At 49.0% G+C, this 143,011-nt stretch overlaps 1 protein-coding gene across 1 annotated transcript; it reads left to right on the top strand.

Moving 5' to 3' along the window:
- Nucleotides 1-45,735: 45,735 nt before the first annotated feature.
- On the top strand, nt 45,736-136,077 carry PTH1R (parathyroid hormone 1 receptor). Its single transcript, XM_066552971.1, has 13 exons — nt 45,736-45,810; nt 87,364-87,469; nt 100,886-100,996; nt 102,033-102,151; nt 112,277-112,371; nt 114,802-114,988; nt 118,312-118,465; nt 126,079-126,139; nt 128,016-128,082; nt 131,290-131,384; nt 133,710-133,851; nt 134,302-134,343; nt 135,715-136,077. The coding sequence occupies exons 1-13, from the start codon at nt 45,736-45,738 to the stop codon at nt 136,075-136,077; spliced, it is 1,617 nt and encodes a 538-aa protein (XP_066409068.1).
- The last annotated feature ends 6,934 nt before the right edge of the window (nt 136,078-143,011 follow it).

Here is a 143,011-nt window from a genome sequence, read left to right as displayed (position 1 = left end):
CTCTGGATTCCTGAAGCCAGCGGGGTGGATCTCCAAAATAACTCCTGCTTGGCCCAGCACCCCCTGGGCTGGTCGAGCCCTCAAACCCGGTAAACAGCCCAGGCAGGGAAAGAAAACACCGGGAACAAGGAGGGTACGGAAAACCAGGCCATTGCCTGGATTTACATCGAGCGGAGTGGGCAGAGCAGTTCCCAAGGGCATTCCAGGGCTGCCAGGAATTCACAGAGTGTCCCTGTGTGAGTGGCTGGCAGGGACACGGGGCTGTCACCCCGCATCCATCGCCTGCAGGACCCGGCCTGGCCTCGGTCAGCCCTGGAGCATCCAAAGGGAAACGTCACATCGGACTTTTCCAGACAACATTCCTCTGTTTTTATCCCTAACTGATCCCTCTATTCCTGGTTTGGAACCGGAGCAGGCCCAGCATTGTTCCTCCCAAGAAATTCCAGGGGGAAAAATATTTTACCTGGGCTTGGAATAAGTTTTCCTTCTCTTTTCCTTCCTCCTGTCTCTCCTCTCCTCTGCCCACACATCCTGAAGTTCCCTTTCCTTCTGCAAGACCCCAGATTTCATTAAAGAGTTGTTTTCTCTCCCTGCCTGCCTAAATCCTGGTTTGGATCCTGTCTTTTTCCAGCCACAAATCCTGAGGCTGCAGGACTCCGGGATGACAAGTGGCACCACGGAGCTATGGAGCAGGTTAAAGAAAAAACATGTGGAAATACAGGGAATGTCTTCTGGAATTACCTTTTTTAATGGCACATTTGGCCATTAAATCTACTGAGGAAAACCACTTAAAGACCTTGCAGGCAAGAAACCACCCAAATTCCAAGAGGGAACAGCAGATGGAAAGCACTGGGAATTCACCTGGCAAATTATCCATGGCATGTGCAGGATCCTGAGGGTGATAATTCCTTTTTCCATGGATTTGTGGTGTCTAGCGCAGGGGTTTTGTCTCTTCCTGTGACTCTGTAAGTGCAGAAATCTAGAGGTGACCTTCCAAACTCCATCTCACACTTCCAAGGATTTTTCCCAGGTTATCCAGGGGGGATTGGAGTGGGAGGGTCAGAGCCTGACTGGCTTCATCCCACTGCAGCTCCCGGGAAAAAGGGAAATTCCTTAGGACTTGTGAGTCCCAGAACTCTGCCTTGGGTTTGGAAGCAACAACAGATCCAGCACAAAGAAGATGGGAAAATGCTCCAGCAAAGCCTTTAAAGAAAACACATGGAAAAGCAGAGAATCCAGAATATTTTGGGTTGGAAGGGACTTGAAACATTCCCTCATCCCAGTGCCATGGGCAGGGACACCTCCCTCCATCCCAGGTTGCTCCAAACCCTGTCCAGCCAGGCCTTGGACATTTCTTTATGGATTGGTCCATAAAGGGTGACCTGTTCCCAATAATCCTTGAGAAACCTTGGATTAGGGATGGAGTTTTGGGTCTTGGAAAAGAGTAGGATCAAATCCCCTAAATTCAGTGTTTTCCCTTCAACAGCACCAACTGTTGATGCTGAGGAGGAAGAAAAACAGAAAAATAAAAACAGGGGAAAACACGAAAAAAATCCCTGAGTTTGATCCTTTCCTGGTTTTTCCTTCCCATCTTCCAGCAGATCCCATTGGAAGGAGCTGATTGTTGTTCTGGGGTCACATTTGAAGGTGTCTGCACGGTTCCACTGAGCATTACAAAAATCCTGCTCAGAATGACGTGGAAAAGTGCAATATTGCCTTTTTGGGACAAAAAAAGCTGGAGTTGGAGTGGTTTTCCATGGATAGTCGGAAACAGGGAGTTTTCCATGGATTTCTATCCTCATTTTTTATCCTCAAGTGCTTGAGCTGTTAATAATCAGTGAAAAACTTCATATTCCTGTGGAGCCCCATTTAGGGAAATCAAAAGCACTTTTTAGCCAGTTTGTGAATTGAGGGGCTGGATCCTGAATCCTTTGTCCCCATTCCCCATTCCCCTCAGTGATTCCAGTTAATTCCGTATTTCCCTGTTTTTCTTTTGTCAAAAGTAGGGAATGGATACGAACGACAGTGATCATTCCTTGGAAATAGAAAATATTTCTTTAAATAAATAAATAAATAAATAAATAAATAAATCATATATATATATATATATTAAAATAATATAAATATATTATAATATATAATAAATAAATCAAATAATATAGTTATAAAACTATGTAATTATATAATTATAATTATATTATAATGTATAAAGAATATATTCTATTTTATTTATTTGTATATATATATTTATATAGATATAGATATAGATAATAAATAAATAAATAAACAAATAAACTTTCCATAAATAACTTTGAGGATAGTGGGGTCAGAATTTCCCAAACTCCAAGTCCCTGGGAAGTTCTTTGTCCCTGTCAAAACTTGGGAATGGGGCAATTCAGCCTGGGATGGCAGCAGGCAATGACGAAGAACATGGGGAATTTTCCTTTTTGGAAGCTTTGTGGTCCAAATATTTTGTTCCCAAACAATGACTAAGCTGCCAGAATCCCACCCACCGATGGGATCCACGGGAAAAGAACTAAACCAGGGAAAGAGAGACTGGATGGGGCACTGGGGAGCTGGAACCCGGCTCTGGGAATGTCTCCTCCAAAGTGATGCCAGAGGAAAGTATTCCTTAATTTTCCCAGATAAATCCTCTGAGTGTGTGCAGAGCATCTCCCAGCCCGTGTGCTCCTGTCCAGGCACACGGAACGCCAGGGATTGGGATGAAATGTCCAGAGATATCCGTTATCTTCCAAGCCTGGAAGATAGAACAGTCCTGGTTTGGAAATTCCCATAAAATCAAGCCCTGCCAGTTTCACCTGATCTTATCTGCGCTCCCCGGCAATTAAACAAGGAATTGGAAAATGGACAAGGAGCCAGCAGAAGGGAATGTTCCTCCTGCCTGGAGAGAACGGGATCATCCTATAAAACACCCAGAACATCCTTTGAGCTGTTTGCAACTCTTTTTTCATTTAAGGAAATGGAAAAAAACTCGGAAGTTTGGGCATTTTGGGCATAAATCCATTTGTGGGGCTCTCCAGTCCCAAGGGGAGGGGATTCCTTTGTGGATGAATATGGAACAAAAAAAGGTGACGGGGGAAAAAAGGATAAACAGGGAAAATTCAGCAAAATAAAACTTGACCTAGGAAATTTTGTATCAGGCAAAATCCTCCCCTGGGAAGGTAGGGAGGGGCTGGGATGGAATTCCCAGAGCAGCTGTGGCTGCCCATGGATCCATGGAAGTGTCCAAGGCCAGGCTGGATGACCCTGGGATAGCGGGAGGTGTCCTGACCACAAGGAGGTTTCATCCAGAGGGTATCCTGCAGATCCTGGCAAATCCCCAGCCCTGGGATGTGACAGCTCAGATACCACTGGGAAAACCTCCCACTCTTGGTTTAAAGAAACCCCTCCTGCTCCATCCATCCATCCATGGATCCATGGATCCATCCATGGATCCATCCATCCATCATCCATCCATCCATCCATCCATCCATCCATCCATCCATCCATCCATCCATCCATCCATCCATCCATCCATCCCCCATCCATCCATCCATCATCCATCCATCCATCCATCCATCCATCCATCATCCATCCATCCCCCATCCATCTATCCATCCATCATCCATCCATCATCCATCCATCCATCCATCATCCATCCATCCATCATCCATCCATCCATCCATCCATCCATCCATCATCCATCCATCCATCCATCCATCCATCCATCCATCCATCCATCATCCATCCATCCATCCATCCATCCATCCATCCATCCATCCATCCATAGATCCATCCATCATCCATCCATCCATCCATCCATCCATCCATCCATCATCCATCCATCCATCCATCATCCATCCATCCATCATCCATCCATCCATCCATCCATCCATCCATCCATCATCCATCCATCCATCATCCATCCATCCATCCATCCATCCATCCATAGATCCATCCATCATCCATCCATCCCCCATCCATCCATCCATCCATCATCCATCCATCCATCCATCCATCCATCCATCCATCCATCATCCATCCATCCATCCATCCATCCATCCATCCATCCATCCATCCATCCATCATCCATCCATCCATCCATCCATCCATCCATCCATCCATCCATAGATCCATCCATCATCCATCATCCATCCATCCATCCATCCATCCATCCATCCATAGATCCATCCATCCATCCATCATCCATCCATCCATCCATCATCCATCCATCATCCATCCATCCATCCATCCATCCATCCATCCATCCATCCATCCATCCATCCATCCATCATCCATCATCCATCCATCATCCATCCCCCATCCATCAATCCATCCATCCATCCATCCATCCATCCATCCATCCATCCATCCATCCATCCATCATCCATCCATCCATCCATCCATGGATCCATCCATCATCCATCCATCCATCCCTCCCTCCCTCCCTCCACCTTCCCAGTGCTGCATCCTGCTGGAAGGAGCAGCTCACTCCCCAAACCCCGATCCTATTTTAGCCCTTGGAGCTGATTCCCTGATAAAAACCCATTAATTCTGATTTCATTCCAATTAATCCCATTTTTTTCCTATTCTGGTCCAGTATCAGACAGGAAAAGAGCACCTAGGCCTGATTTTCCTGCTGTCCACCTCCCTTTTTGCTGGCAACGCCTCAGAGCTCCCTGAAACTCTTTCCCTCCTTTCCAGCAGCCAGCTCTCCCTGTAAATTCCCTCTCCTTTGTGTGCCGGGCTGTCTCCACCTCGGCCCTTGAGGGGACGCCTCTGGAGCAGCTCTTGGAGCTCTCTCCGAGCACAAACCGTGGCCCAAACCCAAGGAACGACGCGGGATCAAAACGTTTTACGCAAATTGGCCTCGTCACCACCCAGAAATCCGAGCCCGCGGAGTTGTTTTGCTTCTTTATTATTTTCCTTGTGGTTTTTTGGCAGCCAAATCCAGAGCGAGCGACCAAAAGTGAAGCTCCACTTCCAGAAGCGGAGCAGAAACGTTGGAATCTCTCAGGGCTGCTGGAGCTTTCCCAAGCTCCTCCCAAAAACTCTTGACTTGTGCTGCTGCTGCTGCTGCTGCTGCTGCTGCTCCAATTTGTCCATCCAGATTTCAACAAATTAGGGATTTATCCTGAGCCAGGAATGGGAATGGGAGGAAAACAGCCCTGAAATAATTCCTGGGGGTTGAATTGCAGAGCTGGGACAGAGCTGAGAAGAAATAAAAAGCTGGGAAGAAATAAAGGTGTTTTTTCTGGATTTTCTTTCCTGTTTTTTATTCCCTCTTTGATGTCTTTCCTGGATTTCTGGAGCTGTGCATGAAGCACTGAAGGTTCTGCTGTTAATTCCAAAAGGAGAAACTTTTCCCTGCTCTCCTGCATCCCATTCCCATGGGATGACACCATGATGGCATCAGTGACACATCCCTGGGATAATTCTCTTTTTTTTTTTGCCATCATCCTGTCCCTCCTTCAACATCCCAAAATTTTGGAGAATCAGCTGGGAAGATCTTTCATTCAGGGGGAAATCTTCCTTTAGGTCTCTCTGTAGGAGCCTTAAAATTATAAATATTGAAATTGCCAAGATCATTGGAAACTTGTCCTGGGTCTGGATTTCCAGGTGTTTTCCGGTGGATTTGCACACATCTCCTGCTTGAGCAGCTCCTCATGTCCCTGCAAGGTCATTCCCACCAATCCTTTCCCAGCTGTCCACAATTCCTTCCTCCTCCTTCCCACAGAAGTTGCTCCACCTTCAGATGTGCTGGAACTGGGAATCAATTACTGCCCAAAAATCCTGAGGGGTTTGGGATTAAACCCCAGGCAAATCCTCTCCTGGAGTTCCTCCATTCACCTGGAGAGTTTTGGCAGGGCTGAGGGAGGGCCTGGAGGGTGTGGAGGAGGAATGGAGCTGGGAGAATCAGCTTTTGCATCCAGAGAATCCTAAAATCACTGGGGCTGGGAAAGATCTCCGGGATCATCGAGTCCAAGCTGTGCCTGATCCCGCCGGAGCCTCCAGTGCCACATCTGGGAATTCTTGGGATATGTCCGGGTGGGGGGGGGGAATCCAAACCTCCCTGGGCACTTTCAATGCCTCACCACGCTTTCCATGGGGAAATGATCCCAAATATCCAATTCACCCCTTCCCTGGAACAACCTCAGGCCATTCCCTCTCCTCCTGTCCCTGTTCCCTGGGAGCAGATCCCAATTCCCTCTGTCTGCCCCCTCCTGTCCCAGAAGGTGCCCCTGGAGCTCCTTTTCTCCAGGATGAACATTCCCAGCTGAGCTCCAAACTCCTCACGACCTAACGCAATCGGAATATCCAGGAGCTGGAATGAGATGGTCCCTTCCAACCCAAACCATGGTGGGATTCTGGGATTCCATGGTGTCCGGATTTACCAGGAATCACCCGGATGTTCCTCTCCTGCATGGAGCTCATTCCATGTGCCCCTGGCTATCAGATCCAAGCCGTGGATCCAAGATTTTGGAATTTTTCTTTGTTCCTTGAGGTCCCAATTGCCCTCAGCCTCATCCACCAAGTGATGGTGCCCAAAGAGTGACGATGGAAAAGTTGGATAAGTTCCGGGTAGAATCCAACTGCATCAGGAAATGGAGTTCATTAATCCATGGGAATCCATGGGAGCAATTAGGAATCAACCCCGGTGGTGTCCTGTGGACTCTGAACCCGGCGGAGTCGCCCAAGCAGAATTCCTGTCTGGAATTCCAGCAGCAGCCAATGCCTGGAGTCTCCTGTTGCGTCTGATCCCATGGAATATTTTTAGCCTTTTCCCAATGTCCCCAAGCCCCCGCTGACAATCTGCACTGCCACCTTGTGTGATTCCGGATTTCACTCCGGCTTCCTTTGGGATCTTCCCTCTCCATTTCTGCTGGATACCCCTCCCTCCCTCCCTCCCAGTCACAGAATTTTCACCTGATCCCAAAATATTTTCATTATTCCCTAAAAGCCTCCTGCTATTCCCACTTGTCTCAGCCTCCAGTTAGGCTCTGATCTCATCCCTGCTCCTGCTGGTGGAAAATCCCTTGGAAGTGCATGGATGGTTCAGATTCCAAACGTGGATTTTTCTAGGACTGGTATTCCAGCTCCTCATTCTCCTCCCACTCTTCCCCCTGGCTCAGGAACTCTTGCTCAGGAACCTGGGGAGGATCAGACCTGGCAGGAAAAATATTGGGAATTTAGGATTCATTCCTGAGCTTCCATTTCCCACTTGCCTGTGGCTGTGCCTGTTCCGTTCCCAAATCCAGGTCAGGGAGTTCATCCATGAATAGTGTGTAAAGAACAGGATGCAGATCCTACAGGATGCAGAAACATCCAGGAAAATCCCATCCTGTAGGATTTTCCCTCAAATCGCTGCTGCTTTAGGGAGATAAGAGGAGTCTCACCCTCCTGGGTGTGGAAAACCCAATCCTGTTTTCTCCTCCCTCCTCCAAGCTAAAAATCCAAGGTTTTGTAAGAATTTTCCTTTAGTGACATTTGGGGCTGGTTTTGTCATCCAAGATTAAGTGGGGAAGGAGGAGGAAAAACAGGGAATTTTGTGTGTCCCGAGGAGCAAATGGTGAGGTTGGAAATTTATTCCCAGGTATCCCAATTGTTCCCAGATTGTTCTGACCCTTTCCACACATCCTGCCACATCCAGCAGCTGGATCCAGGTTGGAGAGGGTTCCTGACAGGAAAAGGAGACGCTCAGACTTTCTCTTTCTTCTTGTCCCCCTGTTATCCACATTTTATCCTTCTTTTCCCACACTAAATCCAACTTTAAATTCCTTGTTGCAGCCCAAATCCATCCCCCAGCGATCCCAGAAATCATCTCAGTGTCCCAAATTTGCACATCTGCCCTCGGGAACCCTGTGAGCTTTGATTTTAAATGTATCCATCCTGCCCCATGGAGCCGCTCAGGGCCCAGATGGGAATTCTGGGATGTTCATGGAACAGTGCACTGAAACGATTCTGAGGCAGGGTGTAATTAAGCTCGGACTAACTAAACCTGGCTCACAGCGCTCAAGTTGGACACAATGAAGCCCCACCACAAGAACTGAGTTCAGGTGATCCCAGCAGGGCTGCCCAGTGGGATTTTAGGCAGAGCTGTGTTTGGATCCAATGGGAATACGTGGATCTGGTGCCATTCCCAGCCATTCCCCGTCCCCTCTCTGGTGTGCAGCTGCCCCCCAGTGAAGGATCCCAGTTTAAGAAGGACATGGGAATGTTGGAGCAAGTCCAGAGGAGGCCATGGAGCTGATAAAGGGACTGGAGCATCTTCCCTATGGAGCTGGGAGAGCTGGGAATGCTCGTCCTGGAGAAGAGGAGGACCTGGGGAGAGCTCAGAGCAACTTCCAGTGTTTGAAGGGGGCTCCAGGGAAGATGGAGAGGGAATTTTCCTCAGGAGCTGGAGGGACGGGACAGAGGGATGGGCTCAGGCTGACAGAGAGGGATTTTGGGAAGGAATTCCTCCCTGGGAGGGGCTGGGATGGAATTCCCAGAGCAGCTGTGGCTGCCCCTGGATCCCTGGCAGTGCCCAAGGCCAGGCTGGAGCAGCCTGGGACAGTGGGAGGTGTCCCTGCCCATGGCAGGGGTGGCACTGGATGGGCTTAAGGATCTTTTCCAACACAAACCATTCCATGATTCTTTTGCAATTCTCTCCTTTAAAGTGTCTTGCTGTGACAAATTAAAACATTTATATTAATAAGACATTTATTTCTTTCAGATTTTTAAATATATGGAAGTTAAAAAAAAAAAAGAAAGATGTTTTGGTGTGAAGTTGGGAGTATTTTAAAATTTATTGTCCTTTTTTTACCCTCCCTTAATAAAAGAGGGAGGAAATTAAATTAAAAAATAAAAATGTTAAATCTGTTTTGTAAAGGATTTAAGTGCAATTTTTAAAGGGGTGGCCAGAGCAGCTGAGGCTGGCCCTGGATCCCTGGAATTGCCCAAAGCCAGGCTGAACGAGGCTTGGAGAAATCTGGGATAGTGGGAGGTGTCCCTGCCCGTCCAGGGGGTGGCACTGGATCATCCTTAGGGTCCCATTCAACCCAAGCCATTCCATGGTTCCGGGATCCACTTGGATCTCCAACTCCTTTCACATCCTGATTTTTGTCTTTGCATCAGGCTCCTGAGAAATCTGTACATTTTCCCTGCAGAGAACACCAAGGGATGGAAAAATTCCTTCTCCAAACTCCGAGTTCCACTTCCAGGCACGGAACAGCCAAGGCGTGTTTTAGGCACAGTTTATTCCTGATTTTTCTCCTTCAATATTCCTTCATGTTTTATCAAATCCTGAGCCTGGCACTGAGATATCAGGTAAGCCAGGCTGGGAGCCCTGTCCCTGCTGTGTCCCTGCTGTGTCCCAGCCTCTGGAAGTTAATTTTCCCTGCTTTACTCATTAACTCCGTGCCAGCTCTGCCTGATTAGAAATTCCTGCCCCAAGCAGAAAAGTGTGGGACAAAGGGATTGTTTAACCACCCCAAGGGGGATTGCATGGGTGGAACAACAAAAACCTCATCATTTATTCAGGGCTGGGCTTCCTCTGCAGTATCCCCCTGGTTTTCCATTTGTTCCAAGCTGTGATCCTGGGGAGTTGGAGAACATCGACCTCTGGCAATGTTAAACTCCAGGACCAGGCTGGAGTCCCCAGTGGAATTTTTAGGGACCGTTTTCCTGTCCCTAAGGAATCATTAATGAAGTTTCATGGATAAGAAAAGTCCTGGCACGCCAAATCTGTGTCCTGGGTTGTTCCCACAATGTCCATGTAATCCTAGACTGGCTTGGGATGGAGGAGAGTTTAACACCCCCTAATTCCAACCCTTCTGACCGTTTTAAGTTTTGCGTTTTGGGGTTGCTGTGCTGGAAGGAAGCCAGGACTGTGATGCTCCATCAAACCCATGGATGCAGGGCAATGAGGATCCCAGAATTCCAGGGTGGTTTGGGTTGGAAGGGCCTTTAAGGATCATCCCATTCCGTCCCCTGGATGGGCACGGACACCTTCCCTATCCCAGGGTGCTCCGAGCCCTGCCCAAGCTGGCCTTGGACAATTCCAGGTCAGACTGGAGGAAAATCCTCCTGGATTTCTCCTTTCAGTGCTCTTCAAGGGTTTCTTCAATCCCAGATTCTCTGGTGCAGGTGGAAAGGGATGGAAAGGGGATCCTGGCATTCCTTATTCCAAAAGGAGACGCAAAACCAAGGAAGTGACACTGGCCAGACCTTTCCTGCCTCCTCCGCTCCACTTTCCCAGACTTTGGCCAAGAAGAATCCATGGAGATTTCCCAATCATTCCTGAGGATGAGGATGAGGATGAGGATGAGGATGAGGATGAGGATGAGGATGAGGATGAAGCCTCAGGGCAATGAGGTCACTGTGATCCCACCCAGCCACCCAACCGTCCCCCCATTCCAGGCTTCTGGCAGCTACTTGGGCTGAATCCAGGGAATGCCAAGGGCTTAATGAGGCAAAGGAAAAGCCAAAGGTGTTCTCAGAGACCTCCTGTCACCTCTCCGTAAATATTTAAATGTTGGAATGTAGTGCCAGCTTTCCCTGGAATTCCTGTCTCTGCTCCCTGCTGGGACAACAGAACCTCCTCCATTCTCAAGCGCATTCCCATCCTGAATCCCGTCTGGAAAATGGAATTATTCCCAAGATGTTTGGTCTGGAGCAGAGTTCAGGCAAATCTTCCTTTCCTCCGTTAATCACTACCAAGCACGGGGAGATCCCAGAAACTTCCCTGCAGTTCCACAGGGATCCCAGAAAATTCCCTGCATTTCCACAACTCCCACGTGCAACAAATGGAGTCCCAGCAAATGGGATTCCAGGATCTCAGAGGTCTTTTCCAACAGGATTGCTTCTGTGATCCTCTGAAATGCTGGATTTTCTCCACGAATGAAGCTCCACGGCAGGGGAGGTTCGGGGGAGTTTGGAATTTGGGCTGGACAATCCCTAGGGATATAAAAGGTGGGCAGGGTCCATCCAGTGGCTCCGAACTCCCTGTGGGTTCCTCAAGAATGAGCTGCTGGCTCCAAATGTTCATCCCATCTGACTGTTGCTTCCACCAGAGAATTTCAGCCCAAACTGAGAATATTCCCACTACATCCCATGGAAAGTTTGGAAAAAGTGCAGTGGAGTCACTAAAATCTTTGGTTTCCATAAGTAAGGATCAGTCAAAAAAAAAAAAAAAAATTTTGGGGGGAGACCTCAACCTCCTCTGGGGCTCCGAGCACAGGAAACACCTGGAACTGCTGGAAGTGAATCCAGAGGAGGCCCCAGAGCTGCTGCAGGGCTGGAGCCGGGCTGGGAGAGCTGGGAATGTTCCCCTGGAGAGGAGAAGGCTCCAGGGAGAGCTCAGAGCCCCTGGCAGGGCCTGGAGGGGCTCCAGGAGAGCTGGAGAGGGACTGGGGACAAGGCATGGAGGGACAGGACACAGGGAATGGCTCCCAGGGCCAGAGGGCAGGGATGGATGGGAGATTGGGAATTGGGAATTCCTGGCTGGGATGGAATTCCCAGAGCAGCTGTGGCTGCCCCTGGATCCCTGGCAGTGCCCAAGGCCAGGCGGGAGCAGCCTGGGACAGTGGGAGGTGCCCCTGCCCATGGAATGGGATTGGGATAATCCTTAAGGTCCCTTCCCACCCAAACCATTCTGGGATCCTACGACAGGAATGACAAACTGTGATGATCCCAAATTCCATTTCAGTCCCTATCCAAGCTCTCCTTAGCATTCCAGCAGTGGGATACTCCTGGACTAAATCCCCATGGATGGAAAAGTTGGGCACAAGAAGTTTAAACAATTTTTTTTTTTTTTTTTTTAGATTCTCAACGATCAACGTCCAACAAACATCCATGGATTCCATGGACCAATAAAGGAGATTGGAATGAGCATTCAGGTGGTTTTTTAATAAAAACCAGGATTTGGGGTTCTTAAAGCTGCGTCCCCAAGAGCTCGCCAAGGGCGAATCCTGAAGCTGCAGCCATGAGGAAAACAAGGAGAATTCTCCCTGGTTTATTTCCCAACCACAGCAACAGCAGGAGTCGGATTTCACGAGGCTGCGATGACTCTGCAGAGTAAACTTTGGGAAACTTTGGAAAACAACTCCATTGTCGGGAACCACAGGCTGCTGATTGACAGCCAGGGAACAATGGCTTCACACACATTCCCAAAACCAGCCTTCATTCCCTCTTTTTGACTTCTGGGATTGGCAACACTTGAAAGGCTTGGAATTTTCAACGGCCGGATTTTCAGCTCTTTCTCCCTGAAAATCACCTTTAAATGATATTTTAATCATATTTCTGTAAGTTTAATAATGGTCTAATTAATAATTATGAATTAGATGATTTAATGTGAAGTTTAGGGGTTAAAATTTCCTGTTGGGAAGGGAATAAAATCTGCGTTTGCCGTGCTGAAATCACAGCTGATCCACAACAATGACAGCAATTAATTCTCTATCAGTTAACACCAGTAATCCCAATATTTACTCAGGAGGAGGATTGGGAGCCTCAGGAGTTTCTTGGAATAAATCCTCCTGTTCCCTGTGTCAGCCAAGATTGGCAGCCTGGGGTCTGACCCTCTCCATCCAGGGAATTTTATGGATTTGTCCGTTCCCTGCAGATCCCAGATAATGTTTGTGCCACAATTTATCAATGCCAGGGGGGAATGCCGTGTTCCCGCAGCCTCCTGGCGTAAATATTCCTCTTTTGTCAGCAAGAAAAGGCCGGGATGCCGATGGCAAAGATAAGGATCCGTGCCAGGGATTCTGACGGATTCCGGCTGCGCTCAGCTCCAGGAAAGGAGAAAGATGGGAGGGAAGAGGCTCCTCCAAGTTCAAGTTGCTCTTTGGAGTCGTTATTCCCGCCTGGATTTTGGCCAGGAGCTCTCCCGCCCTCCCAAGAGCAGTAAATAAAGAATAAAGCAGTGGCCTCTCCTTAAAAAGGCCGGAGAGTTCAGCCGAGGGTTGGGAGCCTTTCCTCCATCCCGGGATTGTGGGGGTGTTCAGAGGGGTCCCAGGACGAGGGAGGCGATGAGAATCTTGACTCCGTGTTTCAGAAGGCTGATTTATTATTTTATGATATATATTATATTAAAACTGTACTAAAAGAACAGAAGAAAGGATTTCATCATAAGGCTTGAAAGGAAAAGAAAGGAATGGAATGATAAAATCTTGTGACTCTCAGAGAGTCCGAGCCAGCCGGGCTGTGGTTGGCCATTAATTAGAAACAACCAACATGGACCAATCCCAGATGCACCTGTTGCATTCCTCAGCAGCAGATAACCATTGCTCACATTTCGTTCCTGAGGCCTCTCAGCTTCTCAGGAGGAAAAAAATCCTGGCAAAAGGATTTTCCATAAAATATGTCCGTGACACCGGGATGGCACAGCTGGAGCTGGAATTGCACAGGAGAGGGGAGAATTCCCACCTTCCACAGGATGCTCCTTCCACCCTCTCCAATGCTGTGTTTGGGTCTCCTCATCCAACTTTAATTCCAGGCTCACTGTCCCACTCCAGAGTTTCATCCAGCTGCTCTTGGGAGCTTCACCTGTATGGAAAAAAAATGGAAAAGGGACTGGGAATTGCAGTCCTACAGGTCCACAAAGACAGGGATATCCACATCCCTAAAAATCCTGGTGCCAACACGGCCATAAGGATTTCTATGCACAGCAGGGATTTAAGGATAAAGGATGGATAAAATCCTGCAGAGATTGGGGCAAGGAAATGTTTGTATTTGTACGGAAATTTGTGGTTATGGAATCATAGCAGAGAGAATCCCAGGATTATTAAGGCTGGGAAAGATCTCTGGGATCATCGAGTCCAAGCTGTGCCCGATTCCCACTACAGCCTCAAGGAATTCCGTGGACATTCCACGGATGGGCACTCCAGACCCTCTTGGGAAATTCCAAGGCCTGAGTACCTTTTCCATGGAGAAATTATCCCACATATCCAATTTAACCCTTCCTTGGAACAACCTGGGGCCGTTTCCTCTCATCTCATCCCTTGTTCCCTGCGAGCACATTCCGACCCCCTCAGCTGCCCCCTCCTGCCAGGGAATTCTGCAGAGCCAGAAGATCCCTCTGGAGCCCTTTTCCCAGCTCCCTCAGCTGGGAATTTCTCCCAGATTAATCCTGGAGCATCTCCAGGCACCCCTCAGGGCGCTCGTGGTAGGATTGGAGTGCCTGAAATCCAGGGAAAATCACCCCAAAGCCAGACTGGAAATGCAGCTCAGCTTTTATCCTGAAGGAACTGATGGACATCAAATCCCAACATGGAAAAAAGGCTTGGGATCAGCCCATGGGTTCCCTGTGTTTTACTTTTTCCGGGATATTTTGCATCTCCTCAGTTAAATCCTTCCTATGGTTTTCCAAGGAAAAAATCAGTGCCCATCAGAAGGTCTCAGTGGATTTGGGATTGAGATTCTCTTCACCTATCCCAAAACATTTTTTCCATCTTCTACAAACAACCAAAATTCCCTTCACATTCATAATTTGAGCGGCTAGGACGGTCTTTAAATTTTTAAAGGAATTTTTTTTATTTTTCATTCAATTTAATTCAAATTTTCAATTTCATTTTCAAAGAATCATCACAATAGGTGGCTCTAAAAAAAGGAAAAAAATCATCCTTAAAATAATTAGGAATTACACAGGCAGCTCCTCAGGCTTTCCCAATGATTTTGAAAAGAAAATTAATTTATCCATATATATATATATGGAAAAATCAATATTTTAAAAATATCCAAATATATTATTTATACTCCTAACTGTTTTTAGGAGTTTTCCTGCCTTTAACAAAAAAAAAAAAAAAAAAAGTGGAATTTTTGCTCCCCAGACTTGAAATTTATTTTAAAAAAATGTTCGGGACGAGCATCAAAATATCTTTATAGAGAAAAAATGATGGAATCATTTCCAGCACTGGAACATTCCCAAAGTTAACTACATTTCCCAGGATTCTGTGGGTTTTGTTTAAGCTCTGGGGAATGATGGGAAATTCCAATCGTCCCATGGAGAAAAATGGGAACATCGGAACTTTGGAGTCCCAGAGCCGCACTGGGATTCTCAACGGGATCCGAACATTATTCCCAATCCCATTTTCCTGAGGAAAAGCTCATTGGTTGTCGAGCATCCTTAATAACTCAGCACAGAAATTTCCTTTTTCTTTTCCCTCACTCCTATCCCAGGGAACAGGAAAATTCCTCAGCACAGGCCTCGTCTCCCTGGAATAATTAAAGGAATGATTAAAGGACAACCCTTCCCTCCCCGGCACTTCAATTTCATCCATTTCTCATCCAAAACACCAGGAATTTTCCCCTGGATCAGCTCAAATATCCCTTTCCTGTGCCACGAGGAGCTCCTGCTCTCCCAAAGAACCAGGGAACAAAATTAGAAATCAGGGAGAAAAACCAACCGAGGGAAAGGATCCTCCAGCCCCAAATTAATCCCTGAGTTCTGCTGTTTACTCAGGGAAAGAACACAAGGAATTTTTTTTCTCTCCTCCATTTTTATCCTCGCCCCAAGGAAACCAGAGAAGGGTTTTAAAAATCCCAAACCTTCAGCATTTTCCTTAAATTACGGAGTGGGAGTCGGTGAGGGCACAGCGTGGCTCCTTTTTGTGCTGCTCCTGCACTTTTGGGTGGCTGCAGTTTCTCTGGAATGGTTCAGGCTCGGATTCTGTTTTGTTTTTCTGGTTTCCCTCCTCTTCTGGCCACGTTCCCCAGCAACTTTATCCTTGGATTTGGGGAGCTGGTGGGGACCAGGGCCAAGTTTAGTGAAGAATTCATTGTCTGGGTGATGTCAGGGCTCCAAATCCACGGCGAGGGCAGCGCCCGCAGCGAGCTCAGGTGCCAAGGGAAGAGGGGAACACCTAAAATGGGAAGGAGATCAGGAGCAGCACTGAAAAAAGAGGGAATTCCAGATTTGGGGGTGGAATATTCCGATTCTTTCTCTAATGATCATTTTATGGAAGCGCAGCTGCAAAGGAATCTCGGTGTTTGGAGCCTGTCCTGGTGTTGCTCCTGCAGGAATGGCTGGGAAAGGCTGGCACGGGACATTCCCAGACTCCAGGCAGACAAGTGCCAGGAGAGAAATGCTGGGAGAGAAATGGCAGCTTGGGATCCTTTGGGATGCAGGGAACTGGGAATGGCTTGGGAATGGCCAAACCCGTCATTCCCTGCTCGGGGGGATTCAGCAGCAGAGCTCACCTGGGCCTGGCCTGGCCTGGGCACTGCATCCAAATCCCAGCTTTAGCCAGGTCTGGATCCCTCTTTTCCTTCTCTGTCCAACTCCATCCAAAAATGCAGGGATGGCACCCAAAGCACCCACAGAGCCCAGTCTGGGTCCTTCCCTGGGAGAGCTGGAGCACTTCCCTATGGGAGAGCTGGGAATGTTCCCCTGGAGAGGAGAAGGCTCCAGGGAGAGCTCAGAGCCCCTGGCAGGGCCTGGAGGGGCTCCAGGAGAGCTGCAGAGGGACTGGGGACAAGGCATGGAGGGACAGGACCCAGGGAATGGCTCCCAGTGCCAGAGGGCAGGGATGGATGGGTGTCGCAGACATATTTCATGGAAATCCTTTCCTTAGGATTTTTCCTCCTGAGAAGCTGAGAGGCCTCAGGAACAAAATGTAACCAATGGTTATCTGCTGCTGTGGGATGCAACAGGTGCATCTGGGATTGGGCTCATGTGGTTGTTTCTAATTCATGGCCAATCACAGTCAGCTGGCTCAGGCTCTCTGTCCGGGCCACAAGCCTTTGTTATCATTCCTTTGTATTCTATTCTTAGCCAGCCTTCTGATGAAATCCTTTCTTCTATTTTTTTAGCATAGTTTTAATGTAATATACATCATAAAATAATAAATCAGCCCTCTGAAACATGGAGTCAACATTCTCATCTCTTCCCTCATCCTAAGACCCCTGTGAACACTGTCACAGGTGGGATATTGGGAATTGGGAATTCCTGGCTGTGAGGGTGGGGAGGGGCTGGGATGGAATTCCCAGAGCAGCTGTGGCTGCCCCTGGATCCCTGGAATGCCCAAGGCCAGGCTGGAGCACCCTGGGACAGTGGGAGGTTGTGGAATGGGATGATCCTTAAGGTCCTTTCCAAACCATTCCAGGATTCCCTGAGTCTCCTTTCCCTACAGTTCTGTATTTCCCCTGGGATCACAGTCCTGGCTTCCTTGGAGCAGGATGGCCCTGAAATCCCAAACTTTCTTTGAAAAAAAACCCCAAAATAAATAATAAAGATATTTGTTCAGGCCTCTTCCATGACCCTGGAAAAAAATCCCTTTGGAAAGATGGGAAGGGAAGGGAAGGGAAGGGAAGGGAAGGGAAGGGAAGGGAAGGGAAGGGAAGGGAAGGGAAGGATCAAGGTTTCTCACACAGAGAAACTCAGAGGAGATAAAGAGGAATTGGATTTCACTTCCAACCTCCTCAGTATCCCTTGGGAGAGCCTCGGATTCCAGTCTGCGACACAAGTTTGGATTTTCCAGCACATTCCCACCCAAACTGGGCTGGGATTGTGCCTCTGGCATTACAGGGATTACAGGGACCTAAAGTAGAGGTGGCTTTTTTTGGCTCGTTTAAACTAAACTGCTAATTTAGACTAAACTAAACTGCTAATTTAAACTAAACTGCTAATTTAAACTAAACTGTTAGTTTAACACTAAACTTCTGTCTAGTTTAAACTGAACTGCTAATTTAAACTGAACTGCTAATTCAAACTGAACTGCTAATTCAAACTAAACTGCTAATTTAAACTGCTGCCTAATTTAAACTGAACTGTTAGTTTAAAATAAACTGCTCTCTAATTTAAACTAACCTGCTAATTTAACCTGAACTGCTCATTTAAACTAATTCCATGTCAGAAAAAACCCTCATTTGGGGAGGAGATTCCTCAGATTCCCAGCTCCAAACCCCGAATCCCAATGTCCCACACAGATTCCCTCCGGCTTCTAATTATGGAAATTATGGAAATTATAGAAATTACGGGCTGTGCAAATGCAGAGTAAGGGAAAAAAGAGAATGAGGGCTGTGGTTCATCCCAAAGGTGGGTTACATCCCGGGAAACTCAACCAGCAGTGCTGTCCTTAAACTTCTTCCCACAGCACAGCACAGGGTGTATTCCAGAGGCTGGGAGAAGATATTCCAGGAATTTTAATTCTGCCTGCTCTGAAAGTCAGGGAATCATGATTTAATGGGAATGCTGATTTAATGGGAATGCTGATTTAAAGGAATTCTGATTTAATGGGAATGTCACATCAAAGGGGATTCCATGGAGAGCAAAGGCCCATCTGGAAAGAGGAAGAGGAGCAGGACTGAGCCATCCCCTGAGATTCCTGCCTGGATTATAAATCCAGGTCTAAAAAAGATGGATCATTTTACTTGGAGGTCACTAAACCACTCAGAATTTAATTTGAGTTTGGGACTGTAACAGAATTCTGATATTATGGATACAAAATCCATCATTCCCAGCACCCTGCAGGAGGCTGTGGCACTCATCCCTTGCTCCTAAGAAAAACTGGGAGGAGAATTCCAGCTTTATGAGGATCAGCGAGATCTCATGGAGGAAGATTTACGGAGGCTCCAGCTAAGTTGCCCTCATTTGTTGGGATAATCCATTCCCAGCTCCAGAGGAACCTGGAGAAGGTGGAGGCTCCCACTGGTGACCCAAATCACCCAGACACGAAACTGGATTAACTGGACATAAATGTGGATTTATTTGGTATTTGTGGGGTCATTTCAGGTAATTTTGGGGTTTTCCAGGTGTTTTTCCAAGGCCACCACAGCCCAGTTCCAGGTGTTTTCCTTAAATCCTTCAAGGTTTTAAGATCTTTTTAGCTAAATATGGCTGACTTTTAATAAAAGCAAACAGAAAGGGAAGGATAAAGTGGAGATGGACTCGCTTAATTCCGGGGCCCAGAAAAACAGGAATCATCCATTCAGTCTTTGGGAATTTCCACAGTTTGCTGCCTTGGAATAAAATTCACTGAAATCACTGTTGAGTTTGACCTTTTTCTCCTCAAAATTATACTGGATTTCTGTGGGGTAGGATCAGCACTCTGTGGGATCACCATCCTAGAAAACATTGTAGGATCAGCAAGGAGCAAGAAATTCCCTGAAAAAAAAAATTATTTCCCAGGCTATGAACCAGCTGTAAAAGGGAGCAGTGAAGAGTTAACCTTTGGAGGTGTCAAATCCGTGATTCCCAGAAAGGAGGCTTCCTGTTCCCGATGACAAAAACCCTTTTGCTCCCAGATGAGATCATTCCTGGGAGTAGCAGGGATTGCAGGATAAGGGCTCATAAGGATTGACATTTATCATTTAAAGTCCTGGGATGTCACGGACACTTTGGGGCTGGGATAAAAGCTGGAATCTGGCTGAGAGGAGCAACACTGAATTACTCACAAGGGCTTCTCCCAGGGCGGGAATTGTCTGTTCCTCCCTGGAATTCGCTGCCCTCTCCTTGATGTGGTTGGAGGGGAGGATTATCCGTAGGAATATTACAAATCCTTGCTGGCTTTAAGGAAAGGAAACATTTACATTGGCCCCGTGTCTGGGATAATAAATCCCAAATTCAGCAATCCATTAAAACAATGGCCGTAGGAACTGGAGGCGGATTTTGGGACACAATTCCGAGCTCCTGTTGGAGGGAAATGATGGAATAGGAGGGTGGGGAATTTGGGATACTCCTGGTGTTGTTTAAAAGTCATCTTTGGACAGACACAAAGGATTTTCCCTCCCTGTGAGTGGGTGCGGAGTTGTTTCATCAATTCCGTCACCTGCTGCGTCCTTATCCCACAAAACCACAGGGATGAGACCTCCCAAATGGCAGAGCCTCCTGTCCCCTCTTCCACACTCTTCCCACAGTAGTTGGATCCAGGAAAAGCCAGGAACACAGGGAATTTGGATCCTATAGGATCATGGAATGGTGTCCACCCAGCCCAAAGGATTCAAGGAATACACCAGGGAGATTTTGGCCCAGCAGGGAGATCTCCCAAAAATTGTGAGGGAAATGGACCTGAGATGGAGGGAAAGGAATCCCACATTCCCGGCAGGTGATCGGATAAAATCCAGCATGTGCCAAAATTCCCAGCCAAGGGAATCGGGAATTCCAGAGAGGATCCCTTCCCTCCCATCCAGCTGTGGAGAGACACAAGAAGATGAACCAAAAATTGTCCAAACCCTCAAACCACCCTCAAAACCATCTGAGAGGGGACAGCGGCACTGACGACTTTTTCCATTGGAATTCTGGCCTTAGGGATGATTTGGGATGAGCCAGGATCAGTTTTCCACCTCCAGCCAGGATTTCAGGCTCCAGGACGGCCGTGACGGATCCGCTGGAACTTCTCCTGGTCCTTATTTTTAGATCATCTTGTGCAGTCCTTCCCTCAGGATGAGTCACTTGGAATCAGCTGCTCCAGGAGTTACACAAAAAAGTTTTATTTTCTCCCAAAATTCTGGCAAGGGACAGAGCTGAGCACTGTCAGCATTCCTGGCTGGAAGTGATAACTCAGCTCCAGCTGCCAGGAGGAAAACTCATCCTGAAAATGCTCCCGGGGGAAGAAAAGAGCTTTGAAAACTTGTGGAGGCTGGAAATAAATGGGGTTTTTTCAGCTGATCTGGGGCTCCAGAGATTCAAAAAAATTTCAGCTGATCAGGAGCTCCAGGGACTTCCAAAATTTCAACTAATTAGGCTGACACGAGCTCCAGAGATTCCTGAAATTTCGGCTGATCAGGAACTCTAAAGAGTCTCAAAATTTCAGCTAATTGGGCTGACAGGAGCTCCAGAGATTCCAAAAAATTTCAGCTGATTGGGAGCTCCAGAGATTCCCAAAATTTCAGCTAATTGAGATTACAGGAGCTCTGGAGATTCCCAAAATTTCAGCTGATCAGGAGCTCCAGAGATTCCCAGAATTTCAGCTAATTGGGCTGACAGGAGCTCCAGGGATTCCCGGAAATTCAGCTGATCAGGAGCGCCAGGGATTCCCAAAATTTCAGCTGATCAGGAGCTCCAGAGATTCCCAGAATTCCAGATGATCAGGAGCTCCAGGGATTCCCAAATTGATTGGTCCTGGGGAAAGAAACCCAAGTCCAGGTTCAGGATAAAATTCTGAGTTAAAATCCGTGAGAGATCCAGGAAGGAAACGGTTCCACCCATTATAAAGTGGATAACGGGACTGATAAGGGGCCAGCTCTTATCTCCTCCCTTAAGGGGGGGCCTTATCAAAACAGATCCAAGCCACTGAGGAAAAACTTGGGAATGTTTTAAATGAAGGTTGAGGTTTTCCTAACTCCCTGTGGAATGTCACCAGGAGAGCGATGATTTGTGAAGGGTTCCTGTTGCGCTGCCCTTCTGAAACGGGGCACAGGGACAAAACCCATGGAATTCAGCAGGATCGTGGATTGAAATTCCTGGAATGTCAGCCTTTGGATCGGTCCTGCAGCTCTCAGATAGATTTTATGGAGAATTCTTTTAACGTTATTTTTTATATTTTTTCCCCCCTTCCATAGGAAACCTGCCCTGATTTCGGCATCTTGGAGGCACAAGAAATCAGGGAATGGAGGGAAAAAGAGAGGGAAAAAAGGGGGGGAACCTCCCAGTTCTTCATCCCATTGGAATCTGGCTTTCCAGCTGCTATGTTGGAAGTGTGAAATTCCTTCTGGAGATAAAAACATCTGGATCTGAGGCATCTCTGTCTCATCTGAGGCTAGGCCTCATTTCCAGCTTCCCAAGAATATCCCTATGGAATTCTCCTTCTCCTGTTTGCAGGTGACAACGCTAAAGAAATGAAGGAATAAATCAATCCCTGGGATCAGTTACCTGTTCAGGGATTCCAGGATCCTGCTTCAACTGGATCAAGTATTTTATCCAAATATCCACATTTATCCAAATATTCCCTTTAAACCCATATCCAGCTGAAAATCCATATGGTTTATTCCCTTTATCCCAATATCCAGCTAGAAGTCCAAATGTTTTATTCCCCTTATCCCAATATCCAGCTAGGAGTCCAAATGTTTTGTTCCCTTGATCCCAATATCCAGCTGGAAATTGGGATGGTTTATTCCCTTTATGCCAATATCCAGCTGGAAATCCAAATATTTTGTTCCCTTTATCCCAATATCCAGCTGGAAATTGGGATGTTTTATTCCCTCGATCCCAATATCCAGCTGCAAATCCTGAAGTCCATCAGAAAATGAAGGCAATAAATAAGGAAGCATCCCATGGGATTTTTCCCTGTTCCCTGTGCAATGCACATCCTGCTTTCCAGGGCCTCCGGGATCCCATCAGGAATCCCATCTGGGATTCTCTTTATCATGGAATCATGGAATGGTTTGGATTGGGAGGAACTTTTAAAGATTTAAGGTTCAGCCCTTTCCCATGGCAGGGACACCTTCCACTATCCCAGAGAGCTCCAAGCTCCATCCAAGCATCCAAGCTGGCCTTGGACAATTCCAGGGATGGGGATTAAGGCAGGAAAAGACTTTTAGGATCATTGAGTCCAACTTTAGATGTCCTTGAGGGGCACCTTGGCCCCACAGGGACTTTTAAGGAATTTTTCTCCATTTGGATGTGGATGAACAACTCGGACACTCCCAGGCGTGAACCTCCTGCCCTCTGCGCCTTCCCAATTTCCATGGAAAGAGATAAAAATAACTCCATGGAAAAGCTCCGTGGGCAGGGATGGCCTCGTTTGTCAGGGGTGATTAACGCCATGAATAAATTATCTCCCAGTGCATTAATTAACGTCCTGTTCTTTCCATTCCGAGGGGCATGGATTGAACCTTGGGATTGAGCTCCCAGCCAAAAAAATGGTTAATCCCAAAAAATGGGCAGGAGCAGGAGCCAAGGACACAACCTTTGTTTTGCCAACAGATCCAGCAAAACAAGTGTGGGGCGGGAAGAGAAATCCATGGAAGAATTCCCAGTGGGATAGGAGTTACTCATTTATCCTGAAGGTCGTTGTTGGCACTGGAAGAGGAGTTAAAGATTGACCCAGTCTGAGCTGAGGCTGGAAAACAGGAGGGGAATTCAGGATTGGAGCCTGATCCCAGGCTACGTGATCCCAAGCCGCGGGAATAACTTCCTACATTTCCAACAGGATCCTGGGAGCACTTGGATAACACCTGGAGCAGGGACAGGCACTCCCGGAGAATCTGGAGAGCAACAGCCTGCCTGCAGCTCCCTGGTGACTCTGGAATCCCAGATTCCTGGAATCCTGGAATCCCAGAATCACAGAACCCCAGAACCCCAGAATCACAGAATTCCAGAGTCCCAGAATCCCAATATCACTGAATCACAGAACCACCGATTCCAGGAATCTCAGAATCCTAAATCACAGGATTCCAGAATACCAAAATCCCCGAATCCCAGATTCCCAATATCCCAGAATCACAGAATCCCAATACCCCAGAATCACAGAATCACAGACTCCAGGAATCTCAGAATCCCAAATCACAAGGTTTCAGAATACCAATATCCCAGAATCCCAGAATCCCAAAATCCCAAAATCACAGAATCCCAATATCCCAGAATCCCAGAATCCCAAAATCCCAGAATCACAGAATCCCAATATCCCAGAATCATAGAATCACAGAGCCACAGACTTCAGGAATCTCAGAATCCTAGAATCCCAGAATTCCAATATCCCAGAATCACATAATTCCAGAGTCTCAGAATTCCAGAGTCTCAGAATCTCAGAATCCTGATATCCCAGAATCCCAATATCCCAGAATCACAGAACCACAGACTCTAGGAATCTCAGAATCCCAAAATCCCAGAATCCCAAAATCCCAGAATCACAGAATTCCAAAGTAATGGAATCCCAATATCCCAGAATCACAGAATTCCAGAGTTCCAATATCCCAGAATCCCAGGATCCCCATATCCCGGAATCACAGAATCCCAGAATCCCAGAATCCCAGGATTCCACAATCCCACAATCCCAGAACCCCGGAATCCACCATGGGAGCAGCTGGAAGGGAGCACGGTAGAACCCAAACTCTGATCCTAGCTCCCTGCTCCAGCAGGACCGTATTTTTCCCATCCCTCCCAACTTTTCCAGCTGCGATTCCTCACAGCTCACTTCCAGAGGATCAGCTGGGATCAGCTCCAGATCCACGTCTCATATTCAGGGCTCTCTGTCCCATATTTCACTGGCAGGGGTGGGAATTGTCCCAAAAATATCAAAATCTGGTGGTCCTGGAAGTGCTGGTTTATGGCTGGACTCAGTTCTAGAGGTCTTTTCCTCAATAATTTCCTTAATAATTCCCTAATTCCACAATTTTTTATCTAATTTATGGGATAAAAGATGCAGAAACCACTTCAAACCCTCGCAGGACTCATGTGGGGATGGCGGCATTCCCAGAAAACAGCTGAGAAATTTGGAATGTTCTGCTTGGAAAATTTTCTCAGTAATCCTTTCCAAAATGATGGAATTTTGAAGTGTGAGGATGAGGAATTGGAGAAAGGGCAGAACTTGAATCCCCCACCCACAGGAATTTGGGATGTATTTCATATTCCTGCCAGGAATGGGCCGGATTGGGATCCTGTGGCTGCTTCCATAGGAATTCCTGACTGGGATTTCCTTTTCCTGTATATCCCACTTATAGCTCAATTTAAAAAAAATTGAAATTTTAGCTGCTATCCACTCCCCCAAATCCTTTCCAATGAGTTTTTTACTTTGAAAGCTGCAAGGAGAGTTAAACTTGAGCCGGGCAAGAGAGCTGAGCCCAGCTCAGCCGTGAAAAGCCAGGCCTAAAATTAAACTCAGGCAATAAATTCCTTTTTAAAGTCGGATTTTGAGTTGAGGTGAGGCAATTCCCAGAGAGGGGCTTTTATTGGGAGCTCTATGGGTGGCTTAGAAGGTTTTGATCCATTTCCATTCTGCTTTAGGTTGGAATTCCCTGATTTTGGAAAAGAGCTTTTTCCTGAGGTTTCTGAATGTCCAGCAGCAGGGACTGGAATTCTGTCCAAGGACTGAGGGCATGGATCACGCCCAGAATCACCTGGATATCAGCCCCAGCACCTCCACAGCCTCCCTGCCCTTTCCTGATGATGCAAACACTCCCATTCCAACAAATATTTCCAGGGATTCGAGGACAGGGATCCTAAAGCACTTCCCAGAATTCCGGGATGAGGACACAGCTGTAGGATTGCAAATCCCCTTTAAGCCAGGCCCAGCCACACCTGGTCTTGGGAAAAGCTGCAGCAGTGAAACTTGCTGGTGTTGACCTGGAAAATCCTGATTTGTCTCTTTATCCAGAGGGGATAAAGATGGGATTTGTTGGACCTTCCTGTCTGAATGGAATGTTCCACATCCCGTTATCCGCGAACTTTGCGCTCTTCTCAGTCCCACCAAACTTTTCCAAGTGCTGGGAAACTGAATTTTCCTCATTGACTAAAAAAATTGGCAATCTCTGTTTCAGCAGAAGCACATCTGGGATTCTCTGTGGGTTTTGTTTTGTTTTGAAATGGAAATATCCAGGTCTCAGCTGCTCCAGGGATGATATTCCCTGATATTCCCTCTGTTTCCCAGCCCTTGCTGAACTGTGAATTCCCAGATTTGTAGCTCCTGGGTGGAAATCTTCACCCAAGAAGGTTTTCCTGGAGCTTTTCCTTTCAGAAATTGAATTTCAGTCCAATGCAGGATCATTGAAAGGGAAATTCCCCCATTTCAGCTCCCTTCCACTAATTTTCCTCATTCCTGTAAAAGCCTGGATGCTTCCAAGTGCTTGGAATGCTTCTTTATTCCCATTTTTTTGAAAATCAAAAGGCAAATCCAATGTTGCAGGATGAATATAAATGTTTGGAATTCTTCTTTATTCCCATTTCCTACAAATCAAAAGTTCCCATTTCCTACAAATCAAAAGACAAACTCAATGTTCCAGGATGTATTTAAGTGTTTTCAATTCTTCTTTTTTCCCATTTTTGCAAATCAAAAGGCAAAAGCAATGTTCCAGGATGTACTTAAATGTTTTCAATTCTTCTTTATTCCCATTTTTTGCAAATCAGAAGGCAAATCCAATGTTGCAGGATGAATATAAATGTTTGGAATTCTTCTTTATTCCCATTTTTGGCAAATCAAAAGGCAAATCCAATATTCCAGCATCTATTTAAGCTTCCCCACTGCAGCTGATGGAAATTTAAGAAGTTTTAACATTTTCAGTGACTTTCTCAGGGCACAACTTTCATCCAAGAGCTGCCAAGGATTGTGCAGGACCCTGAATTCCACGTGGATTTGCTCATCCCAGAAGGAAAACTCAGATATCACAGACAGCTGGAATTCCATCTTCAGCCTGAACAGACCTGGAGACTTTTCTTTTAAACACCAGTTTTTAAGCTCAGTTTTATCTCTCATTATCAATTTCTGAGCTGTTTGAACTAAAACTTGATCCCTAATTCTCAGTTTAATCTCCTCCAAGTGCTTTGGGCTGTCCCAGCACCTCTTGGAGCTCCCCCATCCCAAGCCCCCAAATCCCAAGCTGCTGTTCCCAGCCCTAGGGAATAATTCTTGGAGTCAGCTGGGATGCCCCAGAGAGCCAAATACTCAGGGAAAAAACTGGAATTTGTTGAACTTCCAACATACTGAAGGAGGTGTTGGACTTTTATTGTCCTTGTGGGTCCCTTCCAAGCCTGGATATTCAATTGGTCTATGATTCCACATATTTGGAATCTCACTTTTCCCAAAATTTTTCACTTTTTCTGCTGCCCAACACGTCCCATTGCCTTTCAGGGAAAGTTTGGAATCCATGGATGCACTGAGCTGCAGATGACCCCAGGAACTCCTTTCTCCCTTCTCCATCTCTCTCCATATTCTCTGAGCAATTTCTAAAAAAGTCCCAACTTTACATGAGTTAAAATTAATTAAATTAATCCCAATCTTGCTTCCCAAGCCCAGAGAAACTCCATGAAGTTCAAACTGCAAAAACTGTCAGTGATTCCCTCAGATTCCAATTCAAATTTCCATGAAAACAAAGAGGAGCCACATCTGGCCACAAGAAGAATAAAGGCTGTTGATGAAGCAAATCCTTGATTATCCTGGAAAAAGCAAAGCCTGGACACAAGGCTGAAATAAATCAAATCAGCACATCCTGCCTGGAAAAAGCAAAAGCTGGGATACACAAGATCTGCTCCTGAGCTGGATTAGCATTTCCTGGAAAAATGGGAAAGGAGATGGAACTTAAATCTCTTTCAAATGGGGCTTCTACTGATGCCTTGTGCTGGCTGACCCAGAACAGAGGCTGGACAGAGCTAAAGAATAAAGCAGGGATTTATTAAAAGGCCTCAATGGATGCACCTTGGGCAGCACAAGAGCCCAGCCAGGGCTGCACCCAAGATGAACCAAAATGGCCCCAAAATGCACCAGCGCTCCCGGGGTCTCTCCCTGGGATCAGTTCTGCTCCATTTGCATCTTGCAGTTCATTGTCCCATTCCAGCTTTAGCCCCTGCAGTCCCACCCTGCTTGTTTTTCTCTCTCCAGCCCACGGGGTTTGTGCTCTTGGGCTGAGATTTGGATCATTTGTCCTTGGTGCCCAGCTGGAGCAGGAATTGTTTTGTCTCCCTGCTCTGTGCACAGAGCTCCCCATGCCCTGATGTGAAGCTCAGACCCACACACTAAAGCAGCGCAGAATCTGAAAATATAAAAGAACAGAATAAAATATTTAAAAAAAAAGAACAGAATCTGAAAAATATAAAAGCTAAATTATAAAAGCTAAAACCTGAGGCATCACCAGTGCTCACATCCCTCAGCACTCCCTGGATCCCAACCCAGGCACTGTTTGTGTGTTCCTGCTTTAATTCCTGATCCTGAGATCATTCTGTTGACTCTGGTTTTGTGTGTGGCCGAGAACAGACCCAGCCTAAAGCCTTTGGAAAAATTTCCAGAGCAGCTGGTTCTGCCTCCAAAAAAATGGGGGGAATTAATTCCCAAGGAATAGGAAATGTTCAATTGTAGACAAGACCAGTGGAGCACTTTAGCCTGGACTGCTTAGGCCTGGTCTGGGCTGCTCAGGTCTGGTCTGGGCTTTTCAGGTCTTGTCTGGGCTACTCAGGCCTCGTCTGGGCCACTCAAGTTTGGTCTGGAATTCTTAGGTCTGGTCTGGGCTACTCAGGTCTGGTCTTGGCTTCTCAGGCTTATTTTAGGCTTCTCAGGTTTGGTCTGGGCTACTCAGGCCTGCTTTGGGCTACTCAAGTTTGGTCTGAAATTCTCAGGCCTAGTCTGGGCTACTCAAGTTTGGTCTGGAATTCTTAGGTCTGGTCTGGCCTACTCAGGTCTGTTTTGGGCTTCTTAGGTCTGCTCTGGGCTTCTCAGCCTGATATGGGCCACTCAAGTCTGGCCTGAACTTCTCAGATCTGGTCTGGACTACTCAGGCCTGGGCAGGGCTACTTGGGCATGGTCAGGCCATCTCTGGGGCTCTGGCCATCTCTGGGGCTCTGCCCATCTCTGGCCATCTCTGGCCACCTCTGGGGCTCTGCCCATCTCTGGCCATCTCTGGCCACCTCTGGGGCTCTGGCCATCTCTGGCCATCTCTGGCCACCTCTGGGGCTCTGGCCATCTCTGGCCATCTCTGGCCACTTCTGCCCATCTCTGGCCATCTCTGGCCACCTCTGGGGCTCTGCCCATCTCTGGCCATCTCTGGGGCTCTGGCCATCTCTGGCCACCTCTGGGCCCAGCACTTTTCCTCTCTCTCCCCATGTCCCCAGACCATTCCTGGCTGTTTTGCTGAGTTCGCAGCTTGCTCCAGGTCCGGCTGACCCCGGGCTGGCTCATCCTGAAGGAATTGGAAAATTCTCCATCTCAGGTGTTCATTACCCGCCCCGGGTGAGCTTTGGGTAAATCATCAATTTCCAGCTGGATTTTAACCTCAAGTTTGCTGAGGTTTGTGTCGGTGGGGGTTGATTCTTAAAGAAACCTTTCCACAGGCAGGGAGGAAGAAATCGTGGAATTATGGAATGGTTTGGGATGGATGGAACCTTAAATCCCATCCCAGGGTGCTCCAAGCCCCAGTGTCCATCCTGGCTTTGGACACTTTCAGGGATCCAGGGGCAGCCACGGCTGCTCTGGTGACCAATCTGGAAATATTTTTTAGGTTAATCCCCCAAAGGTGTTCTTAATAAACTTCTGGAAATTAATACATAAAAATATTAATATAAAAATAATATAAAAAATATTACTCTAAAAAGAATATATAAAAATATTAATACATAAAATAATAAATATATAAAGTAATAAATATATAACCTAATAAATATATTAATTATTGAGATAGAAATAATAAATATATAAATTAATAATATATACTATAAAATAATATAATATACTAATAATCTAATATATAATAATATAATATAATATTATATAATATTATATTATATTATATTATATTATATTATATTATATTATATTATATTATATTATATTATATTACATTACATTACATTACATTATATTATATTATTATATACTATATAATATATATACAGTGATAAATATATAAACTAATAAATGTAAAAATAATTAATATGTAAAATAATAAACATTAGATTAATAATCTATAAAAGAATTAATAAGAATAAATAGATTAATAGATTAATTTTTTTAAAAACATTAAAATATAAATATAGAAAAGGAGCCCTTAGTAGAATCATGACTTGGAAGGAAGGAACCCACACAATTAATTCTGGAAAAAGAAATAAACAGTAGGAGCTTTTTATACAATAATGGGATTTTATTTGCTCTATAAATGGGAATTAAGAGCAATCGGAATTTTGGCTGTGCCAGGATCATTGGAACAGCACAAAATCTCTGTTTATGTTTTGATAAAGCTGGAAAAACTCGGAAGGGATCAACAATAACTTCAGTTTTTTGAGCCGCCCTTGTTTTGGCAACCAATTCCCAAACTTTGCCCATGGCAAAGTGCAACAGGACACCAGGAGCAGCAGGATGGCTTCTAATAAAGCCTGGATTAATTAAACTCAGCCTTTGCAGAGTGTGGGCTGAGTGACCAGAGAGCAGCTGAGCCCAGACATTCTCAGAATCCAAACAGAGGCACAATCCTTGTTTTTCCACAGCCACTTCCACTGCTTTGCTCCTTGCCTTTGTTCTGCAGCTGATTTTATCAATTAGGCTGTAATTAACGTGATTAATTAATTAATGCAATTAATTCATGCAGCGCCGAGGAGCTGCTGAGGTTTGGCTGACAACACAAGAAGTTTCCTTTCGGTGCTGGGGGAACGAGGAGCTGAACATTTCCTTCTTCACCTTCCTGGATTTGGCACCTCCAGAACTGACAGGAAACTCCCCAAAATCCTGCTACCCCAGTTCCAATGGTTTTTTGGGATGTTCACAAGGATAAAAGTGAATAATCCCAAAGGTGATCAGAGGTTTTCTTGTGTCCCAAACACTGAGATTTAGTCCAGCCGGAATTTTGCATTAAGCAAAACCAAACCCCCAAAAATGAGGAATGTTGGTGACTCTGGCTGGGAAAACACATCCCAGCCTGGCCCATCCCGATGGATGAGAGGCTGGATGTGACCCAGCTGCACGTGACAGCAGCCCAGAGATCCAGTCATGTCCTGGGCTCATCCAAAGGAATGTGGGGAGAAGGTCCAGGGAGGGAATTCTGCCCCTGAACCCCTGTCCCAGGTGAGGCCCCACCTGCAGGAGCTGGAGCTGCTGCAGAGAGCCCAGAGGAGGCTCCAGGGTGATCCCAGGGATGGAGCAGCTCTGCTGGGAGGGAAGGCTGGGAGAGCTGGGAATGTTCCCCTGGAGAGGAGAAGCTTTGGGGTGAGCTCAGTGTGGCCTTCTGAAGGATCTGCAGGAAATGTGGAGAAAGACAATTTCCAAGAGATGGAGGGACAGGACACAGGGAATGGCTCCCGCTGCCAGAGGGCAGGGATGGATGGGAGATGGGGAAGGAATTCCTGGCTGGGAGGGTGGGGAGGGGCTGGGATGGAATTCCCAGAGCAGCTGTGGCTGCCCCTGGATCCCTGGCAGTGCCCAAGGCCAGGTTGGAGCACCCTGGGATGGTGGGAGGAGCCCCTGCCATGGAATGGGGTGGGAAGGGATGATCCACAGTGAGGAGACCCCAAAGCTTCTCTTCTCCAAGCAGAGCATTCCCAACTCTCCCAGCCTTTTAACATCCCTAAATACTACACACAAATAAACTCTCCCCTTCATCTCATGCCAAGGAAACCACCAAGGGATTTCATTTGAGATCCAGGACCTCTGGGCTCTGACCAGGGCTCCCGGCCCACCTGACATGTTTTGGGCCTCGATTTCACTGAGGCCTTAGTGTTTCCCAAATTATCCCAGGCTGACAAATCCTGGGAATTCTCCTGCTGGTGCTGCTGTTCCCACAGCACTCTGGCATTCCAGGACTCTGGGATCTGTTTTCCAATGACCTTCCCAGTGAAGACTCCCGGAAATCCAGCTCCAGACAGGTTTGTCTGGGACCTCTGCCACCCTTGAACTCAGCGAACCGAGGTGGTGGAGGAGCAGGTTCTTCTTATCACCTTCCCATGTTTGTCCTGCCAACCTCCTGGAATTCCATCGGAATTGCAGGGGAGGCAGGAATGGGGCGAGAAGGGCCAAGGGTTGCTGCCATAAAGTCACGTGGGAATTCTGCTCCTGCATTCCAGAAAAAGAACAAAACAAATCCTAAGAAAAATCACACTGGACGGTCTAAACCAGCCCTGTGTTGAGATATCCCAGGAATATTCCACCTTTTTTCTCTCCAGGCTCTGCTTTCCTTTCTTTTCAGCAATTGTGGATGAGGTTTGGGTGTTTTCCTGGGATTTTTCCATGAGGAAAGTCACCAAACAATCTGTGACTTTCCTCATGGAAAGTCATCTTTCCATGCTGCCTCTAAGTCAGCAAAAATTCCTTACGTTGATAAAATTAAAATCTCTGTAAACAAAGAAAAGTCAAAAAATTCCAAAGGGAAATCTTTCAAAATTTCAAAGGGAAATTTGGGACAAAGTAGTGAAATCACCATCCCTGGAATTTTTTAAAAACAGTGGGTATGGCAGTTTAGGATATGGTTTAGTGGGAATTTGGTTGAAGGTTGGAATTGATGCTCCTGGAGGTCTTTTCCAGCCTTCATGATTCCATGATTGTCTGAAACCTGGAAAAATCCTACAGGAGAGGGAAAATAATCCAAATATTTCCTTCCAGTTAAGGAGTGCTGACTTTGGAATAACGATCTCAGGAATAATTGGATTTAGGGAATAATTAGGGAAGAAGTGGGGCAGACCCAGCCCTGCAGCTCCAGGAAAAGAATGGAAGCTCTTCCCTTCCTGATTCCTGGATATTCACAGGGAGGAGGGTAGGATGAAGGAAGAAAATTCCTTTTTCCAGGTTTTTGTGTTTGGTCTTGGGTTAAACATTTCCACGATCCAAATATTTGCACTTGAGTCCAACACCAGGCTGCAGCTCCTCTCCCAGTAGGATCATGGGCATGGATATTTAATTGGCATTGCTCCCCAGCCTGTGGAAGTGGGAAATTCCTGCTCATTCCTGAATTCCCAGAGAAATTTCCCCCATACTGGCTGGGTCAAGGAATTTCTGGAGTTAGAACCAACCCCAAATCAATGGAATTTGTTTTATTCTGGATGAGTTTTCCTGCTGGTGCAGTAGGATTGTGCTGGTCCAAACATGAATTGGAGGGAGCAGGAATTCAGAATTAATAGGGAATATTCAACATATATTTATTAATTTTATACAATTTATTTATTTAAAGATGTATTTATTAATTTATGTATTTTATTTACTTAAATATGTATTTATATATTTAATATCTCTTTATTATATATATTTCCCATATATATTTATTTAATAGCTGTTTCTTCATTTAAAATATATTTATTTAAATAATTTATATTTATTTTATTTATTTAATTAAGAGATAGTTATATTAATTATGAGGAATCTCATCCTAGGATATCTATTAGGAAATTAATAATTCAGCTGGGTTTAAATTGGAAATTTATCTTTCCATAAAATGTCCATCATGGAATTATTTATAAAAAGGACTCGTGCTGGGGCAGGAAATCCCTTCAAGGCAAATTTCCATTTCCTTTTCCTTTTCCCATTGTCCAAATCCTTGTTTCCAGTCACGGCAGAGGGATCACTCCAAGCTGGGTATTCCCACCTGAGGATGGATGTCAAACCAAACCTCTGGAGCCCCAACTGCTCCTTGATTCGGGAAAAAGGAATCCAGGTCATGGATTTCCCCTGGACACTCCCCTTCCATCAGGAGAAAAATCATGGGCAGCCCCATTTGAAGTCACCAGGCAAGGATTTATGGGATTTGGGATCAACTCCCAGCTCTATAATTCCATTTTTTATGATCCCATGCCATCACTCCATTCTCGGGTGACTCTGTTCACCATCTGGGAATGAGACATTTTTCCTGGACTCATCCATGAAATTCTTGGAGTAGGAGCCATAAATCTTCCCATAAATGCAGCACTGAGCCAAACACATTGTCCTGGCTGAGGAATGCTGGGATTCCTGCTCAGCTTTCCTGGGATTTTCTCTACCCTTTGGGAATTCTCCTTCTCCTTCTCCTCCTCCTTTTCCATCTCATCCTCATCCTCACCCTCTCTTCTTTCTCTTCTTCTTCCTCTTTTCTTTTTCTCCTCCCTTTCCCTTTCCCTTTCCCTTTCCCTTTCCCTTTCCCTTTCCCTTTCCCTTTCCCTTTCCCTTTCCCTTTCCCTTTCCCTTTCCCTTTCCCTTTCCCTTTCCCTCTTTATCCCTTGCATCTCCATCCCATAATTTTGGTGACTGATTTTCCACTGCAGCCTCTCGTTTAGGAGTTTTTTTCCCCCTGGAATTTTCCCTCCACTCTCACAATTGATTTTGACAGAATTTACACAAAATATTTACGGGACTTTCATCCTTCTGGGAAATTTATTTAAAATTGAGCAACGGGGTCGAAAGTTCCTGGGGCAAGGACTGGGAGGCCTGGGAGCCCCAGGGATAAAACACATGGAATAAAATAATTCAATTTCATATTAAAAATTACTGGGATGGACTTGATGGTGTTGATGAGGGAGCTGGGAATGTTCATCCTGGAGAAAAGGAGCTCCAGGGGCACCTTCTGGGACAGGAGGGGGCAGCCAGAGGGAATTGGGATCTGCTCCCAGGGAACAGGGACAGGAGGAGAGGGAATGGCCTGAGGTTGTTCCAGGGAAGGGGTGAATTGGACATTTGGGATCATTTCCCCATGGAAAGCGTGGTGAGGCATTGAAACTGCCCAGGGAGGTTTGGATTCCCCCCCACCCCCCGGACATGTCCCAGGAATTCCCGGATGTGGCACTGGAGGCTCTGGTGGGATCAGGCACGGCTTGGACTCGATCCCGGAGATCTTTCCCAGCCTCCGTGATTTTAGGATTCTCTGGATGCAAAAGCTGATTCTCCCAGCTCCATTCCTCCTCCACACCCTCCAGGCCCTCCCTCAGCCCTGCCAAAACTCTCCAGGTGAATGGAGGAACTCCAGGAGAGGATTTGCCTGGGGTTTAATCCCAAACCCCTCAGGATTTTTGGGAAGCAATCCACTCCCAGTTCCAGTACATCTGAGGGAGGCTCAGGTTGGACACCAGCAGGAATTTCCCCATGGAAAGGGGGCTCAGGCCTTGGCAGGGGCTGCCCAGGGAGGTTTGGAGTCCCCACCCCTGGAGGTGTCCCAGGAATTCCTGGATGTGGCACTGGAGGCTCTGGTGGGAGCAGGCACAGCTTGGACTCGGTGATCCCGGAGATCTTTCCCAGCCTCCTGCATCCTGGAATTCCGTAATTCCAGCCCCACCTGCATCTCTCCTAACCCTCAACATGGAAATTGATCCATCCACTTTAATCCATGGATTTATTCTTTTCCCAGTCCTACACATGGAGAGGAATCCCAAAGTCATCCGAAGTCATCCCTGCAAAGACACTTTGGATGCCAAGATCCAAATTTTTTCCCTAGATAAGACCTTGTTTCTGACTACCTGGATGCTGAAATAAAAATTCCTGAGTTGGGAACTTTGTTATCATCCCAAATTTCCTTTGCCACCCATTCCCGCTACAGCAGCACCGTTTAAAACTAAGGATTTTACTGGACAAGTTGGAAAACATTCCTGCAGTGAAAATTCCTGAAATCCTGGCAAAAAGCAAATGTTCCAAAGGCTGTGGTGGATTTTCTTTCTTCCTTTCTCCTTTTTTTTTTATTCCCATTCTGCTCCTTTATCCTTTTGCTTGGCTGAGTTGTTGGAACGTGCAGGAGCCAACTTCCAGCTTTTCCTTAGGCAGCAAAAAATTTTATGGAGTGAAACCATCCCAGATCCCAGAGTATTTTATAGATGGCCTTTCCACAGTTCATGGAAGTGTGGAAGCGCAGGGATCCCTCTAAATTCCATCTGGAGTTTAAGAAAAATCCCAATTCCCAGCTGCCATGGGTGGAAAAAATGGGAATATAAAAATATATTAAAAGGAAATATCAGAACGATTTAAAATTATTTAAAAATATTTCCCTTCCTGTAAAAAGAAGGAAAAATTCATTATTTTCTATTAAAGCCTGTTTTCACCCCCAAAAAAAAAAATTTAGGAATTGCAGCTTCTTTTTCAAACAAATCCTTAAAAGAGTGGAAAATGTAAAAATAGGAATATAAGAGCAACAGGGAATGCTGAATAATTTAATTCCATTTTAATAGGATATAATAAAATAAATCTTTTCTCCCCCAACTCTTGACTTCGAAAAGTTGGGAAGTGACGGATACTTGGAACCTCTTGAGGCTCCTAAATTTCTACAAATCCTTGATAGGAGTTGGTTTGGAGCTTTCCTAGAAAAATCTGTGGAGTTTCTTTGTTAAAAATAGACTTTTAAGCTATAAATGGGAGGAACCTGCTCAAATAAATCAGTTTGGAGGAGCTGGAAGTTGGACGGAGAGGACATTTAAACTGGAATCATGGATTTTATCCCTGATAAAATGAATTGTGGGATGCTCAGGCTCAAACCTCTGCTGAAGGAAAAATCACAGATTGAAGCCGTAGCCCTCTTTGGGCTGGAATTTACTGTGGGATTGGAGTTTTCCTTGATTTTTCCCAGCTCATCCTTGGCTCTGTATATGGAAAATGAGATTCACAGCCATGGACACACAGCCAGATATTCCCACTGTCTCATTTGGGCATCTAAACTTCCATGGATCCGGGAAAAGGAGAGCAGAATGGCATGAAGGACACAGGGAATGGCTCCCACTGCCAGAGGGATGGATGGGATCTTGGGAATTAGGAATTCCTGGCTGGGATGGAATTCCCAGAGAAGCTGTGGCTGCCCCTGGATCCCTGGAAGTGTCCAAGGCCAGGCTGGACAGACTTGGAGAAATTTGGAATAGTGGGAGGTGTCCCTGCCCGTTCCAGAGGGGTTGGATGGGATGAGCTTCAAATTGTTCTGTCCCACTCCAAGAGGGAAATCTGGGATAATCAGGAGATCCTCCAGCAACCTAACCCAGCTCCATGAATCCCAGAACAACTGGAAAAACCATCCCAAGGATTTGTGGAGAATTTAACGCTGAGATTTCCAGAGCCAGGTTCAGACAGATCCTGCCAAACTACTGGGAGGGAAAACAGAGGGATGAGCCCTGATATTTTAAAATTTCCAGGATATTCCACCTCTGGGAGCCCTGAATTCCCAGGAAAGCAGCCAGTGGGACCCAGAGGGACTGTCGATGCTCCATGGGCTTGGAAAATCAGGAGCATTCCCTGCTCACAGTTCTGGAATTTCATAGAGGAGTGAGCTTGGCCAGGGGGGAGTTTTCTACCTGGAAAATCCCTTTTTTCCTGTTTTTTTTTTTGTTTTACCCCAGAACTGCTGATCCATCTCAGATGGAAATTCCACCCTCTGGAATCCTCTGTCTCCAGCAGCACTGGTGATGGATAACATGGGAACAACGGGCTGGTAACTCCTGGGAGTAGAATTCCTCATGACCATGAGAACAGTGGGAACATCCGATGGTTTTCCATGAAATTCCCCAGCCTCCCCAACAACTCCAAACTCAGGGACCTCCCAGGGCACAGACATTTCACCAGGTTTTAAAAGCCTGGAATGTTTTTCTCCTTAACTAATCCCAGTCGGAATCCACACAAACAAAATCCTGCGCAAGGAGCTCCTCGGCTCCAGCACCCACCTGGGAGGAGCCACCTCCTCCTTGTGCTTCCCACTCCTGGAATTTTCACTGTGCTGGGTTTCCAACACTTTATCAGAAAAAGTCCCAAATCCCCATTTCCCTGTGGCGTTTTCCACGAAAATCATTTTTCCATGATTTTCACAGGTCCTTTTCCAGCTTGAAAAGCTTTCCCCAAACCAGGACGGAACCCGACAACCCAAAACCAGCCAGGGCTGGCCATGCCTTCTCCAGGACTGATTTTTCCAGGGTTGGAGAAGCAGATCTGCCAGGACAGAGGCTGTGGATCTTCGTGGAATGTTTGGGAATGGGATGAAGGTGCCATCCCACGCTCCAGCCCCATAAAGGGCCCTCGCTGCCGCCGGTAGCCCCGTCAGGTTTGGGGCCATCCCCTTGGAATGCTTATCAGAGCTCTGGCGGACTGTGAACTCCCGGGAAAACTGCCCTGGAAGCGGCTCGGGACGGGCCTCACGTGCTCCCCACAGGCTCAGCCCAACGGATAAGCGCAGCTTTATGAGGGCCAGGCAGTAAATCCCGGTTTATGATCCCAGGGAACAGGCTCCAAGCTCAAACGGTGAAAAATAAATCCCGTCCCTCGTCGTCCCCTGATCGGAGTCAGCGGTTGGGGCGGGGGTGATTCCAGCTGCTTCCGTCCTGCTTTTTCCTCCTGGGTCGGGGCATTCCCAGCCGCTGGGAGCTCATCCTTGTGTCTGGGATTGAAAAAAATCAGGATCCGTCATCAAAAAATTGGGATTTGTCGTCGAAAAATGGGGATCGCTCATAAAAAAATTGGGATTGCTTGTCAAAAAATTGGGATTGCTCATTAAAAATTGGGATTGCTTGTCAAAAAACTGGGATTGCTCATTAAAAATTTGGATTGCTTGTCGAAAAATTTGGATTGATGGTCAAAAGATTTGATTAGTCATCAAAAAATTGGGATTGTTGATCAAAAAATTGGGATTGCTTGTCAAAAAATTGGGATTGATGGTCAAAAAATTTGGATTAGTCATCAAAAAATTGGGATGCCTCATTAAAAAATTGGGATTGCTCGTCAAAAAATTGGGATGCCTCATTAAAAAATTGGGATTGTTCGTCAAAACATGGGGATTGCTCATCAAAAAAATTGGGATGCCTCATTGAAAAATTGGGATTGGTCATCAAAAAATTGGTATTGCTCATCAGAAAATTGGGATTGCCCATGAAAAAATGGGGATTTCTCACAAAGGAGCAACTGGACACAGCCAAAGTGTCCCGGCAGCTCCCAAGGCTGCGTTTTGTGCTGTTGGAATGGGAAAACCCGGCCCATCCCAGAGAATCCCCATTCCCAGATTCTCAGAGAAATCTGGAGTCAGATCCCCACCTCTCTCCAGGCTTCTCCAGCTGTTTGAGCTCCAGGATGATCCTGCTGAGGCTCTATCCCACTTTTTTCCAAGCCTGATTCCCTGGCAGGCAGGAAAGGACTCCTTGGCTGGGACCAACCTCGCTCCAAGGATAATCCCCTAATCAGAGCTTCTCCCACTGGAAAAACGCTCCCATTCCTTCATCCCAGGCTGGCACTCGGCTCCTGAGGAGTTTTCCCAAATTGTTTCGGTTCCTGACAATTCCCAAGGGGTTTTCCTGCTCACCTCTGGAGTTTTTCTGTGGATCCTGGCCAGAGTTTGGGAAAAGGGAAAGAAGAATAATTTGAGTGAGGACGGGGACATCGAGGCAGGGGAAGGGGAAAGGCAAAATAATTTTAAAAAGAGGGAATAAAAGACTTTTCCAATCTGGAGAAAAATGTGGAGGCTCCAGGCACTCCTTTTCTTATTAGGTTGTGGAGAAATCCCTGGAATGGAGAAACTGGGATGAGCAGTAGGGACAGCAACAATGAGGGAGGGTAAAACCTCGCAGCTGACGGTGCTGCAAATTCCCAAGAAGGTGGATAAATTATTCCAATGAAATGGATGAATTCCAACTGTTTTGGAAGACGGAGCCGGAAAGTCAAAGAAGGAAAGGAGCAGGAGGGAAGGAATGATCCACTGGAAGTGCCCCAGGCCAGGTTGGACAGGGCTTGGAGCAACCTGGGATAGTGGGAGGTGTCCCTGCCCATGGAATGGGATCATCCTTAAGGCCCATTCCCACCCAAACCATTCCATGATTCCAGAAGATGATCCATGACCTCAAGCCCTCCTCAACCCCACATTCCTCAGGTTTCTCTTCTCCCAGTCCAGACAACAAAAATGCTGGAAAGCAAAGGCAACTCTGGGAAGGGTTTTGGGAGTTTGAATTCCCACTCCAGCTCTCCAGGAGGATTCACTGGAAGTTCTCCCAGGCTGGATGAGAAACACACGGGAATTTCCTTCATCCTGTCCCATTTTTGCAGGGAATTCCCTGTTCCCAGAGTGAGGAATGCTGTTGGTGAAAGTCAGAGTGAGGACCAGCAAGGAAACGACAACTGAACCAAAAAAGGGGAAGTTTTTCCCGTACTTTGGGTGATTTCCCAGTGGTTGGAGCTGTGAGACAAGGGAAGGAGAGCAGGGATGGAATTTTTCATCCTTGGATCTCTTCTCCTCCAAGATGAGGAAGTTCTGTTTGCCATGGAATTCCGGAAAGTTTGGGATGGAAGGGAACTTAAGGATGACCCTAATCCACCCCTGCCATGAGCATCTTCCACAATCCCAGGGTGCTCCAAGCCCTTGGACAAGATCCAGCCTTTCCTTGGACACTCCCAGGGATCCAGGGGCAGCCACAGCTTCTCTGGGAATTCCATCCCAGTCCTCCTCCAGCCTCCCAGCTGGAGTCTGTCTCTAAGTAATAAATTATTTGGGAATTCCTTCCCAATATCCCCTCTCTCCCTGCCCTTTGTCACTTTGGTGACCAGGAGAGAGAGGACAGAAGATGTTTTCATCCAGAACGGGAATTTCAACTCCCACAGGAGGGAAATGTTCCCCCAGCTGGAAAACAATTTAAAAATCCATGGAAAGGAGAATTTTATCCTTAAACTGCATAAAAATTCTGCCCAATACAGAGCTGATTCCTAAAAGTGACCATTCCTGGCCCAAATTCCAGCAGTTTAAATGGATCATCCCCTTTTTCCTTTTTTTCTCAGGATACTGGTTTCCAACAGTGGAAGCATCCAAACATTTGGAAAGGTTCATTTGAAGCTGTTGGAGAAACATTCCAAGCCCTGCCATTCCCAAGGGGCTCCATGAAACAACAACATTACAAACGCTCCTTTTATCCCACATTCCTTCCCACTCCCTTAGATCCCTGCTCATGGATACAATCAGAAAGGGAAGCAAAACAAAAGTGTCTGAATTCCCTCTGAGAGGGATGCAAGGCTCGGACAGGGAATGGAGCTCTCCAGAGGGAAGAATTCCAAGGAAAGACCTCCCACACTTGGCTGCATCATCCCAAACAAAACCAGGATGCACTGAAGAATTCCCTTTGCCCTCCAAAGGCTGCAGAGAGGGGAAAATCCCTCTTGGAAGCAGCTTTGGGATGATGGGAGGAACCAGAATCCTTGGAGTATCCCAAATTCCAGCAGTGGGGGCTGGGGCTGCTGCTGGAATAAATCTGAGTTTCCAAGGGAAAGTTTCTGGGTGCAGGGCCGGAATTTCTGTCCCTCGTGATCCTTTGATGTGGGGAAAAGCTGGAGAGGCTCTTTGGGATCATGTGGATGTGGAGACGCTCACGTGGCCCCTCTGGAACTGGGATGGGATTCCCTGGGATTATAGGGAAGCTCTCAGCCCCTCCCCAGGCCTGGGCCTGCATTCCCACTCTTCCCAAAGCACAGGGAATGGGATGAGCAGGGTGGATCCTTCCTCTGGATCTGAGCTCATCCCCAGCAGTGACAGAAGTCCACAGGAATGATGCAGATCTGGGAATCAAACCCTAATTCCCAAGGATCCAAGAGAACAGTGGGAATCGTCCACCCTCCCTCACTCTTGGTGTTTGGGAAAAGGATTCCCTGGAAGAATCCATTTGGCAGGACTGGATTTGAAGCTCATCCCGCTCCAGGCCCTGCAATTCCCATTTTTCCAGGAGGAAATGGGGGAATTAATCATTCCCTGGCTGTTGGATCTGGCAGGAGGGGACTTTGGATCTAAGGAGCCTGAGGAGTGAGTTTGGATTTTTGTGGATAAAAGGGATCCGGAATTTCTCAGTCTTGGAGTCAGGGGCAGATATCCCAGGAGAGCCTCTGGTGCCAGCATTAAAATGGGAAAAATTCCCTTTTTTGCCAAGGTTAAACTGGGAGAATTCCCTTCTTGTGCAAGGGTTAAACAGGGAAAATTTCCCTTTTTTTTTTTTTGCCAGGTTTAAACTGGGAAAAATTCTCTTTTTTGCCAGGGTTAAATTGGGAAAATTCCCAGTTTCATGCCAGGATTAAACTGGGAAAATTTCCCGTTTTCATCAGGGTTAAACTGGGAAAAATTCCCTTCTTGTGCGAGGGTTAAGCTGGAGGAAAATTCCCTCCTTATGCCAGGGGTTAAACAGGAAAAATTCCCAGTTTTATTACAGGGTTAAACTGGGGAAAATTCCCTTCTTGCGGAAGGGTTAAGCTGGGAAACATTTCCTTGTGCAGCTCCAGCAGTTCAGGGTTATCTCCCTTTAATCCCCTGAATATGGGGTGGCAATAAAACAAATGTAAATGTGGAAATAATAAAGGAAGTTTAAATAAATAAATTCGAAAGAAATAACTTGTAAAGAAATAAATTTGAAACAGATAAAGCATAAATAATTAATAAAAATAAATGGCAAGTAAGCTAATAAACAAACAAATAAATCAATAAATAAATAATAAAGGGTCTCTAAAAAATAAAATATCTCTAAATTAGAAAATATGTAGAAAACCAAACAGGATCAGAGGCATTCCGGGATCAAGCCCTGGACACCAGGAACTGGACGCGGACAGAATATCATAAACCTGGATGTGGCCATTCCCAAACCATCCCAGATCCCACTTAATCCCCATCCTCTCCTGGCACTGGAATCTCTGGACAAGGCCCCTATAAAATCCTCATTTTTAATATCTGTAAACCTGGAAATGAGATTTTCCCTGCTTTCCCCCTCTCCAAGGAAACATCCACCACAGAGCCGCAGGAATGCTGCAGGGGAGATTTCCCCTCCTTTTCCCAAGGCCTGTGGATCCCTGTGTCCCTAAACCCACGAGATCCTGGGAATCCCTGGCAAGGATTTCCCCAATCCCAGGTCTCCCTCAGTGGGAAAAGCAGCCAGATCCCACAATATCTCCAGCTGAGGTGGGAATAGCTGCCCAGAAATTCCCAAATTCCCCTCAACCTCCCCCGCTCTCCCTAATGAATAACGTTGGAATCGCTGCTGGAAAAGCAGGTTTGGGATCCAGCTGGAATGGGAATGGGGTGGGAGGAGTGTGGGGGCACTGCTCTGAAATCCCTCTGAAACGGGATGCGATGCGATGGGATGCGATGGGATGGGATGGGATGGGATGGCATGGGATGGCATGGGATGGCATGGGATGGCATGGGATGGCATGGGATGCAATGGGATGCAATGGGATGCAATGGGATCCATGGGATGGGATGGGGTGGGATGGGATCCATGGGATGCAGCAGGATGCAGTGGGATAGGATGGGATGCAATGGGATGCAATGGGATGGGATGGGATGGGATCCATGGGATGGGATGGGATGCAATGGGATGGGATGCAATAGGATGGGATGGGGTGGGATAGGATGGGATGGGATGGGATGGGATAGGATGGGATGCAATGGGATGCAATGGGATGCAGTAGGATGGGATCCATGCGATGGGATGGGATGCAATGGGTTGCAGTAGGATGGGATCCATGCGATGGGATCCATGGGATGTGATGGGATGGGATCCATGGGATGGGATGGGATGGACTGCAATGAGATGGGATGCATTAGGATGGAATCCATGGGATGAACTGCAATGAGATGGGGTGCAATGGGATGGGATCCATGGGATGAGATGCAATGGAATACAGTGGGATGCAGTGGGATGCAATGGGATGGGATGCAGTGGGATGGGATCCATGGGATGCAGTGGGATCCATGGGATGCAGTGGGATGCAGTGGGATGGGATCCATGGGATGCAGTGGGATCCATGGGATGCAGTGGGATGCAGTGGGATGGGATCCATGGGATGCAGTGGGATGGGATCCATGGGATGCAGTGGGATCCATGGGATGCAGTAGGATGGGATCCATGGGATGCAATGGGATGGGATGCAGTAGGATGGGATCCATGGGATGCAGTGGGATCCATGGGATGCAGTGGGATGCAGTGGGATGGGATCCATGGGATGCAGTGGGATCCATGGGATGCAGTGGGATGCAGTGGGATGGGATCCATGGGATGCAGTGGGATGGGATCCATGGGATGCGATAGGGCAAATTCAGAGCCCCTCCCCCCTTCATTCCCAACCCCTGTGCCCTGGATCCTCGGCAATCCCCATCGGGAACTGGGGGCTTCACCCCGGTGCGATCCCCCCGCAGCCCGGGAGATCCTTTGGGATTCCAGGCCCGGGGAAGGCGGAGAAGGAGGCGGAGGAAGAGGAGGAGGCAGGGATCGCACCAAGAGCGGCCCTTTTTTTATCCGTTCCCCTCGCTCCCTCTCACAGGAAGCCCAACTCTACCTTCGCTTGGAAAGAGCCTTTCATAAACCCAGCTCAAGGCTCCCATTCACGGCCATGGAGCTGGGGAAAAAAAAAAAAAAAAGGAATTAAAAAAAAAAACCCAACCCGAGCAAGCAGAGAGTTTGGGGTTTCTTTTTATTTTTTTCTTTTTTTTTTTTTTCACTCTCTGTCGCTTTTCTTTTTTTTTTTCTTTTTTTTTTTCGGCTTTCCCAAAAAAAAAAAAAATAACCCAGAAAATGCTCGCAGCGAAATTTTGATGTTTTTACCGTCTGCTCCCCGAGAGAGGAGAGATTGGAATTTTTCGCTCCTCAGCTCCTAAATATCGGCGAAAAAAAAGCGGGAAATAAAGGGGAGAAAAAAGGGGGAAAAAAAAAAACAAAACACGACAACAAAAAAGATCCCTCCGAGTTTGATTTTTAAAGCGGAGTGAGTCAGCCCCGAGCCCGGCGCCTCTCTGTGTTTGCCCGCGTGGTGCATCCCTGGCAGGGTCTGTAACCCTTTCCCAGCCTCGCTTCTCCTCCTCCCAGCGGGGAAAAACGAGCCGGGAACGCTGGATCCCGCCGCAATTCCCAAATAATTCCCAAATAATTCCCCCCCCCACACACCCCATTCCGCAGCTCGCTCTGGGGGAAGAGCGGGTGGGTTGGAATTTTTTAATATTTTTTTTTAATTTTTTTTTTCCCGCAGCGGAGTTTTATGAATGAAAGCTCCCGGCTGAGCTGGGAGTGATATCCCAGCCCTGGAAGTTGGGAATGCTGGAGAAATCCAGGCTGGGAGAAGGGGGGAGCAGCGGGATGGGATCGGGGGAGGCTCAGCTTGGGCCAATCCCGGCAGCTCCAAAGCCTTTTCCCGGTTTTCAGGGATCCTGGGATCTCCCGGAGAACTCTGCGCCCATGTGGGTGGAAAAAAAAAAATCATTCCCGAAATAAAAATAACCCCAAATCCCGAGGATTTCAGGGAATTTCGGAGTGAGGGCAAAGCGCTTTTGCTCCGGGGGGATAAATTTTTTAAAAAACCTCCAAAACCCCTAAAATAAAGGACGGGAAAGGGGTGGAAGGAGGGGACGGGAATTTTCAGCCCAACGTTTGCAATCGGCTTTTCCAAACTGCAGCTCCTTGGAGGCAGAGAGAGGGAGAGAGAAGCCCAAAATTCCCGATTTTTTTTCCCGAATTCCGTGTCTGGCAGAACCAGCTTTGCGGGACAGCCAAGCAAAACCCCCCCAGTGCCGCCGCTGCCCCAAAGGCAACTGCGCAGGGAAAACATTCCCAACTTTTGGGGCTTTTGGGAAATTTGGGATCTGTTTGCGTGCGGCAGAGACAAGGAGAGGCAAAAAAAAAAGAAAAAAAAAAGGACAGAAAAAGCGCAAACCCCCCCCAAAAATAAAAGAGACGGAGAGCGTGAGGGGGAGAGTTTGGGGTTTTTTGTCCCCTCGGCGAGCGAAAAGATAAAATTACTGCGGCTAAAAATAAAGCGGTGGTTAAAGGTTCCCCCTCCCTCTGGCATCTCCCACCCCTTCCAGCCCTCTCCCTGCTCCCTCCCTCCTTCCCTCCCTCCTTCCCTCCCTCTCCCGCTGCCCTCTCCGTGTTTGCGTTTGACAAAGAAATGATTTGAACTTCCCGGAGCCGCAGCGAGCCGGGATCCCGAGGCGCAGCCGGGCCCATATGGATGCGATTCCCCAGCCCTGTCCCAGATGATCCAGCGGCACCGGGAGCCGCGGCGCTGAGCGCCCCCGCCGCCTCTCCCCATCCATGGGCTCCGCCGCGGGATTTCGGGAGCTGCCCGCCACTCCAGCCATGAGAAAGCGAGGAAAAACCCCGGGATCTCTCGTCATGTGCCTCTCGGGCTGAAAAGCTGGGGAGCCGGAGGAGCAAAATCCCTTTCGCGGATCCGGGAGGGCGAGGAGAAACCCGCGCCGCTGGAATTCCGAGCTCGCCTCCTCCTCCCGCTTCCCTGCGCGGGGCTGGATGCTGGAAGCAGCCCCTTGGATATGGGATCATATCTGGTGTATCCCAGCCTGGGTTTGATCCTCTGCTGCTCCGTGCTCAGCTCCGTCTACGCGCTGGTGAGTCCCGCTTTTTTCCTTTATTTTTCCGTGTTTTTCTTTTCCCCGTGGTTTTTTCCCGGAGGATCCGCGCGGATCCGGCCGCCAGGAGGGATAGATGAGGGGGTGAAGGATTAAAAAGCTGTTTTGGGGTTGTTGGGATCCGCTGGCGCCGCAGTGAAAATGTCTGTGCTGCTTCCCGGGAGTTGGGATCGCTTGGGAAGCTGCGGGCAGGACGTGCGAGCTTTGACAGGGATCTGGGACAGCGTCTGGGGCAGGATTTCGGGATCTGCCTGTGGAGAAAGGACAACTTGGCTTCCTTTTTCATATTTTTATTTCTTTTTTCTTTTCCTTTTTAATTTTTATTCTGCTTTTATTTTTTTAATTTCTCTTTCATTTTTTCTCTTTTTCTTCTCTTATTTTTCCCTATTCATTTTCCTTTCATTTTTTCCTTTTCATTTCTTCCTTTTCCTTTCCCTTCACTTTTCCTCTTCCTCTTTCCCTTCCCTTTTCCCCTCTCCTCCACCTTTCCCTTTTGCTTCCCTTCCTCTTTTCCTTCTTCCTTTCCCTTTCCCTTCCTCGTCTCCTTCTTCCTCCTCCCTTTCCCTTCCCTTCCTCTCCACCCCCTCCAAGCCAATTTCATTCCCAATTCTCCTTTCCCTGCAAATCCCAGTGAAACTGAGCCTCTCCTTCGGAATTAAATTTGGGAAAAACAGAGAACTTGTAGGAACCCTTTGCTCCTTGGCACTTTCCACCCCTTCCTGCACACACCAGGATTTCCAGGGCTGGAAAACTGGGATAAATCCATCCAAACTGGGAAATGGTGTGAGACCTGCAGCTCCAAAAGCTCCAGGAAGCAGGGAAGGGACATTTCCTCAGGAATCAGCCCCTGGATGTGGAGCCAGTGCTGGGATTCCCTGTGACAGGAGCTCTCCTGGCTTTCCCCATCCCTGGGATTCTCCCTGCTGCTCCCATTTCCCAGCGTTTTCCAGGAGGGAGCCAGGACACCCATGGGAAGTGGGATCTGCCCTCCAGGAGGGATGGAAATGGGATTTGGGATTGGGATTTGGGATCAGGATCACTCTGTCTCCAGTCAGGTCCTTCCTGACCCTCCAGGATCCACCAGCCTGGGCCTTATCCCTGGATTTGGTAGTTTGGAATCTTGTGCAGAGCTGGGGGGGTTTTCCAGCTTTTCCAGAGGGGAAATTTCTCCTCACTAAATGAGACGGAACAGCCCCTTGGAAAACCATCCCTGTGTGAGCCCATCCCTGCTCGATGTGTGGTGAAACCTCCCAAAATCCCAAGAAAATTGGGGAAATCAGGAGAACCGCTTGGAGATTTGTTGGGATTCCAGGGATGGATGAGGCTTTTCCCCAAACTCCAGGGCTGGATCAGCATCTCCTGACTCTGGGGCCGTGTCCAGGTCCTGCAGCACCTGCTGCCCCCTGCTCCAGGATTCCTGCAATTCCTGCTGCTCTGGGACTGGGAAAATCAGGATTGGGAACCAGCCAGGCTGGAGCTGGGGAAATTTCAGGATGCAAAAAACCCCTGGGCACGGCTGCATCTCCCAGTTCCATTATTCCCATTATTCCCATTATTCTCATTCCTGTTCCCATTCCCATTCCCATTATTCCCGTTCCTGTTCCCATTCCCACTATTCCCACTCCCATTATTCCCATTCCCGTTCCTGTTCCCATTCCCATTATTCCCATTATTCCCCTTACTCCCATTACTCCCATTATTCCCATTCCCATTCCTCTTCCCATTCCTGTTCCTATTCCCATTATTCCCATTATTATTACCATTATTCCCATTCCCATTATTCCCATTATTCCCATTCCTGGCTCACTCCCCTCTCCCAGTATCTCCCAGTATCAGGAATTCACGGTGGGATTTCTTTGGGATCCCCCATCCCAAGAGATCCGTTCCATCCCAAGGGATGAGCTGGGAGGTGCCCCCATGTCCCCGGCACCAGCTCAGGGCGAGCTGGACCTGGCAAAAATTGGGAATGAGCTCTTCCCAAATCCCAGAGTGCTGAGAAATCCATGGGATTTGCTGGGAAAGCGCAAGAGATTCCCTAAAACCCCTCCTGGACCTGGATTTGCCGATCCCATGGATCCTTCCCAACTCGGAGTTTTGCTGCTTTCAGGTCCTGCTGCTCCAAACCCTGCTTGGTTTAGTTAGGCCAGGCTTAAATCCCTGTTTTAGACCCTTCCCTTGCTTTCCCAACCGCTCTTGACAGCAAAAGGAATTCCCAGAGGGTTCCTGAATCCATCCTGACAGTCCGGGAGCTGCAGAGATCCCGAGTGTCCCCCTCAGGCAGGATGATGTCAGCCCTGTCCAAGAATCCCCTAAAGCCTGGGTTTTGCTGGAGTCGTTGCTTCTTTTTCCAGCTAAATGGAATTTTAAAGGGACTTTGGAAAGAGGGGCTGGGATCCAGGGTGGACAGCAGGGAGAGATTTTACGGATTTATTCTAAAATTGGTTATTATTATTTATTGTTATAAAACGCGTTATTAACATTTATTATAAATGTTGTTGTTATTTATTATAAAATGCATTGTTGCTGTTGTTGTTGTTTATGGGAGGGCCATAAATATGTTTGATACTCGGCTCTGAGGGAGCTGCTGCCGCCGTAAATTTTCCCTTTCCTAGGAGCTGCGAGGAAAAACCCAAGGATGGATGGGGATGCAGGGATTTAATTCAGGCTCTGGGCTGAGCTTAAAGCGCTCCCGAGCTTTTCCCGCGGGCACAGCAGAGCCGGGCTCAGCCGCGGGCTTGGATCGGGAGATTCCCGCAGCCAGAGGCGGCTCCAGGGCACAATTCCCGGCTGAGCCTTGGGAACGCGGGCCGGGATCGCCGGATCTCTGCAGCTCCGGGATGCCCGGGTGGGGCAGAGCCAGGAGTGTCCCAAAGCCGGCGCTGGCATTCCCGGAATTCCCCTTGGAGCCGGCAGGAATTGTGCCCAAGGCGCTTTTTGAGGGAATTGTGCTGGAGCAGGCTGGGAAATCATTTCTGGGATATCCCAGGACTGGGATATGGGTCTGATCCTTGGGATATCCCAGGATTGGGAGCTGGATCCGTGGGACATCCCAGGATTGGGATCTGAGCTCTGGGATATCCCAGGACTGGGATCTGGTCCCTGGGATATCCCAGGATTGGGAGCTGGATCTGGATCCCTGGAATATCCCAGGATTGAGAGCTGGATCCCTGTGATATCCCAGGACTGGGATCTAGGTCTGTGGGATATCCCAGGATTGGGAGCTGGATCCAGATCCTTGGGATATCCCAGGATTGGGAGCTGGATCCAGATCCTTGGGATATCCCAGGACGGGGAGCTGGATCTGGTCCCTGGAATATCCCAGGATTGGGATTTGAGCCTTGGAATATCCCAGAACTGGGATCTGGATCTGATCCCTGGAATATCCCAGGATTGGGATCTGGGATATGTCTGGGATATCCCAGGATTGGGAGCTGGATCTGATCCCTGGGATATCCCAGGATTGGGATCTGGGATATGTCTGGGATATCCCAGGATTGGGAGCTGGATCTGATCCCTGGGATATCCCAGGATTGGGATCTGGGATATGTCTGGGATATCCCAGGATTGGGAGCTGGATCTGATCCCTGGGATATCCCAGGATTGGGATCTGGGATATGTCTGGGATATCCCAGGACTGGGAGCTGGAGCTGGATCCCTCTGCAGCAGCCTTGGCTGCCCCTGCATTCCAAGCAGGGAGGGAAATCCAGCAGCAGGAAAAATCTCTGGGAAGGAGAGAAAGGTCTGGGAAGTCAGGGCCTTCTTCCCTGAGGCTCAAATCCCTGTGGGATCAACTTCCCAAACCTGGGGGTTTAGGGCCAGACTTGGGCAAGGCTCGGCTTTGTTCCAGCTCTCCTGACAATCCAGAGAAACCTTCCCAACATTTCCCTGGAATGGCCCAGTAACACCTGCCTGGGCGACGGGTGGAATTCCACCTGGATGGAGGGCCTGAAATCCAGCGGGGTGAGGGTGGGAAGCTGGGATAATTCTGCTCTTTAGCCCCAGGATTAAGGAATTAAGCCTGGCCTAAGGTGGAGAGCTCTGCAAGGACAGGTTTGGGGAAGGTTTGTGGCAAAAGGAGCTTTGAAAGTCGGGTCTGACACCGGCAGAATTTGGGAGAAGGGGAAAATGTGGGAATGGTTTTAATTTGGGAGGTGCTGGCAGAGGGAAAATCTCCCCATGTCCTAAAAGGTTGGATTTTAGGATCTGAAAGATCTTCCCAACCTAATCCTGCGATTCACAGAGCCAAAACCTCCAAGGTTTTGCTCTTCCAACCCTTTTTATTTTCCCTTTGTTTCCCCCTTTTGCTCAGCCTGGGAGATCCCAGCCCTGCTGTCACTGCAGCAGATATCCTGATTAATCAATCCACGGATTAATTATTAATAATTAGAATCCAGCAGCCTCCTGCAGGGCTTGGGACCAGAATATCCCATTTTTTTGGGAAGCAGCTGCCAGGCTGCAGCGGGCTGAGCTCAGAGGAGCAGATCCATGTGGGAGAAGGGTGGGAAAAGGGACCATTCCCATTTTTTTTTCTTGGCTGCCCCGGCCTGCTCGGGGTGTTTGGGTGATTCCTGAACTTCCCTCTGCTTTTGGGACGATCCCAAAAATTCCAATCCCGATCTCTGGGGGATTGGGAATCTTTTCTGGCACAGCTGGAGAGAATTCCCCGTTCCACATCCATCCCTGGATCACTGGAGCAGATATTCTGATTAATCAATCCATGGATTAATTATCAATCATTATAATCCAGCAGCCTCCTGGAGGGCTTGGGACCAGAATATCCCAATTTTGGGAAGCAGCTGCCAGGCTGCAGCGGGCTGAGCTCAGGGAAGCAGATCCATGTGGGAAAAGGGACCATTCCCACTTTTTCTTGGTTGCAGTCCCAGCCCTGGCCTGCTCCGGGTGTTTGGGTGATGCTGAACTTCCCTCTGCTTTTGGGATGATCCCAAAAATCCCAATCCCGATCTTTGGGGGATTGGGAATCTTTTCTGGCACAGCTGGAGAGAATTCCCCATTCCATGCCCACCCCTGATCCCTGGAAGTGTCCTCAGAAAGGTTGGATGGGGCTTGGAGCAGCCTGGGATGGGGGAAGGTGTCGGGGTTGGAATGGGATCACCCTTGGGGTCCTTTCCAAGGAAAAGAGCTCTGGAATTCTGTGCTGTTGAGGAAGGTTTGGATTAAGGAGGTGCTGGATGGGGTTTTCCTCTTGGATTCGTTCCTTGTTGCTCGGATCAATCCCACAGATCTCCAGAAATCAGGAAAAGGGAATGGTTTGAAGCTGGGTAGAAGGAAGGAATGATAATGCTCATCCTCCGAATTCAACCCATGTTAAATATGTAAAAACTAAAACTAAAATAACAATAAAAATTAAAATAAAAATTTTAAATTATTAAACTATATTTATATATTAAAATATATTAAACTATTATAAAAATTATTATAAAATTATTAAACTATATTTATATATTAAATATATTAAACTATTATTAAAGTATATAATCAATTATAGACTTATATATAAACATATTAACATTTAATATACATAAATATAAATATAAATATAAATATAAATATAAATATAAATATAAATATAAATATAAGGCTAAATAAATAACAAGAATAAAAATAAAAATAAGAAAAGGAAGAAAACTAAAATTAAAATTAAAATAATATAAATTAAAATAATATAAACTATATAGATGATAAAATATTTAAATAATAAAAATTAAAATAACAAATAGTTCTGTATAAAAATCCCACAAATCCCAGCCAAGATAGGCCCCAAACAATGGGAAATGCCGTTTCCCAAGCATGTTCCCTGGAAGGAGCCCATCCCTGCTCCCAGATTTCCAAGGGATTCTCCCACTGTTACTCAGGATCAGCCAAAATCCCTGGATCTGAACCCCTGATATCCCTGGCTCTGAACCCCTGATATCCCTGGCTCTGAACCCCTGATATCCCTGGCTCTGAACCCCTGATATCCCTGGATCTGAAGCTCTGATATCCCTGGATCTGAAGCTCTGATATGCCTGGCTCTGAACCCCTGATATCCCTGGCTCTGAACCCCTGATATCCCTGGATCTGAAGCTCTGATATCCCTGGATCTGAACCCCTGATATCCCTGGATCTGAAGCTCTGATATCCCTGGATCTGAACCCCTGATATCCCTGGCTCTGAACCCCTGATATCCCTGGATCTGAACCCCTGATATCCCTGGCTCTGAACCCCTGATATCCCTGGATCTGAAGCTCTGATATCCCTGGATCTGAACTCTCCAGCAGCAAAGGCAAAACCAACAAACCCCTGGTGGGGTTAAAGCCTGGCCTGGCAGCTCGGCCCTCACCAGCCAAGGAAATTCCGGCAAATCCTCGCTGGATTTCTGGGAGCTGCTGGCCCTGGGAGAAGGAGAAGCAGGAGCCGAGCTGAGAGCCCAGGGTGGCCCTGGGTGCCAGCAGTTGTTGTTTGGTTTATGTTGTCCCAGAAATAGCCCGGAGCAGTTTTTTGGGATCGGCGGGGTTATCCTGGCTGGAGCGTGGCTGTGCCTGCAGGGATGCCCCGGGCAGGGACAGCTGGAGCCACCGGGGCCACGCCCTGTCCCTCCCTGGCAGGGGCATCCCAGAGCTCTGCCCGGGGTGAGGGACTGTCCCTCGGCAGGATTCCCATCCTTCCGAGAATTCCCTCCGTCCATCCCAGCTGGAATCAGGCCCTGTTTGCAGAGGGATTTGGGACACAAAGGGCACTTTGGTCACCCTGAAATCCCGGCCTTTATGGGGTTTTATTGGGTTTTGTATGGATTTATGGATTGTTTATGGTATGGGGGTTTATTGGCTCCTCTTATGGCTGTGGGGTGAGGGGGAAAACTGTCCTGGCATTGACATCCCATCCCATCCCATGGATCTCATGGATCCCATGGATCCCATCCCATCCTATCCCATAGATCCCATCCCATCCCATGGACCCCATCCCATCCCATCTCATGGATCCCATGGATCCCATTCCATGGATCCCATCCCATCCCATCCCATAAATCCCATCCCATAGATCCCACCCCATCCCATCCCATTGCATCCCATGGACCCCATCCCATCCCATCCCATTCCATCCCATCCCATGGACCCCATCCCATCCCATTCCATGGATCCCATCCCATCCCATCCCATAGATCCCATCCCATAGATCCCACCCCATCCCATCGCATCCCATGGATCCCATCCCACCCCATCCCATCCCACCCCCCTGACCCTCTCCAAGTGCAAACCATCCCCCAAATCCCAAGGTTTTTGGAGCCTTTCTGCCGTAACAATCCCAAGGATTCGAACTTCTCCCAGAAAAACTCATCCAAAGGAATCCTGGCCTCTGGGAAACGATCCCAGGATCCGTGTCTGGGGCAGGGAAGGGGTCAGGAAGTGCTGACTCGGCAGCTCGGGCTCCTTATCTGGTTTTCCACTCGGCTGCTCCGGTGCTGATCCGGGCTCCCGATGTTATCTCGGCTCCCTCCCCCTCTCTCCGAGAATTCCCAGGGGTTTCTCCAGCCCCAGTTGGATCTGGAAGGGCAGGATTGGATGTTTGAGTGTCCTTAGGAAACCTTCTCTTCCCTTCCCTGAATTTTGGCTGGGGACTGAAATGGGATTTGGGGCTTTGGGGGGTTTTTTAAATTTAATTTTTTTGCATGTTTTAACAAAAGACCCAAAATTCAGCTCGAAATTTTCATGGATTTGGGGATGAGCACTTTGTGGTGAATTCCCACCTAGAAGAGGACAAATGATCAAGGAAGTGCCACTTGTGGGATTTGGGGAATCTCCGCCACTTTTAGGTGATTTTCCTGCTCATTCCAGAGGGGATGGATAAGGTGGCCTTTAAATGTCCCTTCCAACCCAGATCATTCCACAATTCCATGATTTAATCACTTCATTGCCTGGATTTATCCTCCTGGCTGTGAGGACTCCCAGGATTGGAGATCCCTGGGCCCATTCCCTGAAGGAAACCTGGGAGTGGGCCTTGGAGCCGACCTGGAGTAGGATATTCCTCAGCTCTTCCTGGAAAGGCTGGGATTGCTGGATCCGGCAACTCCCTTTGAGCCTGGCTTTGTCCCATTCCCTTCACCATTCCCGTGCTCCATCTCCCATCGGGATCAGACCCTGCTCCAGCATTTCTGTCCCTGGCTTTGGCCCTTTTGTCACAATTCTGGGGACAAAGAATCGACGTTTCTGCCCTGGAAGGGCCTCGGAGCTGAATCCTGCCTGATCCATGTGGGACACGGAATTTCCCCCAGGAAAAGCTGTCCCTGGCTCATCCTCAGCTTCACCCACACCCAGCCCCATTACTTCATTTTCCATAACCCCAAAACCTGGGAATGGTCTGGAACACAGTTTAGGGATACAGAGGGACCTGGGGCTCCAGGGAATGCTCAGCTGCAGGAAACAATGGCATCATTAATTAATTAATTAATTGATCTTCTGAATTAAAGCACCTTAAAAGAGCTGAGGGCTAATTTGCTTGCACAGAATGCCAGATTTCCAGGATGGAGTGGCTTGGAAGGGGACCTTAAAGTTCATCTTCACCCCACTATTCAGGTGTCTTTTCTTTTTCAAAGCCACAAATCAAATTCCAAAATTCCCTGAAAACTCTGGACTGAATTCCATGGTCTCTAATTGCCTGAAGTCACCTTGACTTCCTTCTCTGATCCCAATCCATGTTTCCTCTTGGACAGGGAGGAATCCAGGTGGCTCTGGGACTTTGAGCAAGGACACGAGCTCCTTGTCCCGGGTTTATTCCGAGACTCGGATCAATATCCATTACCAGCAGCTTTTCTTTTGTGGGCTGCAACTCGACTCCGCTCAATAAAAATGCAGGAAAATGATCCCTAAAATAAAAGTGGGAGGGAGCTGATAGGGTGATGATACATGGATCTGTAATGGCTTTGAACTGGGAACGGTGAGGGAGAGATGGGAGATTGGGAATTGGGAATTCCCGGCTGGGAGGGTGGGGAGGGGCTGGGATGGAATTCCCAGAGCAGCTGTGGCTGCCCCTGGATCCCTGGCAGTGCCCAAGGCCGGGCTGGATGGAGCTGGGAGCAGCCTGGGACAGTGGGAGGTGTCCCTGCCATGGCAGGGGTAGAATGGGATGATCCCATAAAATTATTCCAATGTTAGGGTCCCTTCCAGCCCAAACCATTCCAGGCTGATTTTCCTGTGTGCTGATTCCCCAGGACTGTTTATCCAGGATAGCCCCTGGATTGGGATAGCGCCAGGACTGGGTTTTCCTCGGGGTGTTTTTTTCCTTGGCTGTACAAACCCAGGGAATTTGGTACAGACCTGGGATGTGTTTGTGTATCCAAGAGAGTGCAAGGGTGTCCCTGCAGGGCTCGGGATGGGAAGGAAAGGAATTCTGCAAATGGAGAGATCCCAGTTGGATGGGAAGGGAAAGAATTCTCCAGATGGAGAGAGTGGGATGGAAAAGGAGAGGATTCTCCAGATAGAGAGAGGGTGGTGGGAAGGGAAAGGATTCTGCAGATCCCACTTGGATGGGAAGGGAGAGGATTCTCCAGATGGAGACATCCAAGCTGGATGGAAAAGGAGAGGATTCTCCCAGTGGAAAGAGGGTGGTGGGAAGGGAGAGGATCGTCCCAATGGAGAGATCCCAGTTGGATGGGAAAAGAGAGGATTCTCCCAAAGGAGAGAGGGTGGTGAGGAGAGGATTCCCCAAATTAAGAGATCCAACCTGGAGTTCTGCAAATAGAGAGAGGGTGATGGGAAGGGAGAGGATTCTCCCAATGGAGAGATCCCAGTTGGATGGGAAGGGAGGGGATTCTCCCGATGGAGAGATCCAAGCTGGATGGAAAAGGAGAGGCTGATGGGAAGAGAGAGGATTCTCCAAATGAAGAGATCCCATTTGGATGGGAATTGAGAGGATTCTCCCAGTGGAGAGATCCCATTTGGATGGGAAGAGAGGGGATTCTCCCAAAGGAGAGAGGGTGGTGGGGAGAAGCTTCACCAAATTAAAAAATCCCAGTTGGAATTCTCCAAATAGAGAGAGGGTGATGGGGAGGGAAAGGATTCTCCAGATGGAGAGATCCAAGCTGGATGGAAAAGGAGAGGATTCTCCCAATGGAAAGAGGGTGGTGGGAAGGGAGAGGATCGTCCCGATGGAGAGATCCCAGTTGGATGGGAAAAGAGAGGATTCTCAGGATGGAGAGATCCAAGCTGGATGGGAAAGGAGAGGATTCTCCCAAAGGAGAGAGAGTGATGGGAAAGGAGAGGATTCTCCCGATGGAGAGATCCCAGTTGGATGGGAAGGGAGAGGATTCTCCCGATGGAGAGATCCCAGTTTTCCAGCTGCATCTCCAAGCCCTGGTGATCTCCAGCAGCTCCTGTGGCTCCTCCCTGCCCTGAGCAATAAAACCTTCCTGGAATGATTCCAAGCAGAGCCGTGCGGGGGCTCAGCAAGGCAGGAATGTCTCCTTCCTGACCCCGGGAAGGAGAATGGACACGCTGGAACCGTGGATTTTCCAAACCACAGGACAGGGCTGGATCCTGTTCTGGATATGGAGCTGTTTTTAAGGGCTGCCAAATCATCCTGGAAATTTGGGCAAATTGAGTTTCAGTATTTAAAGCAGATTGGCCAGGAAATTACTTTTCTCTGCTCCCCAGATTTTTTTCCAAATTTTGTCTCAGTATCATCAGCAAAGTCCCTGTGATCAATAAATTGAATTCTAATCGCCTTTCCATGGATTTTGGAGGTTTGGATGCAGGAAATCAGCGCCCTGTGCTGTGCATTCCCAGTTTTCTGTGCCACCATCCAGAGGAGCCTCAGGCTGCTGGCAAAGGGGAGGGGCCAGAGCTCAGGTGCTGGAAAAGCAGGAGAGTTTGGGATGCAGGGAAGGAGCTGGGGCTGTGCCAGGGAACGGGACCGCAGGGAGAATCTCCATGTGGGATAATGCAGGCTCCCCTGAGTCAGCACCCCCAGGGCGATGAGGGCTCTGATAAGGCTCTGATAAGGACAGCAAAGCCCCAGGGTGACCCCGTCTGTCACCCCCTGGATGGGCTGAGGAGAGGCCACAGCAGGGACATTCCCGTGTCCTTCTGCTTCCCAGTTTTCCTATTCCTGCTCCCATGGAGGTGAACTCCCCATTCTCCCACCCCTCCTGTCACTCCAGCAGATACTGGGAATTCTCACCTAGAAGAGGACAAATGATCCATGAACTGCCATTTGTGGGATTTTGGGAATCTCCGCCACTTTTCGGTGATTTTCCTGCTCATTCCAGAGGGGATGGAATAGGGTGGTCTTTAAATGTCCCTTCCAACCCAGATTATTCCACAATCCATGATTTAATCACTTTATTGCCTGGATTTATCCTCCTGGCTGTGAGGACTCCCAGGATTGGAGATCCCTGGGCCCATTCCCTGCAGGAAACCTGGGAATGGGGCTGGGAGCAGACCTGGAGCAGGATATTCCTCAGCTCTTCCTGGAAAGGCTGGGAGTGCTGGATCTGGCAACTCCCTTTGAGCCTGGATTTTGCCTTTTCCCCTTCCCCTTCCCCTTCCCCTTCCCTTCCCTTCCCTTTCCTTCCCTTCCCTTCCCTTCATTTGGTTTCTTCCAAGGGGTCACAGCCAGGTTTTCTCTCTCCAGGGATTTTCCTTTTCCATCCCATAATCTCCTGTGGAAAAAGCAATCCAGCTTTTCTCCTCTCCTGCCTTATCCCTGAGGGCTTCCCTCAGCTCCAGGAGCAGCATCTCCACTGCTTTCCCAGAAAAAGGAGGAGAGGAGGGAATTCTGGAGCTGCCTGGGTGGAGGAGGAGATGAGGGAATGCTGGAACTGAGCAGCTGGAGTGAGAAGATGAGGAAATGTGGGAGCTGATCAGCTGGATTTGGGATATGAGGGGATCCCAGAGCTGATCAGCTGGATTTGGGATATGAGGGGATTCCAGAGCTGATCAGCTGGATTTGGGGAATTTGGGGATCCCAGAGCTGATCAGCTGGATTTGGGATATGAGGGGATGCTGGAGCTGCCTGGCTGGATTCGGGAGAAGAGGGAGATTCTGGAGCTGATTGTCTGGAGCTGGGATATGAGGGATGCCCTGGAGCTGGGATTATGAGGGATGCCCTGGAGCTGGGATGTGAGGGGTGTCCCGGGTGTGCCCCTGGAGCTGGGATGTGAGGGATGTCCCGGAGATGGGATTGTGAGGGATGTCCCGGAGCTGGGATGTGAGGGGTGTCCTGGAGCTGGGATTGTGAGGGATGTCCTGGAGCTGGGATTATGAGGGATGCCCTGGAGCTGGGATGTGAGGGGTGTCCCGGCCCGGGTGTGCCCCTGGAGCTGGGATTGTGAGGGATGTCCCGGAGCTGGGATGTGAGGGGTGTCCCGGAGCTGGGATTGTGAGGGGTGTCCTGGAGCTGGGATTGTGAGGGATGTCCCGGAGCTGGGATGTGAGGGGTGTCCCGGGTGTGCCTCTGGAGCAGCAGCACGTGGAGCATTCCCTGCGGGCCCCGGCGCCCCGCACAGAGCCGCCCTTGTTGTCCTGAACATCCCAATCCCATTCCTGCTCCGCTCCCGGGCACTGCTGGCCGCTCCCGCCCGGTTTTTTTGGGAACAGAAGGGCCCTTCCCAAGAAAAGGGAGCGAGAGGGGTCTGCAGGGAGCAGAGGGAGAGGAGCGGGGGTGTCCCGGCTCTGCTGGGGGAGTGTGAATTGGGACATGAAGCAGCATTCCAGGGATCGGGATGGGGTTGGATACCTGTGGTTTGAGGCGTTGCTGGAGCCAGAACACCAAACTCTGCTCCTGGAGCGGGAGCTGCGGCTGGAATCCAGCTGGGAAAGGGTTAAAGAGGGGAAAAAACAAAGTGGGAGAGGAAAGGAAAGGGGAAAGGACAGGAGAAAGGAAAAAGGAAAGGGGAAAGGAGAAAGGAAAAAGGGGAAAGGAAAAAGGAAAGGAAAAGGGGGAAAAGAGAAAGGAAAGGAGAAAGGAAAGGAAAATGGAAAGGAAAAAGGAAAGGAAAGGGGAAAAGGAAAGGGGAAAAGGAAAGGGGAAAAGGAAAGGGGAAAAGGAAAGGGGAAAAGGAAAGGGGAAAGGAAAGGGGAAAAGGAAAGGGGAAAAGGGAAAGGAAAGGGAAAAGGAAAGGGAAAAGGAAAAAGGAAAAATTTCCATGGATTTCCCAGCTCTTCTCCAGGATTCTGGGAGGACTCCCTGGTTTTTAACCTGCTTGTTGAGCCTTTTCCTTGATTTCTTTTCCCTTTTGTCCTTTTATTCTGGCCCTCTGGAATTCATCTCCAGCTTCTTCCTGTTGCCGGGGCAGGTAAATTTTAATTGGGAATTTTGCATCTCTCCTTAAATAACTCTGGAAGTCGAGGTTGGAGGAAAATCACTCCTAAAACACTGGCAGAGAAAGGAATGAGAGCCCACAATCCTGACATTCCCCGTGTCCTTGAAGGGGAAAAGGAGTAAGGAAACGCCATTATCTCCTTCGCGTGCATCCTTCAGCAATTCCCCCTCTGAAGGCAGTTCACAAGGGAGACATCCAAAGATCCGGGGGGGAATTCCTGGAATTAAAAGTTCTCTTGCTGCTGTTGTTTTAATTTCTTTCACCTTATCCCTTTGGTCGCTGTGGGGTAGAGGGAAGTGCCAGGGCAAATTAGGGAGATCCAAAAAAATCCACATTTTCATTCCTGTGGGGATTTGCGTGTACAGGAGCTGGGATCCTCCTGGAATGAGTTGGATTTGTTCGGTGTTTTGGGCCTGGTTTGGGTTTTTGGTGCATTTGTGGCGATGAGGGTGGGAAGATTTGGATGTCAGAGTTTTTGTGGGAGTTTTTGTGGGATTTTTCCCAAATCCCCTCGGATTTTGGAAATGCACCTTTGGAAAGAGCAAGAGCTGCAGTCTGGGTGTGAATTAAATTTCAAAATATTCCCAAAAATGGGTCCTGAAGGGAATGAAGGGGGTGGTCCCAGCCAGAACTTTAGAGCTGAAAGGAATCAGAAAATCCTGGAATGGGTTGGGATGGAAGGACCTCGAAGCTCATCCCATTCCCAAAGGCAGGGACACCTCCCACTATCCCAGGCTGCTCCAAGCCCCAGTGTCCAACCTGGCCCATGGATCCAGGGGCAGCCACAGCTGCTCTGGGAATTCAATCCCAGCCCCTCCCCACCCTCCCAGCCAGGAATTCCTTGTCTGGATATGACAAACTGGGAGAATCTTCCCAGAAAAGCCTCAGCAGCTCCCCAGGCTTTGGTTCACCTTTTGTCTTACAGATATTCCCATGGAATTCTGGAATTTCAGAGCTTCTTCTTCCTGGTTTGGGGATGTGGCCCAGGGAGGCACTTTAAAGGACAGAATTGCCAAGGAATCATGGAATGGTTTGGGTTGGAAAAGATCCTTAAGCCCATCCAGTGCCACCCCTGCCATGGCAGGGACACCTCCCACTGTCCCAGGCTGCTCCCGCCTGGCCTTGGGCACTGCCAGGGATCCAGGGGCAGCCACAGCTGCTCTGGGAATTCCATCCCAGCCAGGAATTCCCAATTCCCAAATCCCACCTCTCCTTGTTGTCCCTCAGAGCCTTTTAGGGATTGCAGAGACCATCCCGGTCTGAGTGAGCCCAGACATTCCATGGAGCTGTGTGAGCATCTCCCAGCAGGACAATTAGGGCAATTAGGATAATCAGTGCGATTAGGATAATTAGGAGGCTGCTTTCTCCTCCAGGTGCTCCTGGTTCCTCTTGTCTGGAATTTTTTCCAGGCAGAGACTCCCTCATTCCCTGCTCCTGGTTCACCTCCTGGGAAGGAGATTCCCCGGGATGTCCGGGTGTCTCTCCCGGGCGCTGTGGTGGGAATTTGTCCACGGAGCTCCTGGGGAGGGATCCAGCTCCTTCCACGGAGGCACTGAAGGCTCCATTCATCCCTTGGCCTTCCCAGAGTCACCCGGAGGCACCCAGGGTGTCCAAAAAACCCTTCCCAGGGAAGGCAGAGCTGGCTGGGCACCAGCAGGAGGCCGTGGGGCATCAGGCAGCACTCGGCACCTCGCTCCCAGCAGCCTCTGGAAAAGCAGGAGCCGGGATTTTCCCGGCTGTGGTCGGGAGCAGGGCAGCCCCTGGAGAGGGAGCAGCGCCCTCACAAGCAGGGCCTGTCCCTCTCTGTTGACTGAGCTGGGCCTGCCCCAGCGGGACGGCTCCGGATTTGGTGGAATTTCGCTCCAAGGTTTCCAATTCCTGCTCCAAGTGTGCAGTAATTCCGTCTTTATCCCAATAGAGAAATCCCTCTGAAGCTGCAGCAAGGGTGGGAATTTTATCCTTCCTTTCTCTCCTGAATATTTGGCTTCAGATTTAACGGTGTCTTTTCCAGCCTTGGTGATTCCATGAGATCAAATGTCCAAAATGCTTTTGGTGGGGGGAAAAAAACATCCAGAATCCAGGAATTTGTCTGGTTGTAAACAAAATTCAAAGACCACAAGGAAAACACTCAGTCGAGCAGGAAAATCATGGCACATCCCTGTCATCTCCATGCATTTTCATGGAATGCTGGAGAGTGGTTGGGCCAATCCCAGAGACTGAACTTCAGGAATATTCTCAGAAACATCTGGAAGCACAAATAAAATCTGCTGCCTCCCTGGGTTTGAGCTCAGCTCCACTGGCCGTGGGGAGATTGGAGAAAGACGGATAAAAATTCCCAGATCCATCATTAATAGACACAGGTCTATTAATGAGACAAGGTCCACATCTCCCAAAAAAAATGATGGATAAAGGCTGAAAGCCTCCACTCTGTCCACAGTCAATCCTCAATATTCCCTTCAGACCCCTGGGATCTGAAACCTCCGACCTTTAGCTCCAAATCCCAGTGGTTACTCAGGTTCTGGAGGGAAATTTGGGATCAGTTGTGGATCATGGCATGGGAGCAGCAGGAGGTGACCTACAGGAGAACAGGGATGAGAATATTCCATCTCAGTTGATCCAACTTTTATAAATCATGGAGGTTTTTCCTATGGTGTTCCAGAGTTCTCATCCAATGGGATTTTGTGTGTCCTGCTGCTCATTCCTGCTTTTCTCTGAGATCCATGGGAACGCCCTGGGATCCATGGGTTCAGCCTTTGGATGGCTCCAACCCTGCTCTTCATTTCAGGCCCTGGGGTGACTTTGAGAAGCTCCTTCCCTTTTTTATTTTTGGCCTTTCCTTTCCTTTCCTTTCCTTTCCTTTCCTTTCCTTTCCTTTCCTTTCCTTTCCTTTCCTTTCCTTTCCTTTCCTTTCCTTTCCTTTCCTTTCCTTTCCTTTCCTTTCCTTTCCTTTCCTTTCCTTTCCTTTCCTTTCCTTTCCTTTCCTTTCCTTTCCTTTCCTTTCCTTTCCTTCCCTTCCCTTCCCTTCCCTTCCCTTCCCTTCCCTTCCCTTCCCTTCCCTTCCCTTCCCTTCCCTTCCCTTCCCTTCCCTTCCCTTCCCTTCCCTTCCCTTCCCTTCCCTTTCCTTTCCTTCCCTTCCTTTCCTCCCCTTCCCTCCCTCCCTCCCAGCTTTGGAAGCATCCAGGTTTTCCCTGAGATCGGAGGGAATTCCCCCCAAAACAACTTCCCAGCCAATTGCCGGCCCCTGAGCCAGGAGTTCATCCCAGAGCAGAGATGTTTCCTGTGGATTTGTGGGAATTCGGAGGCTCAGGGCAAGGCAGGAATGATTTCCAGTGAGGAAGGATCCTCTGTGGATCCAGAGGTGTGGAATTCAGGGACACTCTGAGATCCAGCTGCCAAATCCTCCTCACTTCCTACAATTCCCTGAAATCAGCTGTGATCAGGTGGGGCTTGGTCCTTTCTTCCAAAAAATCAGTGGTGGAAGGAGAGGAAAAGCCTCCAGATGTGCCAGGTTGGATATTGGGAATATTCCTCATGGAATATTATATCCATGGACTATTATATTTAACATCCACATGGATGTGGACCTGGGAATGCCAATCCTGGTCCAAAGGCTTTGCCAGCAGCAGAGGCACAGCGGGAATCTGAGGGAAAAACAAGGATAGGGCTGGAATTCCCTGGGGAGAACTCCGTGTCCCTGGGCTGGATGGAGCGTGGCCAGGGAAGCTTTCTGCTTCCTGCAAATGAGCCAAGATGGGAAGGAGGGGGAGAAAGGAATCCCAGCTAATGGATTTGAGGGATCATTAGGACAGGAACCGGGACCGGCAGCGCCGTGGCTTCCGCAGCCGCTTGAAAATTCCCATTTTCCCTTTCCCCCTGCACCAGAGTGCTCCTGGATACTGTTTCAGGCTGAGCAGGAAAAGCTGGGTTTGGAGTTGTTTCTCTCTTGGTTCTCCTTGTTTCCCATGGAAAACCTGCGGAATATTCAGGAGGGCCAGGTCCCAGTTCCTTTTGGATCCAACATCCCTCCCTCCAGCAGCCTTTGGATGGAATATCCCTCCCCAAAATCCCCATTTTCCCTCTCCTCCCGCACCAGAGAGCTCTTGGATATTGTTTCACACTGAGCAGGGAAAGCCGGGTTTGGGTTTTGTTTTATCCCAGATTCTCTCCTGGTTCTCCCTATTTCCCATGGAAAACCCGTGAACCTGGGGAATATTTAGGAGAGGCAGCTCCCGGTTCCCTTTGGATCCAACATCCCCCCCGCCACCTCAGGCCATGGCTGAACATTCCATCCCTGGATTTCTTTCCCATAAATCCCTTCATGACCAGAGGTAGGGAAGAATTGTTGGAGAAACCCCTCCAGACCTTTAAACCTCCCTGAGAACATGGGGGCCTCCAAAAAAAATCCCAGATCCTTTGGGTTTTCCACCTGGATTCCAAGGCGAGACCTTGCTCCTTTCCTTCTATTCGGAGCACCAGGGAAATTTTTACTGTTGGTGCAGACTTGGAGAATCCCGGGATTTTTGGCTGCCATCATTCCCTGTGGCCAAGGTCACCCGACTGTGTCCTGAGGTGGCCCCTGGAGCCCCGGGATCTCGTGATCCATGATCCGGGAGAGAGGAGACAGGGAGACGTCTGGGCTGGAGGAGATCAAGGGGACACGTGATCCCAATTCCCAACACATGAAAGGAGAGGGAAAAACCCTTCCTCAATCCCTCAGGGACTGGCTGGGATGGCCTCAGATTGCTGGGAAGGAAACTGGGCAAAAAGTCAGGAGATTCCTGACTTTGGGAGGACGGTGGGGCTGGAATATTGGGAAGGGAGGGATTGGTTCTCACGGGAGGGGTCTCAGCTCCAGAACCTCATCAAAGTAATTAAAGCAGAGCTCATCCTGGGTTTAATTAGGAAAACGGGCTCGGTGCTTCCCACAGATCCATGTTTCCAACAGCTCAGCAGTGCCAGGATTATCCCAAAATTCCCCCGGCCCAGTTTCACCTCCTGCCCAAAGGAAACTTCCCAGAAAAGGAGGATGAAGGATGCTCCTGGAGAAAAGGAGCTTGGGAAGGACCTTCTGGGTCTCCTCAGCTCCCTGACAGGAGGGCACAGCCGGGGGGTACCGGGATCTGCTCCCAGGGAACAGGGACAGGAGGAGAGGGAACGGCCTCAGGGAAAGGTTCAGGTGGGATATTGGGAAAATTCCTTCCTGGAATTGGCTGTCCAGCCCTGGTCCAGCCGCCCAGGGCGGTGCTGGAGTCCCCATTCCTGCAGGGATTTAAAAGCCCTGTGGATGTGGCACCTGGGGTGGCCTTGGCAGAGCTGGGCTCGATCCAGGGGCTTTTCCCACCTCAGTAATTCCGGGATTGGAAGGAAAAGCAAGCGGGATCTCCCAAACAATTCCCTCTGCTCCAAGGAAGGAGAGCAGGGCACAACCCTGGGTAAACCACGGGGATGTTCTCCAGAGGCTGGGGATGATGGGAGTGGGATGAGCTGATGTCTCCATCCCAGAGGGACAACGCTCAAGCACGGGGAAGCGCTGGGGAAAGGATCTCCTGGAATGAGACGTTTTGTGGGATTCTCTGAGTGTTCCTGGCTGGAAGGAGATCCCGGGGCTGTCAACAAATCCTCCCTTTCCCAAGCGGAACAAAAGCGCTTCCCCTGCAGCCCGGCTGCTTTTCCTTTGTTTTGTAACTCCCGGAGTTTTAACCATGGAATTGCACTCTCCGGAGCATGGGATTGCAAACTGCCAGCCCGGAGCTGCCAGGACGTTCCGAGGATGCAGAGGACACCCCTCAGTGACCCGAGGAAGCTGCAATCCCTGGAGCACATTCCCAATATTCCCAGCCCCACGTGTGAGGCTTGGCTCATCCCAGATGGTTTTTCATGGGAATGACCGAGCTCCAGCTGCTTTCCATCACCAGAGCCCTGCAAGGCACTTAATGCAGGCCAGGCAAAGCTTTCCCTGGTATATTCCCAGGGTTTTCCATATTTCTGGGATTTCAAGGACGTTTAGATCTGCTTCACCTTCTGGTTTTCCTGGTAGGAACAGTCAGGCTCTGTTCCCAAGGAATGGGGCCAGGATAATGGGGAATATCCCCGAGTTGTGCCAGGACAGGGGGAGGTTGGATAACAGGGAAAAGTTTTCCTAAAAGGAATATCCAGGCCTGGCACAGGCTGTCCATGGAAGTGGAGGAATACTGAATCCACCAGGATTTAAAAGTGCGGATGTGGAATCTGGGGACGCGTGGTGGTGTCCTTGGCAGTGCTGGACTCCATGATCCTACGGGATCATCCAACAGAAATTACCCTGGGATTTCATAGTGTGACAGAGAGAATGGGAACGTGGGAATGTGGGAATGTGGGAATGTGGGAGCAGGGACCTGGCTCCGCCTCTGTTGGTGATCATTCTCCATGAGGAAATCCGGGAATTCCATGAGGAAATCTGTGTTCTCTGAGTCTAGGGCTGATTTCCAGGTGGTTGATCCGTATTTTCCAGGCATCCACATGGATGTGCAGACTCGATTCCACAATGTCCCAGCAAAGCATTCCCAGGAATGTGGGAATTGGGAGCACGGACAGAGCTGGGACCTGGCTCAGCCTCTGGTTCTGCTCATTTTCCATGAGGAATTCTGGAAATTCCAAGATGAATTCTGGAAATTCCATTAGGAAGTCTGGAAATTCCATGAGGAATTCTGTGTCCTCTGGCTCTGGACCTGATTTCCAGGTGGTTGATCCGTATTTTCCAGACATCTCCATGGAAGTGCAGGCCCTCTGAAGGTGCTGCAATTCCAGAGCCCCAAAAGCCAGGATTTCCTGACAACTCTGGGCCATTTCCACTGGAATAAATCTGGAATCTCCCAAATGGGAATCTTCACAGGGAGAACCTAAACTGGTGCCAGTTCTGCTCCCTCAGTCAGCAGCATTTTTTGGGAATATCCCCAGATATGGATCAGGATGATCCTGTGCTCCATCTCTCCAAAGTGAAACCAAGGGATTTTTCCAACCCAATTCAGGCTCCCACTCCTCTTTCCCTCTTTTTAATGGACATTATTTCTCCTTCCTGCCATTCTATCCAGGAAATGTTGGGATGCTGCTTTTCCTGGAATTCCCAGGAGCCAGAGCTGATCCATTTTTAATTCCATTCCCTCCCCTTCTCCAGCAGGTTTCTCTCACAGTGCAAAGCACCTAAAAGAGGCAAAAGGCTGGAAAGAGGAGGGTGGGAATTTTAACTCCCAGAATTTTAGGAATAAAGGAAGTCTTAACTGTACATTCCTGTTAAATTTTGGGGGGGAAAGGATTCTTTCCCTGTAAAAGGTTGGGAAATGGGATAGGCCTCGGGAAAGGGAAATTTTTTGTGCTGCACTTCTTAAAACCCAGATCCAGGCCAGCTCCTCAGGGGTGAAGCTGGAATTCCAGAGGGAGCAGGGAATTCAATCCCTCACAAACACAGAACATTCCAGTCTGAAGCTCAGAGCTCCAGCAGCCCCAGGATCCAAACGTTCCATGCCAGGCTCAGTCGGATGAGATTCCTCCTCCTCATCCCAAGGCTTGCTCCAAAGGCAGGGAATGGCTCTCCTGAGCCTGTGCAAAGGCTGGAATGGAGGCTGAGAGAGGCTCTTGGAACTGAAGTCTGGAACTGCTGGAAAATCCAGTGTTTATCCCGGTGGGAGATCTGCTCTGGCTCCAACAGATCAGGAACAGAAGGAATTCCATCAGTGGTGATGGGATTGCAGGCGGGAGGGATCCCTCCCTCTCCCACACGGGATGGGAACGGAGCAAGGACAGGGAATGTTCAGGCCATGGATGCAGAACCTTGAGTGGGATATCCCTGGATAAACAGGATCCTTCCCATCCCAAAATCCGCTCCTTCCTCTTGGAGCCCTGGCTGCTGAGAATTTCAGATTTCTGTGCTGCCAGGCACTGACCCCCAAGAGAACCCTGCACTGACCTGAGGCCCTGGAGAAGCTTCCAGAATGGAATGACAGAACTGGGATTGTGGGTGTGGCGTTTGGATAGAAATGTGTGATATCACAGGGTGGGAAACTCAGAGTTTAAGGGTTTAGAATACAGGAATGGATATAAAGCAAGATGGAGGTTTTGGGGTGGGGGCTGATTCCTTCTCCTTCTCCTTCTCCTTCTCCTTCTCCTTCTCCTTCTCCTTCTCCTTCTCCTTCTCCTTCTCCTTCTCCTTCTCCTTCTCCTTCTCCTTCTCCTTCTCCTTCTCCTTCTCCTTCTCCTTCTCCTTCTCCTTCTCCTTCTCCTTCTCCTTCTCCTTCTCCTTCTCCTTCTCCTCCATGGGTTTGGGTGGTTTTGTGTAATTGGATAAAAAGTCCCCATTGCAGCCATGGGTGGTTGGTTATTGGGTTAAAAGTGAAAATAATTTCGGTGTCATTTCTGAATTGGACAGTTGATCCTTCAAAGGCCTTGCAGAGAGAGAGATGGGGCTCCATTTTTAGTTTGTTGGAGTGAAGCGCTGCAGAACTCAGGGTTTGTGAGAGTGTGACAGAGATAAGAACTGATAAACATCTGAGTCCCAACAAGAAATTCCATCCTGAGAGCTTCAATCCCGACCCTGACCCAGGGTTGGGAGATGAGGACCCCACACCTTCCTTCTCCATCTGCTCCCTCCAGGCAGGGCAAGCCCAGGATTTCCAAAGGCAGAGCCGCTGGAGAAGGGATGGAGAGAGGGACAAGGGATGGGGGACGCACGGCAGGCACAGCTGGAATTCCCTCTCCGTGAGCTCTCCTGCTATTCCCTATCCACAGAAAAAAATCTGGGATAAATATCCCAAGGAAAAAACCTCCTCCAAAGCATCCCTTTGTCCAGCAATCCCCTCTCCAGAGACACAGAGTCACTCCCATGGGAATGCCGAGTCCTGGCGGCTTTGTTTGGGAATCTGGGATATCCCAGCAGCGTTTTCTGATCCCGTCGGCACCAGGATTCTGTGGCTTGGAGTGTCCCTGGTGCATTTTTAGGGAGCTGATGGGATAGTTGTTTTTAGGGAATTTAGGAGACATTTATTTTGGGAGGAATTTGTGAGATATTTCATTTTAGGGAATGATAAGATATTTATTTTTGGGGAATTTGTGAGACATTTCTTTTTATGGAAATTAGGAAATATTTCTTTTAAGGGAATTTTGGAGATAGTTATTTTTAGGGAATGATGAGGTATTTATTTTTAGGAAATTTAGGAGATATTCATTTTTAGGGAATCTGTGGGACATTTATAAGGAGCATTGATTGGCCCCGTGGGTATTCCAAGGGCAGGAAGGACAGGGAGCAGAGGGAAGTGGAGGGAATGCCAGAATTCCAGGAGGCTGCTCCAGTTCCCTGCTGAAATCCCATCCCAATCCTCCAGGAAAAGTCCTCCTTGAACAGAAACCTTCCCACAGGAAGCTTATCCCACAAATCCATTGGCCAAATCCCTGGAAGCGTCCTAGGAAACACTGGAGCACCCTGGGATAGGGGAAGGAATTAAATTATTATTAAATCATTTAATTAATGCTGGAATTAATTAACCTTTAGCTCCCTTCCCACCCCAACCATGATTCCATGAATATCCAGCTTTATTGAACACTTCCAGGGACAGTCATTCCGTCATTTCCCTGGGCAGCTTTTCCAAGGCTTTGCTCTCTCGGGGAAGAAGGAAATCCCACAGTTTTCACAGCAGCAGCCCCCAAAACACCCAGAAAATGCCACAATTCCCAGCCCTGCTCCATGAAATATTCCAAATATTTCTGCTCCTCTCTGTAGGTGGCCAAGAGCTTTGGAAACAAATCCCGGGTCAAGGATAATGGAAAACTTCCTTTCCAAATCCAAGCCAAAGTTCGGGGATTTCCTGACCAAGGCTTTATTTTCCCATGGAATTCAGGATCCCGAGTCGGATTTTTGGTGGTTTGTTCCTGAATCTGTTCCCATAAAATTTTAGCATCCACAGGGTTTTTACACCCAGAAGTTTTCCAGCTTTCCCAGAATTCCTGCAGAGCTGGAATTGCCCGGGCAGGCTGGTGAGATGAGGCTGGAGGAAGCTGATTCCTGGATTTCCCAGGGGAGTCCCCGGCACCCCAATTCCTTTTCCCAAAGGAATTGCTGTGTCCAGAATTCCATGTGGGATCAGGACACATCCTGGTGGATCAGGGATGATCCTTTGGAGCTCTGGTTTTTCCCTGCTGTGCCTGAGCTCCTTTCACTTCCCAGACTCAACATCCCAATTTTTTTTTTCCCTTGGAATAAAGAGCTGAGCTGAGTTAAAAAACCTGGATACCTCGGGATAACTCTGGAGCAGGGAATCCACAAACCTTCCTTTGGTTCCTTCAGGATTTGTACAAAGGGAAACATCCCAGGGACGGTTTGGGGCTGGACATGCCAAGATCGCCACAGCAGGAGCGGGAATATGCGGGAATTTTCTGTGGGAATTTTCTATGGGAATTTTCTATGGGAATTTTCCACAGGAATTTTCCATGGGAAGAGGGCTCAGGGATCAGCTGTGGAGGAGCCGGTCTCTCCCTAGAGCTGATCCCTGATCCAGCCTTTTCCAGGGAAGCTGGAGGGATGGAACATTTCCCTGGAGCTCTGAGCTCACCCTGCCACCCAATCCCATTCTCCTTTCCCGGATTTTTGGGATCCAACAGATCAATCCCACCCCAGAGCGTCCCAGCCAGAGCTGGAGTTTCCCGCAGGATTCTCCCAGGTATCAGACCTGGATTTGGACAGGAAAAGGGGCCAGCCCGGGGTCCTTTGCTGTCCCCAAAGGGTGTCCCAGCCCTGCTGGGCTTTCCCAGGATCCCAAATCCCTTTCCCTGCCCTTCTCCTGGAAAGGTTCAGGATTCCCTGGAAAGGAGCTCCCGGTGGAGGCGGCTCCGGAGCATCCAAAGGGGGATCCCGGATCCCGAGCTCGGGAAGCGGAGCCTGGCAGGGAAGCGGCTCCGCGGGCTCGGGATCCTGCCAGGACAAACAGCGGCGCTCGGGATTCCCGGGAATTCCACACCGGGAATGCGCTCCTGCCTCGCCGGGAGGAGGGGAGGGACGGGGGCAGGAAGGGAAGCGCCGCCCGCTCCCTGCGCCGATCCCAAATCCCCGCGCTCCCATCCCCAATCCCAGTGCTCTCATCCCAAATCCCCGGTGCTCAAATCCCAGATCCCGGTGCTCCCATCCCAAATCCCCCGTGCTTTCATCCCAAATCTCGGTGCTTTCATCCCAAATCCCGGTGCTCCCATCCCAGATCCCGGTGCTAACGCAGCCCTTGCTCCCAGAATTTGGGTCAGGATGGGGGGATGCAAATTCCCAGGGAAATGCTGGTGAAACACCGTAAGGACTGGAAGTTTTCCAGGCATCCGCTCAGGAGAAACAGGGAAAAAGGGAACGAGAAGGAAGGAAAAGGGCAGGAATGTTTTCCAAAGCCTTTCAGCTGTGTCCCCTCTGGAGCAGCGTCATTCCCGACCCCAGATTATCCTGGGAAATCTCTCTCCATTCCCTGCACTTTCTACCCGTTCCTGACGGGCTCTGTGGATCCTGGGATGGAAGTTTTCCATGGAAAAGGATTTCTAGGAATTCCTTTGCAGACAGCTCCTCCCCGCTCCCCCATTCCCCGTTCCCAGCTTTCTCCAAGCGTCCCAGTGCCCAGGAAAATCCAGCCTGGAGGCAGAGCCAGGTCTCTCCCGGCTTTTGCATTATTTGGGATTGGCCGTAGATGGCAGCAAATGTCTCGGAGCTTTCCGCTGAGCTGGCCGCAGCAGGGAAAATTCCTGCATCCCAGAAAATCCCCGCATCCCAGAAAATTCCCGCATCCCCCTGCTGTGCGGGAATGGTCTCTTCTCCAAAGGGAGAGGGATCACGGCCGCTCCCATCCCGGGATCTCCGGAGCAGCTCTGGCACCACCGGCGGCACCTCCAGGCCCCTCAGCTCCTGGATACTGGGATGGACTGGGGGATATGGAGGGAGCCAAGCCTGGGGAGATCCTTGGGAATGGTCCTGGAGCTGATCCAGGAGGGATCGCCCTGCAGGGACAGGACGAGGAGCAGCAGCTTCAGGCTGGGAGATTTATGTGGGATATTGGCAAGGAATTCCTGGCTGGGAATGTGGGGAGGGGCTGGGATGGAATTCCCAGAGCAGCTGTGGCTGCCTCTGGATCCCTGGAAGTGTCCAAGGCCAGGCTGGACACTGGGGATTGGAGCACCCTGGGACAGTGGAAGTGTTGCTGGAACAAGATGAGCTTTAGGGTCTCTTCCAACCCGAAACAGTCTCTGATTCCATGAAAAGCCTGCCCAGCCCGAGGCCCTAATTCCACAGGGGATATTCCCAAGTGCTTAGGAAGAGGAATAATAGAATTGTTGGGATTGACCCTTCCCCTGTCCCTGCTGTCATTTCAGGGCCCCGTCTCCAGGGATTTTGGGAAGGCTCCCAGTGTTTCCCAGCCATCCCTCTGTTCTGGGATCATTTACCAGGAGCTCCCTGGATCCTGTTTCCAGAGTGGAGCCATGTTCCAAGTTCCACGGAATCCTGGAATGGTTTGGGATGGAAGCACTTTAAAACCCATCCCGTGCCATCCCGTGCCACGGGCAGGGACAGCTCCCACCATCCCAGGCTGCTCCAAGCCCCATCCAAGCAGGGAATCCGACATCTTCCCGATCCCTTCCCCACCGAGGAGAGCCCGCCCTGCTGCTCCTCGCTTTGCCTTGGCTTTCCCAAATCCCTGGAGTCCCCCCCTCCAGCTCTTTGTTGTGCATTCCCTTAGCCAGGCTCAGCCCCTGGCTCTTCTCCAGAGCCTGGAATGCTGATTCCTGCCTGATCCCTCCTCCTTTCATTTTCCTCTCAGGAGCAGAACCACCCAGGGAAGGGAGAGATGGGATGAGCAGGAGTCTGGATTCCCCCATACAATTCCCTCTGGAATTCCAGAGCGGGAATGCTGTGGTTCCATAGGTTTTGTCCCACAATTAGCAGGATCTCTGTAATTAGCCCAGAGCAGGAATGCTGTGGTTCCATAGGTTTTATCCCACAATTACCTTAATTTTCCCATAATTTTCTCTCTGTAATTAGCCCAAGATAGACAGAGCTGGCAAGGAAACTCCTCATCAGCCTAATTCCAAACTGTTGTAAAACCAGGGGATGGAAAAGGGACAGCCTCCATTTGTTTCCAATTGGGAAAAGTGCAGGGTTGGGATCCTTTGCCCTCCTGGGACACTGGGATGCTCCAGAGTCAGGGCGTGGGGTCAAACCCAGTCCTGAACATTCCTTGCTTATTTGGCTGCTCCCTTCCTTTATTTACCTCTTTCCTTGTTCCATATTTTGTCCTGACTTGGACTCCCAAATCTCCTCCATTCCAGCCGCAGGGCTGGTTTTATTCCAGGCAGTTTGCAGTTGGAAAGTGCTTACGTTCATCCCATGAATCAGTGTCAGAGGAGAGATTCTGGTTCCTAAGCGTTCCTAAATTTTCTCCTGAGCTGCAAAGGACCCACTGAACTTTGAACTCATCCCTTTCTCAGCTTTATGGCTCTGCTCCCTTCTCCCAGTTTTCTTCATCCCTGCTCTCCTCTCCCACCAAAATTTTTGTTCCCACCTTATTTCCTGTCTCCAGCCATGGAGACGTTCCCGTGTCTCAGGGACTGGAGAATCCCTTCCACTGCCTGGGGCTGCTCTGGGATGGGATGGGATGGGAGCAGGGAGGTCACTCTGGCCCTGCCCTGGGCACTGCTGGGGTCACACCTGGAGTGCTGTGCCCAGCTCTGGCCCCTCAGCTTGGGAAGGACCTGGGGACACTGAGCACATCCAGAGGGGACAAGGAGGCTGGAGAGGGGCTGGGAACACAAACCCTGTGAGGAAGCCCTGAGGGAGCTGGGGGTGCTCAGCCTGGAGCAAAGGAGACTCAGGGCTGCCCCCATCACTCTCTGCAGCTCCTGAAAGGTGCCTGTGCTCAGCTGGCCCTGGGCTCTTTCTGCAGCAGCACTGACACAACCAGAGCACACAGCCTCGAGCTGCACCAGGGGAAATACAGGTTGGATAGCAGGGAAAAGATTTTCACAGAAAGAGTGATAAAGTTCTGGAATGGCTGCCCAGGGAGGTGGTGGAGTCCCCATGCCTGGGTGTGTTTAACAAAGCCTGGATGTGGCACTGGGGGCCAGGGTTTGGTTGAGCTGTTGGGGCTGGGTTGGACTCGATGACCTTGAAGGTCTCTCCCAACCTGGTCATTCTGGGAATTCTGGGAATTCTGGGATGGTCGCCTCTGGGATCCCTGTCTGTGGATGGAATTGTGGCTCCCAAACGCCGGTTCCCCCTCTTTCCCAAGACAACCACTCAGAGATTGTCTCAGCCTGGGATTTTTGCTCCAGGGTAGCTCTGAGCCCCCTGTGCTGCCCAAGCCTTGGGCAAAGCTCTGAGGCTCTGCAGCCCCAGGAGATCTTGCCCTTCAAAGCTCAGGGATCAGCTCTGGGCTGGAATTCCTCTAGCTCCACAGGAAATATTCCCAGAATCCAGCAAGACCCTCACTGTTCTGTCCTGGCACAGGGGAACCAAAGGCAGCCTTTGGAATAAAATCCCACCAGGGCAGCTCAATCCTCTTGTTCCAAGCTCCAAATCCCTGCCAGGTCCAACATTCCAAGTTCTCAGAACCTTTGGAGCTCCCCAGGAGACACCATGGGGGGAAAGGGAAGGGCTGGCATTCCCAATGGCACGTGGGGATGGCACTGGGAATCCTCTCCTTCAGAAACTTCTGGAAAAGGTGTGGAAAAGCAGGATCTGGGCCTGGCAGAGGTGTAGAGGGAGCAGTTGGATTTATTTGTGACATGAAGGAGGCTGGGAAGGCTGTTTTGGTTTATTCCTGTCACGAGAAAAGCCAAACCCAAAATGTCTGGATGTCTCCAGAGTGTCCTTGAGGATTCCTCCCTAATCCAGGCAGGAATTCCAGGATGAACTGGCCAGCGATGATTTTGTCAATGTTTTTCTAGAAATTCTGGATTTTGACCCCAGATTCCAGCAGAAAGATGAAGAGGAAAGTTCGCACCTGCCCTTAGGGAGAAATCCATCAGGATTTGTAGAATCCCAGAATGATTTGGGTTGGAAGGGACCCTAATGAAATAAATCAAATTTCTTTAGGGAATTAAGTTTAAAAATGCCAACTTTGGATTGGATTCTGGTTTTTATTCAGGAATTCCACCCCATTCCAAGGGCAGGGACACCTCCCACCATCCCAGGCTGCTCCAAACCCCATCCAGCCAGGCTTTGATCAATCCCAGGGATGAGACAGCCACAGCTTCTCAAGTCCAGCTCAAATCCAGCTTTTCCCAGCAGCCAGTGTGGGCTTTTCCAAGAGGAGCCGTGGCTCGGGCTGGGCTGACTCATCCCACAGAGCCCATCCCTGCCCTTCGTGGTGAGCAGGGGCTGCCGCAAACTCAGCTCCCGATTCCGTGCCGTGGGAGGTGAGGTGAGATCAGAGCAGCCGGAGCTGTGGCCGCGGCGTTTCGGAAAGGAAACCAAACCCCTGGATCTCCATGTCTTGGGATTAGAGCCCAAATCCCAATTTACTCCAGAATATTGTGTTCCCAACCAGGAAATCCCACCTGGTTCCTCAAGGCATTGCAGCACACGTCTCCACCTCCTGTGGATGTGCTGCAGGCCATGATCCAAAATTCCCCACACACCCCCAGAACCCCAGAATCACTTTTCTGCCATTTCCAGATGTCCAGAAACTCTTCTCAAGTGCCTCAGGATTCCTCTCGGCACGGGAATTCCCCCAAGATGGGCTGAAGCCATGAGGAGCCGTGATCTCCTGGCTGCGAACCTCCAAGAGAAGCTCAAATCCATCAGCATGGATTGAATCCCATCACATTTGGTGTGGGGAAGCAAAGTGCTCTTTGATCCCTACCTAGAGGGAATGCTGCAGTCCGTTTTCCATCTGAATTCCCATTGGAATTCCACCCAAACTGGAATTAATCCATTGGAATTTCCATCTGAATTCCCATTGGAAGGGATCCTGTTTGTGCCCGGATGGGCGAAGGGGTGGAGGGGCTTCCCTCGGGTGTGCTGTGAACCCACCAAGACCCTGATCCAGGCCCTGTGTCCCAGGAAACCTGAGCTCCCTCCCCTCCCGCCTCTTCCTTTCATCCCTCCTCCATCTGCTTCCCTAAGCCTGGCTTAGAGGCAGGCTCAGGACTAAAGCCCTTTGGATGCTGTCTGGGGCTGTGCTAACAGAGGTGGTTTCCCCTTGCAGCTCCTTGTGTCGGGGTCACCGGCCCCAGGTGCCAGAGGCCACATTTTCCCTTCTCCATCCCAATCCCTCTTTCCGTGCTCGTTGCTTCCAGTCAGGAATCGTCACCCGTGGGAACAGCTGCTGTGGGAGTCGGGAGGCCACCGCTGCAGGGTCCAGCGTCTCGTGGTGGTGACAGGGGACAGCAGTGGGAATTCTCCCAAGGAAAGAAGGCCCAGGCTCAGCTGGACCCAGCTGGGCTTTTCCAACCCCGTTCCTGCCTCCAAAGGGGCCAAACTCCTCATTTTAGGAGATATGGAAGAAATTCCGCCGTAAAAATGTGTGGTGTAACATCCCTCCCTTTCCTCCATCCGTGTTTATTTTCCAACCTCTGACTCCTGAATAAAAACCAGAATCCTGAGGAGATTTAATCAATCTAAATTTGGAGGTTTTTAAATTAAACCCTCTAGAGAAATTTGATTTATTTCATTTTGTGTTCGCGCACATCTGGGGTTGGACATGGATCATCTGCATGGTCCCTTCCAACCCTGACCACGCCATGATCTTCCCTTGCAACTCTAACTTTCCAAAAGCTTGGAATATATTGGAAAACTTGGAATCAATCTGATTTTTAGCTGAGCTCTTGAAGCTGGTCAGAGTCTGGAAAATGCCCCAGGAGTGAGGGGAGAGAAATGGAACCGTCGGTGACCTTGAGAGCCTAAAGTTCAAACCTGCCCTGGGTTTTATTATCCAGCGCGGCATCCAGAGTCCAGGCTGGGATAAACTGGGATTCCCTGCATCCATTGTTTACTCACAGATTTGCCGGTGTGAACTATTCCTAGATACAAAACTCCAGACGGAATTCCCGCCGTTATTCCAGAACAAAGCCCATTTCTCACGGATGAGCTCCCCGTCTCTTTTTCGGGAGGCATCCAATCTTTTTTTTTTTTTTTTTTTTTCAGATGGAGAGGAGTCTGTGCTAAATTTAAGGCCCAGACAGGAGTAAATTCATCACCCCAAAGTCACAGGCCTGGGCGTGCCCCGAAATTCCCGGTGGTGCTCCGAGCGTTTCTAACCGCGGCACCAGTAACGCGATATCCGCACGTGCCGAGAGCCGGCCCCGTCGGGATATTCCTGGACACAAACCCCGGATTGTGGCTGCGGGATTCAGGGCTGGGGTCTCAGTAAGGGATCCTTCCCCAGCTGACGTCAGCGGGGCGGCTCGATTTCCACCGGCCGAAATTCCAGGTCTTTTTGCCGTGTCTCGGAGGGGCTGGGGATGAATGCTGGGAGGATTTGCGCCATTCCCACTGTGAGAGGGATTGGAAAATAGCACCGAGGGCTGGGAAAAAAACATAGCCCTGCATGGTCCGAGCTCTGGGATGAGGAGCACAAAGGGAAGATGCCAATGGATGTGGGGTTTTTACAAGCCCCAGGCTTGCTTGGGTTTGGATGACTCCAAACCAGACCTGGGAATGTGAGGCTTAAATATCCTTTTTCCCTTGGTTTTAAGGTGAAGGAGGGTGCACTGAGATTGGATTTGGGAAGGAATTCCTGGCTGGGAGGGTGGGGAGGAGCTGGGATGGAATTCCCAGAGAAGCTGTGGCTGCCCCTGGATCCCTGGAAGTGTCCAAGGCCAGGTTGGACAAGGCTTGGATCACCCTGGGATAGTGGAAGGTGTCCCTGCCCATGGAATGGGATGGGAATGGGTGATCCTTAAGTTCCCTTCCGTCCCAAACCATTCCCTGATTGATTCCTTGATGTGGGACAGCCAGTCCAAATTCAGCCAGGCCTGAAGTGCCTAAATCAGGCTCAGCTTTTTGGGAATGACCCATTTTTTGGGAATGACCAATGGATTGAGGGACATCCCCAGATCTGCAGTGGGAAGTGGCCAGAAGGATTCTCCCCCCAGTGATGGGACGACCCTGGGGAGAATTCCCAATGTCAGGGTGTCCCTGATGTCTGAGAAAAGCGGGATGAACCAAGCTCAGCAGTGACCAGGAAAGCCCAGCAGGACCAGGTGGCCCCAGCTTTGGCGCCAGAGCTGGGATAGCCCGGCCTAAAGTCCAAACAACACGGACAGAGGTGGAAAGCTGGGATCACAGGATGTTGCAGATGGGCAGTGCAAGGAGGGGAACAAGGTGACCCCAAAATTGTGGGGTGGGCACCTGGGGCTGGCTGGGAAGGCTCAGCTCAGGGAATCAGAACTTAAGCCAGACCCAGGGAGAACAAGGTCTAAGGCTGGTGGGGACAGCTTAAATGCATCTTGTGTTCCAGGAAAAAAAAATAGGGAATGGCCTTTTCCAGCACACGCCCAGAGCTCCTGGCAGCATCTTTACAGCTGTGTCCAAAAATCCCAATCAGGAATAGTCACAATTAAGAATATTCCCTGATGGCAGAACTGGGAGATTTCCAGAGCCATAAAAACTCATTCCTTTCGCCTCTGATTTCCAGAGTTTTCCTTCTCTTGTTTTCTGATGGAAAATCCCAGTTTACCTGCAGTGGAAAAGTGCAGGAGGCACCTGCCCGGCTCAGGTTTCCTTTCCCAGTATTTCCATGTGATCCTGGTCCCAGAGTCACAGAATTCCAGACTGGTTTGAGTCGGAAGGGACCTTGAACACTATCTCCAACCCCATGGGCAGGGAACCTTCCACTATCCCAAGCTGATCCAAGCCTCATCCTTGGACGCTTCCAGGGATGGAGCATCCCTTGAGTCCTGCTCCAATCTCACCTTCTCACAGCTCCCCGACATCCCCGTGATTCCAATGGAATTTTTTCCCCCTCTGGTTCTTGTTGACAGCCAGGTGGAGCCTCCAAAGCAGGATGTGAGCACTGTTTGTTGGAATCCCTGCACCAACCTCATCCCAAAAAAAGTCTGTTTTCATCCAGACAAAAACTCATTACTTGTTTTACGGGCTTGTGGATGGGCACTGGCCTTGTTTTGGAAATCCAAGGGGAATTTCTGGAAAAGCTTCCAGCTGGGACAGTGAAACACAGGGAGATATTTTTAGTGTGGGGTTGTTGGGATTTTTTTTCCTTCCCATAAATCATGAGGATCTGCCTCTGTCCGTGCTGAAAAGGTCACGGGTAGCCGGGAATTTTGGCTGTGCTGGAGGGATCAGCACATCCTTCATCCTGGAAAAGGTGACGGAATCTCAAGTGGGGGGTCCCCACCATTTGCAGGAGAAGCTGGTGATTAATAAGTGGCTTTTTTAGGGAAAGCAGCAGCAGCAGGAAATAAATCCCAGCCCCAGCCAGGTGATCCATGATTCCCCACCACAAAGCTCTGGCTCCGGCAGGGAGCACTTGGAAGGAAAACTCGGTTGCAACACTTTTAAGGAGGCTGTGGCTTATCAGGAACATCTGTCCCTGCCTAAGCCGGGCTGTTGACTTTATAAAGCCCGAGTTAACAGGGCAAAGCCAGGGATTAGCATGGGGAGCAGCAGTGCTGGGAAGGGCCCGTGGAGAGGAGGGTGCAGGAGAGCGGGAGGAAGGCTCGAGCCCCTTTGGGTGGCGGAGCCGCTCCCTGTGAGCTCATCCCAGGCTCCCTTTACGGCCTCCCAGGGAAAAGAGGCACTTTTAGGGAATGATTTAAGGAATGATTCATGGCCCTGTTTACGTGTCTGCGTTAGGAGGAGATAAATCACTCCTGGCACTGCAGGCACCGCCGGGCTCCAGTAAACCAAACACCGCCTGGATCCGCTCGGGATTTCACTCGGGATCAAACTGCTCCGGCCTCCGGCGGCGCGTGGCCCCGGCCCAGCAGAGAGCAGGGATGGCGTTTATGCCATGCCCAGGGATAATCTGGGATGGAGGAATGGGGCAGCCCACGGGGCTGGATGCTGCTGCACAGCCAGAGGGGTTCCCCAGCCGTAACTCAGGAATATAAATCCCAGATATTGTGAGCACATCGGGGCTGGCACGGACACAGCCCCAGGTGCCCAGTTCCAGTGGGATCTGCATGGATCAGCCAGATCCTCCCAAAATGGGGTTTTTAAAAGGTTTTGGGCCACATGGACTTGTCTGTTTTATATGGTTACAAACAGCAAATGGGAAGGCAAATGTGGAGGGGATGGAGGAATGGGGCAGCCCACGGGGCTGGATGCTGCTGCACAGCCAGAGGGGTTCCCCAGCCGTAACTCAGGAATAAAAATCCCAGATATTGTGAGCACATCGGGGCTGGGATGGACACAGCCTCAGGTGCCCAGTTCCAGTGGGATCTGCATGGATCAGCCAGATCCTCCCAAAATGGGATTTTTAAAAAAGCTTTGGGCCCTGTGGACTTGTCTGGTCTATTTTATAGGGTTCCAAACACAGTTGCAAATGGGATGGCAAGTGTGGAGGGGATAGAGAAAGGATTAGATGGGATATTGGGAAGGAATTCCTGGTGGGAGGGTGGTGAGGAGCCGGGATGGAATTCTCAGAGAAGCGGTGGCTGCTCCTGGATCCCTGGGAGTGTCCAAGGTTGGACACTGGGGCTTGGTGCAGCCTGGGGTAGTGGAAGGTGCCCATGACAGGAGTGGACTGGGATCATCCCGAAGGTCTTTTCCAACCCAAACCATTCCCTGATTCCATGATTAAGCAGTAGGATATGTTATTTCCTTTGATAATCTCCCTCACCCCACTCGTTTATTCCATGTTTTTCATGGAGATGTGTCTGAGCCTGGTTTTCCCTGTGTTTATGGACAGTCTGGGCCAGCAGTGTCCCCTGGAATTTGGGTCACTGATGGATCAGGGGATTGCTGAGTCACAGAGCAAAGCCGCCACCACCTGCAGCCTCGCGTCTCACAGGGACACATCCGGGGGATTTTCCATGCAAATCCAACAGGGAGGCAAAAACAAGAAACCTTCAGGGATTGACCAGACCGGGGAATTTGTTACTCCAAGAGAGGGATGGAAACCAGGAGCTGGAGTCAGAGGGGGAATCTGAAGAGACAGGAAGTGTCCGAGGTCAGGTTGGACACTGGGGACATTGGGACAGTGGGAATTGTCCCTGCCCATGGAATGGGGTGGCACTGGATGATCCTTGAGGTCCCTTCCAACCCAAACCATCCCATGCTGGTGCTGGATGTTTGCGTTGCCTGATGCAAACCCACAGCCCCTCTCCCAAATGTGATTCCCGGGATTCCTGCCCTGGATAAGATCCAGACCCGGAATCCTTCCCGTGGCTGCAGCGATGCTCCGGCCCCAGCCAGGGAGAGGGAGCAGCCTCTGTGTCACCAGCCTTGCTGGGGTGGCATCCAGGCCAGGAGGGGCCCCCTCCCTCTCTGGAAATCCTCCTTTTCCTGCCCTGACCTCCGGATCTCCGGGATAAGGAGCTCAGTGGTGCAAATAGACGGGCACAGCCCCACCCCACCACGGCAGCTCCCATCCCGAGGGACAATTCCCTGCCCAATCCACGCTGGAACGTGTCCCTGCTGTCCCAAGCGTCCCCTGGGACGTGCCCTCGTTCCTGGTGGTGCTGCCCACGCTGATGATGATCCCGAGGGAGCGGCTGCTGGCACCGGGAGCTCTCTGAGGTTTCCCTGCTCCCGGCTGTGGCTCCTGGCACGAGCAGAGCAGCGGGAACGTGGCCCGGAGCTGCCCCATGGCCTTGGCACAGCATTCCCAGGGCACGGATCCCACCTCTCCCCGCGGACGTGACCTGGCAGGAGTCAATCCCAAATCCCTGCTGGGGCAGCGGGGAGGGATGTGGGGTTGACCATTCCAGCAGGAATATCTTGGGATCATCCCCCAAGCCCCTTGAGGGACATCGAGGATGGCAAAGGGAGAGTTTTGCTTCCAGCTTAACTTCTCCGGATTGGAAGGGAAGAAGGGAGGGCTGCTGCAGGTCTGTGCCTCTGGAAAAGGGAATTGCTGGGATTAGGGTGCAGCTGGATGTCTGAACAAATGCTCCAGGGAAAGGAGCAGGTTATCCTGACCTGAAGGATTTGTGCTGTCCCAGGTTTGCAAGCTGCAGCAGGGAAGTCATGCCAAGGTTTTGCCTCTCTCCCAAAATCCCTGGGCTGCCCGAGGCCACGGAGTGATCCTGTGTTGATTCCCAGTCAAGGCTGCTGGAAGGTGAGGGGTTGGTGTCTTGGAAGGAGGAAAAACCAGGGAAATGGGGAAAAAAAAAGGGAAAAAAAGGAATCAATCCCAGCATGGGCTGGAGCAGCTGCATGGGGATTTCAGTCAAACCTTGGGATAATTCACTCATGGGAGGGCTGGAATTTGGGAGCAGGAGCTCTTTTCCCATTCCTGGTGCAGGCAGAGCTCCCCCCAATCCCAGGGGAAGATAAATTCCTGCGTTTCCAGCCCATTCCTCCCAAATCCATCTTTTCCTCCCCTTCTCCTGAGGCACAGGACCAAAAACTTTGGGATAGTCCAAAGGGATAAGGCGGGGAAAGGGGAGAAGCTTTGCTGGGGAAACTGAGGCAGGATCTGCTTTTCACATTCCCAGATGGAATTCCTTAGGGAGCTTGGGGTCACCAAGGCGTGCAGGATCTGAGTGTCTGGAGTTCAGTAAGACAAGATCACTCAGAACTCCCGGGTGAATCCTGAGGATGTTTTGCCTCTTGAGGCACATTCCAGGTTTTTACCTGGAGCAGGGAGGTGCAGGACCAGGGAGGGGCCACAGGTGATCCCAGACCCTGGCTCTGCTTCTTCAGGAGCCTTGGAGTCACCTCCACAGGTCCCCTTTGGCTTGAAAAGTTGGGCTTGAGGAGGACGAGGACTTCTCCAGGATGACCAGGACGGGATTCCTGGGAATATCTGAGACATTTTGGTTGGGATCAATCATTCCTGAAGCACAGAATGCCATGGGTGTTGTTGATGATCCAGGAATAGAATTCCAGCTCCTGCTGATCCCTCTGTACCAGCTCCATGCTCCGACCTCTGGGAAGGACATCTCTGCTCAGGCAGCCTGAGAGGAAATTATGGGAATTTTCTCCTTGCTTGGAAGTTGATTTTTCCATAGCTCAGTCTCTCAGGTCCCACCTCTTTTGCTCCAGGGGCGGAAAGGAGGAAATCCTTTGGGACTGACAAAGGTTGTCCCTAAATTCCTGTTCCTGGAAAGGCACCACAGATCTCAGTTCTCCTGGATAAGTGGCACACGCTGACTGCAAATCGGAGATTCCCAATCCCTGGAAGTGCCCAAGGCCAGGTTGGACACTGGGGCTTGGAGCACCCTGGGATAGTGGAAAATGTCCCTGCCCAGGGAATGGGGTGATCCTTAAGGTCCCTTCCTCTCGGGGCTCTGGCTGCTCACAGTGACCCCGAGATGTGTTGGAAAGTCTCTTTTCCCAGCCCAGTGCTCAGAGAAGGAGTCAGAGCTCTGCATTTCTCGGTCTCAAGGCTGTTTATTGTTCCTTATCTATAAAATTCTTTCTCCTGTCCAGCCCAGCTCCGCTCAGCAGCACAGACAGAGGCACTCTGCCTGCCCCAGGGCTGTGTTATCTTTTTATACTAAAAACTACCTGTGCAATATTTACAGTTCCTTCCCAATACCCATCACCTGTGTTAGACAGTGAGCTTCTACTCTAAACCAACCCAAAAGTGCCACCACCACAGCAGGAGATGGAGGCCAAGAAGGAGAAGGAGAAAGGCTGGACACGCCCAGATTCCTCCATCTTGCCCCCTGAACCCCCATTCTAAAAACCCCAAAAATCTGTTTTTCACTCTGTGATAAATTCACTATCATTCTAATTAAACTTTCATGGCTTGTAAATCTTCGTATAAGGTCGGTAATTGTTTTTTCCATGGGTCACAATCAAAGTCCCAGGCGTCCTGGGCTGTGTGCCAGGGTCTCTGAGCCCCCTGGCAGTCCAGGACAGCCAGAGGGATGTCCTGAATTCCAACACATTCCAACCCAAACCATTCCAGAACTGCAATGGTTTCCCTTTTCCCTTCTTTCTCCTGCCCTCCCTTTCCCCTTCCCAGCAATTCCCTGGTGCTCTCCCAGCAGATCCCAGCATTCCCTGCCCTCAATCCCAACAAATCTCTTTGCCTGGAGCTGCTCTTTGAGCTGCAGCCAGGCAGGTGGCACAGAAAGGACCCCGTTATTCCCCAAAATGAGCCCCATAAATGAGGATGATCAGGACCTCCCCAGGGACATTTGGGGTTTGCTTTCATGGCTGGGACATCAGCCAGGGAATGGAAATTCCAGAGGACATCCTCATCCTGCCCCACAGGCTCCAGAGGGGCAAGGAGAGGGGGGAAAAAAGGATCCAAATGGATTTTACAGCCTCGGGATAAAGTTGTTGTGTCCCTCTTCCCTTTGGCATTTCTGCTTTCTCCGGACAAGGAGGGAAAATCAACATTCCCAGATCTTTTCCCCACGAGGAACTTTCATTTTCCCAGCAAAACCCAGCACTGGGAAGAGAGAAGGGGATGGCTGAGCAAGAGGAGCAGGTGGGATTTGATTGGAAAATCAGGAAGCCCAGGGAGGGGCCTCCACCCCTTCCAGGTGCTCCTGGGATTTTGGGAACGAAGGGAAAAACATCCCTCAGGATAAAACTATTCCCTGGATAAACTGAATGCCAAGGAACTCAGTGCAGGAATTTCTGCTGGGGAAATTTAGGGAAAGCTGATTTAAAGGGATTTGCTGGCAGCTTTTAAAGGGATTAAGTCTGCAGGGACAGGATAACCTCGACCTCTTCCTCCAAAACAGCTGGATTTGGGAGCTGGACCCGTCTGGGACAATTTATGCTTTCCCCTGGATGCTCCTCGAGTTCCCATCAGCAAAAATCCCTCCTCAAAAATCTTCTCAGTGCTCCTGAGTGGCAAATTAATGGGAAAAAAATGGGGTGGGGGGAAAAAGAAATCCCAAAAAAGGCTGATCCAATTTATTTCAGGGGCTGGTTTGAGGATGGAATAAATTCCAGCTGCTCTGGGCAGGAATATACCATAGGAGGAGTTCTGAGGGAATAGCTCAGGTTGGTAAATCCCATCCTAGATATTCCCAGTTTTTCATCAGGGTAGGGATTATTGGGAGAAATATATCCTGTATTTATTCCTTTCTGTTGGATAAAGGTTTTTACCAGGATGAGAGATTTTTGGGGGGATAAAAAGGTGAAGGCATGCGGGTATTTGATAAAAGAGGAGGGAATTTTTGAATATGGGAATCTTGAGGAGGTTTTGGCTCTGGAATTCACTGGGATGAAAAATTCCCAGTGCCGTTTATCTCCTTTTTCATCGTCCTGTGCAGAATGTGCAGGGAGTTCGTGGAATAAACGGAGCAAATTCTGGATATTAATGTGGATTTTGGGATTCTCAGCATGGCACAGGTGCCCTTAAAAAGAGAAGAAATCCGTGGATATTGATGAAAATATCCCTTTTTTTGGCCAATTTTCCATGCTAGCCCAATGCCAGGAGGTGGCAGTTTAGGAACAGAGGGGACACTCGAGGGGCTGTCACCTCCCAGCTTTGGGGCGGTTTAGGACATTCCAGCCCCCAGAATTTCCATCCAGGCTCCGGATTTTCCCAGCTCCTGCTGGATTTTGGGCTTTGCTCGTTTGTCTGATCCTGGCTGGGATATGTTGGGATTTCTCAGTCCTTGCTCTCTTCATCTGAATCTCAAATCCTGCAAAATAGGGATTCATTTCCCTCCTCTCTCCAGATCCTACGGGCATCTCGTCCTGGGACCTCCATCCGTGTTTTTCTCCCATCCAAAGGGATCCAAACCCTCTCCAAAGCAGTGGCTGCTTCATTCCCAGCACTTCCCACCCATTCCCAAATCCTGGGCACTCCTGGAAGTGAAGCCACTTCTTTTCCTGCCTGGGAATCTCCAGATTCCCAAAAATTGGCACAAATGGTTTAAGCAAGGCCGTCCCCCAGCATTTTTTTGGATCATGTGTTGGGATTGTTTTTCCAAGGGAAAGCTTTGCCCAGCCAGAGCCAAACGTGCCTTGGATCAGGAATTTATCACAAGGAAAATATTCCCGTGGATTCCTTTCACCTTGGACAGCTGGGATTTAATTTTGTCTTAAAATCAGGAGATCCAGGGCGGGAAAATCCCAGGAAAATGAGGAGAATGTGCAGTTTGGGAGGTGAAATTCCTCCAGCAGCTGGAAGATCCGAAGGTTCTCCAGGTTTTTGAGCTCTGGGTGTTTGTGCTGTCCCACCTGCTGCCCACTGATCCCAAATCTGAGGATTCCAGGGTTGGATAATCCCCAGTCCCTGGGGATCTTTCAGCCCCATGGAGGCACTGAAATGTCCCCACGAGGGGTTGGGACAGACGGAATGCCAAGTTCCAAACTCCCAGCTCCCAGCCTGGCTTTCCCTGGATGTTTAGTGGGAATTATCCAGCACCATCCCACAGTTTTCCCAAATGCTTTTGAGAACGGATGTCTTCAAACACCAGATTCAGTGAAAATCTCTGGTTTAATCCATAAATATATTTACGTTCACATTTCCACCCCTCTGACCAAGGGGAAACCCACAAAGTCAGGTCGTAAATAGATTTTTTTTTTTTTATTATCATTTAAACCATTTTTTGGGAGGAGAGGAGGGAATGTGGGGTTGGTTTTGGTGGATTTTTTTAAGGATAGGGGAGGTTTAGGAAATTAAACCCGAGCTGAGCTCGGAGCTCTGTCTCTGCCCAGCTCTAGGCCCAGCCCTGGGAGATTTTCCCCTTTTATTTCTGGGAATAAAAATGTGTTTTCTGTGCATCCCTCCAAGCACAGCCAGAGCAGCTGAGGGCTGAGCGTGCTTGGGATGGATCCCTTGGAATTCCTGAGGTCCCATCCCTCTAAATCCAGCCTAACTCCTCCAGCTCTGGCGGAATCGCTCCGGCTTTGTACAGCCCCGAGCGCCAGCGGGAGCTGACCCCGAGCTTTTCTGTTCCCAATCCAAGCTGAAATGAGGGATGGTGCCTCAAATGTGGACAGGCCAAACATCTGGGAAGGGCTGGAATCGTTCCCATTAACGTGGACGCGGTTTGGAAGCGGCTCCCGCTTGGGAAGGGTTTTCAGCCTGGATTTGTTCCAAGGACACCAAAACCCAACTCCTGTTTTACTCCCGGCCCCTTATCAGATTTAACTCCACAGCTGCGTGTCCGCTGCCCCCGTTCCTCCCCCTGGGAGCCCACTGGGAAATGGAATCCTGGTTTATTTGGGAGCTGGGATTCATTAACCCTCGTTATGTCGTTTGCAGGGAGTTTGTGTCGGGAGTTAATTGGCCCTCAGCTGGTTCCTGTTACCGGCTTGGCAAAGGGAATGGACTGGAAAGGAGGGAAAAACCTGGATTTGGGATGGGGATGGTTTGGGGAGTGCAGGGAATCATGGAATGGGTTGGTTGGGAGGGATTTTAAGGATTATCCCATCCCATTCCATGGGTAGGGACACCTCCCATTGTCCCAGTGTGCTCCAAACTGGCCTTGGGCACTGCCAGGGATCCAGGGGCAGCCACAGCTGCTCTGGGAATTCCATCCCAGCCCCTCCCCACCCTCACAGCCAGGAATTCCCAATTCCCAATCTCCCATCCATCCCTGCCCTCTGGCACTGGGAGCCATTCCCTGGGTCCTGTCCCTCCATGCCTTGTCCCCAGCCCCTCTCCAGCTCTCCTGGAGCCCCTCCAGGCTCTGGAAGGGGCTCCAAGGTCTCCTGGACCACAGGGAGGGGAGATGCTGTCAGCTCCCAGCTCTCCCTGGGACAGATCCCTCCACACATTCTGGGATTCAGGCAGGATTTTATGGAGCCTGATGCCTGTGGAGGAAATCTCCGTGCAGAGGAGGAAGCAGCACGGGAGGTTGTAATTCCTAAGAGGAGAGGGGTCCTTGGCATGAAATTATTTAGTAGGAATGTTTTCCTCCTGGAGAGCAGCCTCATCCCTGAAGTCTGGGATGCTCCATCCCAAAATTGCTGCTTCCACGTGCGAATGTGCACGATGGGATCAGCCCCAGCCTGTGCTTCCTCTGCCGCCTCCAGGGATGGTTATCCCATGGAGGAGCTGCTCCCTGGGACACAGCTGCAGGGCAAACTGGGATTCTCAGGGCCAGGCTGAGGAAATTATGGATGCAGAGGAGGGTTTGGAACCGGAGTTTGACCTCTCTCTGTGCCCTCCCTGCAGGTGGATGCCGACGATGTCATCACCAAGGAGGAGCAGATCTTCCTCCTGCTGAAGGCCAAGGCCAAGTGCGAGCGCCACCTGAAAGCCAAGGTGCCCAAGGTGCACGGTGAGTGCTCCCAAATTCCAGGGCTGGAGCCCCACGTGCTGGGAGCAGGGAGGGAAGGAGGCACTCGGAGCATCCCAGCAAATCGGTTTTTCAGGATAGTCCATGGGGAGGAGGTTTGGAAAGCAAAGCTGTCCCAGACTTGTTCTGCTCTACAATTCCAAAGGCCAAGGGTCCAGGAGGATGCAGAATTGGTGGAATTATAGCCCTGGTTGTTATACCCAGTGCACAGGAGAGAGCACCAACCACCAGGGCTCCCGAGATCACACAATTCCAGAATGGGTTGGGAGGAACCTTAAAGATGTCATTCCGCCCCTCTGGAATGGGTAGGGACACCTCCCACTGTCCCAGGGTTAGACATCAGGGTATCCACTGTCCCAGGCTGCTCCAGCCTGGCCTTGGGCACTGCCAGGGATCCAGGGGCAGCCCCAGCTGCTCTGGCAATTCCATCCCAGCCAGGAATTCCCAATTCCCAATCTCCCATCCATCCCTGCCCTCTGGCACTGGCAGCCATTCCCTGGGTCCTGTCCCTCCATGCCTTGTCCCCAGTCCCTCTCCAGCTCTCCTGGAGCCCCTCCAGGCCCTGCCAGGGGCTCTGAGCTCTCCCTGGAGCCTTCTCCTCTCCAGGGGAACATTCCCGGCTCTCCCAGCCCGGCTCCAGCCCTGCAGCAGCTCCAGGTCCTCCTCTGGACTTGTTCCAGAGCAAAGTCATTATTCCAAATCCCAAAAATCCCTTGCAACCAGTGATAGGGAAAACAAAACATCGCTCTAAGACCTTTCTCCTTCCCCACTCTCTCTCTCTCCTCGGAAAGGCCCAAGCTCAGCTGAGCCTCTTCCTTCCACTTCCTTTCTATTTTGGGCTGGAAAATCGCTCCCAGCTGTGGGATTGAGGGGGAGGAGGAAGGAGAGAACTCTCTGATGTGGGGAGCAAAGCCCTCACTCCCTGCTGGCTCCTTCCCTCACATTCCCAAGTGTTAATTCCTGAGGGACCCTTCAGTCCCCGGGGTGGGCGTCCTGTCCCACTTCCCTCCATTTCCCGGGAAAATGGGACACGCCACAATGTCCCTGCACCTCAGCTCTCCCTTCCCTCGGGGAATGCTGTGGGAAAGCTCCCCAAATCCAGCTTCACCACCTGCCCTCCCGGTGCCTTTGGAAATGCCAGCAAGGGCCATAAAATCCCAGCTTTCCTTTGATTCCCAGCCTCCTGTTTTCCATCGGGAAACCTCAAGCCACATCCTCTGCTGCTCCTTTGTCCCCTCACCCCGTGCCCAATTAACACCTCGTTAATGAGCACATGTGCGAAGGCATTTCCTGCTGGTGTCTCTGCCCACCTGGTCCTGCTCCCGCGCTCCTTTTCCAGCTTTTCTGAGGCAGCATTTGGGATCGATCCCCCTTCCCTGTGGGCCGGGATGGGGAATGTGATTGACAGCTGGAGTTTGGGCTCTTTCCCAAACGGCAGAGCAAAGGGAGCAGATCCCAGGTGCAGGGAAAAGCAAGGCACAATTCTTCCCAAGAATATTTCTGGGTTTCCCATTCCCTGAACCTCAGAGAAAGGAAAAACAACATTTATCTCGTTTGCTGTGGCTGCGTTTGTGCCAAAGCAGAATGCAATGTGGAGATTGTTCACCCGCAGCGATGGTGTTTGGGTTCCTTGGCCTGTCAGGGCCAGGTGCGTAGCCCCACATTTCTCTTCACAGAGAAAAGCAAGGCACAATTCTTCCCAAGAATATTCTTGTCTCGTTTTCTGTGCCTGTGTTTTGCAAAAGCATACTGCAATGCGGAGATTGTTCACCCGCAGTGATTTGGGTGTTTTGGTTCCTTGGCCTGTCAGGGCCAGGTCTGTGTGTGTGTGTCAGGACTGAGGGTGACAGCCACGAGGTTCTGTGCAGGGTGAGCAGGGTTGGGTGCTTGGCAGATTCAGTTTGGATGTAATGTAACATAGTGTAATATAGTATAGAATAATATAGTATAATAAAGTAATTAATTAGCCTTCTGATATCAGTGGAGTCCTCCTCATCATTCTCACCCCTGGTCAGAGGTTCCCTGCAAAATTCTGTACCCAGGGATTTGGAGGTCCCATGGTTTTGGTTCTGGTTTGAGACCTGGGTCTGGGACTGGGACAGAAAACTTCCAATATCCTGTGCTTTAATCCCATGGACCAAACCCTGCCCCTGGAAAAAGCTCTCCTGAGCTCCTCAGACCCCCTGCTCCATACTTTACAGCAAATCCAATCCCAAATAGTCCAAGAGGAGGAATCACCTGGATTTCAAGGCTTTGGAGGCTTCACTCATTAGCAGAGGAGAATTAGATCCGATTAATCTGCACTATTCCAAAGGCAGAATTAATTCCCACTCAACCTTTTGCAAGGAATGTTTTTTTAGGATTTAGCACCCCAGAAATTCCCTTTGGGAGTTCCCAAACAAGGCAGGGATTTGCCAGACTGCCCCTGAGATGGTTTAAGGAGCTTGTGGTCCCAAAAAAGAGCTTTCCAATTTGGAAAAGTTCTTCCTACTTTTCAGAGAAGCTGCCATCTGCAGATTTTGGGATTTCAGATGCCCTTGGACAGAGGGAAAGCAGCTGGGTCCAGTGCTTTCCTCCTTGGATGATCCAGAGTTTGGGATGTGGTGTCTGTTTTGGGACATCCAGACCTGCGCCCTCCTCATCCAGAGGGAGGATCTCATCCTGTTACCTCTTCCCTCACTGCAGATCCCAAAGAAAAATCTGAGAAGGGCAACAATCCTCACCGTTATGCTCCAGCTCCTATTCACAGAAAGGATTTACAAGGAAAAATTTCTGAGGAAAAGTAGGGTTGGCTTGGAGCAAAATAAATCCCGGATGTGGTTTCTAGTTGATCTATGGTCATATCCATGCTGGGTTTGTCGTTCCAAAGGGAAAAGGACAGGCCAATAAAGAGGCAGAAGTTTTGGGGAGATCCTCAGGAAAACACATCCCACAGTTATCCAAGGATGGGATTTCTCCAGCCTTTCTTAGGGAGTGTTTTGTGGTCAGGGATAAGATCCACGTTCAGCTCTGCTGGAAGGGATCTCCCTGGAGAGCCAGAATCCCTCTGGGATCATCCTGGAGCAGCTCCAATCGAGGGCCAACCCTGCTGACAGCCCAGCAGTGTCGGATGTTTGGGAAAGGAGAAAGTTTCCACTTAAAATTCCTGACCCAACTTGAGGGGGATCTCTCCTGGGAAGATCCTCACCACAGGGGTCATAGGAAAAGACTCTTTGACCCCATTCCAAAAAGCAGGAACATGTCCTGGCTGGCAGGGTTGATATTCCAAAGAAAAATCTTAGGGAACAAAAAGATTTAAACCCTCTAAAATTTCAGACTTTCTTCAGCCACTCTTAATGTGTAAAAACTCCAAATCCCCTTTTTTTTCAGCCCCTAAAAAGGTTAAAATTCTGTTCTATGGGAGGATGAGGTCGCTCCTCTCCTCCTGGAGGGCTCACAGGGATCCTCTGGCCCCTGGCCACCTCCCAGGTGTCTCTGAGCCCTGGCTCCCGATCCCTGTGGCTCCCACGTGGATCTGTGCCATGGGGAGCCGAGGCTGAGCTGCTGCAGGAGCTTCCAAAGAGCCTCGGCAGGACTCGTGCGTCATCTCCACCTTTGGCTGAGGCACCGAGGGCTGGAGACCCAAAATATGAAACCAAAAAAAAAACCCCAAAACCCTTTCCCCACAAGCATTTGGTTTCCTCCTTTTCTCTTTTTTTCTCTCCCCCCCTCCTTTTTCCCTTAAATTTAGTCTCCAGATGAAAGCCTTTGGTTTGGGAAAGAACAGGAAACCCGAAAATTTCTCTTCTCCCGACACAAATATTCCATCCCAGCCCTGGTGGGCAGCCGATGCCACCCCAAAGTTAAACCTGGAAGGGGATGAAGTGAAATTCCCAGCCCTGAGCCATCAGACCTGACTTTTTTTTTTTTTTTTTTTTTTTTAATCCATGAATTAAAAGCTTGTCTTTCCCTGGTTTGGAAAAGGAGATGGGACATTTTGTGGGGAAAGAAGAGGGAGTTTTGCACAACCCTGTCATTAGCAAAGGCCATGGCCAACCCTTTCTCTGAGCCTGAGGTGTTGCAGCTCCAAACTGGGTTGTTTTTTTAATAAATAAACCTATTTTCCCAGGAAAGGTGTTATTTTTAGTTGGGGATCTGGGTCTATTTACCTGGGTTGTGCATCCCAGTTTGGTTTCACTGTCCCTAAAGGACCTAGAGCTGATTCCAGGCTCTCGCTGGCCTTGAGGAACCCCAAAATCTGCTCCTGGTTTCCTCTCCAGAGTGTCCAGCACCATTCCCTGATGCCAGCAGCTTCCAGAGGTTGGGAGAAGCCTCAGGCACCTCAGAAATTAAGGGAGACAGAGGCAGCTTAAGCCCTAAACACCCCAGCCCTCCATAAATCCATAATTTCTCCAGCTATTTCCATCTTCTCCCAGCTCCTGTTCTCAGTCCTTGCAGATGTGGCCCAAATTCCACCAAAAAAACCCAAACCATCCTTTGTGAACATATTCCCAGCACAGTTTTGGCTTGGAAAAGCTGTCACTGCCCCAGTGGACACCAGCTGGGGGGTCAGCATGGTCCAGGAGAGCTTCTAGGATGGAATTATGGACCAGGAGAGCTTCTAGGATTGAATTATGGACCAGAAGAGTGTCTAGGATGGAATTATGGACCAGGAGAGTGTCTAGGATGGAACTGTGGACCAGGAGAGCTTCTAGGATGGAATTATGGATTGGGAGAGTGTCTAGGATGGAATTATGGTCCAGGAAAGTGTCTAGGATGGAACTGTGGAGCGGGAGAGCTTCTAGGATGGAATTATGGACCTGGAGAGTGTCTAGGATGGAATTATGGACCTGGAGAGTGTCTAGGATGGAACTGTGGACCGGGAGAGCTTCTAGGATGGAATTGTGGACCAGGAGAGCTTCTAGGATGGAACTATGGACCTGGAGAGTGTCTAGGATGGAATTATGGATTGGGAGAGCTTCTAGGATAGAATTATGGACCAGGAGAGTGTCTAGGATGGAACTATGGACCTGGAGAGTGTCTAGGATGGAATTACGGACTGGGAGAGCTTCTAGGATAGAATTATGGATTGGGAGAGTGTCTAGGATGGAACTATGGACCTGGAGAGTGTCTAGGATGGAATTGTGGACCAGGAGAGCTTCTAGGATGGAACTATGGACCTGGAGAGTGTCTAGGATGGAATTATGGATTGGGAGAGCTTCTAGGATAGAATTATGGACCAGGAGAGTGTCTAGGATGGAACTATGGACCTGGAGAGTGTCTAGGATGGAATTACGGACTGGGAGAGCTTCTAGGGTGGAATTATGGACCGGGAAACCTTTGAGGATGGAATCACAGACCAGACTGTTCTCCTGGAGCGTGAGGGAGTTCAGCGTCATGGATATGAAGCGTGATGGACTTGAAGGAGCTGAACCAGGGATGTGGCCTCTTCCTGCAGAGTTTGGGCCTGGAGCTCCCAGTCCTGCTGAGGAATGTCCACAGAGCAGCTAAACAGGGTTTGGAGCACATGGGAGGGACAGACCTTGGGAATTACGAGAGACACCAGTGGTCTGTGGTTTAGATTTGTAAAGGAACACGGGAAAAGGGTGGAAAATATTCCAAAGGGTGGCTGAACTCTAATGCTAATTATCAGCCTTGTTTTAATGATTGAGACGGTATTTTGGATGGTATTTTTCCCTCTCAGAGGGAGGCTGGAGGGGTTTGGAAGGACTGGATGTGCTGGAATGAGGAAAGAATGGGATGTGCCAGCAGTGGCAGGTCAGGAGTTCCCAACGGGATGTTGGGGGTTGAGTTTCTGCTCCTGGGTTGGGAAGCTGGGGGGTGGATGGGCAGGGTCCAGAAGAATTGTTTTGGGATAGGAAGGGGGAAAAAATCATTTGGGGATTGGAAGGGGAAGGAATTGTTTTGGGATAGGAATGGGGGAGAAATCATTTTGGCATAGGAAGGGGAAGGAATGGTGGCTGGTGAGGTCAGGAAGGTGTCTCCAGAGCTGGGTCGTGGAATTGTCTGGAATGGAATGAGCCAAGACATGTTGTGACCTGGCCCCTGTGTCCATCCCCTTCCAATGTCTGTTTCCTCCAGGGCTGAGCATGGACAGGATGCTCTGTCCATGAGACACTGGGTAAAGAGCAGAAAAATTCTTTGAGCAGTGACAGACAGAAGCTGCATCCACCCATGGCCATGGAACTTCTGGAGTGGGTCCAACGGAGCTGAGCAAGGGCCTGGAGCATCTCGGTGCCCAGGAAAGGCTGAGGGAGCTGGGGCTGCTCAGCCTGGAGAGGAGCCCCAGCTGAGAGGGGCCCTCAGCCCTGGGTGTCCCTGGGTATCCCTGGGTGCAGGGAGGGTCGGAGCAGGGCCAGGCTCTGCTGCGGGGGCCCAGCAATGGCACCAGAGCCACGGGCAGGGACTGATCCCAGGAATTCTCCCGGCACGGGAGACAGAACTTCTGCCCTGAGCAGTGCCCAGCCCTGAGCAGAGACCAGAGAGGCTGTGGGATCTCCCTCACCGGGGATATTCCAGACCTGCCAGGATGTAATCCTGAGCCCTGTGCTCTGGGATGGCCCTGCTGGAGCAGCTGATCCACTGTGGTCCCTTCCAGCCTGACTCTGTTGGATCAGTGAGGATCCCACTCCTCACATCCTTCCATTCTGTCCAAGCAACGGGATCCACACACAGCCGGGTCACACAGCCGGGTCACAGCCCCTCTTCCTCCAGCCACACCCCCTGTAGACCAAGACAGCCCCAAAAGCAGCCCCTCATCCCCCCTGCCCTCACAGCCGGGTTTGAAATCCACCTGCAAACCCCCAGACTTAATTCCTGCCCTTCCAAGTCCCCATTCCTCCCTTTTCCTCTCCCAAAATGATTTCTCTCCTGTTCCAATCCCAAAACGATTCCTCCCCTCTTCCTATACCAGAACAATTCCTCCCCACTTCCTATCCCAATACAATTCCTTCCCCTTCCAATCCCAAAATGATTTCTCCCCCGTTCCTATCCCAAAACAATTCCTCCCCTCTTCCTATGCCAAAACAATTCTCCTCCTATGCTATCTCCAAATTATTTTCCCCCTTCCTGTCCCAAAATTATTTTCCCCCTTTCCTATCCCCAAATTATTTTCCCCTGTTCCTATCCCAAAACAATTCTCTCCCTTCCCATCCCCAAATGATTTCTCTCCCTTCCCATCCAAAAATGATTTCTCCCCCGTTCCTATCCCAAAACAATTCCTTCCCCCTCCAATCCCCAAATTATTTTCCCCCTTCCTATCCCAAAGCAATTCCTCTCCACTTCCTATTCCAGAACAATTCCTCCCCTCTTCCTATCCCAAAATGATTCCTTCCCCTTTCTATCCCCAAATGATTCCTTCCCCTTCCTATCCCAAAACAATTCCTCCTCCCTTCCTATCCCAAAATGATTCCTTCCCCTTCCTATCCCCAAATTATTTCTTCCCCCTTCCTATCCCAAAAAAATTCTCCCCTTTCCTATCCCCAAATTATTTCTTCCCCCTTCCTATCCCAAAAAAATTCTCCCCTTTCCTATCCCCAAATGATTTCTCCCTCTTCCTGTCCCAAAAAAATTCCTTGCCCTTCCTATCCCCAAATGATTTCTCCCCCTTCCTCTCCCAAAACAGTTCCTTCCCCTTTCCAATCCCAAAATTATTTCTCCCCTTCCTATCCTAAAACAATTCCTCCCCTTTCCAATCCCAAAATTATTTCCTCCCCTTCCCATCCCAAAACGCTGCCTCATTTGTTTCGGTGGCTGCTCCCGGCCTCCTTGCAGTGCTCCAAATGCCCTTCCCGTACTGGAGTGACCACAGTCGCACAGCCTATTCCAGCTGTGGTCTCCCGGGGGCCGGAATGAGCCGGGCTGATTGATATTCCGTGCCCCTGGATAAACACCTCCGGCCCGTGTTTGTGTTTGTGCAGCTGCCAAGGAGCCTCGCAGATGGTTTGGATGCCTTCTCCACATGCAAAGTGTCCCGTTCCTGCTGGAACAGGGATTGAGGCTGGGGGAAAGGGAAGGGAAAAGGGGGATGGGATAGGAGCAGGAAGGAGGGAATAACTGTCCATGCACCCTGAGCAGGGATGGCCCAAATCTGCTCCTGCTTTTGTCTCTCCTACCAAAGCAACCTCTGGGATTCTGGGATTCTGGCTTGGCTCAGGTGGGGGAGCGAAGTCAGGGAGCAAAATGAGGGATGCATTTGGGACAACCCCTTCCCAAAGTGTCCTGGAATTGTCCTTCCTGCCTCCCAGAGGGAAATCCTGCAGCAAGGACATCCAAGAGTGTTTTTTGCTTGTTCCCATCTTGGAATGACTTCATCTTCCACACCCTGAGATTCCAACCTTTAACGGGAAAGGATTGATCCAAGAGATGTCCTGGTGAACAAGAACCAGTGGGATCTGGAGGGATCCCATGCTTCCCTTCAGGTCTCATTTCTTCAGGAATGACATCCAAGAGTGTTTTTGCTTTTTTGCTTGTTCCCATCTTGGAATGACTTCAGCTTCCAAGCCTTGAGATACCAACCTTCAATGGGAAAGGACTGATCCGAGAGATGTCCTGGTGGACAAGAGCCAATGGGATCCTGGAGGGATCCCTTGTTTCCCTTCAGGACTCATTTCTCCAGCACTGAAGTGGTCGGTGATTGTCCTCAAATCACGAAGAATTCCAGTGCCATTCCCACCTTCTGTGTCCATATCCATGAGAAATGAAGCTCTGGATTCGGAAGAGGAGGCAAATCCCTGAGGGATAAACAGGATCGCCCCTTCAGCATTGCCTGGATGATGGATACACACCCAAAACACTCTGGGATGTGGGATATGTGTGAGATTTCCTTGTTTTTTAGCAGTTTATGAATTCTTTTGGACTTCCATAATCCTACTATTCCTTCCAAGGAAAGAAATGTTTGACTTTTCCAGTCCAACGTCCTGAACTACGTGGATCGATCCAAACATCACAGTGGAAGCCTCGAACTCAATTTCACCAAAATTCCAAGAGGTTTTCTATTAGCTTTTCCAACTGGATCCTTTGGAATTCTCTGTGCTTTGGAATATTGTTACCAGTGTCTCAGGAGGGACTGATTTATCATCAACAGGCCAAGCTTCCCCAGTTTTCTGCTTTCTTCTTGGAATTCAGCCTGGATCTCCTTGGAGAAATGACCGGGAGAAAAGGAAAACAAAGGGAGAAGCCAAGTTGTTGATACTGTGAATGTTTTTATAAATTCGTGAAAAAAAAAATGTTTGGAGGAGCTTTTGGGGCTAACAGACCAGAAAGGAATGGCTTGTTTGGATTCCAGCACAATGGGAAATACGGGATTTTCCCTTCCTGTTTTATCAGAGGTTCATGGAGTGATTTGGGTTTGGGAGGGGCCTTAAAGATTATCCCGTTCCACCCCATGGGCAGGGACAGCTCCCACTATCCCAGGGTGATCCAAGCCCTGTCCGACCCAGCCTTGGACACTTCCAGGGATCCAGGGGCAGCCACAAATTCTCTGGAAAGGCTGTTCCAATGTTCCACCATTATATAAAAAATTATTTAAAATTCCAGTTTTTATAATTAAAATTCATTATTAAAATTAATTATTAAAATTAAAATTGCCATTATAAAAACGTCTTCCTTGTAATTAGTGGGAATGAACCCTCCTGTGGTTTAAACCCATTCCCCCTTGTGCTCCCAGGAGTTCTCCTTAGACGGGAGGACTGGAGGGATTTGGGATAGGAGAGGAGGATGGTGAGGCTCCTCTCCAGGACACAGAGGGGACAAACAGCTTCTGGCTGTGTTAAACCCCAGGAATGTGGATCCAACAATCCCAGAGTGTGGCTGCTCCTGATATCAGTCCATATTTCCATTTGAAAAGGGTTTTCCAAGAGTTTCAGTCACTGTAGGAGCTCCTCAAATCATTCCAGGAGCTCCAGAGGCTTCTGGCTTGACCTGTGGATGCTCCTCACCAGGTTCCCCTACCTGCAATCCCTGTTCCCGACCCAAAGCCTCTCTCCTTCCCCTGTGGCTCCCAGGACTTTCAGGAAGCAGCTGTGTTATCCTGAATTTTAGGGAGGTGTGCAGGTGGCAGCTCCCAAATATCCACCCGCCCTTCCCTGAACTCATCGTCCATCACTGGGGAATTCCAGAAAGGGAAACCATCACTGAGATGTTTTATCCCTCCTCCACATTTTCCTGGAATGGCTTTTCCAAGCAAGGAATGGGGGAAGAGAGGCCAGAGACGATGGAGAGGAGGGGGAAGAGATTTCTCTGGGGGGGTTCAGGTCTTGGTAACAGCAACAGATCCCTCTGTTGGGAAGCTCAGACACTTCCCGAATTTTTGAGTCCCACTGGATTCTTATCAGGACTTAATACTCAGGATGACTCAGGATAATTCTTTGATGACTCAGGATTAAATCATTTAAGGAATCATTTCCATGCAGAGGTCAAAATTTTAAATGCAACCATCATCTTTTTAACCATTTCTAGGGCAGCTCTTGGCTCCCCAGATTGTCCCCCCAAGAAGCAGAAGTCCAGAGGTGCCCCACCACCGTTTCCTTCAGCTTTTGGGGAGGATTTGGGGGGCTCAAAGTACCCAAAAATCAATGATTGTGTGGTTTGTTATCGGTTTTTCCAGCACAAGGAGGATGCACCCACTACACTATTTCGCACTTTCTTCTTTTCTGGCCGCATATTTCGGTGGGATGAGAAATGAAACCTCTTAAAAGTGAAACTGCCCTTTGCAAATAGTGAAGATTTTGGAAAAGTGGGAGATTTTCCCTCTCAGAGCACATTTGGGGAACTGTTTTTCTCTCAGAGTTGTTTCTCCAGTGTGTTTCTTTTAATGTTTACTGAAAATTGATTCATTTTGTCATAAGAACTGACTTTATTTTAGGCAAGAGCACTTTGAGGGCTCCATTAAATCTTTATTTACTTTCTTGTCTGCAGAAAAGACGTCAAGGACATCAGCATTTTGTCCTGAGCCAAATTTTGTGGGGCCCTGTGTTGTTTTTTGGTTTTTTTCCTTTGCCTTTTGTACCTTCCAGAGAACTGAGAAATAAATAAACTCTTTTTTCCCCAGTGTAGATTATCCTGCAAATAATGAGCCAGAGGGAAGGGTTTTCCTAGTTTTCATGAATAGGAAATGTATTTTTCTTCTCCTAAGAAGCAGAGAAAGTGTGATAAATTATTTCCCTCTTTTTTTATCACGTGGATGTTGAGGAATTTTTGCTCCTGACCCACACTCCCAGTTGATGCTTTAGAAGAAAGGCTGCGATTTGTCTGGTCCTTTTCATCCACACTAAATTAGAGATAAGAAATCAGCTGCTAAACAAGGAGATTTTCAGTGTTTTTCCCATCCTAAACCCCACCAAACTGAATTAATCCGTGTCGGCTCTGAGCCTGGAGCAGCCAAAGGGCTTTGAAGCAATCCTGGTTTTCCTTTAATCTTGGGGAGTCACGTTGGTGAGGAAGGATGAATTCCTCCATGGTGGGAAGCTTTGATATCCACGGACCATGCTGAGATCTTGGCCCTGTTTGGATTTCCACAAGTTTGGAATTTTTTTGCAAGTTCCACAAGGAGTTTTTGGCAGATAAGAGCAGGTGGTTGTCACCATCAGATTTTCTGAAAAATCTCTTTGCCCAGGACTTTGCTCCTGGGAAGCTGAGAAGCCTCAGAGAAAAATGAAAACAATAATTATCTGACTTGCTTCTCCTGTGTTTTGCTGCTTTGGAATGTGGTTTGGACGCTGTTTACCAACAGGTGGTTGTTTCATTGGTTTCCTGTGAATTGTTTTTACTTAATGACCAATCACCATCAAGATGTGTCAGGACTCTGGAAAGAATCACGAGTTTTCATGAGTATCTTTTAGCCTTCTGTCTGTATCCTTTCTGTATTCTTTAGTTTAGTGTAATATAATATAATATAATATAATATAATATAATATAATATAATATAATATAATATATCATAAAACAATAAATTAGCCTTCTGAGAACATGGAGTCAGATTCACCATTCCTCCCGTCGACAGGGGTCTCAGAAAGTACCACAGGTGGTTCCTGTTCCTTTTGCTTCCCGGGTGACTCCTGTGTCCAGCACTCGATAACCTCGTGCCTGAGGGCAGACACAGCTCTGGGGGCAGATTTGGGGCAGATCTGCCACTTTGAGCGTTTCATTCTCAATATTGCGCTGCAGCTGGAATTCCATGGGTGGGTGGGTGCAGTTACCCAGCCCAAAGCCCCAACTCCCTGAGGACAGGAGCTGGGAGTGAGGGATGACTTGAGGGGTTGTGGAGCCCTTCAGAGGGACCTGGACAAGTTGGAGAGATGGGCAGGGAGGAAACTTCTGGAATTCAGCAAGGGCAAGAGCAGGTCCTGGACCTGGGAAGACCATCCCATTCCACCCCTGCCATGGCAGGGACACCTCCCACTGTCCCAGGCTGCTCCAAACTGGCCTTGGGCACTGTCAGGGATCCAGGGGCAGCCACAGCTGCTCTGGGAATTCCATCCCAGCCCCTCCCCACCCTCCCAGCCAGGAATTCCTTCCCAGTGTCCCATCTAAATCGACTTCTTTCAGCTCAAAGCCATTCCCTGTGTCCTGTCCCTCCATCCCTTGTCCCCAGCCCCTCTCCAGCTCTCCTGGAGCCCCTCCCGGCCCTGCCAGAAGCTCTGAGCTCTCCCTGGAGCCTTCTCCTCTCCAGGGGAACATTCCCAGCTCTCCAGTATGGCTCCAGAGCAGAGGGGCTCCAGCCCTGGGAGAAACTTCTCTGGAGTTGCCTCCTCTGGATCTCTCCAGCAGTTCCATATCATTCTGATCCTGGCAATCCCAGAGCTGGACACAGTTTGTCCTTGTGGAACAAAACTTGGGATAATTCACACCTTCTAGAGCTGTGACCGTGTTCACAGGGGTTCTTGGATGAGGGAAGAGACAAGAGTCTGACTCCATGTTTCAGAAGGCTGATTTATTATTTTATGATGTATATTACATTAAAACTATACTAAAAGAATAGAAGGAAGGATTTCATCAGAAGGCTGGCTAAGAATAGAATAGGAAGGAATGATAACAAAGGCTTGTGGCTCAGGCTCTGTGTCTAAGCCAGCTGGGCTGTGATTGGCCATTAATTAGAAACAACCACATGAGACCAGTCACAGATCCACCTGTTGCATCCCACAGCAGCAGATAACCATTGGTTACATTTTGTTCCTGAGGCCTCTCAGCTTCTCATGAGGGAAAATCCTAAGGAAAGGATCTTTCATGAAAAGATGTCTGCGACACAGAGCCACACTTTGAGAAGGAACTGACAATATTCCTAGGACAGGTTTCCCAACGGAATGCTGGTTCTTCACGGAGAGCCCCCCCAAGCCGGGGGGCCCCGGTGCCACCTCGGCAGGTGCAGTGACTCCTCTTTGTCCCCGCTCTCTCCCACAGATGGCTTCTGCCTTCCGGAGTGGGACGGCATCGTGTGCTGGCCCGAGGGCGTGCCCGGCAAGGTGGTGGCCATGCCCTGCCCCGAGTACATCTACGACTTCAACCACAAAGGTGGGTGTGGAGCCCCCAGCACAGGAAATTCCCGACAGCCAGGAAATTCCAAACTCCCCTCCCACTGGGCATTGGGTGTTATCCCACCCCAGCAGGCATTTTGTCACAAGCACGCTGATATCAGCTATTTCACTGAGCATAATTAACAACAGAAATAAAAGTTATATCCTTATAACAAAGTTCCTTTAACACCACACATGTAAAATCCATTTCAGTATTTGTGAAAAGCCAATATTATAATATACGGAGCCTATAGCAGGCTCCACCTGGGGACGAATTTCCTGCCATTTTCCTTCCGATTCCACAACTCCTCTCTCTCTCTCAGCAGTGATGAATTTGGGATGAATTTGGGATGAATTTCCTGCCATTCCCCCTCTGATTCCATGTCTCTTCTCTCTCTTGGCAGGGATGAATTTGGGATAAATTCGGGATGAATTTGGGATGAATTCTCTGCCATTTTCCCTCTCATTCCATGTCTCCTCTCTCTCAGGGCAGGGATGAATTTGGGATTAATTTGGGATGAATTTGGGATGAATTTCCTGCCATTTTCCCGCTCATTCCATGTCTCCTCTCTCTCTGGGCAGGGATGAATTTGGGATGAATTTCCTGCCATTTTCCCTCTGATTCCATGTCTCCTCTCTCTCTCGGCAGGGATGAATTTGGGATGAATTTGGGATGAATTTGGGATGAATTTCCTGCCATTTTCCCTCTGATTCCACGTCTCCTCTCTCTTGGCAGGGATGAATTTGAGATGAATTTGGGATGAATTTGGGATGAATTCCCTGCTGTTTTCCCGCTCATTCCATGTGTTCTCTCTCAGCAGGGATGAGTTTAGGATGAATTTCCTGCCATTTTCCCACTCATTCCATGTCTCCTCTCTCTCTCGGCAGGGATGAATTTGGGATGAATTTGGGGTGAATTTGGGATGAATTCGGGGTGAATTTGTGGTGAATTTGGGATGAATTTGTGGTGAATTTGGGATGAATTTCCTGCCTGGAGTTTTCCCGCTGACTCCATGTCTCCTCTCTCTTGGCAGGCCATGCTTATCGCCGGTGTGACCTGAACGGGAGCTGGGAGCTGGTCCCGGGCAACAACCGCACCTGGGCCAACTACAGCGAGTGCGCCAAGTTCCTCACCAACGAGACGAGGGAAAGGGTAGGCATTCCCATTCCTGCACACAGCAGGAATTCCTGGCCTCGTGCCGGGCCAACCCGCGGACCTCTGTCTCATTTAAAACCCCAGATGAGCTCCAGCTCATCTTCCTCCTCTTGGAAACCCGTCCTGAGCTTGCCAAAGCCACATCGTGCTTTGATGGGCAATGATTTGATTGGAAAATTGTCCTCAAAGGCAGAAAAGTTTCCTGCAGCTGCCATGATCCCATTCCTGAAGGGATCTTGGGGAAAATTGGAGCGGTCTTGGGAACGCTCAGAAGTGGTTGGAGGTTGTTCCACGGCATTGAGATTCCCTCTGCCACAGCAGGAAATCCTTTTACTGCCAGGTTGTTATCAAAAATTCCAATGTTTATGCGGCTGTCTCTGGGAGGGGATGTCCAAACACATGTGGAATCAAACCCGGAGCAACTGGCTGGGAGAGCTGGGAGTGTCCAGGAGAGGAGAAGGCTCCAGGGAGAGCTCAGAGCCCCTGGCAGGGCCTGAAGGGGCTTCAGGAGAGCTGGAGAGGGACTGGGGACAAGGGATGGAGGGACAGGACACAGGGAATGGCTTTGAGCTGAAGGAAGTAGATTTAGATGGGACATTGGGAAAGAATTCCTGGCTGAGGGGATGGAGAGGCCCTGACACAGGGTGCCCAGAGCAGCTGTGGCTGCCCCTGGATCCCTGAAAGTGTCCAAGGCCAGGTTGGAGCAGCCTGGGACAGTGGGAGGTGTCCCTGGCCATGGCAGGGTGTGGGAATGGGATGATCCTGAAGATCCCTTCCCACCCAAACCTTACTGGTATTCCATGATCTTGAATTAATTCTGATGTAGTCACAATTTGGAAACGGTGGCACAGTTCGAAGTTATAAAAGTGTTTAAAATATGGAGAGGGTCTGGTGAGCTCCTGGAAAAAAAAAAATTAATAATTCTGTGAGCCATAAATTTACAAAAATTCAGATAATGATAAAATAGCAGCTGCCAGAAATTTCTTTCTTCCCCGTGAGCCAGCCTGGGGCTCTGTAATTCTGGAAGTCTGGAAGGAATTCCATGCTAAGGTGACAGCAAAGCTGTCCCTCGTGTCTCTTGGGAGGATGTGGCCTCCTTGTCCCACAGAGAATGATGTTCCCACCCACACGCACCTGTAATTCCCAAAGAATTTGCCCAAACCCTCTGGTTTTTCAGTGGTTCTTGGAAGAGTCCCCTTGGGTATGTGGCATGGCATCAGGGACTGATCAGCTGCAGGGAGGATTATCCCAGACAGCTGGAGATAAGGATCTAACCACAACTTCCTTGAGGATGATCCAGGGGCCCTTTGGGACAATGTTCCTAATTTTAAATTTAACCACAGAGTAGGGTTTTTTGGAGTTGGGGTTGTTTTTGTTTAGGTTTTTTGTTGTTGTTCTTGGTTTGTTTGGTTGTTTTTTGGGGTTTTTTTTTTGCTTGGGTTTTTTTGTTTGGTTTGTTGTTTTTGGGGTTTTTTTATTTGTTGTTGTTGTTATTGCTTTTTTCTCCTTAAGAGTGAAGCAACTCATGAATGAAGTGGTTTAGGAAAATAAGGAAATGAGGGAAAGGAGGAAATGAGTTCACAGAATCACAGAAATTCTAGGTTGGAAGAGACCTTTAAGATCATCGAGTCCAACCCATGTTCTAATACCTCAACTAGATCATGGCACCAAGTGCCACAGAGTTCTTGGAGCTGCTGAGTGTTTTCTCTCGAGTGGACAAGGAGCAGAAGGTTGGTGCACTGGGTGCTGCTCCAGCCACTCCAGCAAAGGCCTGGATGACGCTCCCTTCCAGAACCAGTTTGGTGGGATTTTCCCAGTTCATAGTGGAAGGAACTCTTTTGGCCCTGGAGTTTTCTGGGAAGGTCCGGGAGCAGATGTTGGGGTCATGGAGCATCTTGATCAATGCACAAACTTTTGACTTCTCTGAAATCATCTCCCCCATCCCACACCCTGGGGTGGGAATTGTCCAGCTGGTTTCCAAGCTATCCCCCAGGGAAAGGACATCCTTCCATTTTCACCTCCCACTGGCAGGACTTGTCAGGGTGACTTGCTAAAGGAAGAGCACAAACAACAACAGAGAGTTGCCCGTTTTAATTTATTTTTTTCACCACAAGGAAGAAATGGAGACTTTCCACCTTCAAGGTAGTTTAAAAGGCTGAAAGCAAAATCTCCTGTGGTGGGTTTGATGTGCCTGCCTTTGTCTGTGTCCCCTGAGTGGTCACAGGGTGAGGAGTCTTTGCTTCTTTTTGCCAGGGTCAGGATTAAATGTGTGAGATGGAATTTCTTGTTGGGACTCAGATGTTTATCAGTTCTTATCTCTGTCACACTCTCACAAGCCCTGAGTTCTGCAGCGCTTCACTCCAACAAACTAAAAATGGAGCCCCATCTCTCTCTCTGCAAGGCCTTTGAAGGATCAACTGTCCAATTAACAAATGACACCGAAATTATCTTCACTTTTAACCCAATAACCAACCACCTGTGCCTGCAATTGGGACTTTTTATCCAATTACACAAAACCACCCAAACCCATGGAGGAGAAGGAGAAGGAGAAGAAGGATCAGCCTCCACCCCAAAACCTCCATCTTGCTTTATATCCATTCCTGTATTCTAAACCCTTAAACTCTGAGTTTCCCACCCTGTGATATCACACACTTCTGTCCAAACTCCACCCCCACAATCCCAGTTCTGTCATTCCATTTTGGAAGCTTCTCCAGGGCCTCAGGTCAGTGCAGTGTTCTCTTGGGGGTCAGTGCCTGGCAGCACAGAAACTCCCAAATTCTCAGTTTCCAGGGTTCCAACAACAGGGGTGTCACAGCACGGGAGATTTGAGCTGTGCTTCCCAGCACAGGAAGGTGTCACCTCGTTTTTATTCTCAACCTCTTGGAAAATTACTGCTCCTCATGAGCTCTCCCTTAGGGAGTCGTTTTACTAACCCATCCCAAAATCTCAGTCCTCATTATCCTGTAGCCAAAGCTGATGCATCTTTTGCCAGGAACTTTCTGTCATAGCTACAAACGTGAATGGAATAATATTTAGACAAATTAAACCATCATCACTGTTCAGATTAAATGACCAGGTTGGTCTTACTTGAAGTGGTGCTTACCTAGGGCAAAGAGAACACGGAAAAAAATTGATGTTTCTGCCAGCTTTGAAATCATATCTTGATCAAAAAATGCTTTTTCATGACATCTATTTATCAATTTTTATTCTTATTCTAATTATTAATTTTATATTTGCAAGAGGTTTCTTCCTTACCTCAGCAATTCTGTGCCTTGTCACAGAGTTCCCTGATTTTATCACAGAGGTGGCTGAATTTTTGTGACAATCCAATTATTGTGAATTATTGTGACATCCACTGCAGGTCTCTTGGGCCTTGGGCTATGAAAACTACTCTGGAAATAAAAGAGGAGGAAAAAAATGTTCTTTACCCCTCAGTGTTCTGATGCCTTTAGTCATGGAGAGCACACAAGGCCTCTTGTCACACTTAAATGTGGCACTGCAGCCCTGAGATTAATAAACCTTCCTTTGATATTTCTTTTTCATGGGGTAGATTTTCAACATCATCTCTTTATTATTATTATTATTATTATTATTATTATTATTATTATTATTATTATTATTATTATTATTAGCCTTGTATTTGCAAGAGGTCCTGCTCTCAGTGATTCTGTGCCTTGTCATGAAATTCCCTGATTTTATCAGAGGTGGCTGAATTCTGGTGACAAATGAAGCACTATCTGTGCATCTTCTGCAGGTCTCTTGGGCCTTGGGGTGGGAAAACTATTCTGGAAATAAAAGAGGAGGAAAAAAATGTTCTTTTTCCCTCAGTGTGCTGATGCATTTACTCACAGAGAGCACACAAGGCCTCTTGTCACACTTAAATGTGGCTCTGCAGCCCTTAAATTAATAAACCTTCCTTTGATATCTCTTTTTTTCATGGAGTAGATTTTCAACGTCTCATTATATTATTATTATTATTATTATTATTATTATTATTATTATTATTATTATTATTATTATTATTATTATTATTATTATTATTATTAGCCTTGTATTTGCAAGAGGTCTTTCCCTCAGTCCTGCCCTGCCCTCATAGCGATTCTGTGCCTTGTCATGAAATTCCTTGAATTTATCACAGAGGTGGCTGAATTCTGGTGACAAATTTAGCACTATCTGTGCATCCTCTGGAGGTCTCTTCGGCCTTGGGCTATGAAAACCACTCTGGAAATAAAAGAGAGGGGAAAAAATGCACTTTTTCCCTCAGTGTTCCGATGCCTTTACTCACAGAGAGCACACAAGGCCTCTTGTCACACTTAAATGTGGCACTGCAGCCCTGGGATTAATAAACCTTCCTTTGATATCTCTTTTTCATGGAGTAAATATGTCCAGAGATGTCAGAACAGGGGAATTTGGCCACATTGAGCCGTTGTCTTGAGCGAGAGATGGTTTTCTATTATTATTTCCCTCCCTGGGGAGCAGCATCTTTGCGTCACCACCAACAGCTGCATTTACCCAAGGTTTTGCCAGGAGATTGTGGCTGACTCCGAGCAGATGCAACCAGAGGGAATTTTAAGAAACTGGGCTTTTAGGAAAAAAAAAAAAGAAAACCAACTGTCTGTGGCTATAAATATATGGATTTGCTGGCTATCTCTGGAAATAGGCCTGAACCTATAGATAGCTGGAGATATCCACACCTAAATAAACACCACGTGCGTGCACACATCTCCAGCCAGGGATGTTTGTTTAGGTGGGGAGTTTTCCCATTTTAGCCATGCTGGGATAATTTTAAGATTGGCCAAAGCAGCAAACAGAGGGCCCCAGAGCAAGCTGGTGTCCTGCCCCGAATAAATGGGGATTGTTTCACACAGAGCAGCTCGGAAACCACTCTCTGCAAAGAGCAAAGTGTGTTAAAGCCATCAGAGCCTGCAGAATTAACAGCTCGTAACTGCCCGGGGAGCAACTGCTCCTGGGCTGCTTCCTCAGGGAAAATTGCCGCTGCAGGATGGGAACTGACAGCCCTGGAGGCCGAGTCCTCCTTTAGTCAGGTAGGATGAAGCAATCCAGGGAAGTGTTTCCTCAAATTCCTTCCAGATAATGTTAAAGAGGGAGGGAACGATCAGCTGGAAGTGTCCAAGGCCAGGTTGGATGGGGCTTGGAGCAGCCTGGGACGGTGAAAAGTGTCCCTTCCATGAGGGACAAGACCATCCCATCCCACCCCTGCCATGGCAAGGACACCTCCCACTGTCCCAGGCTGCTCCAACCTGGCCTTGGACACTTCCAGGGATCCAGGAGCAGCCACAGCTTCTCTGGGAATTTCATTCCCATGCCTCCCCACCCTCCCAGGGAGGAATTCCTTCCCAGTATCCCATCTAAATCAACTCTCTTTCAATCTGAACCCAATCCCCTCATCCTGTCCCTCCATCCCTTGTCCCCAGTCCCTCTCCAGCTCTCCTGGAGCCCCTCCAGGCCCTGCCAGAGGCTCTGAGCTCTGCCTGGAGCCTTCTCCTCTCCAGGGGAACATTCCCAGCTCTCCCAGCCTGGTTCCAGAGCAGAGGGGCTCCAGTCCTGGAGCAGCTCTGTGACTTCCTCTGGATTTGCTTCAGCAGCTCATATTTACTGTGGATTTGTTCTGTTCCCACATTCTTCCCTAAGCATCCCTTCCTGGCCCTGAAGGAGATGGGGAGCAGAGTTAAAAGGACCTCGGGCCTGGCCCTTCTCCTTTGTTCCCTGAATTCCCTTAAAACCAGGAGGGAGGGTGACCTGTATTCCTGGAGCTCCTGAATCTTTGGATAAAATGCAGCACAAATGATGAGTGATGGACCTCAGGCAGGTTTTTAGCCCATTTCTCCCCAAATTCCATACAACCACAGACTGTGGCTCCCTTACCTTCCACACATCCAGCCAATAGAAGCAGGATCATTTTTCACGTCACTTTTTCCATCAGTGGCAGCAGCAATGGCATGTTTGGGTCAAAACCCAGGAATTCCCCTAATTCCCATCTCTCCCAAAAGAAGAGAGATGCCAAACACAGCTGGTTTTAAAGCAGGTCCAACCCATCCTCTTTCCAAGGGTGAGCTGAAGGGTGAACGGGATCTCCAGCTCCCAAAATCCCGGGGAAGGGGAGTCAGAGCCAGCAACTTGGGAGGTTGGCTCAGCTTGGGAACCACCACCAGCAGGATGGGCCATGCTCAGATCCAGCCCCAATCCCGTCTTCATCTGCTCCTGCTTGTCTGTAGCGTGAGGGTTTGACGGCTGCCTGGGAACTCGGAGGGGCCTGGAGAATCCGCCCCTTCCAAACACAATGGGAAGGGCCCAGCGTGTTGCAGGGCTGCTTTATCTAAACCCCATTGTTCCAAGCAGCAGTCCTGGAGCTCTCTGGGGTCCTGGGAAAAGCAAACAACTTTGTGGAGCCTCAAAGTGACGGCACAGGAACGGGTTTGGACTGTTTTATCCCCAATTTCCACAAAGGAATGTCAGTGAAGTGTCAGGCGTTTGCAGCAGGACACGGGCAGAGGTTTTAGAGTCTGTGGAGGAATAAAAAATAATTATCTGGGAGATGTTTTGTTCATAATTTCAATTAACCCCGAGGTGCCATCCTCATTCCATGCCTATGGATTTGGTCTGGTGCGTTCCTGGAAATAGAATCCGAGAATCCTGGAATGGTTTGGGTTGGAAAGGAACTTAAAGATGATTTTTATGGACATGTGTGTCTAAATTGGGGTGCCTGAGAGTACACTGGAGTGTCTGAGGCTAAATTGGGGGTCCTTTTGTGGGAGCTGATTCCCAGACTGGGAGGATTTCAGAGCCTGGAAATCTGTGGATGAGGGGAACAGAGTCCTGCAGGAACGGGGTCATCAATACTCAAAGTTTTCCCTGGGGCTTTGGAAATCAGTGCCTGTTCTGTGCCTTCTGTGTCTATCCCATTTTGTGAATATCCCATTTTGTGAATTTCCCATTTAGCTTTTTATTCAGTCTCATTTTCCTGTAAAAAAAAAAAAAAGACAAGAAAAGCAAAGACAGAGATTTTCTGGCTTTGTTTATCACTCAAAGCAGCAAACCCCCCATTCCAAACGTGTCCTTAACGACACCTGAATCAGCAGCTCAGAGAAACTCTGCAGAAATTCCATCTGGGAAATCCTTATTTATGCTTCCCTATGCTGCTGATCCCACCTTTCACAGCCTTCCCATTCCTCAAAAAACACTGGATCCCTCCCAGCTTCACAACCCAAGTGCTGCTGGTGTCTTGTTAAAGGGGAATAAAAAGGATGAAAGGAAAAATTTGGATACAGGGCACAGCTCCATGAAACTCAGGATAGGATTTGCCACCAGAAAATTCCTGCTCCGTCTGGTTTTCCTTTTCCTTTTGCACACATGGCAAGAGTTGAAAGAGTGGAGGGTTCCTGCAGGAATCTAATTCATGGAATCCTGGAATCCTGACTTGATTGGGGTTGGAAGAGACCTTGAAGTCCAGCCAGTTCCAGCTCTGTGTCACGGGCAGGGGCACCTCCACCGGCCCAGGTTGCTCAAAGCCCTGAATATTCTGATTAAATTACAATTAAATTGAAACACTTTGGTTTAGTTATCACACTTTATAGACCAGGCTATTGTGGCAAGGCCAGGTTTGGCCTCTTCCAGCAAGGGATGACCAGGGATGGTCAGTCTCTCCTCAGGGTGGACTTCCAGGAGACTTCCAGGGAAATTCCCGGAGTGGGTGGATCTCCAGGTTGTGTCCATGGCTTGGCCATCGTGGCCTTTGTGGTTTTCTGGGAATTATTTGACTTCCCATCCATCTCAGCTCCCCAGGGACACTCCTCAGACCATGGAGATCATCGTTGCAGCTGGCAGATCATTCAATATTTTCCTACCTGGAGGATCTTTCCTGGTTGTTCATTGTGGTTTTCATGGAGCTGGGACCTCCTTTGGGACACATGGAACTCCTTTGGAGATTTTGTCCCCTCGTGGATAAATCCAGGGAGGAAAAGCTCCTGGGAACTCCAAGTGAGGGAGAAGTGGAAGTGGAGAACCTCAATTTTTTGTTCCAAAGGGTTTCCCCAAGGATCTGAGCACCCCCTCCAAGAAATCCCATTTCCCAGGGGTTTTCCAGAGTGACTCCAGGTGGGATTTGGGGCACCTCCTCCTCCAAGGAGAGCTCCAGGAGAAGCTTTCTGTGTCTTGGCTCTTGGTGCTCAACCTCCTTCCAAAGAGAAGCCCTGTGGTCAGTCAGGGCACTCAACTTTCCAAAACCTCCTGCCAATCCAGAGGCTCTTCCCAAGGACATTCCCAGCCATAGGAACATGGATCTTCCCGGTGAAATTTCTGAATGGGGCTCAGGGATGTTTCGTTAAGGCCTCACAACTTTTGTTTCACTGAAAAATTCCAACCTTGGAGTGAGATTATTATTACTATTATTATTAATTATTATCCTTTCATTTTTTACTATGGAGGCAAACGTTTTCCAGCTCCAAGAGGATTCCAGCTTGGCAGCAGGAAAATCACACACCAGGATATTTTTCCCTGAAAGCTTTGAAATCTCTTCTTCTTGGCTTTTCAGGGCCCGCTGCCTGCACAGACAGATCTATAAAAATCTATAAAAATATCCCATAAATACGCACAGACACACTCAGTAAATTAATATTGGCAAGGGCTTCGCTCCTCCAGCGCAAACCGCAGAGAAACATTCCCAAATCTGCGGATTCTGATGTAATAGGGCTGAGGTTTGGCATTCCAGGACAGCGTTCCAAGCCTCAAATCCCAATCAGAGCTGTCATTCAGAGCCCAGCATTCCTGACATTACTGCAGCCCCGTGGGCAGGGCGAGGGAGAGGAGGGAATGAGGAGAAAGATGCTGAATTGGTTGGGTTTTTTTGGGATTTTTTGCTAAAATCAGTCTGGGAAAGGCAGGGCAGGCTGGGATGGGGGGCAGGCATTTTAACCCTTTCCAGGAATCCCTGAGTTCAGCTGCAGGATCAAGGAAAACATCCTGATATTTAATGGAAACCTCAGGGTTTCAAGGGCAGCTTTGGAAAATAACAGCGTAAAGCTTCCTAAATGATTAATTATTAAGCACTGTTCTGCGACAGAGCCTTTTCCAATGGGATTTTGGCAAGCTCAGGTTGTGTCTGGATTGGATAACCACGGGCAGAGGCTGCTTGGGATTTAAAAGAGGGAAAAATAAACGCAGGTGATTTTTTCCCTCATATCCCATAGCCAAAGTATTTCTTTCCCCGGTTTTCTGGTGTGGGTTACGCTCCCCCAGGCTGCACATCAGTCATCCAGCAATGGCTAAATTGTGCAATTCCAGCAAAATTCCCAGCTCAGCAGGCATTTTGTCCAGGTGAAAATTCCCAAGTGATCCCTGGACTGGGCCGAGGGTTTGTAAAGCGCTTTGGGTTCCTTTGGGATGAAAACACTGTGAAATTCCCAGGCATGGGATTAACCCCACTCCATCGTTAATCCCTTGCAAAATTCCCAGCTGAGAAGAGATTTTGTCCAGGTGAAAATTCTCAAGTGATCCCTGCGTTGGGCCAGGAGTTTGTTGGTTTGTTGGAACCACTTTAGGCTCCTTTGGGATGAAAACGCTGCAAAATTCCCAGGCATGGGATCAACCCCATTCCATCATTATTCCCTTGCCAAATTCCCAGCTCAGCAGGCATTTTGTCCAGGTGAAAAATTCCAATTGATCCCTGAATTGGACCAGGAGTTTGTAAAGCACTTCAGGTTCCTTTGGGATAAAAACACCGCAAAACTCCCAGGTATGGAATTAACCCCACTCCATCGTGAATCCCCTGCAAAATTCCCAGCTGAGCAGGCATTTTGTCCAGGTGAAAATTCCCAAGTGATCCCTGAGCTGGGCCAGGAGTTTCTTGGTTTGTTGGAACCACTTTGGGCTCCTTTGGGATGAAAACGCCGCGAAACTCCCAGGCATGGGGTTAACCCCACTCCATCATGAATCCCTTGGGAAAATCCCACCTCCCCACCTCAGGGAACACAAGCCCCACTTCCCAAGCTGCCAAAAAAGACGGGATTCCCGAAGGATCTGGGCTCTGCGTGCTGCCAGGGTTGTGTGGTGCAGGAGGGCCGCGTTCCCCATGTGACGCTGTTTTCTCCATCGTTTCTGCTGCAGGAGGTCTTTGATCGCCTCTATTTGATTTATACTGTTGGATACTCCATCTCCCTGGGATCCCTCACAGTTGCTGTCCTTATCCTGGGATACTTCAGGTAGGCGGCTCTGTTTTTACCTAAGCGACACCGGAGAAGCCGCGGGTTTTTCCGGAAGGATGAAAACTGGGGTGGTGCAGTTCAGGAAGCCACCAGTGGTGGTGGCATCGGTGATTTGGGCTGCTTTAGGGTATCCCAGGGCAAACTTCCTGGGGGATGGCGGGTGGGATTTTGGAACTCCTTCCACTTCCCTCAGGTGGAGTTTTCCAGGCCCTCTTCATAGCAAATGGGAAGAGGAGCCTCTCCAGGAATCCCTTGGAATACTGTCCAGGATTTTCTGTCCCTGTTGTCCTGCAGGTGACTGGCTTAGCTTTAGATGGCTGATTTGCAGAGAAATAAGATTCTCTGAGGGAAATCCCACTCTAAATCCGAATGTTCGTGAAGGATAACCCAGTTGAAAGGGATGGAAAACTCCCAGGCGGATTCCTCCAATCTCCCCACACTGCTGCTCTTCCCAGGGATCCAAAACTGACCCTCCTGACTCCATTGTGTCCCCTCCCTTCCCACCAGCCCTTTGAAGGGATTTAGACCCCTAAATGCCACTTTGAACCCTCATTATCCATTCCTCCATCCACTGTTGCAGCTTCCATCCCTGGAAGTGTCCAAGGCCAGGTTGGACAGGGCTTGGAGCAGCCTGGGATGGTGGAAGGTGCTGGGGTTGGAATGGGATGATATTTAAGGTCCCTTCCAGCCCAAATCATCCTGGGATTCTGGGATTCTTGCTGGCGCAGACAGCATGGGATGGGAGGGATGAAATGTGTCACCCACATCCAGGGATTTGTCCTTTGGGAATGTTCTAGCTGGTGACCCCATAGAGCAGGGTGACCCCAAACCCTGAGCCCCAGATTTTCTTCCCTTCAATTTCTGCTCGTGTCTTCTCCTAAAAAACCAGCAGGACTTGGACAAGAGCTGGTGGGGGCCAAAACAGCCACGTGGTGTCTGCAGGGGGTTTGGGAAGCTTGAGCCAAGCCCTGGACACGGAACACTGGGAATGAAATGTGTGGCTTTGGGCTCTGAAAGTGCTCAGAGCTCTCAGCAGACAGCAAAAGGTGTCAGGGGGGTTTGCTTAGACAGAAAATCCCAAATCCATGACAGACCCAATCCAAAGGGCACTGCAGACCCCAGCCCTCCACCACACTCCTGTTCTCCCAACCTTTTCCCTCCACTTCATTTCCCACTGGACACTGGCAAGGTTGTCAAAATATTCCATGTCCACGTGTGCAACAGAATTCCTGTTTTTTCTTTATCCCACTTCATTTCCAGCCCAGACCACCTGGGCAACTGTGCAGGAGCATCTTTATCCCAAGGATCAGAGCAGCAGCAGGGATCAAGCCAGGTTTTATCCTCAATAATCCAGAGATTCATTGACTCCCTCTCAAATGCAGGAACAAAGCCAATCCTCGTTTAAACCTCATCAGTTCCACTTGGAGTAATTTGGATTATAAAAGTGCAGAGAACAGCTGGTGTTGTTATCATAACAACCTGCAAAAGGGATAAAAACACAGCCTTTAATTAGTGCAGATTATTGGGATTTAAGAGGAATACAAATCCATTCATAAATCCAGGCATGGCACCAGAGCTCCAGAGGACAAAGGGGACCCAAAGAGGTCAGTCCCTTCTTCCCAAAATCCTGATTCCTGATTCCAAAATACACCTCTTCCTCCTGGTTCTGACCCATTCACCTCTCACCATCCCTGAAAAAGCTTTTCCCCCAAAAAGGACCTTAAAGCGCTTTACAACTGGGATTGGTGGGGTCACTGCTGCCAGTGCTGGGGTGCAGCCCACATATTGCTCCAAAGGATGACATTTACACCAGGAAAACAGGGACAACCGCCCAGCACACCCGAGTTACTGCTGGAGTTGCTCCTAAATTGAGCTGGACAAAAAATTTAATGGTTTACAGGAAGTTCTGCAAGGTTTCCAGTGGCCCCAGGTTCTGGAGCTTCTGGAATCCAAGGGCAGGAGTGGATAGGAGAGCAGGAATGGTTTTCCACTCCCTCAGGGCAGGGTTAGAGCAGATTTTAGGAGGGAATTCCTGTCTGGGAGGTTGGGTTGGGAGGCCCTGGCACAGGGAGCCCAGAGCAGCTGTGGCTGCCCCTGGATCCCTGGCAGTGCCCCAGGCCAGGCTGGACAGGGCTGGGAGCACCCTGGGATGGTGGGAGGTGTCCCTGCCATGGTAGGGGGTGGGATTGGATGGGCTTGAAGTCCCATCCATCCCAAACCATTCCATGATTCCCTGAAGCCCCTGGAGAAGGTGCTAATCCACTTCCCAGCCCCATGGGAGAGCAGGGAGCCGTGACCCTCACTCTGCTCCCTCCCCATGGGGACACGGTGCCGGTGGGAGGAGCTGGGGCTCTGCAGGGCCAGAGGTGGCCTCGGCTCCATCCAACAGCTGGACTGAACTTCCCAATCCTTCTTCTCCTCTTCCAGACGTTTGCACTGCACTAGGAACTACATCCACATGCACCTGTTTGTGTCCTTCATGCTGAGGGCCGTCAGCATCTTCGTGAAGGACGCGGTCCTGTACTCCGGGTCAGCCCTGGAGGAGATGGAGCGCATCTCCGAGGAGGACTTGAAATCCATCACGGAAGCACCTCCAGCGGATAAATCGCAGTTTGTGAGTATTCCCAGAGCAGTGGTTTTCCAGGATTCGTGTCTTTGTCCTCTCTGTTCAACACTTACCCTCTTTTGGGGAGTTTTCCACCCTGCTCATTCTTTCACAGCCTCTTCGCGTCCTTTCCCATTCTCAGTCCATTGGTTCAGAGGGATTCCCAATCCCTGAGCTAAGGAAAAGCTGCTCCCATGGCAGTCAAGGTTGATGGTTTGATTCCCATCTGCATTCCCCTGATACCCCCTGGAATTTATGGCTGTGGAAGTATTCCTGACCATCCCAGCACAAGGCACATCCAGCCTGGCTCACAGCACTTCCACAGATAGGGAATGTATGACTTTTCTCCCTCCCATATGGAAAAAAAGACATTTTGGAAGGGAAAATGGGGGAGGATGGTCACAGGAAAGGGCGGGGCTCATCTACAAAGAGGAGGTGGTGTCTATGAGAGGGACCTCAGACAGAATCATTGAATTGGAAAAGAATTCCAAGGTCATCCAACCTTGGAATTGCTGGTGGGTCCCCAATCCCAGCCTTGTCCCCAGCCCAGAGTTCCACCTCCAGGAATTCCGTGGACACTTCCAGTGATGGCAACTCCAAACCTCGCTGGCAGCCTCTTCCAAGGCCTGAGCACCCTTTCCATGGGGAAATTCCTGCTGGTGTCCAACCTGAACCTCAAGCTCCACTCATGGTGGCTTGAGTCAATGCAGTCAACCCAGGCAGACGAGTCAACATCCCACAATAAAAATGGAAGAGACATCAGTTGGACTCCTCTCCGAAATTCCATGGGGATTTCACTGTATAGAAATCTCTGATGGCAGCATCTGCATTGCCCATGTGCACGGGGGGATGAAGCCCATCCTCAATTTCCCACATCCTGAAGGTCTTGGCTCTCCTTGTCATTGGTTCCCTACCGGATTTCCCATGGAAACCCAGGAGTTTGTAAAGCGCTTTGGGTTCCTTTGGGATGAAAACACTGTGAAATTCCCAGGCATGGGATTAACCCCACTCCATAGTTAATCCCTTGCTAAATTTCCAGCTCAGCAGGCATTTTGTCCAGTGAAAATTCCCAAGTGATCCCTGAACTGGGCAGGAGTTTGTAAAGCGCTTCAGGTTCCCTTGGGATGAAAATGTCGTGAAACTCCCAAGCATGGGATCAACCCCACTCCATCGTGAATCCCTTGGGAAAATCCCACCTTCCCACCTCAGGGAACAAAAACCTCGCTTCCCAAGCTGCCAAAAATATGGGATTCCCAAAGGATCTGGGCTCCGCGTGCTGCCCAGATCCTTCTCACCTTCTCACTTCCCACAACTCCTGCCAGGAGGGCACAGCCAGGGGGGTCGGGCTGTGCTCCAGGGACCAGGGACAGGAGCAGAGGGAACGGCCTCAGGCTGGGCCAGGGCGGGCTCAGGGTGGGCACTGCAGGAATTTCCCCATGGAAAGGGGGCTCAAGCCTTGGAACTGCCCAGGGAGGTTTGGAGTCCCCACCCCTGGAGCTGTCCAAGGAATTCCTGGATGTGGCACTTGGCGCTCTGGTGGGGATCAGGCACGGCTTGGACTCGATGGTCATGGAGGTCTTTCCCAACCTCAGGAAGTTGATTCTGGGATCAACTGTGGATTTCCTTGGCTTCTCAAGTCTTTCCCAGCTTGTGCTACAAACAGGGACCAGCAACAAACACCCTGTGAAAAATCAGAGGGTTTGGGAATGTCCCACTGTGCATCCAAGTGTCCCAATGGAACTTTGTCATTGTGTTCCTTTCCCACCCCAGACATCCATGTCATTAATTTACCGATTCTCACTCAACGCGCTCCAAAACTCTCATTTTTTTGGAAAGAACACAAAATGTTTCACTGCATTGTTTGGTGTTTCTCCTCTTGCTGGGCTCATTATGAGGAATAATTAGGATAATATATGGCATTCTTTGGATATTAGCATTTAATGGCATTTCTCGCTCTTTGGAATTGCATGGCAAACAAGCAATGAAGGCGACAATTAATGGATTTCTTTTGTTTCCAAACGAAGTGGGAACTTCGCAATTAGTGCCTCACATTCCCTGCATGAGGCAATAAATATAAAAAATAAACATCGAAAATATCATCAAAACTAGATGGGGATTTTTTATAAATATAAAAAATATTAATTAATTTGGAGGGGGGTTTAATTAATCTATTTTAACTCCCTCTGTCTATGAAAGCAATGAATGTAATGTGAGCATATCTTATCAATATGCAAATATATGTATAGATGTATATATTGATGGACAAAAATTAGCATAAGAACTGTGCGAGGATTAAAAAAAATTCTCTTTTTATTTCCAAGATGTTATTATTGGCATTTTCTCTCAGTCCTTTGCCTTCCTCTTAAAGGAAGGGACAGCACAAAGCTGGACAAAGGGATGTAGCAGCCACAGAATTCCTGGGAAATCCAAATTCCCAGACTCCAAGGATATCCACATTGACAAGAGCTGGCTTTGTACTGATTCATCCCAAAGTGGCACCAATATTCTGCAGCCTGTCTCTACCGGGGCTGAGAAATTGGGAAGAAAGGTGGCTTCATCCCACTCTGTCCCATGGGAGTGTTGGGTCACAGTCAGGGTTTTGCTCCCAAAAAATTAAAGTATTTCAGCTCAGCATGGAGTGAGAGCTCAGCCTTAACTCCACGATGTCCTGGAAGTCTCTCCCAGATCTCCCATCTTGCAGTTCAGGTGGGACACCTTGGGATATCCAGGGAAAATCCTCCAGGTCCCCTCTTGGAACACCTCTTGCTCCGAAAGCAGCAGGAGCCTTCCCAACAGTTCCCAATTGTTGGGGACAGACAAACAGCCCTGGAGGACCCTGGCACGGACATCCATGACAAGATGGGTGACTCCATCCCACCTTGGTCTCTCCATGAGCTGAAGAAGGAGTTGTAATTCCAAGTGCTGTGACCTCAGCAGGACACCCAGACCGGGACAACTTGGCCAAGGCCCCTTGGCCTCCAACATGGGCAAAGGAACACAGGGAAAAGATGAAACACAGGGAAAGATGAGCCCCAACTGCTCTAGGAAGTGTGTGAGCCCCTCACCACCAGGCTGGGAGAGAGCAGGGCCAGGCCATCATCTCTTTTTCTCTACTCACCTGCTGTAGGAAAAACCATCTTTGGCTCAGGATTTTTTTCCCAACAGTTCATCTTTCCTGCTCTTCCACAGGTTTTTCCCCTCACAAAAACCCCTGAGACAGAATTTTCTGATTTTATTTCCTTTCTCCACCTTGTTCCCCACCCCACCTCAATGTGTTTGCGCAGCACAAGAGTTTCACCCCGTGTTCCTTCTCTGTCCTGTGGTCGCTGCAGGTGGGCTGTAAAGTAGCTGTCACCTTCTTCCTCTACTTCCTGGCTACCAATTACTACTGGATCCTGGTGGAAGGGCTCTATCTCCACAGCCTCATCTTCATGGCATTTTTCTCAGAGAAGAAATATCTCTGGGGATTCACATTATTTGGCTGGGGTAAGTCATGGCTGCTCCTGGAAGAGCCTCTTGGGGGTGGTTCCTGAAGGAAACTGTGGATGTACAGAAACATGGGAGAGGGGATAAAGGCAGGATGAGCAGTTCTTGCAAGGACAGGCTTTCCATCCTGGGATTGATCATTTTTTTTGTGGGGAGTTTTGAATAAGTTAGAGATGGGACTTTTGAGTTTTAAAAAATAGGACTTTTCTTTTTAAAAAATCATAAGGCCTTTAATTATAAGACTTTTTAAGGAGTTATTGATTAATAAAACACTACTAATAAAAACATTTCTATTTTTAACCTAATCTTTAAATATTGTTACTTACATTACAGTATAAACTTTCTTAGTTAATTATATTATAATACACAAATTTATAATACTATATTCTGATATTTTTGTTTACTTCTATAACTACTTTAATTTTTTCTATATCTTAAACTCTAAAATTCTAAACTTTATTTTACTTAGTTTGACGTATCTTTACTTTTAACTATAAATCTGCATTTTTATTTTTAATACCTAAATTTAAAAGCTTTTCTAAAGTCTTAAATCAAATCCCGTGTTAAACTTTGACTTACAAACTCAAAATCCTAAGAATTCCTTATATTTTGAATTCCAACACTAGGAAGCCTTTGTCATTCTGGAACTGTGGTGTTACCATTCTGGAACTGAGGTGTTACCATTCTGGAATTGGGGTGTTATCATTCTGGAATTGTGGTGTTACCATTCTGGAATTGTGGTGTTACCATTCTGGAACTGTGGTGTTATCATTCTGGAATTGTGGTGTTACCATTCTGGAATTGGGGTGTTACCATTCTGGAACTGGGGTGTTATCATTCTGGAACTGGGGTGTTATCATTCTGGAACTGGGGTGTTACCATTCTGGAATTGGGGTGTTATCATTCTGGAACTGGGGTGTTACCATTCTGGAATTGGGGTGTTATCATTCTGGAATTGGGGTGTTACCATTCTGGAATTGGGGTGTTACCATTCTGGAACTGTGGTGTTACCATTCTGGAATTGTGGTGTTATCATTCTGGAACTGGGGTGTTACCATTCTGGAACTGGGGTGTTGGGGTGTTACCATTCTGGAATTGGGGTGTTATCATTCTGGAACTGGGGTGTTACCATTCTGGAATTGGGGTGTTATCATTCTGGAACTGGGGTGTTACCATTCTGGAATTGGGGTGTTATCATTCTGGAATTGGGGTGTTATCATTCTGGAATTGTGGTGTTACCATTCTGGAATTGTGGTGTTACCATTCTGGAACTGTGGTGTTATCATTCTGGAATTGTGGTGTTACCATTCTGGAATTGGGGTGTTACCATTCTGGAACTGGGGTGTTATCATTCTGGAACTGGGGTGTTATCATTCTGGAACTGGGGTGTTACCATTCTGGAATTGGGGTGTTATCATTCTGGAATTGTGGTGTTATCATTCTGGAACTGGGGTGTTACCATTCTGGAATTGGGGTGTTACCATTCTGGAATTGTGGTGTTACCATTCTGGAATTGGGGTGTTACCATTCTGGAACTGTGGTGTTACCATTCTGGAATTGTGGTGTTACCATTCTGGAACTGGGGTGTTACCATTCTGGAACTGGGGTGTTGGGGTGTTACCATTCTGGAATTGGGGTGTTATCATTCTGGAACTGGGGTGTTACCATTCTGGAATTGGGGTGTTGGGGTGTTACCATTCTGGAATTGGGGTGTTGGGGTGTTGCCATTCTGGAATTGGGGTGTTGGGGTGTTACCATTCTGGAATTGGGGTGTTCTCACTGTGGCTCCTCCCAGGCTCTCCAGAAGGATCAGCCCAGGCTTGGAGAGGCAGCACAAAGACACAGGGAATCCCAGGATGGGCTGGGGTTGGGAGGGACCTCAAAGCCCATCCAGTGCCACCCCTGCCATGGGCAGGGACACCTCCCACTGTCCCAAGGTGCTCCAAGCCCCATCCAACCTGGCCTGGGACATGTCCAGGGATCCAGGGACAACCACAAATCTCTGGTGGTGCCTCACCACCCCCAACATTTTGCCACCCTTCCTGGGCAGGAAATGTGAGGGCTAAATTTGGGATGAGACAGCCAATTTCAGGGGTTTATCCCCACCTCTTCCCAGGATCTCCTGCTGAGAAACCAGTGCTGAGCTGGAGGGGCAGGAATCTGTGGGAGGTTTTGAGCATCTGCTCCCAATGAGAGCCCCAAGCTCTGATTTCCTCCCTCAAACCTCAGCTGGTTCAAATCCTTGAGGTCTCCTGGGCCTTGGAAGACCACTGGAAACCTGCAATTTGTGGGGAAGAGTTTTTTATTTTCCTTTTCTTTCAACTTGGGCATCTTTTCCCTGAGTAACGAGAAAAGGGCGGGATGTGGGTGCAGGGAAGGGGCTCATTAGGAGAAGACGTTTTGGGCACACACATTTCAGAGGAGAATGGGATTTCTGTTCACTCCTGGCTTTAATTTTGGCTTCCCAGGAGTTACGAGGTGCTGGGACAATAAAACAACTGCCCACAGTTGTCTCGGAGTCTGGAGGTTGGGAGGAGAGCAGGGAATGTTTCCGATGATCCTTGAGGATGTAAGGAAGGATAATGGGGTGTGGGTTTAAACAGGAATTAGCAGGAAAACCTGTTCAGAGGTCGGGGGGGGCTGTGGTTACCTGGCACAGCCCCACTTCCCAAATCCCAGATCCCAAATCCACCTGGCCACATCCTGACTGCATTTTCAGGACAAGGTTGAGGTGTGCACCACCCCACCCCCGTTTCAGAACAAGATTTTTATGGAAAAAAGTTGGTGGCTGTCTCCAATGGTGGAACTCAGAGCAAGGCAGGGAACCCAGAACTGAGTCCATGAAGGATTGCAGATTTTTGGGATTCAATGCTCCAGGGCAGGGCTCTCTCCAGCCTTTCTCCTTCCCCAAATGGGGAAGAAGCTGCTTCCAAACCTCCTGTTCAGCTGCCCCATAGGTCAGAAACTGCTGGTGCTGACAGATGATAACGAGGGGAACTGTAAATAGAGAAATATTCCAAAGTGGGAATCCATCTCTCAGGAAAAGCCTGGTCCTGGACAGCTGGAAAAATTTTGGGAAAACCAACAAATTAGGAGATATTTGATGGGGTTTGGAGCAACCTGGGACAATGGAAGTTGTCCCTGCCCTTGGCAGGGGATGGAGTGAGATGGGATTTAGGGTCCCTCGGCACCCAGATCATTCTGGGATTCTATTTTGGGGATTTGGCATTTCTTATCTCAGCTGCTGAGGGCCGGAGAGGGCTTTGGATGGCACCTCCTTGCTAAAGCAAATGAACAAAACCCCAACTAAATTAAATTAGAAAAGAGAAATAAACTCATCTTCCTCCAAACCTTCAGGCCCTGTAAAAATTCCCCCTCAAAAAACAACAGTAAACTGCAAAGAGCAGACTTAAAGAAGCAATTCCCCAGAGGGAATTCGGGAGGAGAGGGAAGCAGCTGGAAAATAATGCCATGTGTTTAACAAGCAAAACCAAAGGGGAAAAAAGTTGGGACAGGCAGGGATTGCTCTCGTCAGCTCTCCCAAGCTCTGCCAGGGAATAATCATTTTATCGGAGCGACCACAGGGCTGGAGTCACACCTGTCACAACAGCCAGCATCCCTGGGCTTCCAGGAGCCTGAGGCTGCCCCGTGGAAATTCCTCTGGAATGAGAACACACGATCCCTCCGGGGGCAGTTGGGATTGCTTTGTTTGGATTGGGATGATAATGTCCACACAGGCACCCGCTCAGGCGGATTGTTTGGATAATTTTTGGGCACTGGAAAGGGCAGACCAATCCAGGAGCCACTGGAGACAGTGGAAAAATTCCAGTTCCCTGCAGTGGGCACCGGATCCTGCCCACACCGCAGCAATGAGTGACAGGGAATAGGGGATAAATAGTTATTCCACAGAAAAGACAGATTTGCCCCCAAAACTGAAATATTCTGGCAATAATCAGCATTGAATTTGTCCTGCCTGGAAATCTCCAAGGTGGAAACAGGGAGCAAAAATCACCCCGAAACATCTTATTTCTGGGAAAAGCAGGACAAAGAGCAATTCTTTGATGTCATCTCCGTGGATTTCTGTCCAGTATTTTCAATCCACATCCTCACTGGCACAAGCTCCATCAAAGTCCTCAACTCCCTTCTTCCAAGGGAGACCCTGCTGATGGAAAGGAACTCATTCCATGCCAGCACCCACCCAAAATAAATAAACAATGACATTATGGGCAACAATAAACCCCTTGGGAGACTCCCAGCTCCCTGCAGCTGTTTTTTGAAGGAAGTTTAGGAACCATGACCAATAGCCAGGAAACCCGAGCTGATTCCATTGGCGTTTTCCCTTCACACCACGTTAATTCCCACACACATGGCTGGGCCGCCCTGGATTTCAGCAAACTGGGGATTGCAGGGACACCTGGGAAAGATGAAAAGGATGGTGGGAGGTGCTCCGAAAATCCGTGATGACGATGATGAGGCCTGCATGTTTATCCAAGCAGGAATAATCCTGCCCTGAGAAATATGTACCAAGCAGGACCAGAGGACTTAAAAGTATTATTGTTATTCCCATTAAACATCAGGAAAAAAGGACACAGAGGGACTCATAAAACACAGGCATTGTTCCTCAGAGAAGCTTTTAAGTCCCAGGGAATTGAGAGCAGAATTCCCAGACCTACACAAGGTCTTTATTCCTAAAGTCCCTTCCAGCAGTCGCTCCCTCACTCCACGTGCATTTTTCCAGCTGCTGGGAGACACAGACACAGGAAAAGTCCTCGAGGGGGTGGGGTGGCCAGCACATCTTTCCCATTTTCCGGCTGCTGGGGAGATTCCTGACTTTATAGCACCTGCATTGTACACACTGTGTGTGTGGCTGGAAATGCACAGCGCATACAATGTGGATTCTGTACAAGTCGCTCACGGCACGGCGGGGCTGGGCTGGAGTCAGGGAGCACATCCATCCGTGGATCCATGTATCCATGCATGCATCCATCCATCCCTCCATCCATCCATCATCCATCCATCCATCCATCCATCCATCCATCCATCCATCCATCCATCCATCCATCCATCCATCATCCATCCATGTATCCGTGCATCCATCCAGCCATCCATGTATTCATGTATCCATGTATCCATCCCTCCATCCGCCCTCCATCCACCATCCATCCATCCATCCATCCATCCATCCATCCATCCATCCATCCATCCGTCCGTCCGTCCGTCCATCCATCCATCCATCCATCCATCCATCCATGGATCCATCCATTCATCCATCCATCCATCCATCCATCCATCCATCCATCCATCCATCCATCCATCCATCCATCCATCCATCCATCCCTCCATGCACATGTTGGGATTTTTAGGGATAACTCTTTTCCCACGGGTATTTTATCATTGCTTGGGAGCTGGAAGTCGGCACAGGATTATTAAGAATGGGAATTGTGTCTCTTCTGAAGCTCAGGACAGGCAAGAGAGGAACAGATTCCCGTCAAGTATATCCAAATCTCCAAAAAAATCCATCCTTTGCACTTAGAGCTTCGCTGTAGTGGGAATATCCAATATTCCACGGACAGCCTTTCGACATGGCAGCTCCTCAGTGGATATAAACTGAAAGAGCACAAAAAAATTCAATCCATTTAAACCTCGGATGATTTTCCAGAGACTGGAATGGGTGGATGGCAGGAGGAGGAAAGAGCTGGTGCCTGTCACCTTCCCCGAGCCCTCACTTCCCTCTCTCCAAGTTCCCAGTGCGACGGGTCAAGGATTTTCTTCCCAGTGCAGCAGCACAGGGAATTGTGGAGCGGGATGAATTCCTTATAAATGTGGCTTTGTAGGAGCGCTGGGCCTGAGTGAGGCTCTGTGTTTAATTATTTATGCTTTCTTATATTACCTCGGCATTCCCAGCTCCCCAGCCTGGATAAGGGCCCCGTTGTCCCTGGGTTTGGGACACAGCCGTCCCTGCTCCACACCCCGTGGTCAGGAAAACCTTTAAGCACCCTAATGAGACTTAAGTGCATGCTGAAAGTTAAGCCTGGGCTTATCCCCGAGCCCCAGTGAGCTTAGACTGGGAACAGCCTCTTCACAGTCCCCGCTGATAAATGTCGCCTTTATTTATTTTTTAATAATTTTTTTTTCCACCTGAAAGGGGTCATTCTTCCCAAATTTGTGGAAGCTACTGTGGATTGGATCCTGCTTTTTAAGGGAAGCCAGTAGGGGACTCGGTTGTACAAATAACTGGACCCTAAAGAAAAATAAATACAAGGTTGCATTTGGATATTGGGGAATTTTTTTTTTCTACGTTTCATAGGGAAAAGATGATGGCCTGGGGTAGCTGTGCTGAAATCAAGATGGTTCCTTTGGGAATGAACCTTTGGCTGGATATTTTGGAATCATAATCCTAAATTTTAGCATTTCTCTGCTTTGTGCAGCAGCTCTCTCGTATTTAACAGAGCTTCCAATCCACCCAGGGATTTTCTGGGAGAAACTGTCGGAGCCTGACTCCTGCTCTACCTTTCCTTGATGTGAAGGAAGGGAGGAAATATCTTGGAGAAGGTGTGCTGCATAAAACCATTGGAATCATGGAATAGTTTGGGTTAGATGGGGTCATGAGGATCATCCCATTCCACCTTCTGCCATGGCAGGGACACCTCCCACTGTCCCAGGCTGCTCCAAGCCCTGTCCAGCCTGGCCTTGGGCATTGCCAGGGATCCAGGGGCAGCCACAGCTGCTCTGGCAATTCCATCCCAGCCCCTCCCCACCCTCCCAGCCAGGAATTCCCAATTCCCAATCTCCCATCCATCCCTGCCCTCTGGCACTGGGAGCCATTCCCTGGCTCCTGTCCCTCCATCCCTTGTCCCCAGTCCCTCTCCAGCTCTCCTGGAGCCCCTCCAGGCCCTGCCAGGGGCTCTGAGCTCTCCCTGGAGCTTCTCCTCTCCAGGGGAACATTCCCAGCTCTCCCAGCTCCCGAGAAGAGCCATGGGATCACCCATGGGATGAGTTGGCCAGAGCCAGTTTCAGTCTCTCAGGTCCCAGCACTCTCAGACCTCAGAGATCACCGAGTCCAACCATCCCCAGCACTGCCAAGGCCACCCTGACCATGTCCCCAAGTGCCACATCCACAGGGATTTAAATCCCTCCAGGGATGGGGACTCCCCCCTTCCCTGGTCACTCCCAATGTGTAACAGCCCCTTTTGGGGGAGGAATTTTCCCAATTTCCAACCCAAACCCGCCCTGGCCCAGCCTGAGGCCGTTCCCTCTCCTCCTGTCCCTGTTCCCCCCCGGCTGTCCCCTCCTGTCAGGAGCTGTGCAGAGCCACAAGGTCCCCCCTGAGTCCCCTTCTCTCCAGGCTGAGCCCCTTCCCAGCTCCCTCAGGAGTTTTCCAGCTCCTTCCCAACCCCTTTTCCTTCCCTGGACACACTCCAGCCCCTGAATGTCTTTGCTGTGAGCCCCCCAAACTGAACCAGTTCAGCTCTCAGATGTGAAAGCTCAGCCTCAATTACGCATGAATAATTAAAAGCTGCTCCTTCCACCTTCCCCTGACCCACTCCGCCTGGAATTTTGGCGCCGGAGCCCTCGGTCCCCACTGACCTCGTGTCCCCTGTGTTCTTTTGCAGGACTCCCTGCTGTGTTTGTCACAGTGTGGGCCAGCGTCAGAGCCACTCTGGCCGACACAGAGTAAGTCCCACTGGGTTTCCTTCTCTCCCTCTTATGTGCAGAGTTTTGGGGGATTTATGGGTGAATGCAAAAGGAAAAATAACCAAGCAGAGCTGGAATTCTTCTCTGGCATCATTAATTTTTGGAGGAGGATGGTGGATGGAAGGGAGGGATAATTTTTCCTTTTTTTCCTGCAGGATCCAATAAATGGGAATACCTGCAATTGTTATCCCTGGGGATAAAGGGACTGTGTCACGGCTGGGCAGGGACAAGACAGGGATCTTTAAAATCCTGAATGAGCAGGAATGAATTTGGGACACAGCAGCTGCAGTACAGTCAGAGAATTTGGTGGTGGGGTGCTAGAACTGTAACTCCTCCACGGATTTTAAAATCCCAGGATGGTTTGGGTTGGAAGGGACTTGAAAGCTCATCCCATTCCACTCCTTCCACTATCCCAGGTTGCTCCAAGCCCTGTCCAACCTGGCCTTTCCCCCAAAACTCACAGGCTTGACCACACAGGCGCTTCCATGTCCCCAGGATCCTCCATCTGAGGGTCCCTGGGCATTCCCAAATGGCTCTGCCTGGGAAGACACTGCTTTCCAAAGGGGATTTCAGCTCCAGGCTTGGGTGGGCTGCTGAAGGGTGGCACATCCGTGACACCGGCTCATCCTCACAGAGGTTCCAGGGAGCACTGGTGGCTTTCCAGCCTCACCTTCCCTGAGGAGCTGGCCTGGGAAAACTGCCAAAGCCATGTGGGGGTGACCTGGATCAGATAAGGAAAAGCCGTGGCATTCCTGCCTCCAGAGCTGGAGAGAATTCCAGCAGAATAATTAACACTGAGTCAGCTTTTCCAGGGGCTGCTGGAAACTCCTGGGAGCAAACAGAGCCCATCCCTTCTTGGCAGATGGAGGATTGCATCCCAACATCCCAACATCCCAACCTCCACGTCGCCAACTGGCCCTCCCAGTCCTCACTGGGATAAGGACTAAAGGTGGATGGAGATAAAAGATTTTGGGGGATTTTGGTTGAAGAAAACCCCCAGGAAGAGAGTGCGGAACCCCAACATTGTCCCCATCACCGCCTGTCCCCATGGGAAGTTGTGCGGGTTTATTCCAAGGGGGAATCATGGAATGGTTGGGTTGGAAAACACCTTTAAAGGTCACCTAATCCAACCCCCTGCCATGAGCAGGGACATAGCCAGGATTGAAGAGGCCTACAGGGAACAGGAAGGGATTGTTCACCAGGAACGGGAGGGACAGGACACAGGGAATGTCTTCCCACTGCCAGAGGTCAAGGGTAAATGGGATATTGGGAAAAATTCTTCCCTGTGAGGGTGGGGAAGCCCTGGCAGAGGTCACCCAGAGGAGCTGTGGCTGCCTCGTCCTTGGAAATGTCCAAGGCCAGGTTGGACAGGGCTTGGAGCAACCTCTCTCCCATGGCAGGGATCTGGAATTAAATCATCTTTAAGGTCCCTTCCAACCCAACCCATTCCAGGATTCTGTGATCCCACATCAGTTCGGCCTCTCCTGAAACCTGGATTACTTTTAGTGGAGGGATTTTTTTTTTCTGGTGAGGAAGTGACGAAGTGGAAAAGGATCTCTTCCTGCCTGGAAGGGACAAATCTGGATGGATGTGGAAAGAACTGGAAAGAGCTTCACCCTCTGGAGAGCAGAACCATCCCAACCATGGGGAATATTCTCGTTTTTTAGTAGCATTACAGCAGGAAAAGGGAAAAAGGGATATTCCCAAGTCTCACTGAGCGCAGGCAGGGTTAGAGCAAGGTCCCTCCACAGGCTTTGGAGGAGCTCATCCTTCCAGGGGATTTTTTTCCAACAGATTTTTCTGGAGTCGATTGCTCCTCCAGTGCTTTCCTGACAGGATGTCCATCTCTCCTCAGGTGTTGGGACCTGAGTGCTGGCAATTTAAAGTGGATTATTCAGGTGCCCATCCTGGCAGCTATCGTGGTGAGTATGGGATGGGTGAGGGGCTGGGAGGCCTTTGGGTCCTTGGGAAGAGCTGATCCAGGATTTCCTACTCTAATCACTCTGTTATCAAAATTTCTGCCCTACAATAGTCCCTACGTGTCCACTTTGAGGGGTTCATGTTTGTCCTGCCTGGAATTTTGGCAGCTGAATATGGCAGAAGGGTTTGTGAGTGACTCCAAGGAGAGAAAAATTTAGCCCACACTTTCAGGGCTAAGACCCTAAAATCATCAAGGAAACCAACATTCAAGGCAATATTTCCAACCCAGACGATGCTGGAAGCTCTCAGGGGTCCTAACACGTCTTTACCAGGCATCTCCAGTGGCAAGAGATGGAATTTGGGACCTGTAGCTGGACCAAAGCTTTTCCCAGGAATGTTTCAGGGTCATCCCATGAGCTGATAAAAGCTTGGGAAGCCCGAGGTGGGAAGGGAAATGAAACCATCCCAGCTTTGATTGGATCTTTAATCACTGAGGGTGGATTACTCCAACCGCCACCCAGGAGCCAGAGGGGAAAGGAAGGATCCAAGTGACATTATCCCAACACAGGAGGAGCTCTCCAGAGCTGGAGAGGGCACCATAAGAGTTAATTGTCTGCACCAGGTGAATTCAATTATGTCCTAATTAAAGAACCCATTAATTACCCTCTTCCCCCCTCACCCTGCCCTTTATTTGGGGTTCTCCATTGCTCATGCTCCTGGTGGAATCCTGCCAAAGAGCTCATGCACTCCCCCAAATCCCATCTCCCCTTCCACTCATCCACGAGTGGAGCCAATAGGAATCTCTCCGCGGTCCAGAGGGTTTGGAATCTTCCAGGCTCTTCCCCCTGCCTCCCAAATCAGGAGGCCGTGGAAGATGCTCAGTGTGGGTGAGAAGAGCACCAGACACACAAAGAGCCAGAAATTTTCTGAGGTGGATGTGCTGATCTGTGCCGTTAGGTGAGATTTTTGGGGTTTGGCATGGGGCTGGATTTCATCCTTTTGGTGGAAATTCTCCACCTGGCTCCCGCAATTCCTCGGAAGAAACGCATCACCGGGACCACACCTTTGGAAATGGAGCAGCAGAGGCTGGAGAAGGAAGTTCAGATGCTTCAATTAAATTAACTCCAGCGACCCCATCGCATTTCATTTGAAGGCCAATTAGCAGAGGAGAAAGAGCACAATCGAGGCTCATCCTTGGAAAAATAAGGCTTCTCCAGGAGGCTCTGCCTGTGCCCTGGCAATTTGCAAATCCAGCTGTTTACTATGCAGAAATATTCCATGGGTTGTGTCAGTTTAATTTCTGTGGGTTCGTATTGTTCACTTGGCTGCTTCTGCCATTCCCACGTTGCTGGACTAAGTCCTGCATTTTCTGGATGAGATTTTGGAGGCTGAGGGGTTTAAAATCTCTCCACTTTCTGCTAATTTGAACGTAATTCTTTTGTCTGGATTTCTTTTCAAATGCAGCACATTTGGGGAAATCAGAGGAGTTTCCCTCCTGGGGGTGATAATGTTGAGCATCTTTAATTTTGCCGACAAATGCAGTACAAAATCCCACTTTGGAGTCTTTAGAGCTGGAAAAGCTCCTCTAGAGACATAAACCTGCTTAGTTTTTCCCTTTCTGATGGTTTCCAATGAATTAAATGCCCCCAGGCTCTGTCCTTCCCTGCCTGTCGGTCTGTCCGTTCTTCCCTTATAATTCCTGTGCCAGTCAGGAAATTTCAGCCAAATGGAACTCAGGGAATGGGGTTGCAGGGATGTAAAATTTCCACAAACCTCATGAAAACAGGGAAATGGACGTGAGAGAGAATTTTCACTCATATCCCAGTGAGGGAAAGGGCGTGGCACAACCTTCCCTGCTTTTTCTATGGAGAGCAGTTCCAAACGAGCTTGCAGCTCCTCCTCGGAGGAGGAATCCAACCACAGGAGACAAAGCCACAGCAGATCAGCCCCTGCTGGCTCAGCAGCTCAGGGAATTCCTGGTTTTACCAGGGGGGATAACTGAGCATGGGAGCAACTCTCCAATGGTTGTGGTGGGATCTCTGTCATGGAAATGCTAGAACATGGATCTGCTCTGGCTCCAGCCAAAATGAATCCAAGGAGGTCTCCTGGATAATCCAGTTTGAGGTTCACAATGGTTCCCTCCCTGAAACTCTGAGCCGGTGTATGGTGCGGTAATTTTGTGTCTCAAAATGCTGGAGGCTCCAGGGGAATCCGGAGGCATTATCAAACAGCATGGATCTGCTCATCGAGGTTATGGGATGGTCCTGCCTCTACCCTCTCCATAATCCCATGGAAGGGTTCGGCTGGGCCAGCAGCTGGTGGAATCCAGGGAAAGCAAGCTCTGAAGGGCTCTGCAGAGATGGGAATCTCCCCAGTGCCAACCCATCTTTCCTCTCCGTCAGGTGTGGCCATTAAATTCTCCCCAGAGTGTTCCTGTAGGACAGAATTGGAATTACGGAGTTATGAGGGTTGGAAATGTTCTCCCAGGTCAAGTCCCACCGTTCTCCCAGCACCACCATGGTCACCACCAACCCTTGTCCCCAAGTGCCACATCCACATGAGATTCCACCACTTCCCAGGATGGGGATTCCACCACTTCCCAGGATGGGGATTCCGCCACTCCCTGGGGCAGGCTGTTCCAAGGCACCACTGGAATTATCTTGAGCAGCTGGCCACGAGTTGGGTTCACAGATGTGTCTCCCTGAAAGGCAGTAGATAATATTCCCCGACTGTCCTCGCCTGCTCCATCCTAAACGCTTCCCAGAGGAATCTCAGCGGTAGAAATATGGGAGAAATCCAACAGTTTCATTGCCCTTCTTCATTCTTGAGCTGCCATCTCCAGTTAGCTTCACTCTGTCCTCACCGTGGTGCCTTGGGCTTGTTCCTCTTTCCTTTTGCACATGGAGATGTGGGAAGACATCCTACAAGTGCCCCTGGTATCCGAGGGGATCTTAATCCCAGCTGGGCTGTAAAGACAAAACCTCATTTTGGCCTCCTCCAGGTGCCTGCTGGGCCATTCCATATTCTTCCTGAAGGTTAAAAACCTTGGGATCATTCCTGGAACACTCATCCCTTCCACAGGAGGAGCTTCCTCCCCAATCCCAGCCCCTGCCTCACCTGGGGGAAACACCAACGAAACAACTCCACCATTTTCATCGATTTTTTTAACAGCTCTCGTTTCTTTGTTGTTTGTTTTCTTTCCCCTGCAGGTAAATTTTATTCTCTTTATCAATATTATCAGAGTCCTCGCAACCAAGCTCCGAGAGACGAATGCAGGGAGGTGTGACTCGAGACAACAGTACAGGTGAGTGTCACCTGCCCTGTCCCCTTTCTGGGGTGGGACAGAGTCCTTGCTTCACCCCCTTGGCTGTGGAGAAAGCCCAGGGTGACACTGGTGCCACCTAAAATAACTCAAAAAGTTTGTTGTCTTCCAAGTGTGGTAATGCAGAATGAACCAGAGCAATTTAAAACTCTCCTAAACCTTTCAAATCCAGCCTGCTGGAGGTTAGGGAGGAATTCCAGCTCCTCAGCCAGTTTCTGAACGCAAAGTGCAAAAATAAAACGTTGTTTGTGCTGTTGAAGGCCGTAAAACTTGTATCAGTTTATTTGCTTATTTTTATTTCCGTCCTGTGCTTTGTTAAGCTTGGCCTATTGGTTAAACCTGCCCTTGAGCGGGTGTTTTCAGTGCCTTGGCTGAACTGAAAAAAAGATTCCAATTTCATTTCGTTTTTTGTTTGGTTTTCCTTTGTCCTGCCAAGCTCGTCTCCCTTGATAATTCGGGTTATTTGTAGCATGGTCAAAAACTGGACGGGAAAATCAGACTGCTGGGACACCACGGCTGCTTGAGAGCTCCCAGGGCTCCTCGGGATCTCCTGGGCTGCCCAAGAGGACGCTTGGGAAGGGGGGAGAGCGGAACGGTTTGGGATGTAAACCATGAGCTCATCGCTCCCACCTCCCTCTCCAAACACACATTTGAGGCAGGAGGGGGATTTGGCAGGAAAACACCTCCCAGTTCTCCTCGCTGCCCTGTCAGGGCTCTGATTTATCCATTTATTTACTTCTCCCTGGCCGAAGCTTTGCCATTAATTATGGTTTGGATGGGGCCTGCTCCTTTTAAAGTGTTAAATTCCCCGGGTGGTTTGCAGGACAGAGGCGGTGCCGGCCCTTTCTGGGAGCCATTCCTGCCCTTCCCCATCCCTGCTGCACTCGGGCACTTGCTGGAACTCTTGGCACGAGGTCTAATCCCTCAATTAATGGCACTTCCAGGCAAAGCTGATTCCCTCCGGAGCCAGCCCAGCCAAATTCTCAGGGTTGTGGAGTTGTGGTGCCTCCGTGGAGTCCCCAGCACTGATCCTGTGCTGAGGTGGAGCTGCTCCCTGGAAAAAGGAGCTTTTCCAAGTGATGCTGAAGCCCAAGGCACCTCCTAGGAGTGTTCACCCCGCTCTGTCCTCCTCCCCTGGATTTCTGGAGTAATTCCACTCCCAACTCACCTCCCTCTGCTCCAGAAATGTTGAATTTGCAGGCAACCCCAACAAGGGAAGAGATGAGAATCCTGACTCCATGTTTGAGAAGGCTGATTTATTGTTTTGTCATATATATTATATTAAAAGAAAATACTAAAAGAATAGAAGACAGGATTTCATCAAAGGAAAGGAAAGGAAAGGAAAGGAAAGGAAAGGAAAGGAAAGGAAAGGAAAGGAAAGGAAAGGAAAGGAAAGGAAAGGAAAGGAAAGGAAAGGAAAGGAAAGGAAAGGAAAGGAAAGGAAAGGAAAGGAAAGGAAAGGAAAGGAAAGGAAAGGAAAGGAAATCTTGTGACTGCTCACAGCCTCGGCACAGGTGGCTGTCATTGGTCATCAAGTAAAAACAATTTCACATGCAGGGTAAACTATTCTCCAAATCACGTTCCAAAGCAGCAAAACGTGGAGAAGCTGAAACTTCTCAGGAGAAAAGATCCTAACGAAAGGATTTTTCATAAAATATGTCAGTGACAGAGATCTGCTCTGCACTGGAGCCACTGAGCCAGGGTGGATTTTCCTGCCTGGCCTCAACGGAGTGTTTAAGGTTGGAAAAGAGCTCTGGAAGTGAATTCTCCACCTCCTGCCCAAGCAGTGGCAGCCACTGCAGGTCATGTAGGACCACAGGAAGATGGAGAACCATTCGGGATAAGGGGATTTGGTGGATTTTAGTTGGAGCCGGAGGGCTGGAGTTGCAGCACGAATTCCTTTCCTTCCTTTCCACCTTTCCCCCATGATCCTGACCCAAGCCTGGAGTTGGAAAAGTCACCTCAGTGCTGTCACCTCCAGCATCACACAGGGCCATATCCAGGGTTGGACTGGCCCACGCTGGAGCATGAACCGAGAGCTTGGAATTCCAGGTGGAATTCCACAGCACCTGTGTAGACATCCCATATCCAAGGGGACAAGGAGAAAACCACGAGCAGCTCGTGCCCAGTGACAAACCTGGCTGGGCTGGTGATGCTGGAGAGATTTATCCATGCACTAATTCCTTTTCCCCCCTTTTTCCCCCCTTTTCCCCCTTTTTTTCCCTTTTTCCCCCTTTTCCTTCCCCCTTTTCCTCCTCCTTTTTTTTCCTCCTTTCCCCCCTTTCCCTCCTTTTTTTTTCCCTGCAGGAAGCTGCTGAAATCTACCCTCGTCCTTATGCCTCTGTTTGGCGTTCACTATATTGTTTTCATGGCTATGCCATACACAGACGTGTCAGGGATTCTTTGGCAAGTTCAAATGCACTATGAAATGCTGTTCAACTCTTTCCAGGTACTGGAACTCTGGGAAAAACGGGAATTTCAGCAGGGAGAGGAGGGAAATGTGGGTGCAAGGCTGCCTTTAGAAGCAGGGCTGGGTTTACAGTACGCTAGAATTAATTCATGAGGAGATTTGAAAAATATTTGAGCCTCAAATCTGTTTTCTTCTTGCAAAATGCAACAAGAAAATGGGAAATTTGTCCAGCAAAAAATGTTGTTCCCAATTCTTGCCAGTGCACCCCAGGATCCCGTTGGCCTCTTGTCCCCCAGGACACTCTGCTGGCTCCTGGTCCACCAGGAGCTCCATCCACAGGGAATTTCCTCTGTTTCCCTCTCCTGCCCCACTGAACAATCCCACATTTTGAATGTCCCCAATCCCAGAGAAGCCTGGGGGCTGCTGGGCAGAAAAGAGACCCAAATTTCCCTAAATTCCCATTGATTTGTTGTTTCTTCCTCCTTCCAGGGATTTTTTGTTGCCATCATATACTGTTTTTGCAATGGAGAGGTGAGTCATGAGCATCTTCATTCCCTCCCTTCTTGGGTTAATTCCTCACCCAGGTGGATGCACATCAGCACATCCTCATTTTTCTGCAACAAACAACTTTATTTTGCAGTCCAAGGTCTCTCAGTCCCCATAAAAAATTCAAATGTCCTTTTTTTTCTGGTGGAAAACCCCCAGGTCAGCATGGCACCAATAAATGAGCTACTGGAAGCAGCTAATGGAGAAAAAAATGTGGAATTTTTAATTTCCTAGCACAAGTGCTGCTTAGTGCAGTTTTATTTCAAATTAGGAAGAAAAACAGATTGATAGAGTCACTGATTAACAAAAAAAAAAAATCTGTATTTTTCCAGGCTCTTTTGACTTTTTTATCTATTTCCAGAATGATATACTTTATTTTCCTCATTTCCATTAATTCCCTCTATTGCTGCTAATTAAGAAAGTGGATGGTCAGCGGCTGCACCCCAGGGAAGAACTTCCACGGACTGGGATAAAATGAAATTGATGGATTTTAAAGGGAATTTATGACCTAAATTAATGTATTTTAAGGGGAATTTATAACCTAAATTCATGTATTTTAAGGGGAAATAAAACTAAAAAAATTCATTGTTTGTGTTCTGCAGATAAAACGAGGATAAAATCTAAGGGGAATTGATCTCATCCTAAATTTAGCAACCTACTTTAGACCCAGTCTAAAATTCCCATTCCAGGGAAATTTCTCAGTATTCAGGTGCCTCTCAAGGTGTTTTTCCCACTGACACTTGATTTTTATGGGACATTGAGGCCATTCCCTCCTGGATGTGCTGCTCTCCATCCCTCAACCTTTGGGCAGAGCTATCCCACCTTTCTGGCCAGATGTTTTCGGCCATTCCAGATTCCCAGTGTCCAATATTTCATTTGGAAAGGGCAGATCTAATGTGAGTTTATTTATTTAATGCGAATTTATTATTTATTTAATGTGCATTTATTCCAATTTTATGGAATCACAGAATCTCCTGATCTGGAAGGGACCCATAAAGACAATGGAATTCCAAGTCCCCACAGAGTTTCCCACCCATTCCATTTGTGGACGCCACATTTTTCTGGCATTTTTCTTCTCCCACTCGTGGGGTTTTTTTTTTCCCCTCCTTTTTTTTTAAATGTGAATTTATTATTTATTTAATGCGAATTTATTATTTATTTAATGTGCATTTATTCCAATTTCATGGAATCACAGAATCTCCTGACTCGGAAGGGACCCATAAGGACCATGAAATTCCAAGTCCCCACAGAGTTTCCCACCCATTCCATTTGTGGACACCACATTTTTCTGGCATTTTTCTGGCATTTTTCTTCTCCCAGTCATGTTGGTTTTTTTCCTCCTTTTTTACCCCTCAGGTCCAAGCAGAAATAAAGAAGTCATGGAGCAGGTGGACTTTAGCACTTGACTTTAAAAGGAAAGCCCGGAGTGGGAGCACAACCTACAGTTATGGACCAATGGTTTCCCACACCAGCATCACAAATGTAGCCACGAGAGGGGCACTTGCCCTCCACCTCAACACGAGACTTATTCCAGGGACCCTCAACGGCCACAGGAATTTGCCAGGTTATGTGAAAAATGGCTCCATTTCAGAGAATTCCATGCCTTCCTCCGGCCCGGAGCAGTACAACAAAGATGAGGAATACCTGAACGGCTCCGGGCTCTACGATGGAGACAGACCCACGGTCCTGGTGGAAGAGGAGAGAGAGACAGTGATGTAAAGACAGGAGGAGGAAAGGAAAAATTCAGCCAAAGGATGAAAAAAAAAAGGTTCCTGGAGAGCATTTAGTGGGAAAAGACCATCAGGCCATGCAGCGGATTCTGAGGGTTTCCATGCAGCTCCTCTGTTCTGTGGAATGAGAGATTAAGTTATTTGGGGAAACAAAAAAAAAAAAAAAAAACCAACAAAAAGTGAGCCACCAGCGTGGCCAGTGGGTGATGCCATCCATGAATTCCGTGATCCACGCTCTCCTGGTGATAACACAGCCCTCCAGACCTGCTGGACACCGGAGATCCCGGGAGCTCGCCAGGGAGGGCTGCAAAGCCCTGCGTGGTCCTTGGACCCCTCGGGGAGCGTGGGCGGCCGAGGAGGACGGGAGCGTCCCCCAGGAAAGCAGGAGGCGCGCAGGGAGGGTGCAGGGCCATCGTCCTGGGAGGGGACAAGCCACCCTGGGGGGCAGTGGCGTGGGCTTGGTTTGTTCTCTGCCTGTGGATCTGCCTGGCGACACACACAGCGGTGGGAAAGGCCCCGCCACCCATCGGTCAAAGGTTGTGTTGGGTGTAACCAGCCCCGTGCTCTTCTTCCCTTGGGAATTCTCACTCCCTGGCAAAATGCTCCTCTGGGGTGGGGAGGGTTAACAGCTCATGGAGGCAGGCAGGGATTGTCCTCTCCTTTCCCTGGGTTCCGGGGGCAAGGCAGGAGCGGGTACAATTTTAGGGTTGGATGTGGTTATCGGCATGTGCAGCATTCCTGCTCTTCCAGAGGGGCAGGTGGAGAGGGAACCGCCAAGGGCACGGAATTTGCACGTCCCAGAGGGGTGATTGTGGCTAAAATCAGCTCCCAGCATGGATAACTCGGCCCTGCCTTTTTGCGGGTGCTCCTGGAAAGCAGCTTCCATCCTTTCTTAAAACTCGGGAATGTTCCTCGCTCTGCCCTCTGAATGTCCTGTTCCACAGGGTCGTGGAATTCTGGAATGGTTTGGGTTGGATGGGACCTTAAAGGTCACCTTGTTCCACCCCCTGCCATGGCAGGGACACCTCCCACTATCCCAGGTTGCTCCAATTCCTTTCCAGTCTGGCCTTGGACTCTTCCAGGAATGGAGAATCCACAGTTTCTCTGGACAATTAATCCAAACCCTAATGAGGAGAAAGACTCCACCAGCGGTTCTTCTGAGGGCTAATTAAGGATTAATTTCCCAGAATCTGAAGGGAGTCAGGAAGAGCAGGTGGGATCCTGAATTAGTGTCCCAAACTTTTATCAACCTCTCAGAGTAGGGCCTGACCAAAACTCAGTGGAATCCAGGGAAAAGTCTCCTCCCTCTGACATGCCCAAGGTTTGGATTCAGACCTGGGGAAGGATGTGGTGGCTGTGAGGTTCTGATAGGAGCTGGAGCTCCTCTCCATCTTCACAGAATCCCAGAATCCCTGAGGCTGGAAAAGCCCTCCAAGGTCATCAAGTCCAAGCTGTGCCCAATCCCCACCACAGCTCTGAGTGCCACATCCAGGAATTCCTTGGGCACTTCCAGGGCTGGGGGCTCCAAACCTCCCTGGGCAGCTCCTTCTGAGGCCTGACCACCCTTTCCATGGGGAAATTCCTGCTGGTGTCCACCCTGAGCCTGCCCTGGCCCAGCCTGAGACTGTTCCCTCTTGTCCTGAACAGAAATCCTTGACAGCCAATATTTATTTGTGATGTTCTTTTCTTGTTTCACCTCATCAAAAGAAGTCAGACCTCATCATAACCATTTCCCACCAAATAAGAGTTATCAGAATAACAACTTTTCAAAAATCAAATCATTTTCCTGCTCACTTCTTCTACCCCTCCTGATTTTCTGGCTCAAAGATATTTCTAAGTTATAATTTCACTGCTGGAACAAAACAAAAACACCAAAAAACCCCAAGCAGTGACTCACTCTTTGCTTGTGTTTATTACTCAAGATTGAGAACATTTGACAATCCCTCAGAAATTCAAGGAATCAGCAAAAGCCATAAATTTATTTATAAACAAACATAACCCCCCCCCTCCTAAAATGCAGCTCTCACGGAAATGAATTCAACACTGGATTATTTAGGATTAACATAAATCAAACCTCTTTTTAAATGTAGATGAAAATTACAGGCACTAGGGTTGCGCAGGGGGAAGAAATATTTTTAAAAATCCTTTGAATTGCAAATCATAGATAGATTTTTCTTTCCTGGATGTTTCTGTGCGTGAGCAGCATCCATGTAAAAACTGGGATAATGCTGAGACCAAAACAGAGGGAAAACTGCCACTAAGGCCCAGCAGGATCTGTTTGTCACAGTGTGTTCCCATCATTCCTGGGCTGATCCCAAACTCTTGATTGAGTGTATGGAGCAGGGTTATCTGGAGATCCAGGATCATCCCTCCTGGATTTTAGTGAGGAAGAACCAGAGCTGGGATGTCTGGAAAGAGAGAAGGAGCCCCAGTTTTGGGTTGGGATTTGCCCAGGAAGGACAAATGGAATGATCCTGTTGGAGCTTAGCCAGAGCCTTTGGATCCAGAGGAGGTTCCTCTTCCCTTCCTCCATCTCCAGGAGCTGAGGACATTTCCCAAGGAGTTTGTCCTCATCCAAAGGTCTGAGTCCCCCTGGGATGACAGTTCCTCCCCTGTGGGATTTTCCTGCAGAAACACAGCCCCAAAGGCCACGGGAAACAGAAACCTTGGAGGGGAGGATTCATTGGTTTGGGATTCAAATCCTGCAGGTTCAAATCCTGCAGGAATGACAGGGCTTGTGCCCATCCCAGTTCAGATCCAACAGGGGAGAGTGGAGCAGAGGGAGCAGAGTGGAGATGGGGTGTTATTGTGTTTGTGGGGTGCCCCGTGGCAGGGAGGAATGATGGATCTGACTCCATGCTCTCAGAAGGCTAATTTATTATTTTATTATCTGCATTGCATTAAAGAATACTCAACTAAACTATACTAAAGAATACAGAAAGGATACAGACAGAAGGCTGAGTCCACCACCTGAGTCCACCACACCCTGGCCCTGATTGGCCAATGAGTCAAAACAATTCACAGGAAACCAATCAAACAAGCACCTGTGGGTAAACAATGCCCAAACACATTCCAAAGCAGCAAAACACAGGAGAAGCAAATCAGATAATTATTGTTTTCCTTTTTTTCCCTGAGGCTTCTCAGCTTCCCAGGAGAAGAATCCTGGGCAAAGGGATTTTTCCAGAAAATATGAATGTGACAGGGTGTAGCAAACGTGGCATGGAATCTTTGTGATGGAATCTTTGTCATGGAATCATCCCAGAATGAGCTGGGTTGGAAAGGACCTCAAAGCCCATCTCATTCCATGGGCAGGGACACCTTCCACTATCCCAGGTTGCTCCAAGCCCTGTCCAACCTGGAAAACGGGGGAAGAAACTTTCCCAAGTTCACTTCAAGCGGGAGGAAAAGATCCAAAAGAGCTGTTCCCTGGTTTTCCCTGGTTTTCCCAGGTTTTCCCTGGTTATCCCTCCTCCTTTGTGTCAGATCTGTGCCCGTTTTCCTCTCATCCTAGAAAACATCTGGCAATACTCCATGGAGTATTTCCATGGAGCCTCTCACTTGCCCAAGCCAAGCTGTGCATTTCAGTATCCTGGCTGACTGGCCCACGTGGAATCTCCCTGGAATCTCTTGGATCATCATCCTCTTCCCCAGAGCCACATGTTGGGCTTGGACAGGGAACCTCACCCCTGGCAGGTTCCTCTATTGTTCCTCTTCTATTCCCATCCACAGCAGCAGAGTTCTCCTCGGGACTCCTTGCTCCTTGATCCCGCTCTTTCCCGGGATTTGACAGCTGTTTAATCTCCCTTTTATTTCTTTGGGATGACTTTTGGCAGCGGTTTCACCATTCCTGCTTCTCCTGGATAAGGGCAGACAATTGTTTTTCTGCCTCCTCCATTCCCCTTGGTCTGGGTTCAGATGAGATCATGTCTTGTCCTACCCCTCATCATTCCTCAGCTCTGCTTCTTGTCTTGTTCTGGAGCCAAAAAAGTTCACAAAGATCTCCCAAAATCGAATTTTTTCAGCCAGGGATTGGCTTTGTTTATCTGTTTATGGGCAATCAGCTGGAGGTCAGGGAACATCCACAGTGCTGGGAAGAATTTTCCACTTTCTAAACCATGAAAATCCACAGAGAGGGAAGATCTCCAAAGTTTTTATTCCTCTTGGTTGTCTTGACAATCTCAGTGGCCAAAAGGGTTTTTAATTTCACATTCAGACGTTTCAAAAAGTTAAGAAACCTCATTTATAGGTTGGGTTCTTTTTCTCACATGTCTTCCTTGGTGATTCCATGTCCTCCTTGGTGATTCCATGTCCTCCTTGAGGTTTTTGTGTCCTCCTTGATGTTTCCATGTCCTCCTTGGCGTTCCCAGGTCCTCCTCAGTGTTTCCAGGTCTTCCTCGGTGTTTCCAGGTCTTCCTTGGTGATTCCAGGTCCTCCTTGGTATTTTCATGTCCTCCTTGGTTATTCCGGGTCCTCCTTGGTGTTCCCAAGTCCTCCTTAGTGTTTCCAGATCCTCCTCAGTGTTTCCAGGTCCTCCTTGGTGATTCCAGGTCTTCCTTGGTGTTCCCAGTTCCTCCTTGGCCATTTAAAGCTCAGAGAGACCAAACAAACTTTGCTGAGACACAAATCTTTCAGTTGAGCTTCATTTAGTGATTAACTCCAAACTAATTTGCAGTCAAGGCTTTTAATGGCCCTTGATGAATCTCCTAATCCTGGTTTTCCTTCCCTCAGTGCTGACAGGAATCCTCACTGGCTGCTTTTTGCTCTGTAGGAGGTTTGGGATGGTTTGGAGCTGGGATTTTCTTCTGGGAGTCATTTCCCACACTTCAATTCTTTTTTTCTAAACTGTCCCTCCAAAACAACCCCAAAACCTTATTTAAATAACTTAATTCAGCATTTAATGACCTCTTTTAACTGGGTGCCAATTTGGCTGGAGGAAAGGGTTTATGGTTCAAAGCCAATCTCAGCTGGCAGTTCCCAAACCAATCCAGAGCTTTGGGATGGGAATGGGATTTCCTTGGATCACCTTGGATCACTCACTGTACTCATCACAGCTAGGGCAGAGTTCAGGTATCCCGAGGTGGGAGATGACTCCCAAATAGTCCCAAATCTTGGTGGATTTATGGGAAAAGGGCACAGAGAGCAGGGAAAACATCCATTGTGTTTGTGCCCCACTCCAGGAGGATTTCAAACAACAAAATAGAAATCTTAAGCTATTTTTGTTTATTTTCTGGGGTCCTGCTGAGAGCTCTGCGGGGGTCTGGACAGTGTCTGGAATTCTGGCTTCTCCCAGTTCTCTGTGCTGGATGAAACCTCCCCAGTGAGTGGGCAGAGATGTTCTGAGCTGGACTCCAGGGCAGGACTGCTGGAAGCAGCTCCAAGGTGGATTTGAGATTCCTTGGCATGAGGCAGGAGCTGCTGAAGGGAATTGGGGTAACTCAGAGCAGGGAGAAGGCAGAACAGCTCTGGAGCTAAAGCACACCTCAGGACTCGTGTCTAATTTGCAGAATGGATTTCAAAGCCAGTTTCCAACTGCAGCTCCAGAAATGCTCTGCTGAGAATTACAGACCAGGCTCGGAGCTGGGATTAAATCCAAGGACACCCAGTGATCAGCTGGACATAAAACAATCCCATTTATCTGTTCCCTTTCCTTTCCTTTCCTTTCCTTTCCTTTCCTTTCCTTTCCTTTCCTTTCCTTTCCTTTCCTTTCCTTTCCTTTCCTTTCCTTTCCTTTCCTTTCCTTTCCTTTCCTTTCCTTTCCTTTCCTTTCCTTTCCTTTCCTTTCCTCCATTCTCCTTCCCACCTTTTCATGTCAACTCAGATCCTCCAAGTTTTCCAGGTTCTCAGTAGCCCCAGAGCGCTCCAAGTTCCCAATAATATCAACATTTTGCCAGGATTTGAGAGTCAAGTGGAGGAAAGATGATCCTGGGGGAGCATTAAAAGAAACATTAACTCAGGTTCCTCTGGAATCTTTCCCACAGAGCAGGGAAGGGTTTCCAGCCCAGCACTTCCACCTCCAAGTGAACTCCTGTTTTCCTCAAGGATCTCAGTGTTCCAGAGTTCCCAAGAATCTTTCCAGCATGCCCAGGGGTTTGGGATGAGAGCTGGTCCAATATTAAATATTCATATTTAATTTGAGTTTCACCTTCTCATCTTCTCACATCCCAAAATCTGCCCCCAGAGAGGCATTTCCAGGGCTGGAAATCAGCTGAGGGATTGGCAAGGCCAGGAATGAATGGAGACGTTCTGGAAAACTCACCCAGTTAATCAGGAGCTACTCCAATAAATCTGACTTCTTTCCATTCAGACAGATCTGACAGGGGTAAATTAGTGCCTAATTAGGATTTCTCCTAATTGGAGGAATAATAAGAGAGCAAAAGGGGGAGGGTGGGGTGTGACAAAGTCAGTACAACTTTCTCTTCCTCTTTATCCTCACTGCCACTTTTCCTTCTATTTTTTCACTGGAAAAATAGATAAATTAGAACAAACTCAGCTTGAGAACACGGAATTTTGACCCGTTTCTCCTGGGTCCCACAGAGAAACTTTTCTCTAGCAATGGTTTTCCTGGCACATTAACTAAGGAATTCAATGGAATTTAATTATTTCCTCTGACTGGGGGTTAATGATTCTGGGGGTTAATTGATGGGGTGAGCAAAACCAGAGGTGCTGGCACAGTTTGGGATGAAATCCTGATCCCAGGAAAATCAGCACCGAGGTGTCTGTGGATTTCCATGGAGTGGCCTTCACCCATAAATTCTGAAGAGGAAAAGGGAAATTATTCAAATAAATTCCCTGTTCCCAAAACCTTGATTGGCACTGGGATTTCAGGGTGTCTTTATCCTTTGGATTCAGAATCCTGCAGGATCCCTGACATCCAGAGGTAGGAGAAGGTCTGAGGGGAAACTTCCTCTCCTAAAATTCTTCAT

This window comes from Molothrus aeneus, chromosome 1 (assembly GCF_037042795.1).
Source record: "Molothrus aeneus isolate 106 chromosome 1, BPBGC_Maene_1.0, whole genome shotgun sequence".
Lineage (NCBI taxonomy): Eukaryota > Metazoa > Chordata > Aves > Passeriformes > Icteridae > Molothrus > Molothrus aeneus.
Note: the sequence above shows the minus strand (reverse complement) of the source record. Positions and strands in the feature narration are given on the sequence as shown.

Excerpts from the sequence above, each read along its gene's own strand:
- PTH1R (XM_066552971.1), top strand. The coding sequence starts at position 45,736 with ATGGGATCATATCTGGTGTATCCCAGCCTGGGTTTGATCCTCTGCTGC. Across the intron at positions 102,152-112,276 it reads CCAACGAGACGAGGGAAAGG|GAGGTCTTTGATCGCCTCTA; the intron begins GTAGGCATTCCC and ends TTTCTGCTGCAG. Across the intron at positions 126,140-128,015 it reads GCCACTCTGGCCGACACAGA|GTGTTGGGACCTGAGTGCTG; the intron begins GTAAGTCCCACT and ends ATCTCTCCTCAG.